The sequence below is a fragment of the Prunus mume genome, linkage group LG8 (genome assembly GCF_029339155.1).
Source record: "Prunus mume cultivar Tortuosa linkage group LG8, ASM2933915v1, whole genome shotgun sequence".
NCBI classification, from domain to species: domain Eukaryota; kingdom Viridiplantae; phylum Streptophyta; class Magnoliopsida; order Rosales; family Rosaceae; genus Prunus; species Prunus mume.
The window spans coordinates 17,791,228-17,914,590 of NC_142705.1; the positions used below are offsets into that span (position 1 = coordinate 17,791,228).

Consider the following 123,363-nt stretch of genomic DNA (forward strand, 5'->3'; position numbering starts at 1 on the left):
GAAGAGTTTGATTTCATTTATGGTCCCGGAGTTTTAACATTTATTGATATCTATTTACATCTTTTTTGCCTTCTGTGACCAACTTTTATGTGGCGCTGAAAATTCCATCACATTTGGCTTGTATAAGTGAGAAAATTTTGCTAGTCATCACCTAAACGTCTTAAAGGGATGTAACAAAATTTTCGCTCCATGTTCGTCACATTATAATTTCGGTGTCATCACATATTAAATAGCAGGAAATCTTAGCGCCCAATTTTTTTACTAAATGTGACGAATGATGTACATTCGTCACAGAGCATGAAAGTGGGGCTCAGAAATTTTATTGGGTGAAGATTGGCAGCGTCACTTATGGCCCAAAAGAAAAAGAAAAAGAAAAAAAAACAAAGAAAAAACCCAACGCTTCATTCAACCTAATCAAAGCTTCAGTCCCTTCATCGTCATCGCTAGCTGTGCTCTCATCCACAATCCATTGGAGACGACGACCACTCCTCTCCGGCGACGACGACCACTCATCTTCCTCTCTCTCTCTTTCTCTCGCTCTCTCTTTCTCCCTCTGTCTCCCTCTTCGGGTGGCCCATTGTCTCCCACATTCAATCACCAACAAACTCTCATTTCAATATATTCCCTTGACAATGACCACATCTAATTAAGTCCACCTTCCACTTGTAATCTTTCATCCCCTTGACCCCCACTCTAAAAAACCCACAGGTAAATAGAAATTTCTTCATTGATTGTTAAATTGTTAATTGTTATTTCCCTGTTCAATTGTTGATTGTTATTTGATATATTTTCGTTGGCTTTTTCTATATATTTGAGGTAAAATAGAAATTTCTTCTGGGTGTTGCAGTGCTCTTGGTCAATTTTGCTAGTTTTCGTTCTGTTCGAGGTAAGTTTCTTTTACTTTCTGATTTGTGTTGTTTTGATTCATGCTTTAATTTGGAATCTGAACATGGCCAAATATGAGAAATTGTATTTTGACAATTTGACTAGATGAGGAATTGTAGAATAACTTATTTTGACAATAAGTTCACTCAAAGGATAGAGCATTTGATACAGTTTTAATTTCTGATTTATGTAAATAACTCTACAGATGCTCAATAATCGCCAATGATTTTATCAACTTGTAGATTTTGGTCTTTTTGTGTTCCAAATCACCCTATACCCATTTGTGGAAAGACTTCTTGGTCCTGTAATGATTGCTCGCATTGAAGGGGTAATTTTTCAGCTCCTGCTGAGCAATTGAAGGGGTAATTTTTCAGCTCCTGGTCCTTTTGCATTGTTGTAGCTTCTGCATTTTTTTTCTTCATGATACATGTCTTTCGACGTAATGCCTACTGACCTATACTGTTCTTTACCTTTGTGGTTCTTTTTTTCCAGCACATGATTCCCATATGCAGATTATCACAATACCTCTGCTATCAAGTTACCCATTTATAGCAATGTTATCGAGGTTCTCCCTCTACCTGATGTTAAATTTTGCATCTGTGCTGAAGAATGTCTTATCTGTAAGTGCAGACATGACTTTATATCTCATTTCAACTAACACACTTGTATGCATCCTTGCGTTACAAAGACTTGGTGAACTACTATTCCACCATCATCTTGATACAAATCTCATTAACAGCAAAACCAAACTACAACTCTGTCATCTTAACTAAAAAAATTAAAAAGAAAATGACTATATCTACTCCACAGCAGCTCACAGATTTGATAAAATAGGGGACTGATATGAATTGTCCTGATTATATTGTTAGTGACCAATTTCTCATCTTGACAATTGACTGAATTAATTCTACAATTGACTAGGACTTTTGTCATTTGTATTTTGACAATTTGACTCTTCTATGAATCTGGGCAATTTTTTTTCGGTGCTTAATACTCTTATGTTCAATGACAGTGGTGTAGATTTTGGCTTATATATCCCAAGTATTCAATTTGATATATAATAATGTTGTCATATGTTTAGTTGGTTGTTGCCTTGCACTTTGCATTCACCATTTTTTGAATTAATTATCTGTTTTTCTACTTAGAGAAATTAATAGTCAAGTTTATTAAAGTTCCATTTCAGATGCAATAATTTTGCTCCTTTCTTTCTTTTCTTAATTATAAACTTTCCCATGAAACAAATATATTCAATGTGACATGCACAAGTGGCAGAGTGCACTCTTGACATTATTATTATTCCTTCTCTTCTCTTTCCATGCCATGCTTGCACTATATGTATGTCCAATCCGATACTCATTAATAATATTTCTATTGCAGCATAATGCTCATGGAATTCAAAAATTTCCTACAATCTTTCTTGGACATTGGCTCTTTATCAAGGATACTGGACAGCATAATGAAACTTTGCCTTCAGTTTTGCTGGAACATTGAGAACCAAGAAAGCAATGCAAATACTTTTGAATTGGAACACATTATAGAGGTAAACATCATTGTTTTGCGAAAATATTCTCTCTTCTCGCAATTATTGGCAACAATAATTTCCACATATTATACTGCTGCAACTGTCCTGGGAATTTACTCCTTTTTTGATGCCAGAGTTGGTTTACCTGTCTGGTTGTCTCTAACAATTGACTAGCCCTGCATAATTCAAGGGTGTAGGTTATATTGTTTGGCTTTCACAAGACTCCCGTAGCTACTTGTATTATTTAACATGTTTATTATAATGTTGCAATATGTAGACTTCATCTTCAATTAGATTTTGTTTTACTTTGTTCAGGAATTTAACAAGAAATCAAAATCGAATTTAACAAGAATTTAACAAGGAATTTAACAGGAATTTACGTTGTTATGAAATTTTCTTCCTTGTCTGAGATGTCTTTGAAATTGGTTTTCAGATGTAAACCTGAGTCCTAGCCTTGAGATGAACAGTTTTGCTTGTGGGAATTAGGTTAGTGCTTAGCATGGTAAATCTTATTTCCCAAGCAAAATTCATTAACATCAAAAAAGCAAGATTTCAGACAAGTCATACAAATTAAGTCTACTAAAAAATAAAAACTTAAGTGGGGGATTCTAGAGATTAAAATTCATATTTTTTTTCACTTCAATGCAGGTTTGATTCTATACAAGTGCTATTAGATGCTGAGTTTGGAATCATGGGTGAGAAGCTCGGGGGTGTAGGTGTTTTTCCTCGCATGGAGACCTCTAGCTCATCCACTCCTTCTTCAATGGCTTCAAGTTCTGAGTTGAGTGAAATTTATGATCATCTTATGATGCTATCAACTAATTTCGTCACTTTGCAAAAGGAGAATGAAGATTTGAGAGCCCAATTAAGGTCTGTTTTGACTGCATCTCATGGCCAGACCAGCACCAGCTCAAGAGGTAGTAATGGTGTCCATTCTGATAATGACTATTATGATGAACTAGCAAACCACAATCTTGATGAGAACTGATTTAGGGATTATATCCATATGGAACATACACTTGCTCTCTAGACTTACTTTTGGTTGTGCAAAGTCTAGAATTAGTTTGGGATCTTTATTTTGGAACACACTTACTCTCTAGACTTACTTTTGGTTGTACAAAGTCTAGAATTAGTTTGGGATCTTTATTTTGGAACACACTTGCTCTAGACTTACTTTTGTTTGTACAAAGTCTAGACTTAATTTGGGATCTTTATTTTGGAACGTACAATGTAATTACCTGCTTTTATTAATGGAAATGCGATTATATATTTTTATGTTATACATTGAAAAAGATAAGAATAGAGAATTGTGATTGGATTTGCACATATTATTCATAATTAGGTACCTTGGTATGGAATATGTGTGACACAGACCTCATCACAATCTGAAGAAATATGTGACGCTAACATCGTCACAGTTAAAAAGACATCTTATGTATACATCGTCACATACTACAAAATTATGTGACGTGTGCATCGTCAGACATTAAAAAAAAAATATGTGATGTGTGCGTCATCACACACTACATAAATATGTGACGCCTAAAGGGTCACGTATTGTATAGGAATGACCATAAATATGTGACGCCTAAAGGGTCACATCGTCCAGGAATTGCTCCTCACATATGCCGCTAAACCGTGACCCAAATCACGCATCACTAATAACCGTAGGAAGTGACTAATGGACAACCACATAATCCAACATATAGTGACGCGGTATGTGTCACATATATTGTATATATGTGACGAAGAGAGAAAGCGTCACGTGGGAGAATAGGTGACGCGGTATAGGTGATTTAAAGTGTGACGCTAAAATTGCGTCACATGTACTCAACTGTGATGAAATTCCATGTTTCAGTGATGACTACCCCTCTTCACAAAAGGCATGTTTTCGTGTAGTGTTTGGTCGTGAACGGCACCATACTTTTAATGTGTAACCTTGAGTTGCTGGAAAAATCTTTTGTTGAAGGTGGATGTCCCAGATGTCCTCTGGGGCTTTGGGATTTTCAGAACCTGAAGCCCTTGTTTGAAGGAGAATGAGTTTGGGGGAATCATGCAAGTGGTTTTCTACACAAATTTGCAATGGTTGCAATGAATATGAAAATATCCAAGGGAATGTTGAAACCATGACTATGTGTCAGTAAGAGAATCTTGAAACAATCACTATGTCTCTGTAAAGTATCAACCAACGAATATCTGTCGAGAATCTTGAAACAAATTGTCTCCAATCGACAATGAATTAAACAAAAAATTGTGAGCACTATTATGAAATGAACGCTTCTAATCCGGAAGTTAGTGATCGAACTGTGATTGTGAACTCTAGGTTTGATAGCAGTGTAAACGAAATAATAAGCGCACGTAACCAAGATCGGGCATTAACATTAAAACAGTAACCCAGATCGGGCATTCACATTTAAGCACTAACCCAGATCGGGCATTAACAAAAACAAACAACTGCTAAGGGATTGCCTACAGAGCGATATGGCTATCAGCAGTCATTATCGTTGCCTTTGTGGTTGGTGGCCTTGCTTTGTTGGGTGTGCACCATCGAGATGATTTCCTTTGCAGCGACGGGTTATGGCATCCCACCAATATCTTTGTACACATCTGCAGCGAACCGTAGGAATTTCTCAAAACCTTCGTTGAAAGCCACATACATTGTCTGGCCTTGGTTGTCTCCTCCTTTGTGGATGCTCAAAGATTCATACGTAGCATCCTCCTCTGTCATATGCAAATCCTCTGTTGTGTGCTTTCTTCTTTGGGCACGAATTCTCTACTTCTCTTTTCAGAACGGGTTTGTTAACTTGCCGAGTCAAATAAGCCAACTTCTGCTCAGCTCTGACACACTTTTGAGTCCAATAATAGACAAAGGAAGAGTTGTGTTCCAGTTTGTTCTTCATATCATATATTTCCACAGCGGGATCAGCGGAGTCCCCCTCACTTGCTTAGGAGGTTGGAAGAGGCAGCGGTGGTGGAGGGGACCTTGGATAATCGGGGCATATTCCCATGAGCTATCGAAGTCCCCGATTCGGCGCTGAACTGTGGACATGTTGGAAAATTGTCAGATTGGGGGATTCGGTTGAAGGTTTGTATGCAAAAAAGACGATTGGAAAGAAGAAAAGAGAGATGTAAGGCATGAGTATCCCATAGGCATAAAACAACGTTTATATATTATGTCCGAAAGTTTTCCATTTTGGTTTTTCTCCTTTTGTCCCATCACTTTAATTCTTTTTTAATTTTTAAAGTAATTAGAGTAATTGATTTAGTTAATCACAGGAGCCTCACATGATTAGTAAAAATGTTAGCACGCACTTGAATTAAGATTTATCAAGTTTGAATGAGTTCGTAGCAATTTACGAATTTTTTTCCCGATTTTTGTATATTTAGTTATGAATTTTGTAAGAAAATAGCAATATTCATTTAAATTCACACGGAAAGGAAGGATGTGGCAATGGGCAATGGCCTCTGCGTACAGTGTGCACCTACTGGAGGGGGATTCGGTTAGCTATCACCATGTGTGTTATTTCTTTATGTTTTAAATTTTGTAATGCAAAATTATTTAAAAAATGGTAATAAATAGGATAAAAATCGGAAAATTGCTTCCAGCTCCTTGTGCCATTACAAAACTGGGGGAAGCTATAAATCATCCAAAGTGATTATGAAAACTCAATTTCGTACTTAATTTCATCTGATGTGACAATACAGAGTGAACACTCCATCGTTGGAATATGGTGATAACTTGTTTTCCTTTGAACCGTAACATTATATTTTGCAAAAATTAGAAGTATACTTCCTTAGTGTTCATTATCTAATTTATAAGAACACAAGTTTCAGTTTCATTTGCTTCATTTATAATTGTTCGGAAAAATATTTCTATATTTTCTCCTTTCAATTGATAGACACAATATAGTTCTTGTTATTTCATTGCTAAAATTATATATTTGAAACCAATAAGCAAACCTCTAAAATGCCAAATTACGAACATAATTAGCTACCATATAAGTGATCAAATAAATGCTCAAACCTCAAAACTCACCAATTACTTAAAAAATGGGGAAACAAAAACAGACTTCCAAATAAATTTATTCAACACTGTATTTACTAATATATTTTTCTGCATAGCTGCATTATTTTATTCAAATGACCCAAAATGGAAACACACAAGAGCATTTACCTCATATATAAATATGCTATGAACATACAAAGTATTGACTAAGTTTTATATTTTATATTAGTAGATTATATTGTATACAAATCTTAAGCCACAATACTTATTTATTTAGTTAACTTCCAACATATATATATAAACAATGTTATATTGTCTTCTAAGTATGTATTCTATATATTCATTATGTTGTCTTACTACTCTTTTTTCTTTTCAACATAGTTGTTATATAATTAGGTTTTTCTTCCCTAATGGGGCAGGCCATGGAAATGGCATACCCACCCCCGATTCAACCCATTGTCATCCCTAAACGAACGAGATAAAGCCAACCCTCCATTACTTGATTACTATGCGACATAAATACCTAGATTACCAACAAATCCACCTCTGTTGTTTCTATTCCATGTCTTTTAGGCGTTATAAAATAACACAAAGAAATATGTGATCAGAAAATAATATAAACAAACTTCATAAAAGCACAACAATTTATGTAGACAAAAGTACGCTTAAAAAACTCAAAATAGTTTCCCCATTTGTTTACAGTTGTCCTTCACATCTTACAGTTGGATACATTACCTAAGAACTATGAACACTTCAAACCACAGTTTTTACACCTTCAAGAGCCCACACAAAATGCCAAAAAACGTACTCAAAATGAACCATACATTTGTTCCGAACAAAATATTGAAAACCCTAAAATGAACTTTATCCAAGGACAGTTTACTCCATGGCGATCCCGTCCCAGCTTGTAGCTTGGGACAACACATCTTGCAAACTCATGAACAGGTCAAACCCTTTGCATGCTTCGTTTCCTCATCTGCATGCACTCATTTGAAGTAATCTGAACCTTCAACAACTTTTCATTTCGCAAGCCAAACCTCACTTTCATTATTTGATCGATCAAGGTGGAATTTCGCTTTCTTTTTCTCATTCCCCATTGTTTCTTGATACCATCTTAGACGTATCTTCAAGCGTTTGATTTCCATGATCAACGCATCATACCTCATCTTTCTGATCCGAGCTATATCATCGTGGTCCTTAGATGAAAAGTTTATGGATTTCGCAGCTTCATCAGCAACATCTTCAGCTTTATTATTCCTCTGCGACAAAGGTTTTGCATTTTTTTGCTGGAGTTGTTATAAATATGGGGGGGATTTTTGTAGGGGAACCCGTTTTGAGTTTAGGCTTGTTTGGAGCAAGTGGAGGTGCAATGGGAGGTAAAATACTCTTACTTTGGTATTTATAGAGCAGTCCCCATTTTCATTTTACCCGCCAAAATGCCAATGTTGACTTTGAGTGGGGAGCTGCAACTTTAGTTACCTTGAGAACTGGTGATGTCATATTTGCATGATTTGTATCATATACGATATTTTAATTTTCTTTACCGTCATATTTGTGAAGATAAAACTGTTGACTTGGTCATGTTCAAATGTAAGTTACCTTCACAACTTGTGATGTGATATTTGCATTATAAGTACCACAAGCACATTTTTTTGTTTCTTTACTGGTGATATGAGTTCATATTTAGTATCATATTTCAGAAGATGAAATTGTTTACTTGCTCATGTTAAATTCAAATTACCTTCATAACTGGTGATGTCATAAAACACTGTTTTCATTTTCTTTACTGTTAATGGTGCGTTCATATTCAGTATCATATTTCTGAAGATGAAATTGTTTACTTGCTCATGTTAAATTCAAATTACCTTCATAATTGGTGATGTCATAAAACACTGTTTTCATTTTCTTTACTTGCTCATGTTAAATTCAGATTACCTTCATAACTGGTGATGTCATAAACACTGCTTTCATTTTATGTACTGTTAATGGTGCGTTGATATGATATTTTGTTTCATACTTGGCTGTTAAATTATTCACATGGTCATGTTCAAATGCAATGAATTTTACCTCTATAAGTAGCGATGTGATATTTGCATAATCTTTATCATAAAAAGTATATTTAATTTTTTGACTGCTGACGTTGATTAGTAGTATCATAAATGCGAACACCCACGAGGTGTACCTAGACATGGAGCCGCGAGAAGACTAATTTGTCGCCAAAACCTGGATCATCGAGGTGTGTAAACTGTCCTTTCAATCACACCGGTTGGGAAACGAAGCCAATAATACATGATCTAAACCCAATGTTGTCTTCATCCATAGTTTAGGTGACGACGGTTCGTTCCAATATATACCTTTCTTCCTGATTTTTCCAGACACACCGTTCATTATTCCTCCATATACCTTTTGCACTCTCTCTCTCCAATAACCCAAATGGACATCCTGACTTGGCATGGTTTAAGGTGCTGCTTTTTGTTACAAAGCACTACTCTGAAGATTTGTACAGCATGACGGGAACATGCAAGTTATTTGAACAAATGTCTGAATGATCTTGAGGTTTGGTGAACCGTGTCTATAGAGAAGTGTCAGTGGCATCCTGAATGGTACGGGTTTTATCAAGAGAAACTTGTTGAGTTCTTGCAAAAGTGCAAGGAACACAACAATCCAGAAATCATTTACAGAGAAGCTGTAACTCAATTCTTCATATTCAAAGAAGATGAGGCTGTCAACAACTTTCGAGTGGCGGCTAAGGCAGGGCATATGGAATCCTCCTACATTGTTGGCTTGCTAGGGCTGGTGAACCCTACGGAGGGCAAAGAGGATGCAATGGAATTGTTGTGCCATCTAAGCAAAACGAAGAAAATTGACATGCAAGCATGCAAGGCATCAATTATGAATTGATTGATGAGGTGTACTATTTCGGGCGTGGTGACTCCTCCAACTCTTGCAAAGTTTACTACCGACAGAAAATTTTTTCACCTCAAGTAACTATAGGGTAATCGGAGTGGTATTTCATGGGACTTGTAGGCATAATACTACTCTAACACAAGAGCTACCTAGAACTATTGTGAACCCCAGAATGGAAGAGGGAGTTGTACCGCCCAGTGCAAACTCCGTAGGGAGACTCTGTTGGATTTAATAAATTAAATATCCATGGTATGATATGGGTATTCAAGTGTGTTTTGGGTTTTGTTTGTTTTTATTTACAGGGGAAGATTACCTTCTGTTTAATGTTTTTAATTCAAGGTCTGTTTATGGTAATGTTGTAGACGTTTGTGGTTTTAAGTCCTGTTTATGGTTTGAAGGTCTGCTTTTTGTAATCGGTGCACTTTTAAGATCCAATTTAAGTACAGTGTTTGTAGACGTTTGTGGTTTTAAGTCCTGTTTATAGTTTGAAGGTCTGCTTTTTGTAATCTGCACTTTAAGATCCAATTTCTACAGTGTTTGTAGACGCTTGTGTTCCATAGACCTTTGTAGCTTGCGTGCATATGTTTTGGATGGTTTTGGGTCTTATGGTTTGACTATGTGTTCAAATGGGGAATTGCTGGTTCCAATTCTCGGCTAAATATTCATTGAAGATGACAGACACCAAAATGCCGTGGAGGTTGCGTGTTGTCAATGCATGAGGGATTATCCTTTCAATGCACTGTGTCCGAGCCATCCTTGATCTTCTAAGATACTCTGGTGATCCTTTTAATTACGTTTTCAATTTCCCCACATTTCCTGATTTGTCTTGCATTTTAAACTATATTTGAAAGATAAAAAATAGTTTAATAAAGAAATCCGAAATTCTATTTTCACTAACATAATGATTTAAATATCGAATTTAAGGGGGGAAATAAGTGTTGGGTTTTTCCCCTTCACATTCGGAAATCCCTTATGCAACAACAACAAAAATACAAAATTTCAATCCAATAATCCGGAAATCCCTTTTGACTAACAAAATGATTTAAATAGCATATTTAACCAAAAATTCCTTGGAAGTATAAGTCAAAACTCCTGACGAAGTATTCATCCCGATACATACTTAAGAAATTTCCCCCATTTTTTCTGAATTTTCCTGTATTTTTTACGATTTTCTGAAGAAAAAAGAAAGTAATAAAATACACATGGAATGCCAAGTGGCGGAGCCGGAGTGGGGAGCTGCAGACCTCAGCGACACGCAGCACATTCCCATGCCGCCACACGCCCATTTTTAAATTTTTTGTTATTCATTTTCAATTAAATATTCATTTAAAAATCGAATTGAAGGGGGAAAAATTCCGGAAAAAACCCTTCGGACTCGTGACGACATTTCCTTCCATGAAATACCCAGAAAAAGGCTGCGTCATATAAATATCCATACATAATTAATGTGATCGAACAAATAAGAGTCTAGGGTTTGAAAAGTGTACTAGTGTTTTCATTTGCGTCATCCAACACTAGGGTTTTTTCCCCAATTTTAATTTTCCCTCACACCAAAATCCGTTATTGTACTTTTAGTACGAAGTATTCATCCCGATACATACTTAGGAATTTTCCCCCTTTTTTCTGAATTTTCATGTATTTTTTACGATTTTCTGGAAAAAAATACACACGGAATGCCAAGTGGGGGAGCTGAGTGGGGAGTTGCAGACCAAAGGACACGCTGCTCATTCCCATGCCGCCACACGCCCCTTTTCCTTTTAATTTTAGTCTTATTTATATTTTCATTTGATAAACGCCTTTAAGACTACGGTTTAGGATTTTTTGTGGAGTGTTTAGGGTAAAAAAATTATTAAAATTCTCACAGCAATACTTTTATTTTCCCGCTCATGCATTAGGGTTTAAAATAAAAAAAAATATTCAACTTTGGAATTTCCCGCTCACGGATTGTCATGACCAAAAAAGGCGAATTCAAACTTCAAACTCCATATATGTTTTGACCAAATAATAAAATCCAATTCCTTTTCAAAATTGGAAGAAAATAATTAGGGGGTTTTGACCAAATATTTGGAAGGGTATAATTCTTCTGTTTTCTTCATTTTCAACTCTAGGCAAAGCGATGTCGATTTCTTCATCAAACAGTGAAGCAAAGAGGTGTCGGCACTACAATGCTGAGATGGTGAAGCTAATTTCCAAATCCGAAAGGAATCTGGGCAGACAGTATTGAAGTGCTTCACAACATATGTAAGTATAATCTTCCCAAACCTCGTATGTAAAACCGAATAAGCTGTATATAATAAACAGTAATCCCAAACTGAAACTGCTTCTGTATAAAAGAATATGGTCGACATTGTAATCCCAGAATGAAAAATGTAGGTTTTTTTGTTTTTTTTATACGGAGCTACAAGGTGTAGTGGCTATGAATGGGTGACAGCAGCCAACACCCCAACTGAATCTGAAATTGAAAACCAAGTGTATGTGAAGGAATTTAATGCATATGCCGAAGTAACCGTGATATCAAGGGCATTAATAAAATCCTCCTACTGTTGTTAGTTCTATCATTTCTGAATTTGGCTATTAAATTGATGAAAAAGTAAGAAATATTTTGGGTTTAAGTATATGTTTCGTAATTTTGTAATCCGAATAGCTACATATAACATGTGTTTGGAAATGTACAAATATAATTAAGCCTTCAGCATAATTAGTCAATGACAAACTTCAACATTTTGTATGCCTGCATCTTAACTTCACAATCGTGTTTGCCCTAAACAAGAAACATTACTATTTATTCGACATTTGAAAAGAATCATGCACCATTTAGGGTTCAAGTTCAGCATATTGTCAACAATATGTGTTGAGGGTTTCATACAGCTTGTATTTGAACATAATACAAAAACTAATTCTTTAATTTTAAGTGAAAAGGGGGAGTTGGATCATAAAGAAGACTTTGTTCCTTAACAAACAAGAAACCTACCTTTTCAAAACCTTACTAAAATAGAAAGGGGAAAGATGTGCTCAAGCATGCGAAGAAAGCTCTTCAAGCTTCCCTTATATTATAGAAAGGTTTGTTTTGTAACTCGTGAATATAAGGTCTGTTACCAACAAAATTTCCCACCCGGTTAAATTAACTTTTCAAGTTCATATACTACACTACACCCACCCAGTTAAAAACTTTGTAAGTTATAGTATCTCTTAATGAATCACAGCTACCAATATCCCTGCAACAACTGTACAGCGAGCTTCAACCAATAGAAAGGCATGGCATCATGGGAAATCTTGGCCAGGTCTACATTCGAGGTCAGAAACTCGCAGTATTTGAGGATGTACATCCCACAGTCGCCCCTAAAACATAGTGAAGAAGCTGTGATATTCATTGTACAACAAATCCATTTCATAAGACAATGTGGTTAGGTGGAATATTACTCACCCGCCCACTTGTTGGGGTGCATCCATGACGCGAATAACTGGCCACTCAATTTTCAGAAGTAGACCGTCGCCAATATATCCAGATTCCTTTAACAACCGGGGCAACATTTTGCCACCGACGCACGGCCTGTTGGATGGCTTGAGTTCTGCATCTACTTTTGAATTATATGCCCTTATCTCACACTCTTTTAAATCGACAACAAGTAAGATCTAGTGCTTCTGCCTTTGTAGGTTGAAGGGAAACAAACGCGATTCACAGACGACCATGATTTAGCCAACTTAGGCCCTTCGCCTCGACCATTCCTCAATAGACCCTTGTGTGCTGCCTGTCCTCCTTTCCCACATACACCTTCATTTGCTTGTAATCCAAGGTAGCACATTTCTGCATAGTGGCACACGAGTTATGCATCATAACGGATACCAAATTTGAAAATAAACAATGCTTAAGAAATAATACAGACCTGAAAAGTGGTGTCTAGTACCGTCCTGAACCTACCCAGTTGCCAAAGCTTTTGTGCCGCCTCCCGTTGCAAAAGCAAGGCCATGTCTATGTTCTACATAAAAGAGTTGTTTCCATTATTAAATCAATAAATCTCTACATAGCATGGGCATTTCGACAAAATCTCAAAGCAAAACTGATACACTATTTTCAACTCATTAAGATGCATAATTTTCACCTACAAACACTATTTTCAACACATTCACATACATAACTGATACCTACCAACACTATTTTCAACACATTAACATACATAATTGATACCTACTACAAGATGCATTGATCCTTCTGCATCCCAAATCATCTCATATTCATAGTTAAGATTCAATTTTCTCTTATGTGTTCTACTTCTAATGGTACTTATTCTTTGTTTTTCAAACTCCATTAAATCCCTAAAATGATGCCATACACTCACACCACTAGATGGGCAAAGTAGAATAACAATGACCAACACATGAAGGTTCTTGGAATTTTAAGAAAAGACAACAAGCAAGCACAATGCAAAAAAAATAGGAACAACCAACAACTGTGAATCTACACTTCAACAAATTACCACAAAAATTGCGATAAAAAGACAACCCAACTTTTGGAAAAAATAAATAATATTTAAATCGCAGAAAAAATTTAAAAATTAGTTACTATGCTTCAACAAATTACTAGAAACTAGAAAAAGACACAACAAAAAAAATAGCTGAAGCCAATTTATATTTTTGCAAACACAACTATTACAGAGACAGACTACTCTTACCCAGAAAATCAGAGGCTAAAATCCTACACCATAGATAGACTACTCTTACCCAGAAAATCAATGCCCTAAAGTCCTAAACATTATTTAAACATTAAGTGATTTAAACATTAACTGAATGCAATATAACATGCAAACTTTAATATGAATGAAAGAGAAGGAATTCAAGAGAAATTTACCTTCTCAGACGTTCAAATGAGAAATATTAGATGAGGGAGGAAGCGAAAGAGACAGAGTACACCAGGGAGTTTCTTCGACAAGAGAAATAGACAAATTTATGTCTAGTAGGTATTTTGGGTGTTTAGGGTTGATTCATAAATTGATCAATTTATTGACAAGAAATGCGCGATGACACATCGCAGAAGAAAAAGGCGTTTTTTCAAACAGCTTGACTTGACAATTGGGCTAAGGGGAACTACACCCACCCGCTTTTACCTGTAAGTTTGCTTTTTCTTTTAGCCGTTCAGATAATTTGGATGACTGGATTTTGTTCTCATATAACATTCGCACATAAGTGTTCTCACTAGATAATCGCCTCTATAGGAAGGGCGTTTATGTAGGAAGGTGGTCACTGCCCAGCCCAAATTTTTCCAAAAACACATTGTCAGCCTAGCCCAAATTTTTCCTCAAAAATATTGAATGTGTAGCTTTTCTTCTTTTGTTTTGTCTACAACAACTTCTCCTCTTCTCTGCAACAACTTTTCCTATACTTTTCTTGACATATAGACATCAACTTCTCCTCTTGCTAGCAATAACTTCTCTTTTTGATAACAATTATTCTTCTCATTCTCTCATTTTTAATTATCTTATGCATATTTAATTTAAAATTGAGTATTATAGAATTTAATTAGGAATAAATTAAAATTTAGGAATTTTTTTTATATAATTAATTAAGGCTTTGATTTTAGGAATTTTATTGAGATGTTTGATTTGTGTTGTTTTGTTTGATTGAGTGCATTGATGCTATTATGAGAATTGGTTTTTTTTGTTGTTGTTGTTGTTGATATGTTTGATTTCTCTTCATGGCAAAATCTTTCCAAATCTTCCATCACTATGCCAAAAAATGCCTTTAGCAACTGATAAAATCCATTGCCTATTACCCATAAATACCGTGGTATTCAAGGCATGTGCCTATTACTATGTAATAGGCAACGGATATTATCCGTGGCCTTTTGATAGTTACAACATCGGATATTTGGTAAAATCTGATGTGTAAATGATTTCCGTGTGCCAAAAAACTTTGACTTCTGATGTTTAAACTCAAACAACATCGTAGTTTCAAAAGGGAGGAGGCAAAAGAGGTATTATAGCATCGTGGTATCTGTTATACTGATGCGTATTATCAATTACAACATCGCAAAAACATATAGTGTTGTTGCGAATTATGTTATAGGTCATCACTTTTTTCTACTTTGCGGATGTGAAAGCCTCCAATAGTGTTGGTTGTTATATAAATGCTGATGCTACTTCTAGTTTTAGGCATTAGTGATCATAAATGTCGGTTGTTATTTTTATCTTTCAACTTCAGTCATTTTTGGAAAATTGAAGTTGTTATAAACAATAGGCATCACTTATGTAAGGAAAATGTAGGTATTTGCGTGTTTCACATCACACTTTACTTGATTACTGTCTTAGTATATCGAAAAGGCATCATTTTCAAATCGTGTTGTGTTGCCATTGCTCATAAAAAAATATATTATATAAACAATAATTTAGATATAGCCATACTTGTCTATATATATATAAGCAAAATACTTGAATGATCCATACTTGTCACATCCAAATCACAATTTTTCCAGCCCTACACCACAAATTATCCATACTTGTCTATATATAAGCAAAATACTAGCTAGAAAGACATGTAAAATGAAGGAATGTTTAGCTCAATCAAAAAGCCATTCCAGGACATGAGTTGCCAATTCTTCTCGCTCCTCATCCAATTCCATTTGGGTGTACATGTCCTTTCGTCTAGCTCTATATGAAAAGAAAAAAAAAACATGTAGAATGTAAACACGAACAATGTGTAATATGAACATAAGATATGTTGTCACTTCAAATTAACCAATATGCAAATTTATGAAATCATAATGGTGAACAAGAAAATCTAATTTGTCAACCAATCTAATTAGATTCGACCCCAAACACCAAAACAAATTAAAACTCAAATGAAAAATAAAGAATTCTTACCAAAATGTGGAGCAGTTAGTGGTCATGGGCTAGTGGCGTTGATCCTTGGCAGCAGAGGAAGAGGATTAAAAAATTAAAAAAGGAAAATTAAAATCAGAAAGGAAAAAAAATTCTGAATCATAATCAAAACAAAGCACCTGCCTCAAATGCTGTGTTCAGACCTTTCATCGACCACTTGGGCGGCACCATTTTCAGGTAGATAGATCCACACGATCAGTCGAACACCTGCTATCTGCCACGCCAATCGCGATTATCTGGCTCAGAATAACGAGCTTGGGGTTGAGGCTGCAGCTAAAGAAAAATTGAAGTAAATGACTACTATGTTGCTACTCTTACTCCTGCCTAGTATTCATTGTTTTTTTTTCGTTTTCAAATATTCATTGTTTTTCAAATAAATGAATTACATTCCTAATGGAAATAAGTACATTCAACACTTCCGAAAATAATGAGAATACACCATACACAATAATTCCATTAATCTTTTTATAATGAAAATACAGAAAGTGTTGCAAGTGGTGGACCTATGCTTAGGACTATTACATTAATATTTTCTCCTTGCTTGACTGGATTTGCCACAATCACTCAACTGAGTATTGGCTTTCCTTTGGCCAAAAGGTAATTGTAAGGTACTCTCTATATGCTAAGGTACATATCAATATAAGTCTTTGCTTTGGAGTCTCTAAACTATACGTCCTTTGGTTGAAATAAGGACTCACCTTAATTTTTATTCTATTTCTTGGTAGTATACGTATAAAACAACGTCGAATCCTTTCTGAAACAAAAACCAGAATCATATTTTCATTATCTCAAATCTAAAAAAATCTCAATTCTTTCGAACTTTCTCTTTTTGGAATGGAATTTTTACGGAATCCCCATGAATAGGATCAAACCTTATTCCATGGTATTTACATGAGATTCCTCTTTCTTCTATACAAACAGCATGCCTATAAATTGGAAACCAAACTAATTTGCATATTATCATTCATTTCAGTGGTTCTCTCAACATGGGTTTGTCAAATTGCTATTGGTTCTTGAATGAGTATGACAATATAGCAGTTAAATTTCGCATTGAAGAAACAAGTGGGAATCAATGTAGATAATCTCTTGGAGTTATTTCAGTCAATGATAAATCAAGATCACATAAGCATTCAAGAACCAATAACAATTTGATAAACCCATGTCAAAACACAGAGATATGCACCAACCAACCTAGCTATGGTTTTCAAACAGAACAGCCTATAAAACTTTAGTCCATGGCCTTAACTTTCTGTACGCTGAAAAGCCTAATAAGCAGACTAATTCATCTAAGTTAGCATACTGTTAAAATTCTTGATATTTAATGGTTAGGTCCAAGTCAGCTTGTTTAACCTCTCTTTCAAGTCTGTCACGTCACACTGTTTACACTATTGGGTAGCAGTTAAAATTAAAATCAGAAGTACACCCCACCTGTTCGACCATAAACATAGTAAGCAAGACTTTGGAACTGCCCCTGGCAAGTATATGTTTCGCAGTTAAAACTATAAAGAGTATAGATCTAAGAGATAAGCAACCAGATGGGCCAGAATTACCATTTTCATGAATGATCATTCAGTGGTTTTTTATTATCTACACCATGTAGGCAATAGAGGTGTTTACACCATATTTAACCAAGCGTGATTGAACACCAAGGTAGACATGTCTTCCTCCCTGCCAAAGGGAGATGCTCTTCCGAAGGGACAACCACCTGCCAAGCTCCGAACTGCCAAACCTAAAACATAGGAGACACGTGTCATCATCACAGCAACTTGCACAAAGTCCCACATTGGAACTTTGTGCAAACCTCCTACCTTTACTTCCTATAAATGGGAACAGAACCAAGAAAATGGTAACTGCTCTCTCACTATTACTGCTACTTTGCAATAGTCACTCACTTAGCTCGACTAAGCATCGGAGAGCCTTCTCGCCGCACTACACCGTGTCCGCTTACGATTGCTTCTCCTATCTTTGTCTTTTTGCAGCTCTACCAAGGCCCAGCCCTTCTTGCTAAAGACAACCCCTCTCTCTAAGCTGACCTCCCAAAAGGAGCATCAGCGCTTACGCCTGTCTGTGGGAATCCAAGACTTGAAACCCATATTTCTCTACTCAAAGACACTGGCCTTCACCTATCCGCCCTGCGCTTCTTCTTCACTCCACACTCACCATGCCTATCGAGGATAGCCGCGATACTCCAAATAAGAGTATCCTCAGAGGGTACCTCTCAGAGGGACCATCACAGAGGTTAACCTCCGTGCCGAGGTGGAACTCCTCCGCGCCAGCAGCTGGTCAAGATGTCCGAGAGGTGTGACCATCTTCACCTGTGAATGTCGAGCCGAACACGACTCATCGCTGGCCTGCGAAACTGAACGAAACCAGCCTGTGGCTCCCAGCAGCAGCTTACCCAGAACCTCGAGCGCACACAGCCCAACCAGCCGGAGCATTCCCACCATGGCCCCTAATCCAGCCCGGGCCCAAGAAGGGTAAGGACCTCTCCATCCGAGACGACTAAGTCACGCCTCCAGATCTCCCCGCCGAGGAACCGCCTCATGAACCAACGAAGGTCTACAGGATTGCAGTGGACTGATCTCCGACCGCCAAACGGACCCTTTTATCCCCGCACCTAAGACCCAAAGGTGACACACCTAGGCCCCCACCAAGGCCAACCCATGTGCCTACCGAGAGGGTATGGGGACCTGGACGACATTGGGAGCATGATTACTCGTAAGAGCGCGAGCCTTATCACACCAAGGAGTTCGATGGACTCTGACCCTTATCCACCCCGCCACACACACACCAGACCTCCAGAACTGAGACTCTCCTCATGCCGACCCGCAATGAGACTCTCTTTGAGAAGGTCCGACGTCTGAGAATGAGCAGCAGCCAAGAACCACCAACCACTGGGCAAAGCCACGACCGGGCCCTTTACCGAGCGCATCCCACTTCACCAGAGAAGGAGATCCAGCCCTCCGCATTGCCTTCTACACCGGCACGGAGGATCCCCTCACCCACATACATTCTTTCCAGTCTGCCATGGGGTGTAAAGGCTTAACGGACGAGGGCATGTGCCTCTTCCCATCTACCCTCCGTGGTGCAGGGCCTCAATTGGTTCTACAGCCGAGCCCCACACCATCAATACGCTTGACAATACCGGGCAGCTTTCCGACCATTTCATGATCCAGACCGACGCTTACTCGCGGACGACTGCATGCTTCGCAGTGAGGGATGAGTTCTTCGGAGTATGCAGCCGTGTTCAGCCACGAGTACGCCTGCACGCCTGAGACCGATGATCGTGCCTTCGGTGCTTTCAAGAGTGGCCTCGAGAGTCTAACTGGTACCTTTGTTCACAAAGAACCCTTGGAACACGATGTCAATTAATGAAGCAGTGCCACGACACGCCAAAGCCGAGTACTTCAACCTGCAGTGGTCTCTACCACCCCAGACATCATCTTTTCACGATCCCCAACTCGCTTCAAGACCCACCTCACTCTACCAACATTCTACTCCCGCCTAGTACCTGTGGTGCCCAAGACTCAAACGGAAGGATAACTACCAAGATACCTTCAACAATAACAAACGGGCAAGGCATAACAACCACCACTACCAAATGGGCTAACTCAAGACGGCAAAGCGATCGGCCCACTTCTTCTCACCTAAGCCTGTGTTCAAGGACTTCACCACCCCGAACACCACCTACGAATGTCCCGTGCACGAGGCACCTATAATACCCAAGCCTCCTCCCGCGACCAGCAAAGAAGCCCATGCCCAACACGAGTGTCTTCTGTCGCTTACCGCCTCGTGGACACGACACAATCTTGTGTTGCCCTGCGCAACATCATCGAAGGACTTATTCGCGATGGGAAACTGGACAAGTATGTGAGCAATCTCCAACCCCCACCTAACCCTCACCAACGCCAGATCAACATGATCTCAACTATCAGTGGTGGTCCCACCCTGGGCCGAACCTCCAACAACTCCATCAAACATTATGTCCGCCTACCTATGCACTAGGTCTTCGGGCCACTGAGCAGGACGCTTGTCAAGACCCACAAATCAGCCGGGCTCCCATTACCTTCTGTGAGGAGGAGGAGCGCGGTGTTATCCTCCCCACGACGATCCACTCATTATCCGCACCGACATTTCTAACTTTGATGTGGGGCGATCCTCGTGGACACCGCAGCTCGGTGCTGTGATGTTTGCCGAGGCCTTCAACGAGCCTGTGTCCCATCTCATTCGCCGATCAAGCATCACACCCTAGTGAGCTTCCTGAGGTGGTCCAGCCCATTGGAAGCATTCATCTCCCATTTCTATCCGATCGGCACCCCAACGGAGGACAATCACCACTCCTTCCTCATTATCGACTGCCCCATACAGCCTACAATGTCATCCTCGGCCGCCCGCCATGGCCCAAATGAAGGTATTCATATCCACCCATATGTCAGCGCTAAGTTTCTACACCATATGGCATGCACGGCGTGAAGACCAACTTGGCGCCTGGTCGCACGCCGCGCGGTGTCCACTAACCGCCAACATCGGGCGAGGCCCTCGCAAGAACTGTGCCCCAACACGGCTCTGCCGCACCGAGCGGCCAGAGGACCCTAGGGAGGAATTACCCACACAGCCGAACCTGGAAGATCTTGAGCTGGTTACTTTGATGAAATATCCCTGACCGCAGTCGATTGGCACCTCTCTCTCACAGAGCTTCGCTCGATCTTGCTTTCCTTCGCTTTAATTCCGAGGTCTTCGCTGGTCGTACAATGACATGCCCGCATATCACCCGAGATCATATCCCACCGCCCAAGATTAATCCCGCTGCTCGACCCGCTCGCAGAAGCCGCGGCTTATGACCTAGAACGATACGAGGCCATGAGGGCAGAGGGACAAGCTAACTAGCATTGATTTATCAAGGAGGTGGACTATCCCACCGGGCCGCCAATGTGGTGATGGTCCGAAGGGTACGGCGGTCTGGCGATGTGTGTCGACTACACCAACCTCAATCGAGCCCGCCTAAAGGATAGCTTCCTCACCCCCGATCGACTAGCTTAGTTGATGCCACAAATTGCCACGCTCTTTCTCATGGATGCTTACTTGGGGTACAACCAGATTTTCATGCATCCCGAGGACCGCACATACCTCCTTCATCACGATCGTGGCCTTTACTGCTATAAGGTCATGCCCTTCGCCTCAAGAATGCCGGGCCACATATCACGCCTGTGAACGGCATCTTCGCTCCCGATTGGCAACACCATGGAGGTTTATGTCGATGACATGCTCGCCAAAGTCGACTACATCGACCAGACATCCCCAACCTCTCACCATGTTCACCATTTTGAAGCAATACAGATGAGGCTCAACCCCACCAAGTGTGCATTTGGGGTGGCTTCAGGCAAATTCTTTGGCTTCATGATCACCTGTAGGGTATTGAGGCCAACCTGTAAAAGATCAAGGCTATATTAGACATGGCCATACCCAAGACGATCAAGGACATCCGTAGCCTTACTGTATGAAGCCGCGCCCGACCTGATTCATCTCAAAGCCACCGATCACGCAAGGCCCCTTCTTCAAGGCACTTATGCAGTAAGCGGAGTATTACCTGACTGCCGAGGCGAAAGCTTTCAACGAGCCGAAGCGATATGGCCAGCCCCCATTGTCAACACCGAGCCCGGGCACACCTCATGATCTATCTCTCCGCCTTGCCATGCTGGGCCGTTCTCAGGCTCATCCAGACTAAGAACGGGCCGAGCACCCAGCACAGCAAAGCGCTACAGACGCCGAAGCTCGATACCCGCACATCGAGAAATTGGCATTCGCTCGGTGGTTTCGCCCGCGCCCGAGGCCGCATTTCGTGCTCATACCATTCATGTCTTAACCAATCAACCACTTTAGTATTGGTATTTGAGACTTCGGGAGGCTATTGGTGGCCATGAGCTTATGACTGATATCCACTAAACTCCCGCCAACCACGAAGGGCCTGCCGTATCGACTTTATATCCGACCATCAATCCCCACGCCGTGGGCTACCATTCGCATCACGATGGAGCCCACTCCCACCCCGAGCCAGTCCACGCGCGCAAGAATAAGAGACTCAGATGTAACACACAACCTTATGGACTTTGTATGTGGATGGCTCTTCCAACGCCTGTGATGCGAGTCGCCTTGTTCTCATCTCCCGCATAAGGTTGCCCCGAGTACGCCTCTTCGCCTAATTCCACGCCCCAACAATGAGGCCGACACGGCACTCTTAGCCGCCTCCCACAGCAAGGAGATGGGCGCCACAAATTCAGAGCCGAACGACTACACCTGCCGCACCAAGTCAACCAGACTTCATCGCCAAAGACGTGTCCATGATGTACCTACCTCCAACATACACGCCATCCGCTTGTAACCTTCAATGCTTATCTCATAAGCCGATACTACGAGAATAGCCATGCCGATGCTCCTAGCTAGACTAGCCTCACTTCCATTGAGCAGGTCTTGGCCGCATATCCACATGGAAATCTTGATCAGCCAAGCACACTGACACCACTCATCCACCGATCATCACACCAACATGGATGGACCCCATCCTCCGCTTTTTGCGTGCAGACCAGACGCCACTGGCCGACCACAGGCGCTGGCGAGCCCGCTATCGCTCCCGCCTGATACCCTCATTAATGGCGCTCAGATAAGCGCCGGATTCAGCTTACCCTACCTTTGCTTGACCTCGTGAGGAAGGCCACTATGTCCTCCGGAAATTCACGAAGGCATTTGTGGAATCATTCAGCGCCGCCTTTGCGCATAAGGCCATTAGGCAAGGATACTTCCGCCTCACTTCACACCGATGCCAAGCCTTCACCCGGCGCGACAAGTGTCAGCGTTTGCCAATATCCCCAGCTCCCAATCAACCTTTAATACCATGGTCACCTGGCTATTCGCCAAAGGGGGACTTGACTCATTGGACCTATGCCCAGGGCAAAGGCTGTGCAAGCACGCACTGCAAGGGGCCGACTACTACTAATGGGCTAAAGCCGAGGCTCGCCACCATCATCGCGCTCGATTGAGACGCTCGCTTGGCAAAATATCGTGTCGCTCGGCATCCCAACGCCATCGTCACCGACAACGGCCGGCAATTGACAACGCAAAATTTAGGCGCTTTGTTCCAATCTCAAGATAAATCTTTGCTTCGCTTTCAAAGCCCATCCTCACCCAATGGCCGTGGCCGTGAACAAAATTATCAAGAAAACTCAAGACCAAGCTTGACAAAGCCAAGGTTGCTTGGCCGAGCTACCCAGAGGTTCTGGGCTTACTGCACCACCTTTCGTGACTTCAACCGAGAGACACCATTTTCCTTTCCTTTGGTACCGAAGCAGTGGCACCAGTAGAGATTGGCCAGCCCACATACCGAACCTCCACTTACGAGGCCGAGGCTAATGACGAGCAGCTGGCCCTCAACCTCGACTTCATCGATGAGCTTCGTGAGTACCCAACATGCGCACGTCGATACAAGCAGCTGTGCCAAGTACTACAACCTGCAGTTAAACCCCGCGCTTTACAACTCGGGACTGGCCGTGCGCAAGGTTTCCTTGGCCACTAAGAATCCTAATGAGGGTACACTGGGCCCTACGTGGGAAGGTCCGTATGAGATCACCAAGGTTTGCCGCCCCGGGACTTATCAGCTTCGGGATCCCAAGGGCAAAACGTTGCCTCACCCTTGGAACGCCGACCATCTCAAGTACTACTACAAGTAAACATACCTAGACCCTAGGACATTATGTTTTCTTATACCTCGGTCTCGAGCCTTGACTCAGGCCCACTAGTGTACTTTCGGCCTTTCGGCACCTATCTAATAGAAATACCCAACTGGGCCCCATTTCTACTTCAGAACTTGGCAGAGTGCTTAAAATCAAAAGGTACCAAGCTATCATAAAAATCAAAATAGCCCTGCCTTAGGGCAGGGAAATATCCATACATGTCAAAAGACTACGTCTAAAATAACAAGGTACAACATAGCAAAAATACAAGCAAGCCCTCAGGCATCGCATGGTCGCCCGCCTCCCTCCCGTGCCGTGATCCACGGCCGACTCTCCGCTTAGCATCGGCACCTTCCCGCATCTCAGCCTCCAAGGACTCGGCCCGGCAGATGGCGTGGCTGCAAATAATGACTTGACCGAAGGAATGGAGGAGGAACACCACTAGTGTCAAAGTTTATATCCAACCGATTAAACCTCGCCACCGCCCCACCCATACTCGCTTCCGACCATCGTGATCCAAAGACAAGGCTCTTGAACCGTCTCGAGCCTCGACATTTCTCCACACTGGTGACGAGCCATGCTCACTCCCTGGCCCTCTCTCCTCTCGGACTGAGCCTAGCCTCCTCCACAACCTCCAGCCCCGAAGTCGCTCTTCAGCCTCCCGCTCCAACCTCCCACCTTCACCGGGCAGACATTCCTCTCTCGGATGGCAGCTGGCCTTCTGATAGAAATTTGGCTGTCTTTGAATGGCGCCAGCCAAGTCCACCTCCCTCTCGCCTGCTAGGTAAGGTACATATCCTCAAAGGCCTGCAAAAGGTGTGATCATAAGCATATCTAATTGCAACCGATTAGAGTCAAAGGCACAAGAACACTTACACAACGGCGAGAGCACCGCTCTGATCCGACGGAGAAGTCTGGCCTTGGTCCGAGCGAGCCCCCGATCAATCTTTCCCGGCCAGAAGGTTGACAAGAGGCACTTCTGGCGATGCATGGCAGGGTTACCTCTTCGCTCCTCCCGGACGCAACCGAGGCAAAGTCTACATCCTCGCACTGCAGGAATAGCCTCCATCTCGAGCAGGCAAAGGTGGATCTAGGTCAAATGGCAAGACGTCCCACCCATGACATCATGAATCGAGACTCAAGTCCCCTCCGCTTTTCCTCCGCCTCCGCCAACCGCCATCCTCCTCCGACTGGGCCGCTTCAGCCACTCGCCGGCTCCTTCTGCAGTGATCGGGCGCCCTTTGCTCGCTTTGGCCCTATTGGTCCTATCCTCTCTCTCTCGCAACTTCGCTGTTTCTCCTCCTCATCCACTATCACCTTCTTGACGCTCCACCACGGTCACCACTTCTTCGGCACTCAACACTGGAAAAGCAACACCAGGCTACGTGTGAAGCTATACAACATCATACATAACTGGGAGTGTTAATACTTACTTCCTTGAAGCAACCCCGATCGAAGGGAAGGGTCAATATTCTTCAGCTCACGCCCTCGGGCACCTGTCTCTCACCACTTATCTCTTCCTCCTCCTCCTAGACACTCGCCTACACTTCATGTAGAATCTGACATGGACAAAGGTTAGTTCTCACAAGCCTCGCATAACAATACATATTCATACCAACACATTTAAACACAAAGACATGAGTGATGACCCAAGACCTATAGATTGAAAATGGGTAGGCACATGTTTGTCGGCTACCGTCCCGTGCCAAGACTTAATCACCAATGGCAAAGAACCATCGGTTTCGCCACGCCTTCGCGATTTATGGTGGCTGCCCTATAAAATATCCTCCTTCGCTTTCAGCTGGACTCGCACTCACCAAAATTGCCCTGCTGTTCGGACACCGAGTACAGATGCATGAATCGTCGGCTGTGGGCTCCTGCTTCGCCAACCACTATGCTATACACCTGCGCAAGATACACCGTGGTTAAGAGATCGCCCAAAGGCAGCCCAACCTGAAAGCATCATTTTCACCTAAGGATGCAATGGTAACCACCCATATTTATACATCGAGAACACCATAACACAACCCTGGAGGGTACCTAGCGCCAGGTATGCAACCTCAACCCCACACAATCAGTACCGATAGTCCTTTCAATGACTCTAGATCATACAAACTCATCATATTTTTCTGTAGTGGCACCCCCATCAGACACCCACACAGATGCCACTACCACAAGACACACCTCGACGGCCCAGCCGCCCACTTCCACTAGCCTCGTGCTTGGGTTATCCCAAGACTGCTTGCAAGCTTCTAGGCCACATAGTTTTTGCATCTCCCTATAAGCTTCCCGTAACTCCTCAACGCTCTTCTCCTCCAACCCTATTTCCTTCACTATCGCCCTTCCACTACATTTTCGACTCAAGATTTCCCACCAGCATCCAAGTCCTCAAGGCTCTCACTCTCCAACTCTTCCCCACTGAAAGCATGGGGACTTCGGAGCTTTGACTTTCTCTTTCAGAATGATCAGACATCTACAAACACAAAAAGGGAAACTAAGGGGCATGCGAAGATTGAAAACAGGAGCCTAGGCATGTTCTTAGTATGTTCATGACACTTCATCTACGTTCATATCACATTCATGCAAAACTCAAACAAAAGAGGCATTTCAATCTAGAAGGGGAGAATAAGCACAAGGCATACCTTGTTATCTCCACCGTCCACGGTTGCCGGAAATCGCTCTCGCCCTAAAGCACCTTTCCCGCCTCGCCGGAAATCGCCCGCCTACTAGATCTTATCGAAACGCCTCTTCATTTAAAATCTTTCGAAAAAATCTCAAGTGCTCACTCCTTCAGCCCTCCTCACCCTTTTAAAGGCATATGAAGGACCCTTCGATTCTTGCTCCAAGCAATAACTCATCGTACTGGGACGCGATTTCCACGCCAGACGTTACTTCACCTTCTTCTGAAGGAATGATGACGCCACACCTTCCTCTCGGCAGCCCTTCCGGCGTGAAGGATCCTCGCGACACGCGGTGACGCCACACCTTCTTCTAAGGCATGATGACGCTACACTTTCTTCGGCAGCTCCTTCCGAAGCGCAGGAGCCCTCGCGACACGCGGTGACGCCACACCTTCCTTCGAAGGCATGATGACGTCACACCTTCCTTCGCCGCAGCCCCTTCCAAGCGCAAGGACCTCGCGACACGCGGTGACATCACACCTTCCTTCTAAGGCATGATGACGCCACACCTTCCTCTCGCAGCCTTCCGGCGCAAGGCGACTCCTCGCGACACGCCGGTGACGCCACACCTTCCCGGAAGGCATGATGACGTCACACCTTCCTTCCTGGCGATCCTTCCGGCGCGGAAGCGACCTCGCGACACGCGGGTGACGCCACACCTTCCTCGAAGGCATGATGACGCCACACCTTCCTTCGGCAGATCCCTTCCGCTGCGGAAGGACCGCGACACGCCGGCGACGCCACACCTTCCCTTCGGAAGGCATGATGACGCCACCCCTTCCTTCGGCGCCTCCTTCCGCTTGGAAGCGACCTTCGCGGTGACGCCACATTCCTCTAAGGCATGCGATGACGCCACACCTTCTCGCAGCCCTTCCGGCGCGCAGGACCTCGCGACACGCCGTGACGCACACCTTCTCTCGGAAGGCATGATGACGCTGTTCACACCTTCCTTCTCGCAGCTCCTCCGGCGCAGGGACCCTGGACGCGACACGCCAGTGACGCCACACCTTCCCTTCGAAGGCATGATGACGCCACACCTTCCTTCGGCAGCTCCTTCCGGCGCAGCGACCTCGCAACACGCGTGACGCCACACCTTCCTTCGAAGGCATGATGACATCACACCTTCCTTCCAAGGCCCTTCCAAGCGCGGAAGGACCTCGCAACACGCGTGACGCCACACCTTCCTTCGGGCATCATGACGCCACACCTTCCTTCGCAGTTCCTCCAAGCGTGGAAGGACCTCGCACGCGGTGACGCCACATCTTCTTCCTGGCGCATGATGACGCCACACCTTCCCTTCAAGGCTCCTTCCGCGCGCGAAGGACACTCGCCGCGTGACGCCACGCCTTCGGAAGGCATGATGCCGCCACACCTTCCCTTCTAAGGCTCCTTTCCAAGCTTGGAAGGATGCTCGCGATGACGCCACACCTTCCTTCTGGGTACCCGTGACGCCATACCTACCTTCGGTGCCACCTTCGCACCCTGCGACCGTAAAAAAAAAAAAGAGGTGTCTTCTAGTTTTCAAACTTTGGGGACTAGGGACTACCGGCACCCGCCACGCTGACACGCTTGGTTGAAATACATTCTTCACAAGTTCCCAAACCAGAAGCCACTTCTTGATTGACAACTTGGGGGACTACTGTTTACACCATAATTAACCAAGCGTGATTGAACACCAAGGTAGACATGTCTTCCTCCCTGCCAAAGGGAGATGCTCTTCCGAAGGGACAACCACCTGCCGAAGCTCCGAACTGCCAAACCTAAAACACAGGAGACACGTGTCATCATCACAGCAACTTGCACAAAGTCCCACATCGGAACTTTGTGCAAACCTCCTACCTTTACTTCCCTATAAATGGGAACAGTAACCAAGAAAATGGTAACTGCTCTCTCTCACTATTACCGCTACTTTGCAATAGTCACTCACTTAATCGACTCAAGCATCGGAGAGCTTTCGCCGGCACTGCATCGTGTCCGCTTACGATTGCTCCTATCTTTGTCTTTGCAGGCTAGCCCCCTACCGAAGGCCTAGGCCCTTCTCTTGCTAAAGACAACCCCCTCTCTCTAAGTTGACTCTCCCCGAAAAGGAGCATCAACAAGAGGATTCTAAAAAGTCCAAAAATAAGAACATTTAGGCAGATATCTCCAATGGCATTGACCAAAAGTCTCAAAGGGTTTGCATATGACTTCATATAAATTGGACACCACATGTAATTAGTGAAATTCAATATTTACAAGATCTTGCTGAAAACCTTTAGCTATACTTTCCATTCTCAAAAACAAGAGGAAGCTGTATTCAGATTTCACATGATTTTTATCAAAACGCTGATGACTAACAAAGCCATTACTATCTTAATTTCATAAATAGAAATCTTTGATGCTAACAAGAGCTCAGGATATACATACCTTGCTTGCTAGAGTAAATATACCCAAGAGGAAAAGATATGAATCTTTCACAATCATCAGTTAAAGTTTTCATTTCAAAAGAAAACCAAATTGATCCTGTAAAGAAATCAGTACTCATTATATGCATGTTTGTAGAGTACTCAAAGCTTAAACATAATCATGATTGAAAGTTATATGTGTATGATGAAGGCTTAAATGTGGACTGTTACTGAGAACACAATATAACAAGAAAAACACAAAGTCTTTGACTAGTGCAAAGAAATATACAAAGCAACAGTCAAGCAAATAACAGTGCAGTCAAGTAAATTTTGGTAAATCAAAGCTTATTCGTGTTTGCTTTGAGAAACAAATCTTTTGTTTTTTTTCAACAAGAGGAACGAAAAATCAAAGTAATAGTCAAAGCAAATTTGGGTAGACTAAACATTAAAGTTAATTTTTGTTTTCTTTTAGAAACAGACATAGTCCAAACCATCAAGACCCCACCCCAGCTTGGAGACACTGTAAAATTCCTAGAAAAAAAAATTAACAATGATTTCTCCACCCACATAATTAAACCCTTACACTGAGAAGCCAGAGAATTTCAAATGTGAATTTGCAAACAAGGGGAGAGAGAGAGAGAGAGAGAGATTATCAAAATCATTTACAGCTTCAACTAACTGCTAGCTCTATTACGTTTCAATTATATACATAAAACCCCAGAAAAACTAATATGGCCCCATCAAAAGATTTATTCATCTATGAATTCAGCTCAAGTTTTATGGTCCTTGAAACAAGAACTCAACACCACAAATTGAGTAGAACTATTATGCAATATAAACAAATCTCATGCTCCCATTTTCCAGAGCACAATTCTTATATGCTAATTCAACCCCATGACAGAAACCCAATAATTCTTTTTTTATTCTTAATTATATATCACATGCACCAGCTCAAAATGTAGATTAATAAGAATTGATAAAGCACTCTGATTGAGCATCCTCTAATCTGTACTACTAGCTACTGCCGAAATAACATACGCCCTAAAATCTCTAAAAAAAGAACCCAGATCAACAATATATCCAAGTTTGCTACAGAATTTACATGTCAACAAACTTAGGACAAACCCAGTGTTGCTTGTCAGAAAACAAATAAAAAACAAAGTTTTTAAACCCAAGTCTAATATATGCTCTATTTGAAAGCACATATCTTTTTGGAATCCTAGAAAAGAAAAGAAGCCCTGATCAACATAATGCATAAAATATAGAATCTCATTCTCTTTTCTTTATCACGGCTTTCTCAGCTAGCAAACAAAAAAATCATACGTTCAAAACTAAGAAAGAGAAACAAAAATAAAGCACAATAAATAAATAAAATCTGTGAACTTATTGGCATTTTTCTCTCCACCAGTTGTAGAACAAACCCAAGAAATTAATGTCAGAGGACAATCTTTTGGAGCAAATTCAAGTGCTGCAACCAAACCCACCACAAAAATATCACAACCCCAAAAGCTCCTCCACGAAACCCCCAACGACTCACCAAGACAAAAATTATTTTAGAGAGAGAAGGGAAGAGTTCCTAGACGGTTTATCAACCATTGATGGACGCTACCCGACTAGAAGCACAATCAATCCAAAGGTAATGTTTGTTATCATACACAATCCATTGAGTCGCAGTTTCTCATCAACTAACACTTCCAAAAACCAAGACACATCCTAAGAGCATCTCCAAGGGAGATGTCAAATACCAAACGTCAAATTTAAACTTGATGGCTGATGTGGCAATTTGACATCTTACACAGCTTTACACTTCACCCGATATGCCAAATTAAATTATTATTTTATTACATTTTAGTGTTGATTCATTTTTAATTAAAAAGAATAGAAAAGAAAAAATAATAAAATATTCATTTGACATCTTGCTTTTGAGATGTCAAAAATAACATCTCAACCTCCAGTCCTTCATTCCACATCAGCTTTGACACATCGGTTGAAATGATGTGAGATGTTATTTATAACTGTTAAATGTTTATGTGGCACGTTTGACACATCAGTTGGAGATGCTCTAAACTAGTATAACAATACATTGCATCAGGTCCACGCAATCCAAACAAACCAAATACCTAACAATTTCAAAACTTTTCCAATTTCAAGAAAACCCAGAAAAGAAATCAAAACACCCACCTCAAAAAGCTCGAGAACACAATGGAAACAGTCACATGATGGTATAATTCCCACTTGGGTCATGAATCATGATCATTTGAGAGCAGAGCCCCATAAGGCGATTCTTGGTCATCCATAACAAGGTCCTCCGTACCCCTAAACAGGGTGTGCAAGGACCCCAATCACCACTGAAATGACTGTTGGAATTTTAAAAAGATTCTAAAATTTAACCGTTTTGATTTATTTAATTATTTTGGCTATTTTATTTTATTTATTAATATTCAGGTTTTATTTCTATATTGAATGCTTTAATTTTCTGGTTGATGAAGGGTACATGTTCTTAGATGCCTATAAAAGGTCACTCCTCCTTCACATTTGAAAAACACAATACACCATCAGAATATCACATACCACAATTTGATTCTCTCCTCTTCTACTTTTTATACTCTCTCTACTTATATTATTATTTTGGCATTGGTTCTGTGACTTAGATACCTATATCTGTCTATGTACGTACTCATAGCAGATCTTGAGTTTGTGTACAAGGGGTCATATCTTATACCGCGAGATAAGTGCTACCAATTAATACTCTATCTTAACATCATCAACGTCTAAAATATTGTCTTTCTCTCACATTTGGTAAGATTTCATTCTAATGTTCTTCTTATTACAATTCTGATCTTGTCATTCTGTTGATCTACCGTCGTAGGCTACAAAAAACCCAGAAATAAATCTTAAAAAGAAAGAAAAATTAAGACGTCAATTTACAGATAAGGTCTCACGTATAAATTAAATAAATACGACGGTATTTTTGAGTTCACGACGTGGTAAAAAATATTATACGTCATTAATTGAACAAATCGACGTGGTTAGTACAACTTACCCGGACAGTAGAGTAATAGATACAGTCGTAGTACACTTTGAATAAAAAATCGCTAAATTTATTTTGACCGTCGTGGTAGGTTCATTAATACGACGTCGTTTTGTAGTATACCGACGTGGATTCCTTTGAAATTATACGACGCAGACTTAGAAAATATGGTCGTGTTTATTTAAGAGTAAAAACGGAGGCTATTGTTGAAAACTGTTGTTTTTACTTTTTACGTTGGTGGCTTCATAGCTAGTGTCGTTGTTTTTGGGCTCAAAGTATAACTCTGAAGAAAACCTTTTCAATAAGACAACGTTTTTTCAATTTGGTGCGTCGCTTTTTAAAAACATCTATGGGAATTTCCATTTTTTGGGTGTTTACACTACTACATTTTACACTTTGCGCAACGAAGAGAATTTCATCTCGCAAAATACATTGTAGTTCCACAAATTTCAGCGCAACAAAAACTTCGTCGCACAGAATCCGTCGCGCAAAGATCGTGAAGAAAGACTTTGCGAAACGAAAAACATTGGTTGGTCACAGAAAGTTTTGCGCGATTTAAAACATTGGTCGCACAAAGGTTTGAGTGACAAAAACATTGGTCGCGCAAAGTCTTTAAAAAGATTTAAATAAAAAATTCAAGTGTCCCATTTTTGGTACCCGCCCAAATTTTTAGAGTTTTGCGTGATGAAATACTTTTTGTGTTTTAAATTTTTTTAATTAAAATAAACTAATTTAATAGTTTTTTACTTTTTGTTTTATTATTTCTTTAATATTAATTTTTTAATTTTTTATTTTTTAAATTAATTTAATTGTATGATTTTTTTAATTACTTTAATTTGAAATGAGATTAATTTAATTATATTAATTTATTCAAATTTTTACTTTTAAAATTTAATTTAATTGTATGATTTTTTAATTACTTTAATTTAAATTGATATATTCAAAATAAAATTACAGATGAAAAATAGTGATCAAATTATCCAATAAATATATATATATATAATATTCAAAATGTACACATAAATTAACAAAGTGCAATAATAAATTTCTAATACAAGCGTATTGTGGTGGTAGTGGCGGAGGATTACATGGGGGTTTCACTAAAATACCCAAAATGGGGGCTGAAATTATAAAAAAACCCAACATCCAAAACACTTTATAAACACACCCAAAGCCCATTATTACACACACTCAAAACCCATTTATAAACACACCCAAAAAATATACAATTGTTGATTTTGGGGTTGATTTTGGGTGTGTTTCTATGTTTAAATAGTGTTTGGGTTTTTTTATAAATACATGTCTAGGATTGGGTTTATTTATAAATTTGTAATATTTTAATAGCTTCCTAATCCTCAACTTTAGCCGCAAAGTCTAGATGATTCCCTACAAAAAAAATAAATATAGTCAAATAACAACAACAACAAAAAAGGCATAATCTCCCCTAAAATTGTTATACCACAAATCCAACCCAAACCCCAAATCCCACATAAACTCAAAACTAACTCCAAAAACACATATTAATGAAAAAAAATTTAAATTTAGAGAGAATATACCTTTTGGCAAGATTGAGAGTGAGTGAGAATGAGAGGGAGAAGTGAGTGTGAGAGAATTAGAGAAGATAGTGATAGAGAGATGAGAGAGTGAGTTAGAGTGAGAGGTAGTGAAAAGAGAGATGAGAGAGTGAGAGATAGTGAAGAGAGAGATGATAGATTAAGTGAGAGGAGTGAGTGTGAGAGAAATGGTGGGATTTGGGGAGAGGGAAAGAGAGAGGAGATGTAAGAGTAGAGAAAGACAATGAGAAAATGGTGGAGGAGTTATTTTGGTTTTAAAAACCGTATCACTTTGTGCGACGAAAAATATTGTTGGTCACGCAAAGTTTTGCGCAACGAAACATATTGATTGCGCAAAGTTTTGAGCGACAAAGATTGGAATATTGGTCACGCAAAGTCTAAAAAAAATTAAAAAATAACAAATAAAAATTCCGCGTCCCATTTTTGGTACTACCAATTTTTGAGCGAAAAATATATATTGGTCACGCAAAGTTTTGAGTGACAAAAATATTGGTCGCGCAGCAAAGTCTAAATTTTTTTTTAAATCCCACGTCCCAATTTTGGTACTACGCCCAAATTTTTAGAGTTTTGCGATGAATGCTGGTCGTGCAAACTTTGAGAGAAAAAATTGGTTCGTAGCACAATATTTATAAAAATAATTGTTATGAATAATAAAAAATAAAATTATTTTATTTTATGATTTAAAATATAAATAAGGTCAAAGCTACTTAATAAATATATATACTATTCAATTTCTTAAGTGTTATACATACTAAATAAATAAATTTAAAGCTACATAATAAATAAATAAATATATAAATATACACACACCATTCAACGATCCAACTGTCAGACTTTTTTGTATATACTTCAAGATTATCTACCCCAAAAATCGCAAAAAACAAACATTCAGAGATCCAGTAACGGGACAAAAAATTTCGATGGTTATAAATGAAAAATCACGATTTAACGGTTATTTTAACTCTGATTTTGATGATTTTTTTACAGCTACACTCCTTGACCCTATGTGAATACAATGACTGAATTTGATCTTCAATTTAAAATATTTACACTAGTGGATACTACAAAATCTTATGTTATATTTAACGAAAGTATAAATAAACTCTTAATTGTTAGTGAATATATTATTTTGATGGCATACGCATTCTACGAAGCTAGTTTCAACGATCCAACCGTCAAACTTGTTTGTTTATACTTCGAGATCATATACGCCAAAAATTGAAAAAAATAAACATTCAGAGATCAAGTAACGAGACAAAACTTTTCGACGGTTATAAATGAAAAATCATGATTTAACGGTTGATTTAACTCCGATTTTGATGAGTTTTTACAGGTACACTCCTTGACCCTATATGAATACAATGACTGAATTTGATCTTCAATTTTAAATATTTACACTAGTGGATACCACAAAATCTTATGTTATATTTAAAGAAAGTATAAATAAACTCTTAGTTGTTAGTGAATATATTGTTTTGATGGCATACACATTCTACGAAACTAGTTTTAATGATCCAACTGTCAAACTTGTTTGTTTATACTTCGAGATCATATACACCAAAAATCGGAAAATTTAAACATTCAGAGATCAAGTAACGGGACAAAACTTTTCGACGGTTATAAATGAAAAATCATGATTTAATGGTTATTTTAACTCCGATTTTGATGATTTTTTACAGGTACACTCCTTGACCCTATATGAATACAATGACTGAATTTGATCTTCAACTTAAAATATTTACACTAGTGGATACCACAAAATCTTATGTTATATTTAATGAAAGTATAAATAAACTCTAAATTGTTAGTGAATATATTGTTTTGATGGCATATGCATTCAACAAAACTAGTTTCAACGATCCAACCGTCAAACTTGTTTGTTTATACTTCGAGATCATATACGCCAAAAATCAGAAAAAATAAACATTCAGATATCAAGTAATGGGACAAAATTTTTAGACAGTTATGAATGAAAAATCACAATTTAACAGTTATTTTAACTCCGATTTTGATGATTTTTTACAGCTACACTCCTTGACCCTATATGAATACAATGAACTAATTCGATTGTCAATTTAAAATATATATTTTCTAACAAAAACCCAATTCGAACAACAATAATATATTTTTCTAACAAAAATCTGATCCGATCTAAAATAATAAATTTAAAGCTACTTAATAAATATATATACCGTTTAATTTCTTAAGTGTTATGCATACAAAATAAAAAACAAAAATAAATTAGTTTAGGCGACGAAATGTTTGGATTACGTCATGCAAAGATTTTTAAAAATAAATTTTTATTTTATTTATTTTTATAAGGACTTTGCGCGACGAAGTTTATTTTTTCGTCGCGCAAAGTCACTTTGAGCGACGATGTATTGTCGTCGAGCAAAAGTTTGTCGTGCAAAGTGACTTTGCGCGACGAATTATTTTTCGTTGTGCAAAATTTGAGCGACGAAGTTTTGAGTTTTGTCGCGCAAAGTGACTTTGAGCGACGAATAGTTTTTCGTCACTCAAAATTTGGTCGCACAAGGGTTTTTTTTCACTAGTGTTAAGTTATTCATCCATGACGGTTTTTAGATCTACCGTCGTTGTTTTCTGGTCGTCTTTTTCACTTTTTGTAGTAGTGATATCCAAAACAAAAATAGGTAATGTATCATATGCTAATTACTAAAGTTTTTTGTCAATATGCACTAATTTTTCTTAGAAAGTTTTAGAAAATATGAAACATTTCCATTGTGAACCAGCTATAGTTATTTTCAATCTAGAAATAATTGCATTTTGTACCACAAAAGTGACAAATGGGTCAGCATTTTATTCATATATGTATGTTTTACCTTCATCTATTATATAACATATTTGTTTTCATTTAATATTTTGTCACTGTGCTAAACATAAAACTGCTAGGATTTCATTTAGAAAAATTATTTCAAGCTGTTAAATTTAGCTGATTTTGGTTTGATTGAATTACACTTTGCATCTTATCACAAAATAACGTACATGAGATTCACGACATTATCAAGTTATTATGTCTTTTTTTTTTGTCACTATGGGATTTGAAGGTAAATTCTAGTGCTCAAAATACGTTAGTCCCATAGATACACCTCATACTTTATGGTTTCCTATCTCTCTTAGTCTTGGTAGGTTTGTATTTGTAGAGACTTGTCAAGTTTTGTTGATGATCATAAGATATGAGTCTCTGGCGGTCATAAGGTCATAGAAGCCCTAGGCAAACCATAAAAATGTGGTCCTCAACCTTCTATGTACATTCAATAGCAGGTCCATGAATTTTTATAGGGGTGGGCTATTTTATTTTTTGGGAGATCTATTATAGCTGTTGTTCCAACCATGGTGGTTAAGAGCATCAATGCGTAGACAAACAGATAAATGTAGAAAAAGATAGAAACGCAGGAAAAAAAAAGAAGAGAAACAGAGAAAAAAAGTAGGAAAGAAAGAGAGAAAAGAGAAAGAAGTAAGAGAAAGAAGAGAGAGAGAGAGAGAGAGAGTGTGTGTGTGTGTGTTTGTGAGGAAAAATTGACAGCTACGAACCAAGGAAGCTGTCAAAGCCATGCTTGAGTCTGGTTTGTTGATGGCTCTCGAAAGTTGCATCACACATGCTCCAAAGTCAATCAAACCATTGGGAGTATATTTGATTTACAGAGAGGAATGGGCTAATATTTGATTTCTCTAGATTGGGCTCGTAAAATCAGCATTGGGCCGGAGCCCACTCCAACTCAAATATGGATCCGCATGTGTACCTTCATTCGATTTATTTGTAACATTTAAATAGAAAAAATAAAAAAGAACAGACAATATAATAATCCACAATGGAGGCAAACGACATTTGATACATTCTCAAATGAATTTAGTACCAAGAGCAAAAACAGATGAATATCACAGATAACAATGGAGTAACCAAATTGAAGTATATCTATTAAAATCCTATACTCCCTGTTGTAAACAAGTATTTAGAAGCACAATCAATCCAAAGGTAATGTTTGTTATCATACACAATCCATTGAGTTGCAGTTTCTCATCAACTAACACTTCCAAAACAAGGTCCTCCATGCCCACTTGGGTCATGAATCATGATCTGATGATCATCCAAAGGTAATGTTTGTTATCATAATTCCCACTTGGGTCATCCATAACACGGTCCTCCGTGCCCCTAAACACCACGTGCAAGAGGACCAAGGTGTAGTTGGAGCGGAAATGGGTCAAGTTCTGGGCCAGTCGGGTCGTGGCCTCGGAGATATTGGAGGGGAGGCTGAGTGCGGTCGGCTCCAGGAGTTTCCCCCACGACCAAAGCGTGGCAATCGCTGATTGGCTTACTTACTTGACCTGGGACACCAATCCGATGGACATTGTAAACTGGGTTCTTCAATACCTTTGGTTTTTAGGCCGGAGAATGCTAAAATCTGAGCAAAACAGAGATGGGTTTCATCTTTGTGTTTCTTTCGTTTCAGTCTCTCTCGCTGCTAATGGAGAAATGGCATTTGGTCAACGGAGTTGACCCCCGCTTTAGGATTAATCAGATTTGCTTATGACAGGTTTTGGTTCAACCCAATCATTGGGGCCCAGCCTAAATCCAAGCAAGGGCTACTTGGGCTAAGCAAAGCCCAGTGTTGAAGAAAAATAAAAATTATTCTTACAAACGACTCACTTTAATAAGTTCATCATTTACTGATTAAAAGGGGCCAAGCAAAGCCGAGGTCTACACTAAAACCTCTAAATCTAACTGCTTTAATTTTTAACTGAAAAGACCATATTTTAAAATAGTCTAATCTTGAAAGAGAGGGATTCGAATTCAAATATTCTAAACTAATACAAACATTTAATTGCACGTTTAAATGATTTTCAATTCAAGTCATTTTTTGAAGAGATGACCTTTGAAGAATTAACTAAAAAATAGACGGGCTATATCATTAAAATACAATGCTAACCAAACTGCACAAAAGTGCCCCTCTCAAATAAGCTTAAAATCAAACAAGAAATTGGGGATTGCAATATTGCCCAAATGGTTCATGATACCATGTTAGCGTAACAATCTCATAGTAGAAGAAAAAAAAGGAAAAAAAAGAAGATAGAAAGAAACAGAGAAGATATATATGAAGGAAGATCCTCTTCTCTTCTCATAGTATTATTATTGCTCAGATATATAGATTATTACATTGATTGAGAGTATATATCTCTCTTCTCTTACAATATATAACAACTCTTAACAACTCTCTCAGCTTAAACAAACTCTTAACAATACAACACTATATCAGCACTTATTTCATGACACTTGTCAACCCCGTACTGAGGATAGAAAACTATTGATAAATAGTAAATATGGTCTGCAATAAAGTGAGAACCAGAAGGATAATTCCTGCAATCAAAGAAATAATTGTCCATGGGTTAGCAAAGTAGTCGCGCCTCAATATTTCTAACTGCTTGTGCCATCGAACCTGGTAATATTTATTCACTTCAGCGCAGAGTTTGTCATAGTGGAACTCTTTGACAAAGGTGTTAATGTAAAGCTTGTTAAAGAAGTTAGAACCATCTTCGACGCTCAGCCAGTTAGCTAAGATTTTTTTCTTAGAAAGAAGCTTTATATCCTTGTCGGAATTGATGAGTTTGTCCATAAAAACGGTGTAAGATGTTATTTGCTGAGAACGACCATGATAGCATTGCTCAAAGGCGATGAGGTTCCTGAATAATGGTTCGGTCAACTCTGCAAGTGCTAGTTTTGGAATTGTTAAAACCCCATCTTTAAATTCGATGTTCATTAGATTATTATCCGAGCTCCTTTCAAATTTAACTCCTGCTTCTGAGAGAATGTTGCTGTAGGAAGTTTCTGAATTTCCGGTCCAATCTCTTTTTCTTCCTTTTCTGTGAACCACCAGAGACAATTTTGGTCATTTCTATTGGAAGATTTAAAAGGTTGGAATGAGAAAACAATGGAAGTTCTTATAAGATCGCCTGAAAGTTGGATAGGATGGCCTTTACGTAAGGATTATATTGCCCCTAATTTTTATGAAATAAAAAAAGTTCTGATGATTACTTTATTTATAATTTTAATTTAAATATTCTATATATATACATGTATTAGTCATATGCATATATTAGTTTAGTCAAGTATGTGCAAAACTCCATTCTCATCAACCTTCTGGTCAAGTTCCATAAGATATCGGAAATAGGAGTTGCAATATTTGCTCGACGAGTGTAGTAAACTGAAGAAACAGAGCAGGACTACACTGAACAGGGGTTCACCGTATGCGTTTGGCCAAGGTAAAGCGATATAAACAACTGAGAACAGACCAAGGAAGCTGATTTTCTAATAACAAAAGATCATGACATACATATTGGAGCATGCAATCCATGTTCAATATGGGGTCATCCTCTTTTTCCTCGTTCAATATGGGGTCATCCTCTTTTTCCCAATGCTGGATAAACTTCCGAACTCTTTATCGTTAAAGTCAAGTGGTTCTTCATAAAAGTCACGGGCTCCTTTCCCAAACTCAATGATGCCTTTCTCCTCAGGTTCATGTAATAAAAATTCGTTAAAGCCATCGATAAATTTTTCTAAGCTTAGATTCATGCGGGAGAGAAGGGTTTTTAAATATACAAATTTATAAATAAACCCAATTCTAGACATGTATTTATAAAAAAACCAAATCACTATTTAAACATAGAAACACACCCAAAATCAACCCCAAAGTCAACTTTTTGGGTGTGTTTATAAATGGGTTTTGAGTGTGTGTAATGATGGGTTCTGGGTGTGTTTATATGTTTAAATAGTGCTTGGGTTTTTTTATAATTTCAACTCTCATTTTGGGTGTTTTAGTGAAACTCCTTTAAATACCACTGCTTCACGCCTATGCGCTGGAATTGTTTGCGACCGTCTCGATGAATGGGTCCGATTGAGATGACGTGAGGTTCATATGCCTCTGGCTTATGCCTCCGGAGCACTTGGGGAATTTTGAAGATGCAGCCTGGTGAAGGGTGATTTAGCAGAGGCCAAGCTTTTTGCGCATGCTCTCTTTCAATGCTTCAATTAAATTATCTTCTCCAACAATATAAGGACGATCCGCACTGCATTCTGTTTCAATAGCCATGATGAACTGTCCAACTATGTATATATTGTCCTGAAAGTCTGAAGCATATTGCAGTGGCATAGAATCAAAAAGGCGCGAATGTGGTAGTATATAGCTATCACTCTCGTTTATTACACAGGACTGTCTTAGCATGGACTATGTTTAGGGGCTGTCTTGGCTTAGCTTGGCTTGGTCTAAGTTGGATAACACTTATCTTGCGTTTGGTGTATGCTTAGACTAGTACTAGGACTAGGATTAGATTTTTTTTTTTAATTTTTTCATGGGTATAATGTATATATGTGTGTATAGGTGTATATATGTATATTATAATATATATATATATATATACATACACAAGGGCGGAACCAAGAATTTTTCAATGGGGGGGCTAATTAAAGTTGTTTAGCTTAAAATCTAAGGACCAATTTTTGTTTGGGTACTTACTGTTTCTATAGTTTTTCTAGAAATGTATTAAAGTACAGATTGGGATAAAATAGTAAAAAGTTGAGAGTTAAAATCATGAGTGTTTATTAAGAGATTATTTTATTAATTGAGCAAACAAATTAAATATAATATGATTATATGCCTACAAAAATTGAGTAGACAATTGGTTACAAAACTACATTTGAGCGGGCTACTAAGTTTTTATGGGATGAATAACATTAAAATATATGTAATATATTTTAATTTTATAAAAAGGCTACTTGGGCTAGAGCCCATGGTAGCCCTCTACCTAGTTCCGCCCATGTACATACATATATATTATATATGTGTATATATACATATATTATACCTATATAATATATGTGTATATAGGTGTATATATGTATATTATAATATACATATATTATACCTATATAATATATGTGTATATAGGTGTATATATGTATATTATAATATACAGAGAGCTTCCATTGAGGGATCCCTCAAATAAGCTTATTTGAGGGACACCTCTTGTAGGGCCCACTCCGGATTGTATTTCACTAATCTAAACCGTCTATTTGTAGATAAACATTCAAAGATCATCTCTACAAAAAATTACTTGAATCCGATATCATTTGACAATTCAATTGAGTTATTGAAATTTTAGTACTTTCTTGAAGCATTGTGTTCATTGATTTTGTAGGACACAATTGGATGTCGAAACGGTATCCGATTTGTCTACTTTTTTGTAAGGATGATCTATGAATGAAGACCTAAAAAATAGATGGTTTTGATCATTGGAAAAAAAATTATAGGGTACTCTAAAGGGCGTCCCTCAAATAATTTTATTTGAGGAATCCCTCAATAGAAGGGGACTGTTATAATATATACATGGGTATAAGACATAAATATATATATGTATATAATAATATATGGGTATGTTATAATAATAATATACGTGTATATATGTATACTATAATAAATATAATATATACATATATTATACATATATAATGTATATGTGTATATACGTGTGTATATGTATATTATAATATATACATGGGTATAATATATATACGCATACATAATATATATGTATAAATGTGTATATGTGTACGTATATATGCTGAGGGACCTAGGATTTTTTTTATTGGAATGTGCAATTTTGAAAGGTTGAAATCTCATACCAAAAAATAAATCATGGTTTAAATAAGAAAAGAAACCTTCCAACCAAAAAAAATGTAATCATTAAAGCCCACGAAATGTAGGCCTAGCCATGTTGTTGAAAGGCCATGGACTGTTGTCTTCCAAATATACCCAAGCCAAGTAGCGTCTTCCTCGAACACTCGACGACCTGTTGGACTTGAGAACTTCAATTGGAATTTCAGAGGCTAAGGCCTTCCTCAAGGTCTCCACAACCTCAATCCTCAACCGCTCTTGGAGTTTGTAAGCGTAACTGACCTCCTCCTCCTCCTTAACATCTCTTTGGCTGTGGCATTTTGTCAAACACTTGAAGTGCACCCCCATCAACTTGAGCAAATGGGTAATTTAAAGCACTGCCAGTGCGTATATACGTGTATATATATATACATTATAGTATATGTGTATATAAGCATAATATAATATACAATCTCATTCTATTGAGGGATCCCTCAAATAATTTTATTTGAGGGACGCCCTTTAAGGTACACTACAATTTTTTTCCCAATAATCCAAATCATCTATTTTTTAGGTCTTCATTCATAGATCATCCTTACAAAAAATTAGACAAATTGGAAACCGTTTCGACATCCAATTGTGTCTTACAAAATCAACGAACATGGTGCTTCAAGAAAGTACTAAAATTTCAATAAGTCAATTGAGTGGTCATATAATATAGGATTCAAGTGATTTTTTGTAGAGATGATCTTTGAATGAGTATCTACAAAATAGACGGTTTAGATTAGTGAAATACAATCTGGAGTGGGGCCTATAAGGGGTGTCCTCAAATAAGCCTATTTGAGGGATTCCTCAATGGAAGCTCTCTGATATAATATAATATATAAATATGGGTATGTAATAATCTATATATATATAAAGCAAAAGGTAGAGAATGGTGAAATATTCAAAATACCAGAAAATGCCATTGGTTAATTCAAACATTAAGAATTGAAATTATTAATTAAATGAGGATAATATGGTAAATTCACATTTTTCATATTAAAACAAATTAAAATTAAAAACAAAATAAGATAATAAGTCCTACTTTTATGGAATATAACTACCCATTTTATCTTTTTTTAATTCTAAAAATAAAAATAAAAATAAAAAAGAAAACCAATTGGCACATGGGTGAGCATGTACCAAGGGACTAGTAATAATAATAATAATAATAATAATAGTAGTAATAATAATAATAGTAATATATGTTATTATTATTACAATATAAGAATTGAAATTATTAATTAAATGAAGATAATATGGTAAATTCACATTTTTCATATTTAAAAAAGTAAAATTAAAAGAAAAATCAGATAATGAAACCTATTTTTATGGAACACAACTACCCATTATCTTTTTTAATTTTAAAATAAATTTAAATTAAAAAACCTCTCGCAGCGCGAAGCGTGTGCGGAGAGGTTAGTGTGTATATATACTAACCTCCAAAAAGCTCCTTGGGCCATAGATAGGGTAGTTCCGCCCATGCACTGATGATTGAGGAAGAAGAGAAGGGAACCAATTGAGAATTGTACCTTGAGAGCAGAGGGACAGTATTTGTAATTGCGTAAAGCTCCAACTCGTAGAAGAATAAGAGAAAGCAGATTCTAGTTAAGTAAAGGAGCGACAAAACAAGAGTAGGCAGATGCAATTGAAACTGTTCAAGTACTGCTCAATATCATCAATTTATAAAGTATTGAAAATTGCTCAATTTCATCAATTTATAAAGTATCTTCTTGCTAAAAAAAAATTTGAAGTATCATCTGTATTGCATTCTGTTTCAATATATAGCCATATGATGACCAGTCCAACTATTTATATATTCTCCTGAAAGTCTAAAGCAAGTTGCAGTGACATATAATCAAATAAGCGGAGCACATAGCAAGTAAAGGCAGTAAATAGTTTGTTAGTTAGTTAGTCATCTGTAACTAATCTTATACAGCTGTATTTGACAGCTCATCATCAGCTCATCATTGTATTTTAATATAAAGCCTGTACAAATCATTCTTACGGTTAATGAGAATTACAATTCCTTTATGGTATCAGAGCCATTCGATCTTCTCTTCCGCACTCTCTCCTCTGCTATTTTTACGGTTAATGAGAATTACAATTCCTTTAGCAAGCACTCCCAATCCAATAATCGTCTCTACGTACACAAGTTTACTATCATCCAAGGTTTAAAATATCGAGGTTTTCGAAAATATTGGTGGTCCAAAAACATGAAAATATTAGAAAAATATCCATATCAGTAAAAATTGTATAAAAACCACAGAAATTATGAGAAAGAGTTACCATATACTTTATGCAGAGAAGATGAATTATTAACCAAAAACATTATATTTGAGTACTTTCTGCAAATATAACTTATTTACTTTGTGTGCACGTGTGTTTTTTCTTCTTCTGGACCAGAATAAAACCAACGCCCATAGTGCAAAGAAGAAAGTTTCCAAGACGTACGTACCTCTAATATAAGTTAACCAGAGATTCAACAGCAAAGATCAACTATTAGGAGAAATGTTGAATGAAAAATCAAGACGACTGAGGCAATCAATGAGAAGACAATACAAAAAACTTAATTATGAGAAATGAAAGCAGAGAACTCGAATGAAGAAAGCTAATATGGAGAAAGTTATATATAGAGAAGGGAAATATAAAGATCGAGCATTACTTCAAGAGGAGGTGATTCCAAGTAAGACATGTATTTTTAAAAGAATAATGAATAAATAATTACTTAAAAGCAAACCTTTATTTCCTTATAATTTCCACACACAAAAATAGTTACACTATCCTTAAGCCAAATCACTACTAAGATTTATATATGTGCTGGAAATGCTAATAATTAAGTCCAAGATGTATCTAGAAATTAGAAAAATTCAAATTCTGAATTTTTTTTTGACTAATTTTGATAATCAAAATGCTGGTCCTTCATATTTTATTATAATTTCCAAATAAAAAATAAAAAAAAGTGACAAGGGACTTGTTGTAACTCAAATGGTTAAGAGCAATTACCCCAACATCTGAGGTCCTATGTTTGATTTCCCCTTCTCCCAATATTGCTAATGTTTAAAAAAAAAAAAAAAAAAAAGTGAGAATGGTACCAAGTGTGCCTGTATGGCAAGGCAATGGAAAGTGATGGAGAACTTGACGCAAAGTACAAAGTGAGAGAGAATTAGATGCATTAATTGCTTACAAACCTCTACTAGGTTTGAATCGGAGTTTTAATGAAAACTATGGTTAGCGGACGTACAGGCCATTTTTGGTATTTTTAAAAAAGAATGATTTAAATAGCACGCCCCTTCTTCTTTTTCCTCTCTCTCTTGCTCTCAATGCTCTCTTTTTAAGCCTAAACTAATATACCCAACCCACCCGATGGACGACCCTACACTGTACAAACAATCGCTGCTTCTTTTATTTTTTTGGTCGAAAACAACCCCATTTATTTTCTTTATTTGGTAGTTTATAATCATTCTACACTTCACACACCCCTGCAGTAGAAAATAGAAAAGTGATATGTAATAGATGTGTTTTGAGGGGTAAAACTCATTATGTCAATCTGATTAGGTGTATTTTTTTGTTATTAATGAAATTTACTCGTACTGTCGAGTTTAACACATGTGTGCATAAGGTAAATTTAGCCCACTCCAGTTTGAAATCTTGGGTCTATCCTTCAATAACTATTTATGACCGTTTGATTTCCTGGAGATCAAATGTTGTCGTCCGGCCACCTCCTTGCTTCCTGCACAAAACGTCTTCTCCATCCTCCCCTCCATCAATGCCCCCACAAAATCAGAACCTATAACATCCTACATCGTATGCAAATTCGATGCGGTGAGTCACTTGGCTATGCATTTAAAATCGTGTCCATGGTATGAACAATACATTTATTCCTTGATTGCAAGTAATCAATTTCTTGAGTGCTGAACTTTCAACTTATAGAATGTGTCATCAAATTTCAAAATTAAAAATTGAATACCATGGGGGCATAATGTATTCATTTTGGTCCTATCTCTTTCTAATTGTTTTATATCTTTGCATTTAAAACCTATATTTACTTTCATGCAGCTTCTCGTGAATCAATTGGAACCCTTAACTGAGCAGAAATTAATTGGTGGGAATTTAGAACTTCCAACAATCATCCCAGTAGGTTGAAGATGCTCTATCACAAGGGATGGCGGCATTGCAGCAATCCCTGGCTGAGACATTGGCCATGTTGAAGATTTTAAGAAATATAACAATCTGGAAAAAAGCAACCGGTAACCAATTGGCTTTAGGCAAAGCCTCCTGCGAAGCCTGAAGTGGCTCTCGCGAAACTTACTGCCAAATTGGGACCTGTCAATAGGTTCGTGTTGGGGTGCAGTTTCAAACACCTTTTGAGTGCTTAGATGTGTCTCTTGATGACTACGTGTTCGAATTACATATATGAACGTTAGAAACACTTCATATACATGATTTAAACATAAAGACACACTCTTACATGAAGAGATGTATCCTCATTGAAGTGATACCTTTTGATTAAGAGGTGCAATTCAGAAAAGACACAAACTCCCCTGTAAATAGAGGAGGATTATTGCAAAAGAATACATATATACAAAAAAGGAAAACCACGACGGGAATTCACAGTCGTGTATTCTGTTTTCAAATGGTCGTGGAATCCACCGACATCTTTTCCATAACAAAACCACGACGGTGAATAACCGTCATTGTTAAAACAAAAAACGTCATCAAAAAATAAAACCGACGCCTTTGTGCTGCAAAAAGACATAAAAAACAGTCGATGATGAGAATAGACGACCAACTCCAACAAAAAAAACGTCGTTAAAAAGGAAACAGATGACAAATATAAATACGACGTCTTTACAATCATAATAGACGACGTTATTGACACCTACTACGTCACAACATTTCCCACAACCGTCGTAAAATAAATTTTCCACTTCGATTTTTCTATGAATTATGACGTGGAAATAGATGTCAGGGTCATTACTTACGACGCATATATTTACAGAGACGACGTTGAATTTGATAAATAACGTCGGTTCCAAATAAATGAGAGCCGTATTACAGAATTTATACGTCATATTTTGAAAATAAACGACGTGAAAAAAGATGGTGTCATTAATTACGACACAGTAATTTATAATGACGACGTTGTAGTCTATATACAACGTCGTCACCATTAAAAAGACTGTCGTCTTTAATAATTTATACGTCTTCATTTAAAAAATTGACGTCGTCTAATTCATATATCTTAACGTCGACAAGTTTAATGGACTTCAAATACCGTCGTAAAATATATTTTCCACTTCGATTTTTCTACGAATTATGACGTGGAAATAGATGTCAGGTTCATTAATTACGACGTATGTATTTACTTAGACGACGTTGAAATGAATAAACAACGTCGGTTCCAAATAAATGAGAGCCGTATTACAGAATTTATACATCATATTTTGAAAATAAACGACGTGGAAAAAATGATGGGGTCATTAATTACGACACAGTAATTTATAAGGACGACGTTGTCGTCTATATACAACGTCGGTACCATGAAAAAGACCGTCGTGTTTAATAATTTATACGTCTTCATTAAAAAAATTAACGTCGTCTAATTCATAAATCTTAACGTCGACAAATTTAATGGACTTCAAATACCGTCGTGAATTCATCCTTTTCCACTTCGTTTATGAAAGAACATGCGACGTGGTAAATTCATGACGACGTCGTCTTTTGTAACGTTCAGGTTAAAGTTCTCGTCTTTTAGACGTCGGTGTTATGGGATTGGAGTCGTGTTATTTTGAATTACATGGCGGTTCTTTATGCTTGTCCGACGTGTTATCCTGGATTACTGTTTCACAATAGCATCGTGGTTCTTCATTGTTACTTTGCTTTAAGACGTCGGTAAATATATTGCGGTCATTGAATGCTCCAAAACGTCGTTATTTATTAGAATGACGCTTGTTTTTCACATTTTTATCAAAACCGTCGTATTTTGTAACTGAACCAGTAATTTTGTACTGATTGTTTTGTGGCCAAAACCTCGTGTAATGAAAGTGAAGAAATCACATTACAATATATTACAAAATTAATGTCATACACCGCCAATTAAAAGCATCATTCAACCCATATATCTTCACACCCATCTCAATATTTTGACTCCTAACTCAACCACCACTTCATCAAATGTGTCAACATTTGGCATCCCCCTAGTAAATGGCTCACACTCAATTCTCACATCACCTAAGACATCATCACCAATAACATCATTATATTCTCTATTAGGCATTGATAACACTACCGACCAACCACGATGCATCGGGTCGTCAACAAAAAATACTTGTTTGACTTGAGAAGCCAAAACAAATTGGTCATTCCTATGTCCAATTTTACTCAAATCTACAAGGGTAAATCCAAGTTCGTCCACTACAAGACCAGAAGTATTATCAATCCAATCACACCTAAAGATTGGGATTGTAAACTTTTGGTAGTCAAGGTCCCAAATTTCTTGAATGACACCATAGAAACCCATATTTGAGAGAATTGGGTTTTTATCCTTGGCACTAGCAACTTGCATAGTATGTGCAAGTAAATAAACTCCACTATTTTGAGTTGTCCGCACATCATCTTGTGCCTTGATGTTGAATTTAATACCTTTAATGAGATAGCTCCTATATAATGGCACTGCCATGTTTGGACCATGCTAGCCACCTTAAATTTTCTGATACGCCATGATTGTCTTCCTCATTAAGTTCACTTTGAACCTGCAAATTAATCATAACTTAATTCAATCTAACATAGAAAGAAGAAAATTAAAAGTCCAATATGTTATTCAATAACATATACCTTGAAGCGTAGCCATTGAATGAAAGTGCTATTGTGCTTATCCTGCAGCTACTTTGTTCTCTTTCTAAATTTTGGATAAGCGGTCTGGATGTGGATCATATGTTGCCTACATGACACACAAAATTCAAGTATTACGGTCCCAAACATATAAGATAAACATAAGAAATAATTTAAAATGGAAACTTAAAGAATAAAACTCATACGCACTCGATATAAGGTAGGACTTCCTCCGTATTCTCCAAGACATATAGATGTGCTTGGTTCAACAGTCCCGATCAACTACGCTCACTGTGCAACCTGATAATGGCTTTGAAACTCCCATCTTTGGCTTGAAGGCACTCCAACTGTACTAACATCGATAAATGCTCGGTACAAAACTCTACAAATTTCTTCACTATATACCGCTCAAGCAATGCAACCTTCGGGATGAGTACGATTCTGAACATACCCCTTTAGCACTTTCATATATCTTTCAAACGGATACATCCATCTAAAATATACTGGCCCACAGACGAACTTCTCTGAACAAGATGTACTACTAGATGAACCATGATATCAAAGAATGAAGGGGGAAAGTACTTCTCAAGCAAACACAAAGTAACTACTACATCTTCTTCCAACTTATCTAGCTTGGAAACATCAACAGTCTTTGCACATATAGCATTGAAGAAGAAGCACAAACGAGTTATTGCATACCTTGCAGGCTTCTCCAAAACAGTAACGAATTGCCACAGGGAGCAATTGTTGCATTAAGGTATGACAATCATGTGATTTAAGGCCAAGAAGTCTTGAATCTTGTAAAGATACAAGATTTTTTATATTTGAAGAATAACCTTCAGGGACCTTCATACCATAGAAAGAATTGCAAACCTCTCTCTTCTCTGCTCTTGACAAATTCCAAGGCCCGAGGAGGCAAACGAGTACGCCTTTTCTCCATACTCGGGTTGCAAATCAGTTTTGACCCCCATGTTCAATAAATCTAATCGAGCAGCAATCCCATCTTTATTTTTTGCAGGGATCTCCAGCAATGTACCAATGATACTATCACAAACATTCTTCTCAATGTGCATAACATCTAGGACATGCCTCACAGGAAGGTATTTCCAATACTCGAGATCAAAGAATATTGATTTCTTCTTCCAACAAACTCTGTCACCATCTTCAACCATATGCAGCACTTCTTCTCCGGTTAATGGCTCAGAGGCGTGCGGCTTTCCCATTAAAAGCTGCACGTTGCCTCCTATATGGATGATTGATCGGTAACCATTTTCTATGCCCAATGTAACAAATTTTGTGGCCATTTTTCAACCTGTGACTAGGTGTATCATTGCCGCATATTGACAAGCTTTATATCCTTTAACAACACAACCAGATAAGTTTCCATAGGCGGGAAATCATTAATTGTCCACATTAATGCAGCTCGAGTGTAAAGTATTCTCCATTATGTGCATCATACACTCCTCCAATCCCATCCCACAAAGATTTTAAATCATCAATGAAAGGCTCCAAGTAGACGTCTATATCATTTCCGGGTTGTTTAGGACCGAAATCAATAAGGTCAACATCATGAACTTTCGCTTCATGCACAGCCATGGAGGGAGATTATATGTAACTAAGATAACGCCAGAACTATATCTGCTACTTAGAGAATCGTGGGGATTGAATCCATCGATGAAAGAGCCAATCTCAAGTTTCGCCATTACCAAACTTGGGCCATTTATCATCAAGAAGTTTCAAGACGGGAATCCGCTGGATGAGACATATAACCGTCAATTGATTTTCTAGCAGCATGCCAAGTCAAACTCTTAGCGGTCTCATGTGATCGAAACATCCTTTTAAACCTTGGAATTGGAGGAAAATACCACACCACCTTCACTGGCACACCCTCTTTCAAGATTGAATCTTTGCCTTCCTTCCACCTTGAGATACCACAATTAGGACAATGAGTTAAATCCTCATACTCCTTCCTATACAAGATGCAATCATTGGGGCATGCGTGCATTTTCTCATAACTCAGCCCCAATGCACACAAAGTCTTTTTTGCCTCATACATAGAGGCCGGTATTGTATTTCCTTCTGAAGCAAATCGCTTGAAGTATCAATAATTCAGAAACAGACATCACTCATCCCATATTTTGCCTTCAAATTATACAACTTCACTAATGCCGATAACTTCGTGTACTTTCTACAACCAAGGTACAATGGTTGATCTCCATCCCCAATCACATTGGCAAACTCATAAGGACTCAGATCCAAAATCACCAAAATCATTATCATCCATCTCTATTTCTTTAGACACAAAACTGTACCTACTATGGTCATCATCTTCTTCAACATTTCTACTAGCATTAGTAGTGCTTCCTGTTGTTCTCCGTGAAATGTCCAATTCTTATAGCTTTGGTCAACTCCATTAAAGTATAAGTGATCCCTTATAATTCCAACCCCAAACAATTTCAAATTAACACATTTAACACATGGACAACGGATATGTGTGGTAGTTAGAAGATTTTCTATGAAAAGTTCAAAATGCTTCCACCCCTAACTCATATGCCTTCGATCTTCTATCCAAGTGCATCCATGACTTATCCATCTCCGACACTATACCCTATTATATATAATAAAGTGAAAAGACAAGCAATGACCATCACTATAGCAGATTATATAAAGTCTAATAGCAAGTAATATACAACAGAGACGACGGTTTTTAAACAAAAACAGACGTATTTGATATATATAGACGCACGGATTTTACGTCGTCTAATTATAACCACGACGGTAGTTAAATAACACCGTCGTGTATAAATAATAAACGACGGTTTAAAGTAAAACCGCTGTGATGCTCGAAAACGCGCTCGATATCCAGCTTTATTTTCAAGATCCCAAAACCCTATTAAGAACACAACATAGACATGAAACCAAGCAAGAAACCAACATATACATGAAACCAACATATACTAAGCATGAAAACAATAAATCCATTCCCAATTCAACATAACAGAGAGTGATTAAAAGATCCGACAAAATGAAATCCATTCTAATTCAACATAACAGAGAGTGATCAAGAAAACATTAAACAGAAAATCCATGAACCCATACCTCCAACAACATTATTAACAGATCGCTAAACATATACCTAAAACCCTTTAACAAAACAACGAATATATCATTCAATGAATTTACAAGGGAAGAGAGGGTTTGTACTTACAGTTGGCAGAGCTCATGATTATGACCAAATTGATTTGACACACCTGGCCCAACTTTGAATTATAGATGAAGTGAGAGAGCGAAATGTTATGTTGCGCGAAATCTGAAAATTTTAGGGTTCAGGGTTAGAAGTATAAAAATAAGAGCCAAATCTGAAAATTTTAGGTCCCGCTAATATTTTAAGAAAGCGCGCTTTTAAAACATCGACAAAAACACGCGTTAAAATTTAACATTAAATATGACGCTTATTACATTAAGGACGTGGTAAAACTATGTACCACGCAAAATCAAAAAGGCGTTAAAACTATGAAAAACCACGGCGGGGTTAAGTAACTAACGACGTTGTAAATAATAATAAACGACTCACGTGTAAACAAAACGTCGTTTAAAAGAGAAACCATGTCGGATTTTTCACCATACGACGTAAACTCAATATTCCACGACTCAATCACCGTCGTTAAAAGTAATACCCTAAACTTTAAAACCATAAATTATATATTTGTAAAATTTAATTTTATAACATTGTTTATGGTTTTACATCCTAATAAATAACAAACATAAACCCTAAACCCCAAAAATTATACTTTAACCATAAACCCTAATAAATAACAACCCTAAACCCCAAACCCTAAACCCTAAACCATCAAACTATATAAGTGATGCTATGACTCATCAAAACAATTTTATTTAGGTTGGTCATTTTAAACTTTTATTACACAAACTGCATTTTTTTGGGTTTTAGGGGGAAGAAAATATATCAATGACTTCATAGGAGTTGAAGTTGAATTTTTTGAATTTATTTTAAATTTATTTTTAAAATTTTGAATTAAAAATAATAAAATATTCTTATATCAACAACAAACCACGACGGGGTTAAGTAACTAACGACGTTGTAAATAATAATAAACGACTTACGTGTAAACAAAACGTCGTTTAAAAGAGAAACCACGTCGGATTTTTCACCATACGACGTAAACTCAATATTCCACGACTCAATCACCGTCGTTAAAAGTAATACCCTAAACTTTAAAACCACAAATTATATATTTGTAAAATTTAATTTTATAAATTTTTTTATGGTTTTACATACTAATAAATAACAAACATAAACCCTAAACCCCAAAAATTATACTTTAACCATAAACCCTAATAAATAACAACCCTAATCCCCAAACCCTAAACCCTAAACCATCAAACTATATAAGTGATGCTATGACTCATCAAAACAATTTTATTTAGGTTGGTCATTTTAAACTTTTATTACACAAACTGCATTTTTTTGGGTTTTAGGGGGAAGAAAATATATCAATGACTTCATAGGAGTTGAAGTTGAATTTTTTGAATTTATTTTAAATTTATTTTTAAAATTTTGAATTAAAAATAATAAAATATTCTTATATCAACAACAAACCACGGCGGGGTTAAGTAACTAACGACGTTGTAAATAATAATAAACGACTTACGTGTAAACAAAACGTCGTTTAAAAGAGAAACCACGTCGAATTTTTCACCATACGACAAACTCAATATTCCACGACTCAATCACCGTCGTTAAAAGTAATACCTAAACTTTAAAACCATAAATTATATATTTGTAAAATTTAATTTTATAAATTTTTTTATGGTTTTACATACTAATAAATAACAAACATAAACCCTAAACCCCAAAAATTATACTTTAACCATAAACCCTAATAAATAACAACCCTAATCCCCAAACCCTAAACCCTAAACCATCAAACTATATAAGTGATGCTATGACTCATCAAAACAATTTTATTTAGGTTGGTCATTTTAATCTTTTATTACACAAACTGCATTTTTTTGGGTTTTAGGGGGAAGAAAATATATCAATGACTTCATAGGAGTTGAAGTTGAATATTTTGAATTTATTTTGAATTTATTTTTAAAATTTTGAATTAAAAATAATAAAATATTCTTATATCAACAACAAACCACGACGTTAATAAAATATTCTTATATCAACAACAAACCACGACGTTGTAAATAATAATAAACGACTCACATGTAAAAAGGACGTCGTTTAAAAGAAAAACCATGACGGATGTTTCACCATCTGACGTAAAATACATATTCCACGACCTAATCACCGTCGTTATAAGGTATTAACCTAAACCCTAATAAACGACTTACTTGTTCAAAAGGACGTCGTTTAAAAGCGAAACCATGGCGAAATTGTCATCAAAACGACGTCTTATGTACGTCCCATCACGTCTAAATATCATTTTACGTCGGTTTTTTACATAATTATGTCGTTGGAAAGTTATTACACGTCGGTTACGCAATTTGTTTTTTCTTTTATATTATGAAAACCTCAGCAAATTTTCAGGGAAAAAAAGGATGTATATTATAGACAAAATTTGTACATTATATATTATAGACAAAATTAGTACATATAAAAATATCAAGTGTTCCAAAAATCCTCTAATCCATATGAAGGCAAACAAACTCTGCCCATTCTTTCCTCGATTTCATCAATGGTGCTTGGGGTATGGCGCTTGATCTTTTCCCTTGGCAAACTGCAATCCATAAACAATGATTATTAAGCTTTACAAAATAAAAAGAAATTCAGACACAGACGACGTTTTTTTTTCATAACCGACGTAGTCTATTGATTCAACGACGGTAATTTTAAATGACCGCGCTGATAATACAAAAACCACAAAAAATGTTTCTGAAAATTTTATTCTTACCTTCTTCTCAAACTCCAAGGAAGGATCCATGATGATGTCCTCATGAAGCGCATCACATAATACCCGATTCGACATTGCCGGGTTGCTTTGGTGTGCCCGCAAAGTTTTCCAAATTGGTGCTTTACGGCCTGGTCTCTATGTGGAATTATAAATTTTTAAAGCACTGTTCACGATGTTTTTGCCCTCCTCATCAACCACACGATTTCCAGGCAGAGGATCCAGAAAATAGACGGTTTCCCTCTTTGCCCTCACAATCAGCAAGACCCAATGACGGCTGCACAAAAATAAAATAAAAACGACGGTTAATATAAAAAGTCAAGCACGAGGAAAACGACGTTTATTTATAAAAACCGACGTATTATATAGTTTCACACGACGTAATAACTTAATCATCGACGTCATTATAAATTTATCACGACGATAATTAACTACCGACGTGGTTAGTTGTTTCAAACGACTCAATAAATAAATAACCGACGTGGTTAGATGTTTCAAACGACACAGAATTAGTTAAACAGTTTTATAAGTGGTCAATTAGTGAAAATCATACAAACAAAATCCTTTTAAGGAGACTAACCCTGGATTGTAAGGCATCATGAAAATCTGTTCACCATCTGCTCAAGTCGATGCTACAATTCGTGATCTATCAATTAGTGACCTAGCGTTGGCACTAACTTGAGCAGGTCGATAAAGCCAACCATGCTGCACATATTTGCTTCTCTCAAAAGATCATATAAGCACCTAAATATATAAAACAAACGACGGTTATTTATACACAAACGACGTATTATACAATTTCACACGACGAATCTGAAATAGAAGCAGACGTGATAACTAATTTATCACGACGGTAAAAAAACGACGTGGTTAGTGGTTCAAAACGCACGCAATAATTAAACAACCGACGTCTTATGATATAATGTTTGATATTTGATTAGGACAAACCTCATATATATTGCAACCATAGCCCCAATTTCTTCCATGCTCGCAAATCGTGTAATATCTTCATGCAAGACGAAGGTACTTGATCTGCACCAAACACCTCCTTCTCAATGTTGAAGGTCATGATCTTTCCCCTGTGGCTTTAGTGTAGTTTCCACATAACCACAAAGGGATTGTAAGGAAGATGGCACCTCCACATTTGAATAATCAACTACTTCATTACCCTGTTTAAAGAAATAAAGCAAAATAAAATGACGTGGTAATTCATTAAAAACGACGGTTTAAATTAAAAAACGTCGTCTGATTATAATTTAAACGACGGTAATTAAATACCGTCGTTTTAGATAATTTATTACGTCGTAGAAAATAAATTCCGACGTCTAATGTGAAAACAAACGACGGTTTAAAGAAAAATATCGACGTCTGAAATGTGAAAAACAAATTAAAAAGGCAAAGTTATGAGAATATACCTCCTCGTCATGCTTTTCTTCATCTTGTTTTTCTTCTTTCTTCTCTTCATCATTTGTGTCTTCCTTTTGCCTTCATCTTTTTTCTCTTTTTTTTCTTCCTTCTTCCCTTCATCTTTTTTTTCTCCCATCTTCTGTTCATCTTTATTTTCTTCTTTCTTCTCTTCATCTTGATTATCTAAAGCCCCAGATTTCTGTTTTAAATAATAAAGAAATATATATATAAGACAGATTGTACAGAGAGTAAAAAAATTAAACCAAAGCGTCGTGGTAAGGCATAACCTAAGGCGGTATGTAAGAATTATGGACGTCTTAAAATTATTAAACGATGGTAAATAATAAACGTCGTGGTAATTGTATATTACGTCGTTAAGGACTAAAACCGTCGTCTAAAAACCACAAAGTACGACGTCTAATGGCGTGTAAAACAAGTAAACTAAATACGACGTGATATTTAAATAAACATGACGGGTTATTTATAAAATTGTCGTGGTATGTCTTTAAAACGACGGGTTTATTCATAATAACGACGTCTAATGTTAAAAAAACAGAGAATTCAAAGTTGTTATGTTACCGTTTCTTCCTTTGTTCCCCATTTCAAGTATCATCCTCTAAATGTAGGGATCTCCCTTCAGCCCCAGAACAGCTTGCTTTATCGACATTGAATTTTTGGGACTTTGCTATAGACCTTGGTTTTTTGACAGGGGCTAGTTTTCGGTTAAAGCATGCTTGGATCAAAATTGGGGATGAGGTGGGAAAGCTGACTTAGTAAATGTTCCCTCTCACCTTTACTAATTGTTTGGTTCTAGCTTCCATCTTCTTAGTCTCTTCTTGAAGGACAATTCTTACACTTTCCTTCAATTGATCAGCAAACTTTACCCTCTGTGGTCTAGGTAAATTGAAGAATTGCCTAGGGGAAATCCCAGCACCTACCCCTCTTACTCTCCTGGATGCTCGGGACCCAAAGCCAAGGTCAACACATCATTATCGCCAGTTAAACTCAGACTGCCTTCAGCCACTTGTTTTTGCAATTCATCCTAAAACAAAGACATACAAAAAAGTCAGCACAAGAAAACACACGACGGTTATTTATAAACAAACGACGCATTATATAATTTCACACGACGCACCAATATAGAAATCGACGTTATAATATATTTATAACGACGTTAATTAAAACCGACGTGGTTAGTTGTTTAAAACGACGCAATAAATAAACCACCGACGTCTTTTGCTGTAATTACAGAAAACAGAGTTGTGATTCCAGATTTAGATCTTTCACGACGTTTTTGAAAACATTTCGACGTAGTAATAACATTAACACGACGAAAAAATTAACCACCGACGTCTTATGCTATAATTACAGAAAATAGAGTTGTGATTCCAGTTTTAGATCTTTCACGACGTTTTTTAAAATATTTCGACGTAGTAAAATCATTCACACGACGGAAAAATATAACATAAGACGTAATAAGAATTATACACAGTTTAATAAAAATTTAAAACAGAGTGTGTAGGCTTACAATTAATTTTGCTTTCTCTGCCACCTTTGGATCGGGATGTTACCATGTTTGTCCTGTCTAGCTTTCTTCCATAAGGTAGATCGATCAATTTCTACCCCAGGCATGGTTTCCTCCAATTGATCCTCCAAACCAGCATATCCTTTTCGAGACAATCGATGATTGTACTCAAGTTTCTCCCTAATCTGTGAATGTTGAGAATGCACAGACTCAAATTCTTTGGATAACCTTGAAGCTACAAAGGCATCCCATTCTGCTTTCTCTATGAATTTATATACTTCAGGGGGTTGGCTTAATTTCTCCCTCTCCTTGATGTATGGAAGGATATAATGCCTCGTCAGTGTAGACTTGAAATCCTTCCATTTCTTGGCAGCAGAAGATAACACCGAGGTCTTGCCCCCTTGACCTACCACAAAAGCCATGTCAACGGCTTCCCAAATCTGCTCCTTTATATCATTGGGGATTTCAGCCCATTTCTTGTCCACAAGTGGGACTCTGGAGCGTGCCAACACACCAATGTAGGATCTGCATCTCAAGATGTGCAGGGCCACATCCTTTCCCCCTTTATTGTACTCAACAACTGGCTTGATTTTCTGCAATTTTCTCTTCACAACACGAGGCATTGTGCTCATACCTCGACCTGACTTTGAATCCTCGAAATTGTTGTCGTGCTGCTTGGTTCTGTCTCAGCAGATGAAACAAACTTCATCTTCTTCAAGGGCTTGTCTTGAGGAGTTACCATTCCAAGCTCCTTACCTCCATTTTTTGGAGCTAGAGTACTTACTTTGGTCTTGAGAAACCATGGTTACAGAATAAACAAACACTGCAAGTGAAAATATTTCGGGAAAAAATTAGAACACAAATGACGGTTATTTATAAACTACGACGTATGATAAGATTTTACACGACGTAATAACATAACATCAGACGTAATAAATGTTTAAAGAAGAAACAATATAAATGTTTAAACAACGAACGAAACAATATTAAATAAGACGTAATAAGAACTTATTACGGCGATATTTACACGACGTCGTGATATTCATATTAACACGACGTAAATATTAATATAACGTCGTGTTATGGATATTCACACGACGTGAATAATAAGCTACCGTCGTATTTATAAGAAACCAAAAACATTTTTCTTTCTCTGTGAATGTTTGATTGCAGGTTTAATTTCTCTGAAACATGGTTTTTGTTTTTCCTAATTTGATAAAATACAAAGAAAAAAAGCTTTGGCATCTTTTTATAGACGACGGTATCTTAGTATAACGTCGTGGTATGAACATTCACACGGCGTCAATAATAAGATACCGTCGTCTATATAAGATACCAAACCCTACTTTCTTTCTCTCTGTATTTTATCAAATTAGGAAAAACGAAAACCATGGTTCAGAGAAATCAAACCTGCAACTAAACAAGCAAATAAAAATTGACCGTCATTTTAAAAACAACTTAGATCAATTTTAAGACGACGCTAGGACGATGACGAACCATTGTGGTCTACATATTTAACCACGTAAATACAAAGCTACCGTCGTCTTATTTAGTTGAATTAGTTGTGTTCAAAGTTGAAACTTTCCCTCTCTTTCTGTGTATTTTATCAAACTTGGAAAGAATAAAAATGATTTTCACCAGAAAAAAGGTAAAAAGATTTTCAAAACAAAAACAGTATGAGCATGCAAAATAGCAACAAAAATAGTGAGAAATGAAAGCTTACCTTTTGCGTGCAATGAAAGCTTTCTCTCGGATTTTGGTGTTCAAGTTCAGAGGCGACGAAGACAAGAGGAAGACGATGAGATACTCTAATGCTCGACAAGGAAAAAGACGAAAAGTTTTCTGAGATTGAAATTTTTCTCGGGTTTGGAAGCATGCATGTGTAAGTCAGGTAGACGAAAAGTTGTATATGTATACAAACCGTTTCATAGTAATAAGACGGCGGTTTACATAGAACGACGACGTATTAATAGACAAACTACGACGTTAATTTGAACTTATGACGTGGTACATAAATACGACAGTAGTGTTGTAGGTACCGCCGTAGTAAACTCCTAAATAAAAGTCGATAACTCAATATCTCGCGTCATGGTAGAAATATTTAACACGACGGTTGTTTTAAATTTACGACGTTTATTTTTATAATATACGTCGTTTTATTGTAATATACCGACGTGGATAACACTAAACTAAAACGACGTATTATTTTTTTCACGACGTGGATTCGTTTTTAAACGTCGTTATGTGTAATATAACCGACGTGGATTTTATTTTTTTATTATAAATATAATTTTTTTCCCCTTTTTCTTATAGTTTATTTTTCAAAAACAGTGCCTTATAGATATAGTTTTTTTTCCCGAGGAAATTAATGTTCTAGAATTTGTAAAGTTTCTTTTCTAGGTGACTGATTTAAATCAAATAAAAATATAAAACAACGACTGTTTTTGTTATACCGTCGTTGTTTCTTGTCGTCTTAAGTAAGAATAAAACGACGTAATGTATTTGTTACCGACGAGGATTATTTTTGTTAAACGTCGTTATGTGTAATATAACCGACGTGGATTTGGTTTTTTAATTATAAATAGGGTTTTTTTCCACGGGTTCTTTCAGTTTTAGTATTCGATTAGGGTTTCAACTTCTTCTTGCCCCTTTCTCTGTCTCACCTCATCTCTTGGGAGGCAATTGTTTGAATGTTGGTTATCTGTGGCTGATTGCAAATCACCAATTTTCAATAAATTGTCTCTCTGATTGCAAATCTGTGGCTGCCGTCGTGAAGTTTTAGGAGGCAATTGTTTGGATGTGAATGTGTGTGTGCGTTTGTGTAGATACACAAACGCACACGCATCATTCACTTCCAAAAAATTGTCTCTCTGATTGCAAATCTGTGGCTGCCGTCATGAAATTTTAGGAGGCAATTGTTTGGATGTTGATGTGTGCGTGCGTTTGTGTAGATACACAAACGCACACATATCATCAACTTCCAAAAAATTGTCTCTCTGATTGCAAATCTGAGGCTGCCGTCGTCAAATTTCAGAAGCAATTTTTTGGATGTTAATGTGTATGTGCGTTTGTGTATCTCAAAGACACAAATACACATACATCATTAACCTCTAAAATATTGTCTTTCTGGTAAGATTATGATGAGCAACAGAGTTCCATCTTGTAAGATTTCCTAACCCTTGTGATCTCAGAATAATCTGATTATGTCGGCGGTTTTCTATATAAACCGTCGTGGTTATTTCAATTCTTGTCGTTAAGTAGATCTACCGACGTAGGATAACAAAATCCAAGAAATAAATTGTTAAAAAAATTCTTATTCAGACGACGGTTTAAATATAATGTATGACGTATAAAGTGGACAAATACGACGTTAAATTCTATAATACGTCGTTATATGAAAACCCCAACTTGGTAAGATTTAAAGATGTCGTCGTAGAAATACGAGAAAGACGTCGTTATATTTACCTTTGCCGTAGTTGTACATTAATTTAATACGGCGGTATTTTGTATTTTACCGCCGTGGATTTATTTGTAATTATACGGCGCCTTATACGAAAACTTGGTCGTGTTAATTTCGGGTAAAACGACGGCTTTTTTTGAAACCGTCGTCTTTACTTTCTACGTCGGTCGGTTCATAACTTCCGCCGTTATTTGTTGGCTATGATTTTACCTCTTGAAAATCCTATTTCCATAAGACGTCGGTTTTTAAATTAAGTACGTCGTGTTTTATGAACAGCCATTTGAAACTCCATTTTTTAGTTGTCTAATGTGTTATTACACGGCGGTTTTATAAAACCGTCGTCTTTTAAAAAACAACGACGGTTTTCACTTAAACCGTCGTGTTTTTCTGGTCGTCTTTTTCACTTTTTGTAGTAATTTCATTCACAAACTCTCCTCCTCCTATTTTCATAAAGCAAAATTCATCTAGAGACTATAATATGCAGCAATAGCCTCTAGACATTCTTGAGTGTCCTTGTCAATTCTAAAGTGTGTTTGGTGTTTTTCTTCAAGTGTGCACCTCATTGATAAACAACACCACTAAATCACTTCATTGTATCCACAAGACTTTTTGAGTATCCCTTTGTACCAAGGTTGTAGGAGCAAATAAATTTTGAAAGATAGCCTTTACATAACCTTTCATATCTTTCATCCTCCATAGTCATTCCCACAAGAGAGATACATATCCAAGTGGCTCCCCAAGGCCATCAGGATCATCTGGAAATGTAGCAAACCATATGTCTCCTTTCACTAAATATTCTATTGAGTCACTACAATGAATCATCCCCTTTTACTCCTAGAAGGCATATCTTCTCTAGTGTCAGTACTGGGGGCATACTCTCTCATTACAAGAAAAAAGGTTAGTAGTGACCAATTTACTTGTGACCACCTTAATAATGGTCACAAATACAGTAAATTTAATGACCAATAATACTACATGATCAGTAAATTGATTAAGAAATATTTTATATTTTTTAATGACTAAATTTTCTGACCAATATTTAAATTAGTCACTAAAAACAACTTAAAAAATAAAGCTAGCGACCAACACATATTGCAAACTAGCCTTACTTATGTTAGCCTAACTTTTTCAAACTTTATTTTTTGTTTTGAAAACGCGTGTTACGAGCGTGGCGAGACCAGAGAGAGCTCAGAGCAAGACCGCGTCGATCTTCTTCGATGAGCGAGCTCGGTAACCAGTGAGACCAGAGAGAGCGATACCGTCTTCTCCGACGAGCGTCGTCCTCTTCGTCTCTGTCGTTTCAATTTCTAAGTTTTCTTCCAATATCATGTGAGCTTTCTATTTCTCTTTGCTTTCAATGTTAGTTTCGATTTCATTTAAGTTAGATTTGAGTACGATTGTGACTCTGAGTGTGATTCTCTATTCCCGATTTCTAAGCAAAACTTTGTGTCCTTAAATCAGTTAGGTTTTCTTTTGGTACTCCGGCAGAGCTTGATTTTAGGTTCAATTTTGATTTCAGTTCTGATTATTGCATTATTTTTTAATCTACTACTTCTTGTGAATTTCAGTTTGCAGTGGACATGTTCTGATATAAACAATGCATGTCCTGATTAGACTGTTATATATTGTGTTGAATTTCACAATCCATTGATTTTCTGACCGATTTTGTTTGCGTAATGCAGTTGACCATGAATTTAAACAGCTGGAAATTTGGTCCTTTGAACTGAATGTTCTTCTATCTGGTCTTCTTCCAAACCCAAAGTTGGAAACCTCAGTGCTACCTTATCTTCCCTTTGCCAGTGCAGATTGAGGGTCTGCGTAATTATGTTTCGATCTATTCTACATTTGCAGAATGCTGCATTCGTCTTGGTTCCTGGTGGATTTGGAGATCGTGGTGTGAAAGGTATGATATTAGCTGCAAAGTATGCCAGAGAGAATAATGTTCCTTACCTTGGGATTTGTTTGGGCATGCAGACTTCCGTGATTGAGTTCGCAAGATCCCTAAGCGACATTTCTTTCACTAACATGTTTTCTTCTAATTTTAAGATCATATATCAGCCCTAATTTAATTACTTGTTTTAGGTTTTGAGTTTAGAAAGGGTGGACAGCATGAGTTCGATGAACATACACCAAATCTGTTGTAGTTTTTATGCCCGAGATACAAATTTATGGTGATGCTTTCCTATTCAGTTATGTACATATGGCTGCAACATTCTTCCTGTGATAGTTCATTCTTTTATGTCTGCATATAGGGTTCAAGAACACATATGGGAAGCACATGAGACTGGGATCGAAGAACACTTTTCGGCTCTGATTGCATTACTTCAAAGTTGTATGTTCATTATCTATTACTACGTTCAACTTGAGATATACAATAGATAACCTGTCTGTTACTGAAAATTCAAATTATAAGTTCGATTACCTTGTTGCATTTATACATAAAGTCGGTGCGGGTGCCATGTGTTCAAACACTGCCGATCTGGAAGAACCCATGGCACACGCAATTGAACTTTTACCTTTATTGCATTTATACTGTAAAACTCTTCAACTTTGTTGGCTAGTTTATTATTTTGCAGGAAGTCTTTCCTGACATCTCAACTATATGTTGTATCTGTGACTGCTTATATAAAAAAAAATCCCAGAAGACCACCACTTTGAAACTTAATTTTCCACTATTAGCATCCACTTTTAACATTCGTAATCTGGTATTGCCATCAATTTCTAGGTACCATAACTTGGAGTATGTGGATGAAAGGCATCGGCATAGATATGTGGTTGGTTGTAATTTACTTCAGGTGAAACATGATATTTCACAAGTGCTTTTATGTGGTGGACATGGTCTGATTTCGTCATGATGCAGGTGAACCCAGATGTTATTGGAATTCTTGAAGAAGCGGGCCTAAAATTTTTATGCTCACTTGTAGTGAGCATTTGTCAGAATTTACTTGGTTATAGTTGCACACAATCCTTTCTTGCCATTTACTGAAAAGGATTGAATTTGAATATTTGACTGTTTACAAGATTTTGTTACTTTTCTATTCTGCAGATTTTAGAGCTTCCAAGCCATCCATTCTATGTAGGAGGCAATTTCATCCAGAATTTAAATCACGGCCTGGGAAGCCCTCAGCTCTCTTTTTAGGTACTAGTACAAACAAGTGAGCTTTAGATGTCATATACTCACATTTCCTGTTATAATTGGGAGACATGTATGTATTGCAACATGCATCTTTGAATTACCATGTTTCTCTGCTGTATCTCTAGTGTTTGATATAGAACTTGGGCCATGCTTGTTTCGAAGTACATTACGGATTGTCTCTTTACAATTCTCATTTACATTCAGTGATGCTCTATCAAGTCGTTAAGTCTCTGTACTTGATTTGACATCTGTGACATTGCAATTCTAGGTCTTATCTTGGCAGCAACAGGGCAATTGGAAACATATCTTGACCAGCATCCAAATACAAGTTGACAGCATTGAGTCGCTGTCTCAATATTCCCAGATAATTTTTTCAAGGTAGATTTGAATGTGGACGTGGATGGGGCCTAGTGTAGTAAAAGCTATTGTCTTATCTAATTTTGTTACTTTGATCAGTGCACTAGTAAAAAGATTGCTATAGCAGTTGTCCTCGACTTCATCATCAATGAGGTTAGCTTATAACTCTCATCTTATTAAAATACAATTTTTGCAAACTGCACAATATACTAATTTCCTAATTTCCAGTTATCCTCGACTTTATCATCAATGAGTTCCTAATTTCCAGTTACTTCGGACAAGTGATAGATAAACTTTAAGCAACTAATTAGAGATGTGCTAGCTAGCTCTTGAGTCTAATTATTCTTGCATTTTGTTAATTCCCGGTTTAGTGCATCTACTAGTGATGAATCTTATGTTATTTGTTTTTGGGAATCACTTGACATTTAGGTTGAACTTAAGCATGTAGCATTTTGTTTTTGAGACATCTTGTGAATTTGTTGGAAGAATGTTAGATATATGGATCGCTTTTGAATGCAATGAATTATTCAATGCTATAAATTTTATCTACAGAACTGTTTAAAAGAAATTAATTGTGATTTCATATTGTAATACAATAAATAAAGAACAATACAATAAATAAAGAACACAGAGAGGTAAACCTAATTAGTTACCAATTTTTTGAAAAACATTAGTGACCAAGCAAGTAGTGTTAAATAACCCGCCTTCTAGATCTTGTTCTTTGATGTAACCAACAGCAATAGACTAAACTAGCAAATATTAAAACACTTAGAAACACACAAGAATTATATTGGTTCGGCAAAACTTTTGCCTACGTCCAGTTGTGATTTCTCTAGATAGAGAAATCACCGCTCCTTTGATTAATAATAGAGATTACAGAACTTTTGCAACCCTAGAACTAAACTCAAAACTCTTGGCTGTCTCTGGCTATTTTTCCTCGCTAAAAATAAGCCTTGCCACACCCTATTTATAGATATAGAGTTGGCTTACATGCCCTAAGGCTGATTGAATTCCTATTCCTAAGTGGATTAGGAAAGTACACTTATCCAAATCCTAATAGACTTCTGGAAATCCCAACCCAAATTGAATAAGGAAAACTGAAATTTTTTCCTAATCCTTCTAGGACAAGAATTGGTATACCTCTAATTTTCCTAAAACAATCCTAAACCAACTAGGACATATTTGATGAGCCAAAATCCTAACAATCTCCACCTTGGTGAGTCAAACCAAGTCCTGATCGTTGCACTCCAGAGTATCTTTGAACCTCCTTGAAGCGGCTCTGGAAATCTTCAAAAGTCTTCACCTTGGCAATCTTCTTCTTGCCTCATTGCACCTCAAGTGAGGAGGTGCTCCACTTTAATCAATCAACGAGATTGATCAAGTTCAAGCAATGCTTGAACTTCTTGCCTGACACTATCTTTGTAAGGAAATCTGCGGCATTGTCATCCGTATGAATCTTTTCAATCCAAATCTCCTCAGACTCCACCCAATTTCTGATTCTGTGATATCTTGCTTCAATGTGCTTTGATCTTCCAGAAAAAACTTGATTCTTTGCCAAGTGAATGACACTTTGACTATCACACTTCAGCTTCACACAATCTTGGGTGATTCCCATTTGACTTACCAAGCCATTAAGCCAAATTGCTTCCTTTCTAGCTTCGGCCAATGCAATATACTCTGCCTCTGTGGTCGACAAAGCTGTAATTGATTGCAATAGTGCCCTCCAACTGATCGGTCCTCTTGCACATGTAAACACATAACTAGAAGTTGACCTTCTCTTGTCCAAGTCCCCTGCATAATCAGCATCCACATATCCCAACACCCTTGCATTTTCTTTTTGCTTCTCAAACATAATCCTTTGTCGCCAAGAACCCTTCCAATAACGCAAAATCCACTTGACTGCATCCCAATGTTGCTTCCCTGGATTTGCCATGTATCTGGAAACGGCACTGATTGCTTGAGCTATGTCGGGATGTGTGCATACCATTGCATACATAAGGCAGCCCACAACATTAGCATAAGGCACCTCTATTACTTGCTACTCTTCCTCGGACTTAGGACATTGTTGCGCACTTAACTTGAAATGAGCTGCCAAAGGAGTCGAAACTATTTTTGCTTCTTGCATGTTGAACTTCTCAAGAACCCTCTTAATATACTTGGCTTGTGATATCCAGATCCTTCTAGTGGTCCTATCTCTCTGAATTTCCATGCCAAGGATCTTCTGTGCTGCACCTAGATCCTTCATGTCAAACTCCTTGCTCAACATCTTCTTCAAGTCTTGAATTCTAGACTTGTCTTGACAAGCGATTAGCATGTCATCCACATATAGCAATAGCAATATGATTATCCCATCTTGGAACACAGGATAGTACACACAACAGTCAAATAAACATCTTCTAAAATTAATTTTCAGCATGAAGTAATCGAACCTCTTGTACCACTGTCTTGGAGACTGTTTCAGGCCATACAAGGGACTTTCTTAGTTGACATACTAGGTTCTCTTTCCCATATTCAACAAACCCTTCTGGTTGAGCCATGAAAATTGTCTCCTCTAGATCCCCGTGAAGAAACGCTGTCTTCACATCCATATGCTCAATCTCCATGTCATGCTGAGTTGCCATTGCTAAAAGCAATCAGATAGAAGTATGCTTGACTACAGGTGAAAAGATCTCATCATAATCCACCCCTTCCTTTTGTGAGTACCTTTTAGCCATGAGCCTTGCTTTGAATCTCACGGCATCTTGTTCATGTAGTCATTCCTTTTTCCTAAACACCCACTTGCATCCAACTAGCTTTCTGTCTTTGGGCTTAGGAACCAACTCCCAAACAGAGTTCTTGTAAAGAGACTCCATTTCTTCTGTCTTAGCACTTATCCAACTATCTCGCTCATCACTTGCTATAACTTCTCGATAAGTAGTTGGATCTCCTTGACCAATGTTGAGAGCATAATTAACCTCGTCTTGGTCAAACCCAAACCTGTCAGGTTTTTTCTTGTTCCGATTAGGTTTGTCCAGTGCTATGCATCTCTGGAATGCAGGTGGATTGTTGGTTGGAGTTCGAACCCTCGGGATGTCTGGCGGATTAGAGTGCCTTCAATCTGCCCTGTTTCTTGCTCCACCTAATTCCTAACTGGTGAACGATGTTGATGCTCTTCTTCCTCAAAACCATCATATTCGGCATCTTGCCCAATTTGCTCCACCTGAGCTTCTTCTTCGTCTGAACTGATTAACGGAATCTTTGTTGCTTCAATTTCAGCATCGTCTTTCTTCTCCCTACTGCTCTCGACTTTATTCAGAGGCATGGTTGTCTCATCAAAGACAACATCTCGGCTGACAACCTTTTTCCTGTTGTTGATATCCCAAAGCTTGAAACCCTTCACTCCTTTCTCAAAACCTAAGAATATGCAATGTGTAGACTTTGGTTTGAGCTTGGACCTTTCATCACTTGGAATATGTGCGTAAGTACAGCCGAATACCCTGAGCTTGGAATAGTCCACCGGCTTCTCAGACCATACCTCTTCTACACTCTTAAAACCGAGAACTGTAGATGGTGATCTGTTAATCAAATAACTTGCATGATTAACAGCCTTTGGCCAAAAACTATCAGGCAATCCTGCATGAAATCACATGCTCCTCTCTCTCCATGAGAGTTCGGTTCATCCTCTCAGCAGCTCCATTTTGTTGGGGATTCTTCTTTACTGTGAAGTGCCTTGTGATGCCTTCTTGCTTGTAGTAATCGGTAAACTCATTACTTGTATATTCACCTCCATTGTCACTTCTCAGGTACTTGATCTTTCTTCCAGTTTGATTCTCGGTTTCTGTTTTCCATTCCTTGAACTTTGCAAAAACCTCGGATTTCTGCTTCATGAAATAAACCCAAACCTTCCTAGAAAAATCATCCATGAAAGTAACAAAATACTTGGCTCCACCATTTGATTTGGTTGGTGCAGGGCCTCAAACATCTGAGTGAATATAGCTGAGTTGCTCATTACTTTGGTTATCTGCACTGCTACTCGTGAATGATACCTTCCTTTGCTTTCCAAGAGCACAATATTCACAAAAGTCCAGTTTGCAAGATGACACGCCTTCCAACAGGCATTGCTTGTGCAGTTCTTGCAACCCTTTCTGGCTTATGTGCCCAAGCCTATGATGCTAGAGTTCAGTCTTGTCTTCTATACCTTGATTTATAGAAACAACTACTCCCCCGACTATAGTGGTCCCAATTAACTTATACAACTTATTGGGTTGTAAGTCACCCCGCATTACCACTAGTGATCCTTTGGCTACCCTGAGTCTTCCCTTTTTAGATTCGTACCCATAGCTGGCCTCATCTAAAGTACCCAAGGAAATCAAATTCTTTCTTAGTCTATTGACATATCTAACGTTCCCCAAAACTTGTATCATCCCATTAAACATTCTGATTCGAACAGTGCCGATTTCTTTTACAGGACATGAAGAATCGTCCCCCATTAAAACTTCCCCGCTACTGACTTTTTTGTAAGTATTGAACCATTCTCTTACTGCACAATATGAAAAGTGCATCCGGTATCCAAAATCCAATTTGTGAAAGCCTTGGAGCTTGATATTACTGAAAGAAGCTCCCCGTCACTCTCATGCTCAGTGACTGCACTAGCTGAACCCGAGCTTCCTTCCCTCTTGGCTTTCTTCTCTTTCCAAATCTTGTAGTTCCTCTTCCAATGATCGGCTGAACCACATTCGAAGCAACCTTCCTTCTTTTCCTTTTTCTTCTTGGATTTTGACCTACCTCTATTGCCTGTTTTCTCTTCCTTTGTCTTTTCCCGCCCCCTCTCCTTGCCTTTGGCATAAAGGCCTTGAGAGCTTTCAGTTATATCATCTAATTTAGCATATGACTAAAGAGCTTGAATCACGTCTTCAAGCTTCAGGGACTCTTTTCCAAACATTGGAGTTGTTCGAAAGTGCTTGAAAGACGAAGGTAGAGACCTCAGCAAGATGATAGCCATATCATCATCTTTGTAAGTTTCTTCGACCTTTTGAAGATTAGTTATGCAATTCTGAAACTTGCATACGTAATCTTCAATATCACCTCCTTCTTCCAGTCGAAGTCGGAATAGTTCATCCTTTAGAAAAAGTTTATTAGACACGATTTTGCCTATATAAACATTGTCCAACTTTTCCCATGCTACTTGGGCAGTCATCTTTTCGGTGATGTGTGACCGAACTGATCTTGTGAGATGGATCTCAATGGAACTCTTGGCCTTCTTGAGAACCTTGGTCAATGTTGCGTCTGTCATGCCTGTCGGCTTCTCATCGCTGAGTGCATCATCCAAATATTGCTGTATCAGTATGTTCTTCATCATCCTTTGCCAATCCGTGAAGTCATCCTTGCCGTCAAAGGGGTTTAACGCAGGTCCTAGATCCGCATTCATCTTCCCTTTAGACATCGTAGAACCCCTTAACCTAGGCTCTTGATACCACTTGTTAAATAACCCGCCTTCTAGATCTTGTTCTTTGATGTAACCAACGACAATAGACTAAACTAGCAAATACTAAAACACTTAGAAACACACAAGAATTATACTGGTTCGGCAGAACTTTTGGCTACGTTCAGTTGTGATTTCTCTAAATAGAGAAATCACCGCTCCTTTGATTAATAATAGAGATTACAGAATTTTTGCAACCCTAGAACTAATCTCAAAACTCTCAGGCTGTCTCTGGCTGTTTTTCCTCTCTAAAAATAAGCCTTGCCACACCCTATTTATAGATATAGAGTTGGCTTACATGTCCTTAGGCTGATTGAATTCCTATTCTTAAGTGGATTAGGAAATTACACTTATCCAAATCCTAATAGATTTCTGGAAATCCCAACCTAAATTGAATAAGGAAAACTGAAATTCTTTCCTAATCCTTCTAGGACAAGAATTGGTATACCTCTAATTTTTGTAAAACAATCCTAAACCAACTAGGACATATTTGACGAGCCAAAATCCTAACAAGTAGATCACTAATGTGGGCATGTGACCCAATTTCAGTGACCAAAATGCATGTTTTGGTGACCAAATTGTAAGCCCTTTAGTGACCAAATTTGTGGTCCCTAATAGTGTTTTTATTAGTGACCAGACAGGGATAGTCACTAATTCTGTGTTGTAGTGACCAATAGTAGACATTGGACACTAAGTAGAATTTGTGGCGAGTGACCACCCAATGACCAGCAATATTTGGACACTGATTGCTTTGGTGATCAGATGACCAAAAGGGTGGTTCTTGTGACCAAGTGGGTGGCCACGAATACCTTTTTTTCTTGTACTCTCTCTCTCTCTCTCTCTCTCTCTCTCTCTCTACAAGTGATAATGGGGAATGGGGAAGAAGACGGAAGTCAAAGCTGACATTCCGGATGGATTGTTCTCTTTGAAGTTTCCATGGGGTGGGTGATGATATAATGTTATTGTGCAAAATAAGGTTGGGGATGGGAATAGCACTCAAGAAGATAGGCACCACCAAAATGGGTATATTGAATTTACAAGGGTTCAACAAACTGAAAATTGAAATAACACATAATTGGAAATGAAAGGCACTCCATGGTTTTCCCATTTCTATCTTATGCATCGAGGTGCAGATCATTAGGGTGAATTGATCATGGCCCAACATCATGGGGGGGATTATTATAGGTCGCAATAGTGGGGGCACACCAGACTAAATATGATTAATAAAGTCACATTCCTCTAGGTGGGTTAGACCAACTGGTTTAGGGTAGCAAGCTCACCCCCTTACATCCAAGTTTGACTTCGTGAATAGATTATTTAGTGTAGTTTAGACTATCACTTGTAATAAATAAAAAAAGATCACATTCCTCCATATACACCTTCAAGTTGCAAGAACTCTGAATCGTTTCTCTCGCACTCGCTTATGTTGCTTCCAAAGGATTGGCACCTACATTGCTATCACCTTACATAGGATGGCTATAACCAACTTCCACACGGCTCACTAGATAGGCTTGATCAAATTCCATGGAAGGATTGGAAGCTTCTCTTGCTCTACAACATTTGTCAACGAAAAAAAAAAAAAAACAACATTTAGAAGCGATAGGGCACAACTTTTCCCCTCTTCTCATAGGGACTCGATTAGTTTTTCGCTCAAAATATTCAAAGGATTAAACGATAATATTAAACAAAAATATCAAGCGATTTGATGTCCACAATGAGTAATATTATATAAGCAAAAAGTCACTTTTGGTCCCTATAGTTTCTCACTTTTACCACTTTGGTCCCTGTCGTTTCAATTTGGTCAATTTTGTCCCTGTAATTTCAATTTGAAGCAATTCAAGAACAATTCTCAATTTCTGTCAAATTTTTGTAACTTCTGTTAATTATGGAAGGGCAATTTTGTCCAAAAATTATTAAAAAATTTATTCATTTTTAAAAATTAATCCCCACCCAACCCTAGTCAGCCACCACCTCCTTGTCACCCAACCATGACCCCAACCATCCAAGCCCGCCCAAACTCCAAACCCCAAAAAAGAAAAAAAATCCAAATGAGAAGAGGGTTCAGATCAAGCATGAAGTAGGTGATCATGAGGATGGGGATGGCGTCTCCCCTTTCTTCTTCCTTTCTCTCTAAAAATAAAAAAAAATTCCAAACAATGGATTCAACCAATTTCTGTCACCAACGATCGCCATCATCGGATCGGTTGCTCAGCTTCTTCTCATTCTTGCCACCTTCCTCTGCCGCCACCGTTGCTTTTTCTTCCTCTCTCTCTCAAAAATAAAAAATAAAAATCCAAACGATGGATTCAACCCGTTTCTTTCACCAACGATCGCCATCGTCGGATCGGTTGCTCAGCTTCTTCTCATTCTCGCCACCCTCCTCCGCCGCCACCGAGGAGGAGCTCAACGAGGCCAAGATCTTCGTTGTCATCAAGGCCCATCCCTTCGATTCCGAGATCTTCGTAGTCACATCCCATGCGGACTTCGAGAAAGTTCGAGAGCTTGGCTTTGATGAAGGTTCCCATGTTGTCTCATGCGGTAGAGAAGCATTGGAGAAACGAAGACCTTACTGATGTTGTTAATGATGATGATAATGATGGAGACGACGAGATGCTGCCGCTGCATGAGCTGGTGGGAAGAAGAAGAAGAATCCATGAGCTCCAAGAGGTCGTCGGGGTCTAGCTACATCGTTAGATCTGGAAAGAGGGAGGTTGGTTGAGGATGGGAATAGGGTGGGCGAGGTGTGGGGCTGAGTTTTGTGTTTTCCGGGCGAAGGGGTGGGGCTGGACCTATGGATGGGAATGGGTGTCGGGTTTGGATGGAGATGGGTTGGGAATGGATATCTGTGAGGGCATTTTCCCTTCTGTTTGGTCGAATAAGAAAGTTTATGGATGGTGGGCGATGTCTAGGTGCTAGTTGGTGGACAGTAGTTTTTGGCGATGGCTAAGTGGTGGTCTATGGACGATGGTTTTTAGGGATGGTTGGGTTGGGGTGACGGTGAAGGGGTGGGGCTAGGAGGGGAGGGGTTTAGCTTTTAATTTTTATATATTTGATTTTAATGTTTTAAAATTATTTTTAAAGAAAATAATAATTTGTGGACAGAATTGCCCCTCTATAATTAACAGAAGTTACAAAAATTTGACAGAAATTGAGGATTGTCCTTGAATCACTTCAAATTGAAACTACAGGGACAAAATTGACCAAATTGAAACGACATGGACCAAAGTGGTAAAAGTGAAAAACTATAGGGACCAAAAGTGACTTTTTGCCTATTATATACACTTGTTTTTGAATTGATCAGAGAAAGAATGAAGGTTACCGTTTTGACCCTGTCTCTCATTTCTAACAAAAAAATTAGGGTTTCTGTTCATCAGGTTGTCATAGGCTAACTTCAAAAATTCTTTCATCCTGGCTTCCTTAGTAAATTCAAATGACTACCATATCAGCTCCTTTAGTTCACCATCAATACCCTGCATGCATATTCACCTCTGAAATATCATTGCTACATTCAACAATATATGAAGACTTAATTCCGTTTTCTATTCGGTGGTGTTGATCTTGTGATTCTCCTCGCCTCGGCCTAGGCATAGATAAACCAAGATTGCATAGTGAAAGAATGAAAATGAAACAAATTTAAAGCTTGAAAGTGAAAAATAACTTAAAGTTATTGTTGGTTTTAGTTTTCATTTTCAAAAGTAGTCCATACACATTGTTCCACCTCCCTCCTACCATCGTTCCCCTACCGTCCTTCATTGCTCCTTTTTTTCAAATATTTCCTGTGTCTTTATCTCTATCAAGAAAAAAAAGAGAAAAACTTACCATCTCAACATTTGTATCCGTAGGAAAATCTTCGCAAAGTTCAAGTGAGATGAAAATATCTCCAATCATGGCCGTTGGCACTCTTTTCAGCTTTGCTTGAACTTAATTGTGCTACATGTGACTAGAAATGCAAATCGATTATGTGAGAGTGACTGGTCAAGGCCCTAAGCCACCAGAACAACCTATGAGAGAAAGATTTGATGTTTCGGACCTCAATCTTTGAGAGAGAATTTTCTTATGTACCAATCAAACCAGTAAGTCACTAAAAAAACTTGAGAAATTAGCAACATCTCTATATAAATTATGTGAATCATTATTTTCACTTGCTACAAGTGGCACCTTTTTTTATATGGAGGTGGAAAGTACCGATGAAATGCTTATCTGTGAAGTACTCCTAGATATTTTCACGAAGAGAGATAGTGAGAGAGTTAACTCTCCACTCCCTTGATTTCGATCCTTTGGTATATACCATGTTGGTGTTGTGATTGGTTGCTGTTTTCTTCTTGGTGTACAAGCGGACTCGGGTGTGAACCACTACAACACAATCACAATACAATTGCAATAACAAATCAACAATGCTACCTCACTATGATATAATCATAAAAAGTTCATAGAAAATCTCAATACCAAATGCAAGAATCAATTGACAAAGAACAAACACATTTGTTGTTTCAAACAAATAAAATCAATCACAATACTTCACTTTCTACACAAAATATAGACGAAATCAATCACAATTCCAATTTCAGTAATCAAATTCAATTTAACATCAAAAATTACATATTCCCAACAATTCATTATCTGGAGAAGCTGTTCTTGAAGAGGGCATGTAAACCCTGACTTCAAAACCCCCTAAAATTGGACAAAAATGCTCAAACAATGGCCACCTACTGCCAAGACATGCTGTCATATTCAAAAAAGATGGTTTTGTTTGGGTTTGTTTAGGTTGCATAAGGGATTCGAAGAGAGACGAAGTTGGAGTTTGGATTTGGGTAGAGAAGAAAACAGAGAGGAAGAGGAAGAATTGAGTTTTGAGGGCAAAGCTGTGGGTTTTGCAAGTTGTTATTGTTCTTCTTCTTCGTGAGAAGAGGCGTACTTAACTAGAGAGAGAGAGAGAGAGAGAAACCAAAAACTAACCAAAAGTGTTATCTAGTCGATAAGTGGGCAATAAGTATGTATTTATAGGTGATATTTGAAAATTTGTGGGGAAATGTGGTATTTCCAGTTAAAATTAAAAAAATGGTGGCATTAAGCGCCATTTCCCAAAAAAATATATATATGTAAATTACATATCCAATAATGTACCTATGAAAAATAAAAATAAAAATATATACGTATAAAAATATAAATATATTATTTAAATAAAATATAGGTATATTATTTACCAAAAAAATTAAAAAACAATTAAGTCAGTTACTTTGTAATTGAAATTTCCGTACACTTTTCCTAAATTAAAAATAGGTACACAATAATTTATAGAAAATATAGGTACATTATTTACTCATAGGTAAATTATTTTACAATATACCTATAAATGTGTATAGGTGCATTATTTGGAGCGGAAAAATAGGTTCAATTAAAAAACAAAATTGGTACACTGTTTTACTAGTTACGTTATTAGAGAAAAGATAAGGTACATTATTTGGAGAGAGAAAATAGGTTTATTAAAAAAAATATATAGGAACACTGTTTTACTAGGTACATTATTAGAGAAGAAAAAAAAAGGTACATTATTTAGAGAGAGAAAATAGGTTCATTTAAAAAAAATTGTTTTTCATAAAACAAACAATAAAAATATGATCAAATTACTTTTCATAAAACAAATAAAATGTACTTTATTCAGAGAAAAAAAGGGTACATTATTGGAAGAAAAAAATGGGTGCATTATTTAGAGAAAAAATAGGTTCATTTTAAAAAAATATATTTTTTTCATAAAACAAACAATAAATAGATTATCAAAATATTTTTCAACATAATTAGAATGTACACTATTATTCATAAAACTATAATAAAATAGATTACTAGTAGTATATTTCATAAAAGGAAAAGAACATAATATTTTTATTAAATAAACCAAAACGTTAATCACATGTAGATTACTAATACGTTAATGTTGAATTTAATTTCAAATAAGTTTCTAAATTAATTCCTACATCCATTACAACCATTTGAAGATCTTTCCAAATTCAATGTGTGTCATTAATTACACCCCCACATAACACGTTAACTTGTAAATAGGGGTAGTTTTGGAATCTGAAAAATAGAATAAATCATATTTTAAGCTAGATTAGATAACTTGCTTACTTGAATCCTAGTCATTGGGTTTCATTTGAAAAAATTGGGTATTTTAAATAGAAAAATAAAGGAAAGGGTTGTAAGTGATTGAAAATGAATTTTATGGGTCTAAGCTCAATTTACTATAAAAATATATATATTAAGCCGTTCTACTATTAATAGTACCGATAGCGAATCTTTGTGATAAAACTCCATACATACTGGGTGTGGGCTGCTAGTCTCTCTCTGAAATCTTGAAACCAAGTGATCAACCAAAGTTTTTTAATATGTTAATTTTGGTGACATTGAAAAATTATTAATCTCATTGATGGGAAATTGAAGAACCAAAAATTAACCCCATTGATGGGAAATTTGTCATCAATACTTCTGAATTTGGTATTAGTTGAATCCTGTTTTACTCATTGAATTTGAACTAGGCTTCATTTGGCAAAATTCCAGTAAAAAAATCTTCAAGATTTTTGTAGCAATGAAGGAAATGCAATGTTAACAATTGTAGTAGAGAAAGCTTTTTGCCGCAAGTCTTTATGTCTGCAACAACACTGGAATTCTGTGTTATTATTTTGATTAGTAACTTTGAGTAGTAATGAAAGATATGTAGGAGAGGTTATGAAGTTTTGATGTTGTATTCGGCTAACAAAGTAGAAAAAATTGAAGCAGAGGGATCTTCAAGAACTACTTATTTGAAGAGACAATTTAACATCAATCCTTGATAACTCTAAAAAATACATGAACTTAAGATTTAACCATCAAATCTGCTCAAACATTCGAATGATACACAAATGAAATCCAGTACATGAATTATAATACACTTCAACACACTTGGATTTGAAATGGGATTGTTTCTCAAGAATTGATGAGGTTTGCGATGTGGAATTGCAACTTGCTATTCCAAACTTGAAGAACTAACTCTGTATGCACATCCTCATAAAATTCTTCAGAGCAGAACTCAACCTCCTCATCAATGTGCTGAAAATAGGGAAACAATATTAAACTAGAAAAATAATACTCATCAGCTTATACTAAAATGGAAAGTGACAAATGGTGGCCAGTCTCAGTACGAAATTTTGTCAACTGGAAAAAAAAAAGGGCAATATACAAAACACTCTAGATCTAAAGAGAAGGATGCATGAACTTCTAAACACAATAAGTTACACCACATTGAAAGTGTTCATCCAATGCGGTAAATGTGAGAATCCTATCAGTAAAGAATGTGACCATGCTGACCAGTATTCCTATCAGTATAATTTAACAAAACAAAAACATGATCATATCACTAAAAACAGAAAAGTTCCTTCAATTCCTATATATCATCAGATGGAGACACAAAATACATTAAAGAAACCTATCAGAAACCCAATTAACGTAAATCCTAGCCATCTAGAAATCCCGTCTTAATGATTTCCTTTGTGTGATTTGACTTGCAAGAAGAAGTATTTTGTTCAACAAAAGAGAGGGGGTGAAGAGAACGATGTAGAAATATAAGTGTACATTTCTCTCTAATATTTTAGAGCACCCAGGGGTCTCCTTATTTTAGGATCAAGACAGGAGCATTTTTGGAGTTGGGTTCCTGACATTCACTCTAAATTTTAACTTAGAATCTCATTTAGGGAGGAGCCCATTGGAGATTCTCTAATGAGATACCACATCAAAATTAGGCTGTTTGTTTTGTTTTCGTCTACTATATCGCAATGATAGAACACTTGAATTAACATAACCTCAAACACAAATGAAATACATTGTAAATTCTTGTCAAATCGAAGCTTAAACAATCTTCACACGTAATTTTCTTTGTTTATATCATTAGAATCTAATTTGATCATGCTAACTCAATTTAATTCTTTCCTTAATATGACATAATATGGCATATTGTTTTTAGTAATAAGATTTACTTAATATAGAAGTTGGAGATGGCAACATATATATACTCACCTCTGCACTTCTCTGTGTTAACATCATATCTCTATTATCTCATTAGAATTCGGTCTCCTATTCAAAAGAAAAAAATGTGTATCATTGAGATGGCAATCAGGTTTGAAAAAGAAACACTTTAATTGTTATATTATTGACTAAACACCAGTGAGCATTCAGGAGCATACCTTTTTTCGTGAATGTTCCCTATAGTGCTATTGAGGTCCCCCATCCACTCAGACTTTCCCAACTCTGTGTACACTTGAATTACAGAATGTGTGTTGACAACCTTAGAAGCAAATGTTCTTAAATCTGGACAATTTCTAACCCTCAATTCCATCAAAGATGGCAACTTCAAAGTATAAGCTTCAGTCGAAAAACAGATAAGGTTTCGTAGATCTTCAAGCATCATGGAATTCAGTCGAGGAAATGTAATTTCCTGATCAGCACATTCAGTGTCTGCTTTTGCAATAACGTGTTCAATCTTCTCACAATTCCCAATTTTTAAGTCCTTTAAACTGACAAGGAGCTTGGCTACAGTTGACAAGAACAAATATCGCAAACTGCCACAGTAGGATACACTTAAGAATGTCAAGTTTCCGAAGCCTGTGATATGTTGTGAACCGCCGGTTTCCCATACGTGCATTAAACTTGGCAATTTGTTTAACAACAAGTGACACAACTTATTGAATGCTTGAACATTGTGGCTTTCCACAGCCTTTGGTCCCTTGAGTTGGAAAACAACTTCCAATGACTCACAATATTGTACAGAAAGACGTTCTAGATTATCGTAATCATTTGAGTCTTGATCAAGATTTGTTGGTGCAACCTAGAAAATCAAACATGAATTGAGCAATTGTATATAATTTATATAATTTCAATATGGCAATGTCATTTTCATTCTCAATTGTAGCTTACCTCTTGATTGACTGGACGTGGCAATATATGAACAATATTTCTTCTTGAAGTAGGTTTGGTCATTGGGCCACATGAATAAGGTGTACATCCACATGATCCTGATGAAATACCTTCATCTTCATCTTCATCTTCGTGATGAGCTGTTGAATCTTTCTCCAACTTTTTTATTTGTGGAATTACTGAAGCCAATGTCTTCAGTTTGTCGCATAGTCCCACCAACATAATTTTGGCGGCTGACCATAAAGAAGTAGAAGCATCAGGACAAAGACTCTCAAGACTCGGAAGCCCCACCAGATCAAAACTATTTAGTTTGGGAAACAAAGTCATGCCCGTCTGATCCTCTTTTTCATTTTCATTTGTGGGTCTGACTATAGTTTCCATTTTTTCACAGTACATTATGTTGAGCTCTTCAAGATTCACAAGTTGCCTGGCAATTGAATGTGGGAACACATATTGGAGATCATCAGCACGTCCTATTTTAAAATATCTTAAGTTTTGGAAGCCCTGGAATCCACGCGGAATGTTCTTCCAAAGGTGTTGACATGTAAGTGAAATCTCCAATTGTCGTAAATGAGAAAATGCTGGAACTGCCTGCCCATCCCTAACCATATGGCCTTTCAGATCAAAGAACACATCTACAATGCCATCGAAATATTCTAGTTTCACTTCTTCAAGATTTTGTAACCATAAAATGCACTTTGATGGAAATACTGCTCTTTCAAAGCTTCTAGAAGGTTGATGCTCATCATATGAAGTTCCTACCACATTTTGATCCTTAGGCGTTGTTACCTGAAAAGATTCATTAATTAATAAATATTTAAAGAAACATTTTGTATATTCAAAAATGAAATTAATAACAAGCTCAATTATTATTATTTAAATTACTTCAATATGACTTCATATTAAAATACTAATAAAACCAAATTTTAATCGGAGGACTAGTCAGTTTCTAGATTCTTTATGCTGATACTATTCAGACGAAACCTCTCCTCTACTGTGCACTGCTTTGCAGAATAATAATCACATAAAAGCTAGACTTTGTGGTCTCAGGTCAAACTAAATGCTTCCACGTGGCAAGAATTTTCCAGTAAACAATTTGGAGCGTGGCAATTAAGACTGTAATTTTGTTGGTGCTTGTACCGGTAGTTTATAGTTTTGATTTCTCGAATAGAAGCAATTCAGGTAAGGCAGCCCACGTGCAAACAAAAATATATGTGAACTTAAATTTCTTTGCTTCTTTAGATAGTTTGAGATTTCTAAATATATTATGTAATGAGACCATTAACAAAAATGAGTCCAAAATTTTTACAAATAAATATATGGAATGGATATATGATGATTTTCTTTGTGGTCTGCACATGTTCAATTATTTATTTATTTATTTATTTTAAAGGCAAGTGAACTAAATTCCTCATTTATCAGTATGAGAATATTTTCAGTTTTTAGGAAGAAGATGAGTAAATAATAGTCAAACTAAATTCAGACCTCATGGCAAGTAAACCAAAAATAAATAAAAATTGAGGCACAAACAATTAACAAAACAATTATACTATTCAAGCATCGAAATAATAAGTTATATATGTAACATACCTCAGGGTTGGAGTATAGCTTGTTGGCTTCGTAGAAACCAACAAATTCATCAGATAGATCTCCGAGTGTCAACTTTGTTAATTTAGGGAAAGCTATGATGTCCGATGCCGTCTCATGTTCCCTCCACTCTTTTGAGACGATTTCTTTCATTTGGGGACACCAGGAAACACTTAAGCTTTGGAGTTGAACCAAGTTGCTTGCTACTGATAGAGAAAATACATATTTTAAAACAGGGCAAAAACGTAATTCAAGAGATCTTAAGTTGATAAAAGAGCTCTGTGGAAGTTGATCGTGGCATATTGCTTTTAGCTTGGGCATCCCCCAGAGTTCGATTGATTGGATGAGAGGGAAGGCTGTTTGTTGAGTCCAACTTGCTCCATTTACAAGGTATTCTATCTCAGGGCAGTCCCAAATTGTTAAAACTTTTAAGTGTTGCAATCCCTCTTGGTCTAATTCATTGAGGACATACTTTAAATTCTTAATCTCTTTCAATATTAAATGTTCACATTTCTTAAATAAGAGTCCAACAGTTTGAATCTCCATGAATTCCGTTGCATCACTTTCAACAATATCCAACTTATTTTCGAATGCATAACAACCAGTTCTTAATGATGAATCTTTACGAACCCCTTTGATGGATATGTGGAATCTTATTGTTGTCTGAATTGTCAAGTAAAAGTCTTTTGGAAAGAAGTTGAAATCGGGTATCTCTATGACTAAAACCTTCAAATGATTAGACAAAGACATCACCTCAACAAGGCTTGCCATCCTCTTATCTTCTCTTTCTGCTGCTGATTGTTCCCATTCGCCAAAACTATTTTCCATATACAACTCTTCAAGACTAGATAAGCTCGATAAGAGACCATGTGGAATCTTCTGAAGACGATCACAATCCGTGATATCTAACAACCTTAAATGTTTAAGAAGTCCAATTTCCTCGGCAACTCTAAGATTCTAGAGCATTTACGAAAGCTGAGGATCTCTAAATTTCCCAATCTTCCTATAACATCAGATATATCTGTTAAATAACGACAACCATTTAGGGACAAGGTTTGAAGGCTCTTCAGTAGTCCTAGTGAACTTGGCAAGGCTGATATCCCATGCACGTCTACCAATGCTAAAACCTTCAGCTCTTTCATTCCTTTACACATGACGTCCATGCTATTTTCCGAATAACGTTCGCCTTCTAAGTGTAGAAGCTCAAGTTTTGGACAATCCAGACCAACTGGGATCTCATCAATATTAATTGGTATCAATGAGATTGTTGTGTAATGGTCATATATCTTTGGCCACCCTTTCTTTTCAGCATCACATCTTATTAGAAATCTATGTGGATCTCTTGAGGCAATTTGTATGGCAACATCACGAACTATGTCATGCATCTTGGTATGCTCTTCCGATTTGCCATCTAGCAACAAAAACCTTCTTTGAAGTTTGTCAACCAAAGAATGCACTCTATTTCTTGCTTCTTCCACTGAATCAGTGTTACTAAAATACCCTCGACCCCATCCATATCTAACCAAATACTCAATTGGAATATCATAATCTTCAGGAAATAAACAACAAAGCAAAAGGCATGACTTTGCTTCATCACTCTCCAATCTATCATAACTCCATTGTATGCTTGAATAAACTTTGTCATTCATTGAAGAGATGCTTCCAAGAGCTGAACTTTGTAGCTGTTTGAGGGCATCATCCCATTCATACTTCCTCTTATTTTCTAGTGCTTTCGCAACAGTTAAAATAGCAATAGGTAAACCTGCACACTCATTTGTGACTTGTTTAGCCAAATTAGGATAGTCCAAGGGTTTACCTATGATTTCACGGAAGAGTTCCCATGATTCCTCTGGTGTTAAAACTGGGATTGTAAAAATTTCTTGACTTCCCATTGCATTGCACACTTCCGAGTTTCGCGAGGTCAATAGAACTTTGCACCCTTTATGAGGTCCATAAGGAAGTCCAATAGCCTCAAAATCGAGCTCTGTCCACACATCATCTAATACAATCAGGATCTTATTTATTTCCATGAGTCTTCCGTAGAGCTGTAGTGCCCTTCCAGTTTCGCTATCCTCCCCGTCATATGTAAATCGCAGCTCGTCTGCAATTTCTGATTGAATCTTCCGAACGCTTGGGCTTTGGGACACAACTGCCATCACAACATTATCGAATACTTTCAATCCTGCCAATCTTTTGATGATTTCTTTCACCATTGTGGTTTTACCCACACCCCCCATACCACAAATCCCAATCATTCTAACTTTTTCAGTCTTCAAAACCTCTATCACGCTATTCACATATGTCATTCTAGATTTAAAATCCTTAAAACCTTCTTTGAATGTTGACCATATCATCGGTGGAGGTGCAGGATGGGCAACATTATTATTGAATGTTCTTTCTTTGTGGAGATGACGAACATCTTGTGTAATCTTAGTGGCTTTCCTACTTATGTTCCGCCGGTACAAGCATCGCCTTTTCATGCTGACTTCTTCCTCAAAATGCAACACTTTCTGAATTAACTGTCAACACTTGTTAGCCAACTTTGAACATCAGAGTTGATAACTTCACCATTCCTTTTGGCAGCGTTAACCAATTCTTGCACCCCATCTTTCATCTCAAAAAGCTGTTTAAGTTCATCCTTTAGATCTTTCATGTTGGTATCATAGTAAATCAAATAGCCAAATTCTCTGCCTATTGGTGCCACCAAGGACTCTGCAATTTTGGACGCAATTGAAATAACAATATCCATTTCCTTGTGAGATCAAAGACACGTAGATGAAATGATTATTTGTGTATCTTGTCTCCCAATCTGTACAAAGTCCAATGAAAAATAGATCAATATAAATATAGGATTGGCTGTTTTTGGCAAAATTTTATGTTGCATATATTTTATATTTATTTTACATCACTTTGTACGATTTTACCACTATCAACGATTGTACTTTAAAAAAAAAAAATTTAAAGCCATCTGACAATTGTTTACTTTGATGCATAGGTTGATTATAGTACGCCTTTTTTTGTTATTAGCTGGCCAAAAGGATTAAGTCTTACTAAGATTTAGTTGAATTTCTAGTTTTATTGGTTTTTAATTTCCTTTGCCAATTAGGTTTTCTTAAGAAACCAAGGGATAAGATTGTTGGGCTGCTTTACTCTAATATAAATAGACTATTAAAAGACTCATGTATTCAATTTTTTACGCATATAATTCCAGAGTTTAGTCGCTACAGTTTCTTTTAGGATATTTGACCTAGAACTCAATTATCTTCATTCTAACTTCTATTCTATAGCTTTATCATTTTATTATATGTATTTTGGGACTGTTTGGTTCACTAGACAACAACTTATAGACGATACCCTACATCAAATTGGTACCAGAGGCTAGGAAAATCCTTCCTTCACACCATGGTTGGTCATGGTAGAGGTTGTGGACAAGGGAACTAAGCCCAAAACACATAGATGACTGAGATGCGACGTATAATGGAAGATATGTCGAGAGCGGTGCAAGCCCTCCAATGACAGAAATTCACAGATGCCTATATGGAGACTTGGGAATGCAACCATGGTGATGGTGATTGAGGTGGATTGGAAGAGCAGTTGGTTCGTGCATTGGGTTTGAATGGTGGAGGAATTAAAATTGAAGTTGCTGATTTTTATGGAAATGTGCATGTAGAAGATTATTTAGATTCAGAGGCAAGTCTAGAGAATGGAAACCTATGGTAGAAGTGTAAGACATTACATTGTCTTAAACCATACTAGAATGGTCTTCTAATAACATAAGGAGTTGCAGTTTAGTATTAATCAAGAAACAGAACTCGAGCATATCTGCAGTTCTAGTTTAAAGTGAAGTTTAATTAGAAAACTAGAGCTTTGAGGATTCCTAGTCCTACATGGATTAAAACATTCTATCCTAGTACAATCAGGATTTGTTTAAGTGTTCTTCGATAGGCAAAATACTTAAGCAATGGATATATATAGAGGTCCCTTCCATAGCAGTCAAGACACACTTATATTGATATCTAACCCCATCTAGAGAAAGTTGAAAGACTGCATAGGAGAAGAAGATTTCTATACCTTCACCACAGCCATGTCTGAACAAGATTAGTGTTAGGTTAGTCTAGGAAGAAGCTTTGAAAACAAAAAATTATATATTCAATAGAGTACCTACTAAAAGTTTAAATGCTATCCCTTATGAAGTTTGCGTTAAAAGAAAACCAAGTTTGAATCACCTCAGAGTGTGGGGCTGTAAAGTTGAAGCAAAATCATACAATCCTATGGAAAAGAAGTTGGATTCAAGAACAGTCAGTGGCTATTTTGTTGGCTATCCAGAAAGAACTAAAGGCTACAGATTTTACTACCCTCAAAATACAACCAGATTTTTAGAAACTCAAAGAGCAGTATTCATAGAATCTAAAAATGAGGCAACATAAGAAAATTTCGATTTTAATGAAGTTATAATAGAAAATGGAGATACAGTGAATTCTAATGCAGATTACAGAACTCTAGTGTTACCTAGCTTTGACTTGAGTAGCACGCAATCTGTACAGGAAGATGAAATAGTGAAATAGTTGGAGATCCAATGATACTTGAACAAGAAACTCAAGAACAGCAAGTTCTGCCACCATAAAACACAAATGAAAATCAACCAGCAGAACAAAACCATGAACAAATGGACACATAGAGTTGAGAAGATCACAAAGACCAAGGAAAAGAGCACTACTTGATGACTACTATGTATATTTACAAGAATCTGAGCATGAAGTGAATGCAATTAAAGATCCCATGAACTATATGCAAGCAATGTCCAATGAGAAAAATGAAAATTGGTGGGGAGCTATGAAATCAGAATTAAGCTCTATGGAGAAAAATGGTGTGTGGGAGCTAGTGAACCTGCCGCAAAATTGCAAACCTATAGGTTGCAAATGGGTTTTCAAAACCAAGAGAAACCCTAAGGGACAAATTGATAGATATAAGGCAAGACTAGTTGTCAAAGGATACACACGGCAAGAAAGGATAGATGACAATGAAATATATTCACTAGTTTCAACTAAAGACTCATTTAGAGTAATCATGGCATTGGTAGCACATTTCAATTTACACTTACATCAAATGGATGTAAAGACTGCATTCTTGACTGGAAATCTAGAAGAGGAATATATATGAAACAACCAAAAGGTTTCATTCAAGAGAAGGGAGAAAATCTAGTATGTAAACTGTGTAAATTGATTTATGGTCTTAAGCAAGCTTCTAGACAGTGATATATCAAATTTGATGAATTTGTTAAGCAATATCGTTTTTACAAAAAAAATTCATTGGATGAATTCATTTACATGAAGAAGAGTGGGAGAAATTTCATCATATTGGTATTATATGTGGATGACATCTTATTGGCATGCACAGATTTATCAATGTTACATAGCTGTAAAGAATTCCTATCTAAACATTTTGAAATGACAGATCTTGGTGAAACATCTTATGTTTGGGAATTGAAATTAGAATGGATTATCACAGAAGAATTGTATAGAAAATATATTGCAAAGATTCAATATGCAAGGATGTGGTGGAACTTATATGCCTATTTCAAAAGCAGACAAGTTGAGCAAGGAATAGGCACCAAGGACTGAACAAAAGGAAATTTAAATGAATGACAAACCTTATGCCTCCTTAGTAGGCAGTCTTATGTATGCACAAGTCTGCACTAGACTTGACATAGCCTTTCCTATGAGTGTGCTAGGTAGATTTCAATCTAATCCTGGACAGGATTATTGGATTGCAAGCAAGAAAGTGTTGAGATATTTACAGAGAACCAAAGATTACAAATTGGTTTTCAGAAGAAGCAACAATTTGAAATTAGAAGGTTTTGTAGATGTTGATTTTGCAAGTTGTAAGGATGATCTCAGGTCAACATCATGGTATGTGTTCATATTTGCACGTGCTGCTGTATCATGGAGAAGTATCAAGCAACCTCTCTCTGTTTATCTACAATTTTAGTAGAATTCTTATGAGGCTATTTCTCAAGTTATGTGGTTAAAAAAATTATCACTAGATTGAGTGTAGTTGAGTCTATACATAGACCTATACAACTATGGAATGAAAACGGTGCAGCAATTTTGTTCGCAAAGGGAAACAAAAGGACAAAGGCTTCAAGAATTATATGGATGTTAAGTTTCTTAAAGTTAAAGAAAAGATAAGAGATGGGTACACTGTTTTGGAACACATCAGTACAACAGATATGATTGCAGATCCTCTTACTAAAGGGCTGCCAAATGCAGTTTTTCATAGGCATGTTCAAAGTATGGGATTGACAGAAAATATGAGTGGCTGAATTAGTGGGAGTGTTTCTGTTTTAACTAGAGTTTCATCATTTATATTTTGATTAACTAGTAAGGGTTTCGATGGATATTCAGAAAGTTTGAGGATTCATAAAGTGGAATTTTGTTGAGTTATTTTATTGGTTAGTCTATTTTTTTTTTATGTTTGATACTTGAATATACATATAAGGAAGTAAAGCTAGCAATTCAGGTAGCTGCAATGGTACAGTATATTCATGGCATTTGTTCAATTTTAACTAGACATTGGCAGTCATTTAGGGGACAGTGAATGAGCATGACATATCTATTAGCACAAATAGTTTAGTCATGAACATTCGACAGTTTTAATCTTGATCAAAGCCTTATGTGGTTTTGAAGAATCTCCAATGTAATTATAAGAACCATGAAATAACATATGTTCAAGTAGTTTCAATATTTCATTTTTGTTCTTCATTGATAGTGGCTTAGTAGGGATTTTGCTCAGTTATGTTTAACAAGGCCTTAAAGTGTGTAATGCTATTAACTGTTGTGATTATTTGACCAAGTGGGAGACTGTAAGACATTACATTGTCTTAAACCATATTGGAATGGTCTTCTAATCACATAAGGAGTTGTAGTTTAGTATTAATCAAGAAACAAAACTTGAGCATATCTGTTGTTCTAGTTTAAAGTGCAATTTAATTAGAAAACTAGACCTTTGAGGATTACAAGTCCTGCATGGATTAAAACATTATATCCTAGTGCAATCAGAATTTGTTTAAGTGTTCTTCAATGGGCAAAATACTTAAGCAATGCATATATATAGAGGTACCTTCCCTAGCAGTCAAGACACACTCATATTGATATCTCACCCCATTTAGAGAGAGTTAAAGGTCTGCATAGGAAAAGAAGATTACTATACCTTAACCACAACTATGTCTGACCAAGGTTAGTGTTTAAGTTCAAAGACAAAAAAGAACTTACAAGAAGATCATAAGGTGTTTATTTTTTTTATTTTTTATAAAGCTTAAATTGAAGAGCACCGCGCTTCAATGATGGAAGAGAGTTGAAGAGAAACATGTTTGACAAGGGAAGTAGAAGATCAACACATGTGAAAGCAAAGTTACGAAAGAATTTTTTAACGGCTGATTACACTATGGAGTTATATGAAAGGTTTCATAGCTTAAAACAATGAGATACGTTCGTTGAAGAATATAAATCTGAGTTTGGTAATCTCTCAATTCGAGTTGGTTTGAAAGATAGTAATCAAAAGATGACACAAGTCGTTATCTTTTAGTTTGAATAAGACCATTAGCGATGACATAGGGGTGGGTGTGGTCTATTTGTTCAACCAGCAATGTAATAATCATAAGATTTTGATTATAGAGTTTGACCCTTTTTACAATTTTTAGTTGAAAACTTTATTTTGGGAGGCCCTCTTGTTTATTTTGGCACAAGGCCCCTTCCGTTGTATATAGGCTTGTTGGCTTGATAAATATGTAAGCTGAAAACTACCAGCTGTCCTTGCTAGAAATATGCCCTTAAAGCCAACTAATTATATAATAGTTAGAGTTAAGGACATCTTTGATAAAAGACATATTATGTTATCAAAGGGCAAGAAAGGTTGTTTTATATATTAAATCATCCTATATTATCTTCCAAGGAATACACGAGTGGATATGAGAGCTATGTAATGAGATTGCATACATGGAGACTTCTTATCATCCTTAAATCCTGAATATGTTCCTGGTCATAGGAATATTGGTTGGGCGTCAATATTCCACAAAGACCAGTACACACAGTTTCGTCTCTATATGTAGGGAACGGTAAGGTCTCAAGTCATTAAGTGTGGACATATATCGATATGTGTGTAGGTGCTTGTAGAAGAACAAGTACATTGAACGCAATTCAACACATGAGTTACAGGATGGAAGTCTTTACTCACATGTCAAGCTGGAACTCAGAAATTGCAATGGTGCAACTAATCCTTAGACTTGAGGCATCATAGATGTTTTGTGGCTATGTTGTTAATCTTTAAGGGCACTATATGGTCATGCTGAATTAGACATAGCTTAAAGGTGCTCACCAGGATTCTCAATAGAGTCATGGAAGCAAATGAATGTAGAACAAGGAATCTCTATTCTCAATAAAGGAGAGAGAATACTCCAAGATATGATTGGTCAAATCTCTGTGCAGAGTAGTGGATAAGACTTGAAAGAATTAGTCTTCAAGTCTTACCAGGATAATCACATAAAATGAATGAATCACATTAGGATATTGAAAATCGGATTCCATGATCTAATAATGTCAATAAGGAGTATTGACATAAGAGAAGGATTCAATTACACGGTCATTCCAATTTGAATAGGTTCTTTCACAACGTCTCATTTAGCTCGGATAATCGTGACTTGCTGCTAGGCAACAACCATGGTTTGTAGATGTCCTAAAAGGTTTCAATTAACCTTTATTAATAGGAAGAATTTAATTGTGGAATTTAATTCGTATATGATCTTTGGGGAGTTAAGTCAACCCACTAACTTGCTAAAGGGAACCTACGAATCTGTACATCCAAAGAATGTGATTAGAGGTGCAAATGAGGAGAAATGAAATGAGGAGACACAAGTCAATGGTTGATAATCAAATGTCAAAGTCAACTATCAAAAGTCAACATGTTGACAGGAGCAATTGACCAAAGTCACATAGTTCGACTAGGTCAATTGCGTGAGACTATAATTATAATTTAATAGTTAAATTATAATTAAAAGATTAATTATGGAATTAATATTGGCATATAGAAATATTGGATTGGGCTTTTAAATATGATTTAAAAGGAAATGGACAAAATAGCCCAAAAGGTTATTGGGCCTATGGACCAAATGGAGCCCCAACGCCCACCCAAAAATTTGTGTTGTCCTATTTAAGCTAAGTGTTGGAGAAAACCTAGCTAGGGTTTTTGGTTTCCTACTTTGGTTGATGAGTGATCATCTTTGTATCTTATCTTCCATAAACCAAAAATTGGTCCAATCAAGAAGTAGACTAGCATCTATACTTCTTGATTGCCTTCTCTTCATCTCTAGGAGCATTTGGTGTGGTGAGGTAGAGGACTCCAATCTTGGAGCCTTAAGGTGAAGGAGTCAAAATCAAGATAAAGAAAAGGCATTTCCAACAAAGGTGTTCATTCTTGAGAAATTAAGAAAATGTCATCAAGAGTAGAGATCTATTCCCTTTTTTCCCTTTTCTATTTGTGTTCAAAGAGACTAGGCTAAGATATTTGTTTTAAAATGAAAAAGGTTTAGCTCAACTAGTATAAACAAAATGAATCCACCATTTAGAATGTTTTTGTTGTATAAGTTATGGCTAAAGTTCATTTCCTAAGCATTAGATGCATGTTTCTTTCAGTACTATATCCCATCTTCCTCTTCTGAGATTCTGGGTGTGCTGCCACCCTTCAAGGTGGCTTCTCTACCACCTCTCGTGTGGCCTCTCCGCCACCCTCTGGTGTAGCTTTTACTTTCCTTTTCTGTAGTTCATTTTGGTGTGCTTTTATTTTTTTTATTTTTTTTTATTTTTTTATTTTTTGCTGTTGGCTAAGATCTCCTCAATCTCTTCTCTTCCACTCATCTACAACCATTTCACCTATCTCTCCCTCTTCTCCTCTCATCCACCCACCCCCTTTTTACAACCCATTCTCATATCTAAGCTTGTGCTCTGGAGGAGGGGGCTTTATGGTTTAATAATCAATTTAGACCAATCCATGGATCGTTTGAGCTTGATGCATGGTGGTGGCTTGCTTTCCCAAATCCACGCTCTTCAGATCTCCTTTGTCGGTTCTCATGGACCTTCCTCTACTGGTGGCGATGGCAAATCGGGTGGCAGCGGCGGCTGCTTAGTTCTTGGGTGTGATTTTAAAGTGTGTGTGTTTCTTAGGGTTTTTTGTCGTGTTAGGCCTATATTATGTGTATTATGGTTGGTAGTGCTTTTGTTTTATTGTTCTATTTGTTGTATTGGGCTTGTTTGTAACTTTCTAAAGGTAATGAAATTTTCATTCCTTCAACCAAAAAAAATATATTATATATAGGGATGACAATTCAGAATGTTTATAAAACAAAACCCTAACAATCTAGGCATAGTGGGAGAGATGAAAAATGGCTCACTTGACATGCATGTATGTAAAAACAGGGCTACAGAGATTACCTGATTTTACGTAGCAGAGATCAGTCAAAGGATGACTTCTGAGAAAACTGGGTTGAACAGCCCCTAGCTATCGACCTTATCCCCAGATTCCGCGACGCTCCTAATTTTTCAGAGGTTTTTTATATGCTTTTTCTGTGCTCCAAATTGTCTGTTTTCTTAGTGGGAAAGTGGGGAAAATGGGTCTAGCTGCCATATATATTGGATTCCTTTCAATCATAAATAAAAAAATAAAAAAAATATCTCATGTACGAAATGTCGCGTTTTTGGTCCAATTTCAAGTCTATGACAATTACTTTTGTTGCTTTGTCAAAACATTCACACCTAGCGTGTATTTTGGGGAATTCTTTCTCCAATCTTTCTCAAACAATTGTATATAACCAAAACCAGTGAATTTTTTAACAATAAAAGAATTACGTATTAACACACTATACAATATGGTGATTTGTTTTAAGTCTTGGTGACGGAGTCATTTACTTATTAAATTACTTATTAACTGATTACGAATACAGAGAGAGACAAATCAGAAGAAAAAAGAAAAATATGCTACCGGCTTTTCTACTAACCAAACCAATAACATATCAGAGACTTCTTACTATTACTAACCAACCAAAACAACGGGAGTTTTATAGTAACCTTCACTTCATGAAGAAGGTGAAGAATGAAGGGCTGGGCCCCGAGGAAACGTTCTCATGCAAGACAAAGCCCTCGCCGATAATGGGTTGATAGAATTATCTATTACATTAGCCATCCATCCGAAGTGTAAATTAATATTATTAAAAAACTTTATTAGGTCGAGCTATTAAAAAATATAGGAACATAGCTAGGTTATGCTAAAACAAAACATAGGATCAAGGGGTTCGTAGGTCAAGTTATTAAAGTTCTGTCTTCATTGGCATCCTATTTGGACATTCTAAATTTTTCGACCACATTTAGTTGGCCACGTTATATGGCAGCTAATGTTTTTTGAGCCATGTCAATTAAAATTGACACATGAGTTAATATCTTTTATTAATTTTGTCTTTTAATTATGAAAAATAATTACTAACGTTTTGTGTCTTTCTTATAATAGTAATGTCATAAAAATAAAAATAAAAAGGCTTATTTATTGATATGCCCAGTGGCGGAGCTACAGCCAGGCCTGCCATGGCCCTGGCCCCCCCACTTAATTATTAATCTCTTGTAATATATTATAAAATATATGATATAGTAATACAAAAACTGCAATTAGATTAGTGATGGCCCTCCCAGATGAAGATTAAAAACCTAGTAGAAGTGATTTTGAAATTTTGGCCCCTCCATACTAAGAATCCTAGCTCCGCCACTGGATATGCCCATGTGCTTTACTGAAAATCTCAGGTTACTCTATGTAATTGGGTCAATATGCCCCATGTGCTATTATTTTGTGTCTCACGTTGCCCCCATTCCGACAATTTAAACAGTAATAGGTTAACTCGCTGACATGGCGTGGACATTTTAATAATTTTGTAAGTTAAAACCCAAATAAATTTGTTTTTTAAACAATTTTTTTAAGAACTTGCAATTTTTTAAGTGTTTAAAAAAAGAAACCCAACAACCCCTCCTCCCACTCCCCCTCTCCACCCCCATGGCCCCTCCTTTCTCCCCTCTCTAGCTTACTAATCCAAGACATTCAAGAAGTGGGGACATGAATTATGTTTGACAACCCAATCCAACTACCACGGCAACCGCAAGCCACACCCACCCTTATCGTCGTCGTCGTCGTCATCATCCATGGTGGCCCCTCCTTTCTCCCCTCTCTAACTTATTAATCCGAGACATTGAAGAAGTGGGGAAATGAATTATGTTTGACAACCCAATCCAACTACCACGGCAGCCGCACCCACCCTTATCGTCGTCGTCATCATCATCATTCGTGGTGGCCCCTCCTTTCTCCCCTCTCCAACTTAATAATCCAAGACATTGAAGAAGTGGGAAAATGAATTATGTTTGACAACGCAATCCAACTACCACGACAACCGCAAGCCACACCCACCCTTATCGTCGTTGTCATCATCATCATCCATATCCCAACCATTTGGAAACAAATGACTAGTTGAAGTTGTAGAATATCAAGTTAAGATATGGTCTGGGGGTTTGGGGTGATGTTGTTGGGTTTTGTTAGAGAGAGAGAGAGAGAGAGAGACGTGTAACATCCCATTCTGAAATTTAATTTAATTTTCAAAATTCTAGAGTGAAAGGACGACTTTAACCTTAGGGTTCCTTGGTAGTTTACAGTTGACAGTCCATTCGCAACAATCACTCACTATATCAAACAGTGACTGGTCGACTTCTCTTCCTCCTCTACCTAGCCCAATGGTTAATCGATGTCAACCATCAAGAATTTCTCCGATTTTGACGAAAAATAGCTCCGGTGGCTTTGTCCTTTTTCCTGTGGTTTTTGGGTGTTTTCCAGCCATTCCAACGGCCAAATCTGTGGACTGGGGTATGGAAATTCATCCTCTCATCATGCTCTACCTGTTTATGTAGTTATTTTGGGTTAATTTTGGAGTTTTGAAGATTGATTTAAATACCCATATTGGGCCAACGAGGCCTTTTTCACCAATTTCTGGCCACTTTTTGGCCTGGTTCCGAGACCAAAAATTGCTTCCCTTGTTAGTTTGAATGTGTTAGTATAGGTATTGGCCTGTGGTTTGGAGATTTTTTGTCAAGACACCCACTGCTGCCCGCTGCGGGTGGCGACGCCTAGGCTAATGTGTGGCAGCCCATTGAGTTCTAAATTATTTCCCTTGTCATCTTGAGTACGACGGTATGCTCAGATTTGGATTTGGTTATCGTTTGACAGTCGAATGGATATTGCACTATCATGAGATATCTGGGTTCGATAAGTTTAGACTGTTCGATCGGTCCCAATTTAAAAGATGTTGTTCTCTATACCTCTAAGATTGTGTAGGAACTTATTGATCAAGAATCGGAGTCCCATATACTTCGAGTCAATGATTCTAAGTTTAAGCGAAATGACCGTCATCCAATCGTGCCATTGGCTTAGATCTGACCGCTCGATCAATATCAAACCTTTGAGACTTGTTTAGTAAACATTGTTAGATTTATAGGAACTTTCAAATCTGGAATCAGAGGTCGTGGGCCTCACATTCCTAATTGACCTAGATGGTGGGCCTCGTTGGCCCGATCAAGACCTAATTTCATAATCTTAATTTATATGCATAGATGAATCATAGGGATTTTTAGTTACCCTATAAATTATATTTTTATTAAGGGTTCATAAGAGATTAACTACTCATGCATATATAACATCATCCACATTCTATATATAAACGTAGGGGTGGCATTTTAAACCGAAAAACCGCAAAAACCAACCGACAATTTACTGTAATAAAACCGCAATCGCGGTAAACCGAACCGCATTTGCAGTATTAAGAACCGAACCGCTTTGCGGTTGCGGTTGCGATATTTGATTTTCAAAACTTGCGGTTACCGCAAACCACAAAGTATAGCCGCACAGATGATGAGGTTGAATTCTACAAGGAAATGGAACATATGACAACTTGTAAGTAATTAGTTTATTTATGCTAATGTTATTTATGCTTCTTCTTATAATAAAATGTACTAAACTATGTTGTTTTATTTGTAGATAACATTGGTGCTCAAACAACACAACGGGGTTCTTCAAATCCACTCACCACCAACACTTGAGTTTGTAACATTGGTGCATTGCATTTTCTTTTTAGTTTGTAACTTTAATTAACTTTGAATTGGATTTTTCTTTTTGGTTGTAACTTTAATTCATTTTGCTTTGCATTTTCCTTTTGCTTTATAACTTTAAAGGATTTGAAATTGGAATGCTTGAGAAGTTTAACTTTAATTGGAATGCTTGGAATTGTAACTTTAATTTTCTTAGGTTGTGAATGCTTGAGAAGTTGAGGAGATTGTGAATTTATATATGTTTGAGAAATTGAGGTTGTGTATTTATTTATTTAGGTTGTGAATTTATATTTTTGTGAATGCTTGACAACTTGTGGTTTTAAACCGCTAATTGATAACCGACCGCATTTTGCGATTTACACGCGGTAAACCGCAAACGCGGTCGGTTTCGGTTTCAAAATCACCAAACCGCAAATAGTCGGTCGGTTTGCGGTTTGAGTAAAAATTCGCTGTTACCGAACCGCAACCACCCCTAATAAACGAACCCTAAAAAATTATGAACTTTCCAGGGGAAAATAATAGAAGTTTAATGTATACCAGTCCTTAGCATTTCACCTAGAGAAATCTGCCACTTTTGCCAACAAGGGCGGAACCACAATAAGGGCTACAGTGGGCTATAGCATAGTGTGGTTTTTTAAGAATAAAAATATAAACCCTATATATTTGACTTATTTTCAACATTAAATGTCATTGTCATTGTACTTTTATTTATTTTTATATTACTTCATTTTTATAGTACCCTCCATTTGGATTCAAATAAAAATACTAGAAAATTAAATTCCCACCAAATCAAAATACGAAAAATTAGTTTTAGTGCAAAATACGATTTAGACTAAAAATGATGGCTCATTAACTTAATATATACTTCATACTAAAATCCCATAAAATCAAGTTTTTTTATTCGATGTGTGAGGAATAAAAGCCGTTAAAAATTATCTTGAGAAAATGATTACTCCGAAAACCCATTTTTCATACTTAGTCAATATTTTTACATAAAACAAATTTTCATGTATAATATGAATGCATGAAGGAATCTAAGGTCAATCTAGATAAAAAGCCTTAGATGTTCAATCCACTATGGTGTTAAACCCTATTTGGTTTATGTTAAAATTTATTGAAAATTATTCTATGGAGTTATGAACAAGCTTGATTTATATGATTTAATTTACTTTTATTTCTAAAAGGACTATAGATATTGTAAGTATAAAAAAAATAATCATTAAATTTTAAGCTAATAACTTTAACTAGCCCACCCATTGAAAATTTTCTGATTCCGCCCTTGGTCACCACCCAACCTCAGCCAGCCACTACCTCCCTGGAACCCAACCACCAATCGAGCCACCCAAGCCCGCCCCATCCCCAAACAACCAAATCGCTTAAGAACCAAACCAAACTCAACAACTTGACTTCACACCAAACCGTTGCCGTCGGCGAACAAACCGAAGAGAAAACAAACCTAGACTTCACAGCAAACCAGATTAACCCCTCTCCCAACTTGGATCCAGCCACTTCTCAACAAACCAGATTAACCCCTCCCCCACCGCCGACCTGACCTCTCCCCATGACAAAACCACCTGACATGTAACCCAATTCCAAAGATCTGGTTATTTTATTTTTTATTTTGTTTGTAAGCTACTCAAACACCAAGCAAGATCTCACCCCCAGCCTATGATTTTGATGAAAGGGATGTCATAGACCCAAGGAACTTTGGCTCTTCCAACTCCAGTAGCCTATGCTTTTGGTTAGAGAAATATGACTAGACCCAAAAAGTTTGGTTGTTCAGGGCGATTTGGTTGGTTGGGGATGGGGCGGGCTTGGGTAGCTGCAGTGGTGGTGGTTGGGTTATATGGAGGCGGTGGCTGGCTGGGGTTGGGTGCAGACTGTTGGTTTGTGTAGGTTTGAGAGGAGAAGGGAAGGGAGAGGTTTCATTTTTATTTCAAAACTATTTTTATACAAATTTATATTTGTATTGTTTGATTTTAAAAGGAATGAAATTTGTAATAATTTGTGGACTGAATTGCCCCTCCATAAGTAACAAAGTTAAAAAATTGATAGAAATTGAGTATTGTCCTTGAATTACTTCAAATTGAAACAACTAGGACAAAATTGTCCTTGAATTACTTCGGATCTCTCTTTTCCTAATATTACTTGTATAGAAAAAAAAACAAAAACAATACAAAACATAACCATCAGTGTTAGACTAAGCTAAAACAAAATATTCAAGGTTCGAACAACTTGTTCCTACATTTGCATTTCCATGAGAGGAGATAATAGCCCTCATCTCCCTGATTTGTATTTGTTGCCTTGAGATTATTATTCTTATCAGGTGGAGAAACAACCTGAGTGGGCGTGCAAGGTATGCAACCCACGCACCTGTTAACACACCCAGGAGGCTTTGAACCCATGACCATCTTCATCTGCTTTTCTAACCGCTGATGATCTCCATCTCTTACTGCCATTGAATTAGCTTCTGAAACGGAAGAAAAGAGTGTGAGAGAAAAGATGATCACAATGATAGCAATCGTTAGCCCGTTCGGATATTTTCTTGAGGAAGAAGCCATCATGTGTCTTGTCTTGGAGTTGAAAAGAACGGAACAAGAGATGAGAAGCTACGCTATGGTGTCCAATATGATGGGGCAATAGAACAGGTTGATATTTCGTCACACAATGTGCCCTATATATACTAGATTCCTAGAATTTCAAGGAAATCTAAATCCCTTTAATAACTGGGAAATAAGAAGAAAAGGAACAAATTTGATTCTTGACTTCACCAGTGTTTACCTACTTACACATAAGAATCATTTAATACATGAATCCTACTTCAAAATTTATAATCTAATACAAGTAGGGGTAGCTCCTCTGATCCTCATTATTTGTTTATCATGTTCTCTTTTTTGTTTATTCCTATCAAGATGAATTACTTTTCCGATTAACTTTAGATCTACCGTACAAGATTACTCACTAGTAGGATTATGTTTACCATCTCCCTTTTTTTGGGGGTCGCAATAGGTTTCGAAGCTTTTTGTTTTTTGGCAGCTAAGAGCATCCACAATGATGCTCTCTATTTCTTAGCTAAAATTTGACTAAGAATATAAGAAAGTTATTTTAGGAGCTCTCTAAAAAATTTCAACTCCAATCATACTCCCTAATTTGAAGAGTCATAAATGCTATAACTCTTTTTTGATTGGTCCATCTCTATTAAAAAATAAAATAAAAAATGGTTAGCATTAAATAAAGGTTTGAAATACTCATTAAATAAAGCGATTAAATTATAGGGGCTAGAGTCCTTTCTCTCCTCGATTTAGGAGTTCTGAAGACTCCTATTTTAGGAGGTAGATAGGGGCGTGGTTGGAGTTGCATTTTTATCATTCCTCCCTAAAATTTATCTAAGGAGGTGGTTTAGGGTTGTGAATCTCTAACTGTCAGTATGTCTGACTTTATAGGTTTCTTTCGGTTTGAATTACTGAAGTTACAAGTTTTTTTTTTCTTCATCTTTTTCTGCATGAATATTGACTTTTCCAACAGAACAGCTATGACCCCAACAGGCTAAGAAACAAAAAAAAAACCACCGAAAGAAACAAGCTAAGACCAAGAACTACCATCGCTATAATCGCTACAATTTCGGGGAGGACAAGGCAAACCGTCTCGGGATAGAATGAAAATCAGGGAGGTTGGAGGTTGAATGACCCAAGCCTCAGCGCACAACCCCCCTCCTTTTAACACTCGAAGCTACCCAATCTGCAGCTTGGTTTGCTTCCCTAGGGACCCATGACCATCGGAGGTAGGAGAAAGAAGTCTTTAGAACTCTGATTTCACAGTGGATAGGAAATAAAGACCACTTCGAGCATGACAAGTCCTCCTTAACAGTCGATAAGCATGCTTTCGAATCCACTTCAACAATGATATTCCTTAAGCCACGGGCCTTAGCCAACCTCAACCCATCAAGAAATACAACACAACTACTTCCCCCAACGCTTCCAACTCTCTCTCACATGAGCTGAGAACAGAGGTGGGTCCAACATATGGGAGAGAGAGAATTGGACTTTAAAGCCATGCCGCTTGTGTTCCTCATCCCATTTGTGGCAGCAAATTTTGTTGCTGCTTTCCCAAATATTTCGCGTTTGTAATGGTTCTATTCTTTAATATTCATGAATTGTTCTTCACTTGTTGCGACAAGTTTCTATGACCCTTGTTTACCAAACAAGTTGACACTTCAACTGATGATACAGATGATGAAATTAAAATTCAGGGGATTACATTGTATATCATGGTTAATCTTTGCCAGAAATTAACAATGAATCTAAACACCCACCGGCCACCCGCAAAACAAAAATCAACAGAACAAAAAACCAAAAAAACAAAATTTCCCCAGTACACAACACCAACTCAATATTCTCTAACAAGTACCTAAACTTTAGACATTCTTGGCATGCTACGAACCACAAGCCTAGCACAACAGCAGGAAAACATTTTCACAAACCGTGACCTCTTGAAACCTAAGTAACAGAAAAGAAGCCAGAATTCAGTGTTCGTTTCCAATGCCTAAGATGCACTTCGAAAGATGAGTCAAATATGGTTCTGCTTTGGAGCTACTGTTCAATATTGGTCCCAGGCTCTGAAGCTCTGCATTGAACTCCCTCTCGAATTTGCTGTAATATAAATAAGTCAGAGAGAGAGAGAGCGAGACAGAGGTGTATTTGTGTGTGTAATTATGTACGTACTCCATAGCCATTTCAAACTTACAGAATAGAATCAGCAACAGTTTTATTGCTGGAGCTTAATTTTAATGGCTGATATGGACGCCGTGATTTCGATTGCCTGGGTTTTTCTGACACAAGTGAACCATCAGACTCGACAAGGCTGGGAACATCAATAGAAGATGATATCAACCACTGAGTTGCAGCTGCATATTGTAGGCAAAGTGATTTCAGCCTCTCCACCTTCTGCATTCAGAGAACACACTATTGAGGAAAATCACAAAGTCTACCCAAGAACTCCAGAACTTATGTTCTGAACATATGATCCCAAAGAGATATGATCCCATTTCAACATGTCCTGATCCACTGTTCCATAATAAATGCAACTTAGACGTATATTAAGTTCATTGTTATTCTCTATGTTGCATAATCAATTTATAGGTCTCATGACGAGCGTCTTTACTAGCATGTTAAAGTGTATTAATTGAAACGAAATTTATTGAAGAATGTTAAAGTTAATACTGAAAGAATTTAAGTTCTCATGCTTGTGTGAGAGACGTGATTTGATTGGAGCGAGTCCAAGATCTATAATGCTGAAGGCTGAGTGATACCTGAATTTTTCTAATATCTTACTAGGGCCTACATCAAACATGGAGGCTATCATCATCCTCACAGAAACATTCTACACTAGCATATCTCCCTGGCCTCAAGCATACCCAGTATGTTGCACATCCTTCCATTTTCCCTTATTAAAGTTTCTCTCTTTCAAATGGAAGAGATCTTCTCTCCAACCTCTTCTATATTTATTACATCCCTCTATTTCTAGTTACCTCTTCTACTATATATCCCTTTATGTCTAGTTATGCATGTATGCTTGGATGTAGTAAGAACAAACCTTGAGAAATTCAGGCAAAAGAAGCAAGCATCCCCTCAAACACTTGTCAAGGAAAAATTCATGGTGTTGGATAACCTGTATCACGAAGAGCCTTGAAAGTCAAACATGAGGTACTTCTACATAAAATAAATACTGCTGCCTCTATCAGAATGTCCAATAAGTGGCATTCTTCTTTTCAGCCAAACATTTCTTTTTTTCTTTGTTTCAAATGAAGACGAGAATTTCTATACGAGGAAGACCATACCTCATCTATGCTCTTTGCAGTTTGAAGTCTATTATGCATCACGTGCCAATTAGGCTCAATAACCTGTAAACAAGTTCTGTTGTCAATAAACATAAGGCCAGTTATTTTTTCAACATTGCTAGGAAAATATATTTCAGGAATGTAGAACTTGAATTGGATTTCTTAAGGTCGGACAGTATTTTATTATGTTTCCCTTGCGATCAACAGGACAGAATGAACCCCAGCCCCGTCAGACCTAGCCAGTTTTCTCTAAAGAACCTGAAAGGTCGGACATAACTTTGTAGATGTACAGCTAACATTACATACAGTGATTTGCAACGGGAGGCATGCAACAAGGATCATACATCAAAAAATAAAATAAAAATTGTACACAATGCATATATAAGCCTGCACCACACAAGGGTGTTTAGGTGTCGAATGCAAGCATTCCCAGCATAAGATTCAACCATTCCCAGAAAAAATTCAGTATTTGGAAGTGTCCGATGGAATGTACCATGCTGTGTTGTATCGACAACAGCCAAATAAAGAGAAAGGAAGTAAACCAATAAAAACCAAAACCATGAGAAAAGAAAAAAGAACTAAAGGAGTAAAAGTACTTAAATATAGGAAAAAACAAGCACATCACAAGCTACAACTATAGCATGGCAAAAGCATCTGGCGAAAAAGAAATTTGGTAAGGTAAAACCTGCCTCAAATGTTAGATAGTGTAGAAGGCTATTAATAAATTTCAGCATGCTACGACAGAGCAGAGATGATCTGGAGATAGCAGTTCCACGCATGTTGAGGGCACGAACTCCCTGCAAATATATATTTCCATTTAATTAAACAGGGAAATGAGGCTATTGGCCTGGCTAGATGAAAAAACAAAACAGAAACCCATACTTGATGTGCTTGCCATGCCCCACAAAGTTGGCGATCCACGTGCTTACAGTGGAAAAGAAAGCGGAAAATCAACTGGTACTTTGTTAAGGAATGTTTAGAGATAACAATAGACAATGGCCACCGAATCTGAAAAAGAACCAAATAGTCAGCAAATCAAAGAAAAATTGTTTGATCATGATGCAGGATGAGATCAAAATGGCATCATATGAAAATTCTCACGAGCTAGATCCATTTAAGAAAACTCAAACCAAGAACATTCACCAAATATGCATCTTGTTAAGTAATTTATACTATCTTTTTACTGCAGTAGTTGAGAGAAAGAGTCTCATTGAATCCCTACAAATACAAAACCGGGGAGGGAGGAGGGAGAAGGATTTGGATGATGAAGTCTTCGGTATAAATTATGCTATTTTGTGTTTTTTTTTTTTTGGGTGCAGGTGCTGTTTTGGGTAAACACGTCAATCGTGTAGTTTGAACAAAGAAAATGAAAACAGTACTGAGGAAATCACTGTTTTTCTAACAAACCTTATAATTCAAAGAAAATGTCTCAAGTCCTGTTATGCTCACTGGCTCCTCTAGATCATTATCATCAGGAACATTCCTGCTCCTTTCACCATCTGTAAGTGTCCCCAATTTTTTAAGCAAAGAAGATGTTTCCTGAAGAAAAACGGTGAAACTATTTAATTGATGCAAAATCAATTCAGAAATTTTTCATATGCAAGAAAAAGAAGAGAGTTGCTTACCACGCAACATGTTAAGTCCTCATGGCAAGGATCTGTTGCAGCTGCTGTGGTACGCAAAGCAAGGTCTAGAAGAGACTATTTAGCAAAACAAAAGCTTAAACATCTCAGTTATTTCGAACTGTGAAAACATAGAGAAGTATTTGCCTGTAAGGGACTATGAAGAGTGAAGACCTGCAGCTTCTCCACAGAAATCTCATCAAGCTTTTTCGTAAGCTCATCTCGAGCAATATCCATGAAATGAACTAAAAAATCACCCTGTACAGACACCATCAGCTACTTGATTTTGAATAACACTATTTTTTTATATAAAATTGAACAAAAAGAAAAAGAAACAAGCTTTTTCCATGCATAATGTGATTGATCTTTTCTTAACCAGATCCAAAAAAATGGTACAAATATTTAACCATCAGCATGCCCTTCATGCATCCTAACCAAGATTTGCATAAGTACAATCATTTCTTCTTTCTCCAAAAAAAACCTATGTTTTTCTCACAAAAATAGATAAATAAGTACCAAATGTGTAATACAAATTACTGTGGTAAATCTTCTGGTAACTGAAATTAAAAAAGTAAACCTTGAATAACATAAATCATGAACATCTCATGTTCTAGCACCTTCTTTTAAGGAGTTTTTTTATATTTCAAGTAGCAGTAGTATACATTACTCTTGATTTTTGGGACCTAAAAAATTGGATCATAACACTCTAATGGTTTCTACTTCCTAAATCAAAAAGGAGGATTTTGATTTTTTTTGAAATACTCACTACAAATTAAACCAAATTCTTACATATGCATGTAGAAGAGAGATTATTATAAAGGCCTCTTCAAAAAGTCATCTATTCTCATAGAACCAACCTTACAGGCAAATTTGCTAGATTGAAAAGGTAATACTTTGACATGCACATAACTGTAGAGAAATCACCAAGTACTTCTGGAGGTACCAAGACTTAGAACTGTAAACCAAACATGCTCCTTCCTAGGGCTTGAAGAAATTAATGCGACCTTACACAATTACATTTACATGGTTGAAGAGGCAAAATGTGCACACACTTCCACTAAGTGTTGAAAGCATCAACACATAAACCATTACCATCGTAACCTTAGACAGAAAGATATGTATGTCCACTATGCTCATAGTATTATAAGGGACAGCTGAGCTAGCATAACCTAACGCTCCTCGAACTCCACCTGGTATGGATGGTTCAACAATTTCTAGTCCCAATTGCAGATTAAACATGGTATCTCCATATTACAATGTATTATATAATTGATCTATTTCCAAGTTCACTGGTCACAAAACAATATACATATACCTGATCAAGAAGAAGATAGTGCTTTATAGATCGTAACTTTCCCATCAGATCATACTACACAAGAAAACAGAGAAGGATGGCTAACATAAACGAATTGCAATGAAGATAATGCAGCATGAATGTAAGCATTTTTTGGTTTTTTTTAAAAAAAAAAAAAAACCAAAAAGCAAAAAAGAAAATTCAGGGGAAAACCAAATACTGACAAACTGAACCTCACCTTTTCTTTGATGAGATTTAAGAGCTCACTGCTGGCAAAGTCATAAGCAGATTTTATACACTCAAGATAGCGATGATTTGAGCCAAAGCTCATCAATTTTGAATTTTCTGATTGAGGGACCTATTCGTACAATCCAGTCAATGACATGTACTAACACAACCATATTGATGCAAAGGGATATTATAATGGATGATTATAATATAAGAACCATTGTAATGGATAATTAACCAGAACCTGAACATGGTGCCCGCATTCTCTCATGACATTTAGATATTTTCCAGTGGTCAAAATTGTCCCAGAAATATTTGCAAGGAAGCTAGGGATTCCATCCTTGAGGCTGTAACGTTGCGTCCAATACTTGGCATCATAATCATGAGTCAGGCTTTCCTGTAAGATTTTACAAACTGTAACATAATAAGCATAAATTTGATGCACTCATAATTGCGAACTCACAAAATATACCTTTTGAAGATATTTGTTCTCAGCAATGAAAAATTCACCATAAGGATCATCAATGACTCCTTCATAAACCCACCTAAAAGTAAGTTTTGATTCCGTACATAGGGTCAATCAGAACGAGTAATAAAGTATTGAACAAATGATACCTAAATCCACCACTGCCCAAGGAAAAGAAACAAAACAACTTAATCTGTCTTTCCACATTATAATAGATTTAAAATAAGAAATCCATGTCAAAACTATTAGAGGATTGAATATATATAGAAACAAGGGGCATAATACTATTCCTCCAAGAAAATGCACATGAACATAGAAAAACAATATCTTTATACACATAATTATTTCATAGAGAAGACAGCACAATAAATACAGGGTTAAGCAGGATGGGAAGGCAACAGGCATAACATCTTTAAAACGACCTGACATGACACAACACTATCAATGTTTGTTCCGCCGTGCACAACTTGTCCAACGGGTCATGCTGGGCACAACACATCATGGACCCAACCCATTTGACACCTACTGTAAAGAAAGATGATAAAACCTTGACATGCCGCACAGAAATTTCTTTTCTTTTATATAAAAAGAAAAAAAAAAGGTAACTTTTATGTAAATAACACTTTAATTTCATATTTAGTGGGTAACTTTTATGTAAATAACACTTTAACAGGTCATGCTGGGCACAAGATTGAGGGGTTGAAACACGACCACATCCTCATTGGTTAGAGATTATATATTTTTTAACTATAATTTTGTAATTATAAAAATCCCATATGTCAAGTGGCATTTGGATGAGGTAAGTACGTAGTAGGACCTAAGTTCAAGTTAAGGTTAAGCAATAATAGGAACTTTCAATTAAACAGAATTCTTAAGAAAAGCTTGGGCCTCTATTTTCATGTACAGGTAGGGCTATGCCAGAAAACTTTGCCCAGGCCCTACCGAAGGCTCCCTGGTCCAAAAAGCTCATCAGGTTCAGACTATTTTTGCAAGACTAAGGTCTCCTAGCTTCTAATCCCTCTCCCAAGAATACAAAAGTGTCAAATATGTGCCCATGGTAACCTTGGGTCTAAAACACGTCTTAGTACAGGACAATTTCCCAAATAAGCCTAAGTTGGCCATTCTAATAGACTTTTTTGGAACCTGCCCTTCCACCCTCCCCCAACACAAAATAAAATGAGATAACCGAGTGGAAATTAAGTTAGGCAGGGAGAATAAGGAATTACAGTTTACAATATTAAAAGAAAATGGAAGAAACTTTGTAGAAGGGAATAAAACTCTCTGTATCTTTGTAGCATATTATGCTTATGTAATTAGCTTTTCATGTTCAACTAGAGATGTATAACAAGTTGGCAGAGGAAGTTGCAATTTTAACACAAAATTATGGTTGCAACTTGACAGCACGCTTGCAAAAGAGTACCTCTCCAATATTCCAAGGTATGCATTGCTCGCACATTCTGCCATCTTTTCTAGCAATGACCTTACACCATTATCACCAGCCATGGCCTTAGCCTGGATATTTCAAAGAGCCATGGTATGCAGCAATGGCAACAGGACAAAAGGTAAGAATGAGAAACATGCAGTGAGAACAGTTATTACTTCCAAAGGGACCAACCAGAGGTTATGTAATTCCTGTTATCTCCAAAAAATACAGAGTGACTCAGACATAAGGATTAACCTGGCTCTGCAAGAGGTTAAGAACTGCAGAACCTGCAAAATTATTAGCTGAAGCCCTCTGTATTACGTTAGATAGTGCTTGCATGGACCCCATCATTGGCTGCAACGCAGATTAGAGAGCCCATTTAGGTAAATAAAAGAAAACCCCTAAAAAATAGCTAAAATTTGTCTGAGAGAACCTCAAACCTGACAGTAAAACCACAAGCCTTGTAGGGACAGTCTTCCAAGTCGAAACTGGTGTTCCAATTGTGCCACCATGGCCTGGTAATCCTAATACAGAAAAACCAGAAGGAGGTGTTCAATGGGGGAGATCACTTCATCCTTTTTTATATCCATACTTAATACTTTTCTTCGTCCATTAACCTTAGGTCTAGATGAAAGAAATGGAGTTGCCATCGAGTAACTTTTATGTTAAAATAAGAAACTCAAACTGAAAACAGATTTCAGTAGGAGAAAGAAATACACATCTTGAAGAGCGAAAAAATACCAAATATTCCAATCACAGGTTAGTGAAACAAACATAACATGCACAAAAAGGGCTTAAAACAGGGAGGGGAGGGAACCCTACTAGAAGGAGAGCCCTGAGTGCAGCAGCAAAGGCATGATTCACCAGACCATTCTTGAATTGAGATCTTGATTCAACAAACTGGTTAATGAGCATAAAGCTCTCACACAGAGGAAATACCCGTTTCGCCAATTCCTGAAGCATTTCAGTACCCAATAAAAAGTGATAAATATTAAAGTGCCAAGTCTAAAACAACAGAGAGATTGCGCCAATCCACACCTGGAGAGCTAAATCCATGGATGCATCAACTTGAAAGGTGAAATTATCCTCTTTTCCGTGGGCCCTTTTGATCGAAATGTAGCGTCCTTGGATCCCAACCATTGCAGACAAGAGGTCATCGATGACCACAAGTTCCTACTTGTGCAACAACCATCATAAGCACGACTACCTTTCATCCAAAATTGTAAAGTTCCATATTCAAATTCAAATTCAAATTCAAACTCACCTGAACAGCAGCATTGTAACAACCAATGGCCTTTTCGGATCCCAAGCTGCAAAATTCAAAAATTGTTTTTCTTTTTCAATTAAAAAGACAAAAAGAAGAAGAGTATGACCAGAAATGTAAATGGATGAAGATGTGACATGATGTTTACCCAAGGGAATCACCGGAATAGCCCTTGGTGTCGAAGAAACGCGACGTCGTTTTGGTTTCCTGAAACAAAAATGAAAATTTTGAACTGGCATTCGCAAATCTCAGAGAGAAAAATGAAGTGAAGAACATTAGAGGAACCTGATGAAAGCGGCCAGTGAGGAATGGCCTCTCGGAGTTCCAGCGAGGAGTTGAAGGACATGATATTGCTGAACTAGTCTCCATTGGAGTTGGGAAACTCACAAAACCCACAGCTCAGTCTGAATAATGAATCAAACCCAAAAAAAAAAAAAAAAGCTTAGCCAGCCGATATTCAAGTTTCTCTCACTCTCTCTCCGTCTCTGGTTGATCCTGGTTGTGGGTTAGTGCTTGCTTCCCATGGAAATTTGACGTCTTGATCACTATTTGGTTAGATTTTGCAACATTGGAATTTGCAGTTGGTATGGTTCAGAGATTGATTGAGAGAGAAGGGGAGAAAGAAAATGGTGGCTGTGGTTGTTTTGGTGAGGGTGGTGGGAGGTTGAGAACGGGGAGCTGCCGAGAGTGAAGAAAGGGGGAGAAGCGGGGATGGGTCTTTTACTAAGAGCACTTCCACCAGTTGAGCATCTCCAGCGCATGGCCCAGCCCGGGGGAAAGGCTGCCAGAGGGCCTGAGGCAACTCAGCGCAGGGCCCGTAGCCCGGTTTGAGTGGGTCCCACCAGCCCGACGGCCCAAGTCTTGCGGGCTGAAGCCGGATTGGATGACGCGTCGCGGCGTCACGCGGCGCCACGATAGCGATCACATTTTTACCGTTGGCGCGTGAATTTGGTCAATTACACGCGCGGTAATGATTCCGTCTTGTTGGCGTCGGCGTGTGTGCGTCATCCACAACGACTCAACGGTTGTTTGCCACGTGCGCGACGAGGGCTCTCAGATGACTTTTTCCAAAATCCGGCGGTCCTAGTTTTTGGCTAAAAATTGAAAAAAAATCGAAAAAATTCTGAAATTTTTTAAAAAATACCCAAAAATTCTGTATTTTTTCTCTATAAATACCTAACCATTTTATTTACTTTCCACACTAAATCTTCATACAATTTCTTCTCCATCCAATATTTTTTACTCTTTACTCACATTTCTAAAACATTCCACACCAATTCTTCATACAAACTTTTCTCCTTCCAATATTTTTTTATCTCCACTCACATTTTTCACTTCCACACCAATTCTCCATACAAACTCTTCTCCTTCCAATATTTTTTACTCTCTACTCACATTTTTCTACTACTTTCCATTTGTATAAAAAAAACGAATGACATCTTCTATTGAAGTCGGAGGCTCGTGGTCAACGAATGAAGATATTGCATTGTGTCAATCTTGGGTGAACATTAGTCATGACCCTATCACGGGCAATGAGATGAAGTTTCATCACATGTGGAGCAAAATTCATGGAGAATTTTGTCAAAGATCGGGTTCCTCGGACCGAAATGGCGTTGTCTAGTAGATGGAAACTTTTGAATAAAGAGTTAGGAAAATGGAGAAATGCCTTGACAAAAGCAAAGGCGAACATTCAAAGCGGTCAAAATTTGACCGATGAGGTAAAATATTTATAATTGCCATTTTAATCAATTCAATGTCACTTTTTTTTTTATTGCATATTCTATTTGTTTTTCTTGCATTTTTTTTTTCTTGGTGCACCTTTAATTTGTCTATATTTTCTTGCATAATCAATTTTATTTTTGCATTTCAAAGTAGTTTATATTTTCTTGCATAATAATTTTTGTTCCTTGCACTTCCAATTATTTATTTTTAATAGATGATACAAGCACAAATGTGGTACGGTGCCATGGGGCAAGGCAAAAAAAGTTTCGTGCATTTCCATTGTTGGGAAATTGTGAAGGATTGTTCGAGATTCAAAATTATTCCCACCGGTCCGCCGATTGTGATGAATGAGACGCCACTCCACGATTCTCCATCAACCGATTCTCCATTGGACTCTCCAATGGAAACGGAGTCACCATTTGTGCCACGTCCGCCAAGACCTATTGGGAGAAAGGCGGCAAAGGCCAAGAGAGGGGGCACTTCGACCAATGAATGTGTACAATTATTGGAGCAAATAGCTAAGAGCACCTCACTAAGAATGGAGAGAGACTTGAAAAGAGATGAAATGGACATGGCACGAGGGAAGCATTTGTTCTGCAACAACAAATGGCACAAGAAAAAGACATAGAAGATAGAGAGATGAAAATCATGGCCATGGATACGAGCCATATGTCTCCCGAAACAAAAGCCTATTGGAAGCTACGACGAAGAGATGTGATGAGAAAAAAACTTTTCAATGACGACGGACCTAGCAATACGGATTGGTTAAATGATGAAAACCATTAGGTTGTATTGAAACACCTTTGCCATATGTTGTATTGTTGTATTATCCTTTAATTTGTTGTATTGTTTCCTTTTTATTCAATAAAAAAAGCATTAAATAAAATGACTATTTATTAAAAATATTTGAGCATCAAAACAAAAGTTAATTTAAAAAAACCTTCATTTATTGCAAACAACACACAAAACAAACCATACATAAAAGCATAATAATAAAAAGCATAATTCCAAAAAAAAAACCACACACAAAATAAAACATAATTAAAAACAAAGCATAATTCCAAACAAAGCACTAATCTTGACTTCATCCATTGTGATTGCCTTTCATCTCCCACAAGTGCTCGACCAAGTCACCTTGACGTATCTCGTGAACATATGAAAATTGCATTTCTTGATACCGATCAATCATGGGGTTGTTGAATTGACCATCCCGAAGTATGGGTTCAGGCTCTAGTGGTAGTCCATTTGGTCCAATCGGCCTTTCATATATTCTTGTCAACGATGTGTTCATTGGATCGGGTTCAAACACCTCTTGAGCATCATAGTCATACTCATCCTCCATAATCATGTTGTGAAGGATGATGCAAGTCATCATAATACTCCGCAGTACCTCCTCATCTAGCATCCGAGCAGCACCTCTAATAATTGCCCAACGAGCTTGCAAGATACCGAAACACCTCTCCACGTCTTTCCTGTAACCTTCTTGAAAGGAAGCAAAGTTTCTTTCCTTCTCGGATTGGGGATTCGGAATTGTTTTCACGAATGTCGTCCACCTAGGATAAATTCCGTCGGAAAGGTAGTACGCACCAGAGTAAACGGTATTGTTGATTTGGTACGTGACTTGGGGGGAATGACCTCGCAATACCTCATCGAACACTGGATTGACCAAGGACATTGAGGTCATTCTGAGAACCGGCAACCCCGAAGAAGGCATGCCAAACCCAACAATCGAATGAAGCTACGGCCTCCAAAATTATACTTTTTTGGCCCTTCCGATTCCCGTACTCCCCTTGCCAAGCAGATGGACAGTTCTTCCACCGCCAGTGCATACAATCGATGCTTCCAATCATTCTGAAACCTCGAGCCTCGCCTTTTTGTAGAAGCCGTTCCAAGTCTCTTGGCGTTGGTTTGCGAAGGTACTCCCTCGTGTACAAATTTTCCACTGCATCACAGAATCTCACCAAGCACTCTAGGGCAGTAGATTTTCCCATCCTTGCAATCTCATCCACCGCTCTGCAGATGCCCCATAAGCAAGCATCCATAAGCATTTTTTGCTCCGGGATAAGACCTAAAGCTCCAACAGACATCATGCTTTTGAATGAAGTATGTGTCGTAATTACAAATATCATGCATGATTTTTTGGAACAAATGTGGTTGCATTCTATATCTTTCTCGAAACTTAGAAGCAGGATATAACGGATTTGGGATAAAATAATCCTCCATGAGATTCTTACCCCGAGACTCCCTACGATAAAATCTATCATTTGTTCTACATCAGACGTGGCACAATTTTAGAGGGTGAAAATCTTATCCGAAAATTTAATTACAAAAGATTATCAAAATTAATGGTTTAAACTATAAAAAAATAGAAAATAAAGTACAATAAATAGTAATTGTCCTAGACTTGCCCTAGACTTTGCCCTTGTGGGTGGAACCACAAATGCAAAGGCTGACACTATTCATGTGAATAGTGGCAGCCCTTGCTTGCCCATACCTTAGACTTAGCCCTTGTGGGTGGAGATGCTCTTAGCCCTTGCCACGGCAAGGGGAGCCCTAAAGCGGGTACTATTCACGTAAATAGTGCCTTAGGGCCAAAAAAAAATTGTGTTTCCAGCAATGCAAGGCTTGCCATGGCAAATACTATTCATTTTTTTGTTTTTTTCACAACTTTGTTTACTTAAACAATTAATTTGGATAATATTTTCAAATAAAATTTTTGGGTTCCTATGTGTCAATACTATTCATATCGGATCAGATTTTCGGTTTCAAATTTCAGATAAATTTCAAATTTCAGATACATTTCAAAATTCAAATTTCAGATAAATTCAAAATGTCAAATTTCAGATACATTTCAAAATTCAAATTCCAGATAAATTTCAAATTTCAAATTTCATGTGAATTTCAAATTTCAGATAAGATTTTCACCCTCTAAAATTGCGCCACGTGTCATCTCTATCTGCCTAAATTTTTCTATAAATGCAGAGGCTTAGCTCATACCTCTCACACCATATCTTCTCTACATCTTCATTTCTCATATTTTAGATTTCATTTCTCATATTTTAGATTTCATTCTCTATTCTCAATGTCAGACGACATGGAAGAGGTTTTGGAGAGGCAAGAGCGAGAAAGGCGAGCAAGAATGCGTAGAAGAGCTGCAAGCAAAAGGGTGCAGAGAGAACTAGATGAGCAACTTGGTGTGGCCATTGCTTTGCTGGAGGAAGAAAACCAGAGCCGCCGTGGTTCACGAGAAGGCCGGGCACCGAATGTGGACAGACATAGACATTCTTGGGGTAAGAATCTTATGGAAGATTATTTTATCCCACAATCTCTGTACTCTGATGTTCATTTTCGAGCAAGATATAGAATGCAACCCCATCTGTTCAATAAAGTCATGCATGATATTGTAGGGGACTTTTTCTTCCTGCAGCTAACGGGCTGGAGCTGCTTTGCAAAAGCGGATTGAGGAGGTTGCCCTTTTGTTCAGGTTCGAAAATTTGCCCCTTTTGTGCAAAAGGCGGATTAGGAGATATTTTGGATAATCTTCACCAATGAGAATAATAGTGACTTGCAGATAGTTTTGGCATGCTTACAGATGGTTTTCAGCTCAGCATGAGTGGCATGAGGCATAGGGAGCAAAACCAACATGGGTTTAGCACTAAGAGAGAAATTAGGCTGGGTTTATGAGAAATGAAAGTGTTTAAGTAAGGAATGAGGTGTTTTGTGAGGAATTTTGACTAGAGAAAGAGAAAAAAAGAAAGGCGAGGGTTTTTCCGAGAAAAACAAATCGGAGAAGAAGATGAGCAGTGCACAGTCTGAGTTTAAGATAGAGAGAAATGCTTGCTCTCTGCGAGGTTGTGAGTTGAGTTTGTTGGGTAGGGAAGGCTCAATTTATAGCTGCCAAATCACCATTTTCAAGAAACCCTAATGGCTTCTACTTACTTTGGCTGAGCTTTTCTCCTTTCTCCTCCCCTTCTCTGACTTCCCTTTCTTGGCAAAGATTGCTTCATCTATCTTCATGAATTGAGGGATTTGGGGCTCAACATCCCCCTTTCCCGCTGTGTGCAATGAGAGCTTCCAATCTTGGTTTGCTGTTTTTCTTCTTTTCTTTCCTCTTCCTTGGCTGAATCTGATGAAGGAAAAGAGGTGCAAATGTATGCTGGTCCAAGGGATGCTTCTGACAGCATGCGAGATGGTATTCATCGGTTCTTTGGATGTCTTTGGCTTGGGACTGGTTTCAGTGACTTTGTAAGGAGCTGCCATCTTCACGTGTTCTCTGTTTTTCAAAAGGCTGAAGCTCTTGTGGGATATTTTGGTTTTTTTCTAAGGGCCAAGATGGCTTTCTAAGCAAATGGGCTTGTTGGGCTTCTTGATTTGGGCTTATTATTTTTTGGTTGGGTTATCTCTTGGCTAGGTTATTTTGCTTGGGCTTTTGGGCTATTTTTCTCTCTTGTGCTTACCCACATGTTTGGGCCTAAGAAATGGGCTTGAGTCTCGAGGCTCCCAAGCAACCCGAGACTTTCCATTTCTTGGTCCATCAATGGGCCTCATGTTGATTTATCACCATCCATGCCACAACCCACTCAAGCAAGCCCCGGGTTTTTTGAGTGGCTTGGGCCCACCTAGGCTTGTAGCGTGGTTGGATGCGAGATAATGGCATGGCATGTTGCTTGGCATATTTTAATTTATCGCCCTTGGGAAGAATTGTTTTAATCTTAGCATGAGTTAATCATATTTTATCGCGAATCATAGCATGATAATTTGTTTGTTTAGCGTGGCATGTGGATTATAACTCGCATGCGATAGATCCTTTTTTTCCTTTTCCCTTGTGGAAATATTGTATTGGGCTGATAGTTGCTTGGGCCCGATCCATGGATTTTTTGGGCCTCAACAGATATTTGCAATTATGATGACTACTTTGTTCAAAAGAAAAATTGTGCTTTGGAGATTTGGGGCTGCTTCCCGAGCAAAGCTCACAATGTGATACTGAATGTTGGCGTATGGGTCATCTGCGATCAGGTGGATGAGATTGCCCGGATGGGGAAGTCCACTATTTTGGAGAGCTTGGTGCGATTTTGTGATGCAGTGGAAAATCTGTACACGGGACTACCTCCGCAGACCTCGCCCAGATTGATGCATGGATTGGCAATGGAAAAATTGTCCATCTGCTTGGCAAGGGGATTATGGGAATCGGAAAGGGCAGAAAAGCATCATCCTCGAAGCAGTTGCTGGTTTTGATACATGGGTTTGACACGCCTTCTTTGGAGTTGCCGGCTCTCAAAATGATTTGAACTTCTGGGTCAATCCCCGGTGTTCAATGATGTTTTGAGAGGTGAAGGCCCAACTATTACATATCAAATTAATAATACCGTCTACCAGAACGGGTATTATCTAGCTGATGGTATCTACCCGAGGTGGACAACATTTGTGAAAACAATTCCACATCCCGATCCCACAAGGAAATTTTTTGCTGCCTATCAAGAGGGGTAGAAGCGATGTGGAGAGGTGCTTTGGTATTCCTTCAAGCCCGATGGGCAATTATCAGGGGAGCGCACGTCTATTTGATGAGGAGGTGCTTAGGAGTATAATGATGACTTGTATCATCCTCCACAATATGATTGTGGAAGATGAGTATGATTACGATGCTGCTGAAGATGAGTATGAACCAGATCCAATGAACACCGCCTTAACACGAATTTATGAAAAACCTATGGGGCCAAATGGAGAACCAGTGCAGCATGATTCGTTAGTTAGAGACGATAATTTCATGCATCGGATGATTGAGCGCTACACGGAGATGCAATCGTCATATATTCATGAACACCGTCAAATGGACTTGATGGAGCATTTGTGGGCGGTGAAAGGCAATGAAGGACAATAAAGTAAAGTGAAGATGTGTTTTTAATGTATTATGTTTATGTTGTATTTTTAGTTATGCTTTGTTGTTTTTTTATGCTTTAGTTGTGGTTGGTTTATTTGTTATGCTTTGATTGTGGTTTGTTTATTTTTTATGCTTTGGTTGTGGGTTGCTATTTATGTATGGAATGTTTTGAATAAAAAGGAATGTTGTTGAATATTTTCTTCATTCACTAAAAGAAAATGAATACAACTCATAAAATAAAATACATGAATTACAACTACTTTTTTAAACAAAACAAAAAATACAATGAAATGAAAGGCAAGCAAACTAACTTAATGGTTTTGATCATTTAACCAATCCGTGTTGCTAGGTCCATCGTCACGAAAAAGTCTTCGTCTCATAACATCCATTCGTTCTAACTTCCAATATTGTTTTGTTTCGGGGGACATATGGGTTGTATCCATAGCCATGGTTTCCCGATCATTTTTTTCAATCTTTCCTTTGGCGTACATACTCCCTTTCTTTTGCATATTCTACTTCCATTGCTATATCGTGCTCTTGTTGTTTCATATCCATTTCAATTCTCATGGCTTGCATCTTTGAAAGCTCCTCCAAATATTTAGATGTATTCTTGGTAGAATTACTCCCTCTCTTCGCCTTTGCTGCCTTCCTCCCAATAGGCCTTGGCTCTTTTTCCATAGGTGAATCCGATGTCGGTGTCTCATGGAGTGGCATCTCGTTCAACACTATCGTTGGACCCGTTAGAATAATTTGGAATCTCTTACAATTCTTCACCACCTCCCAACATAGGGTATGGTTGAAACTGTTTTTTCCCTTGCCCAGTAGCACCAAAAAACATTTGTGCTTGCATAATCTATATATATAAAAAAAAGGTAAGGCAATAAACTTTATAAAATATCAAGAATGCAACAAGTATAACAAAAAATTAATGGAAACACAAGAAACTTTAAAAAATATTGGCAATGCAACAAGTATAACAAAAAAATAATGGAAACACAAGAAACTTTAAAAAATATTGGCAATGCAACAAGTATAAAAATAAAAATAAAAAAAGGAAATACAAGAAACTAAAAAAAATATTAGCAATGCAACAAGTATTAAAAAAATTAATGGAAACGCAAGAAACTTTAACCATTTATTAGAAATGCAAAACAAAATATAAATATTGCAAGAAACATTCATATTAATATTGGAAATACAAGAAATATTAACATAATATATAAATTGCAAGAAACATTTAAATAAAATATAATATGACATAGAAATTAATAAAGAAAAAAATTACAAATAATTTACCTCACTGCTAAGGTTTTGCCCGCTTCTATGGTTGTTCATCGCTTTTGTCAAGGCATCTCTCCACTTTCCCAACTCTTTATTAAGAATTTTCCACCTACTAGATAATGCTTGATCCGTACGGGTCGAACCAATTACCCTTTCACAAAATTCCTGATAAATTTTTTCCACATATGACAGAATTTGATCTCATTGCCCGTTACGGGACAATGACTAACTTGGAGCCAAGCCTCACACAAGCTAATATCTTCCGTCATGCTCCATGCTCCTTCACCGGTTTCACTAGAAGAACCCATAACTTGAAAGAGAAAAAAACAACTTGAAAGTGAAAAAAATTTGACTACAAAGTGAAAAATAGTAGAATGAGAAGAAAATGTATGAAGAGTTGGTGTTAAAAGTGAAGAGTATTGGTTGGTATTTATAGAAAAAAAATTCAGTATTTTTTTCAGTATTTTTAAAAAATTTCCGATTTTTTTGGCCAAAAAATTGCTGCCGCGTTGGATTCTTTGGAAAAAACCAATCGGAGCGCCAGAGCTTCACGTGGCATAGAGCCGTTGGGGTTACTGTTTCGTTTTTTATTCGCGAAAAATGGCTGCCGTTGGATAAGTTTAAAAGCGATCGGATGGCTCAAAGATGCGACACGTGTAATCATACCGTTGGGTGCGTAGCGCGCGTCAAATAAAACCGGCGCGTGTATTGCACGCGCCAGCTTTAAAATTTAAACAACTGCGCTTGACGCTCATCGTCGGGCCAGCCTTCCTCGGGCTTGCCTGTGTTCGTGGCCCCACCGCTTTGCCCCGGCGATTGTTGTTGCTTTGGAAACCTATTTTTGGGTTTGCCCCCAACCCTTCCCTTGGGCCCTCTAGTGGCAATGCTCTAAAGGCTTATTAGTGTTTCACCACCAAACCGACACAGTTCTCATTTTACCCCTTAAACTAAAATTTTCTCACTTAATTCTCTGAATTTCTAAAAAATACTGAAATTTTCTCACTACTTCCCTCCATTTTCATTTACAAAACCATTAAAGTATGCTGACATGGCATGGACATTCTAGTAATTTTAGCTTGTATTATTTAATTACTCGGCTATTTTATACGAGTTAGGCTTTTAATACTCTCCTTATCTGACTAACTAATACAACACACACACCTCAATTTAGATAATACACGCTTAATTATAAAGTTAGGAAAAAAGAACATGCATTCTACGAAAAAATCAGACACTCTTTTCATCTTCTTCTCCCTAGGGTTCTTCTCTACTATCTTCTCCACAGGTTATTTTCATCACTCTTCTCTAGGTATCCATCTCTCACTCTCTCTTTTTCGTACTCTCTCCAATATGCTTCTTCTTACTTCTTCTCTATTCTTTATATATTTCAATTTTTTTATTAAATTTTTGTGGAAATTAGTTTATGATTTTTTTATTTATTTTTTTGACATTTTTTTTAATCGAATGTTTTCTATGTATGTGATATAGTGATTCAACGTTGTGGAAATATTTAGATTGTTGGTATTAAACATAGTAGTGCTAGTTCTCTTCAATATGCTTCTTCTGACTTCTTCTCTATTCTTTATATATTTTAATTTTTTTATTAAATTTTTGTGGAAATTAGGTTATAAATTTTTCTTTTTTGACATTTTTTTAATCGAATGTTTTCTTTGTATATGATATAGTGATTCAACGTTGTGGAAATATTTAGATTGTTGGTATTAAATGTAAGAATATTTTATAAATATTCTGTGTGGCCCACATGAAGTGACCTATGTGGTAAATAAATTGTTTAATTGGTTTAATAAATATTATTCAGAATAATTATATTGGTCAAATAAAGAGAAGTAGTTTCCTATTTTATTACTGTGATGGGTGGTAATTGATCATGAGCTTTACTAGGAAACGGGTCCTCTCTCTGCCTATAATAGTGAACATACCCATCTTATGTTTACACTGATGAAGACACATATTAGGGTTTTTTCTAAACGTGCAAAAGGCTAGAGAGAGAAATATATTTCATCCACACTGACGGCTCGCCTACGGATCGCTCAAGACAAATATCTTGATATGGTAGAAGACATTCAAGGTATGTGTGCAATTTAAATCTAATTGAATTTCCGCCTAATGCTATTGTGAAAATCATGAAGTTCAAGATCTTGGGTCATAGATTGGGTTCTTATGGTTTTACCCAATATTAAGTTTACATTAAATAGAGTAGTGCTAGTTTTCGTCCAAAAACAAACAACTATGCTAGTGTTGGTAGTTTAGTTGAATACATACATACCTAACGACCAGGAGAGCAAAATTACAAAATTAAAATGGTATAAACCAGAATTCTAGGAACCATTTTATTTTTTTGTCAATCGCTATTAGAAAAAGCAATTCAGTGAGTAGTACTAGCGGAGAAAAGGCTAATATAGCCCAACTCAAGCCCTACAAAAGTGCTCAAAGAGAAGATATGGACTTCCGGGTGACCATGGTCCCTTTCTTATGTTTTTCTATTGAACCATTTTCATGATTGATAAATTTTCTCTTTTCCTTTTCTTTTTACGATTCCCAAGCTTATGGCCTTGGCTCTATTGATTGCAATGCTTCTGTTTTACTACTGCTTATCACCTTAGTATGTGATCACTTTGAATTATATATTATTTGGTACTAATTTTATTAACGTATGTGAGTATGTTGGAATTTTTATGAGATACTACAATTATGATAATGGGTTATATGAAAAAAAAAAATCTTGGCATATGAATCTTACCAAAAAAAAATTTCGTGTCATTTGAATCTCAATTTCCATTAAAATTATCAAAGATTTTTTTAATTTTTAAAATAGTCTGATATGATGTTATCTAGAACATCACCCAACACAGTATAACTTAGTGGACTATTTATCGGAACAACATAAGCGTCTTATAATATTATGGATAAACATCGATACTCTCCAGAATATATTAATACTATTTGATGGAAATTAGCCAGTACAATCCGACATACCAAATGAGCCCTTAACAGTTTTGTGGATGGAAATGGACAAAATTGGTAAAGTGAGAAAATTTTAGCAATTTTTAGAAATTCAGGGGGTGAAGTGAGAAATTTTCAGTTCAAGAGAGTAAAGTGAGACTAAGCTTTCGTTTTAGGGGGGTGAAACAGTAAATAAGTCTTCACTTAATTTTAATTTTGCAAAGAGTCATTTTAGGTGCCTCTAGTTTGCCCGTCAATGACTTTTGTCTTTGTATTTTTAATTTTGTCAATTGTATTATTGTAATCTTCAATTTGGAAAAATTTATAACACATCTCTTTTTCTGTCAATTATTTTGATCCATTCGAGCCAAATTCCTCACAATTCACCCAAATATTAACACAAATATGCAATTTTTTCAAAACTCTAAGTCCAAAAATTAGACCTAAAGTGAATGGAAAAAACTTCAACTTATGTTTTACCATTAGATGGTTTGAATTAAAGAAATACTTTGAGTGCATTTCTAGCGTCTGGGCCCAAGAATCTCATTTTTGGGTTAATTGACTTACCACGTAAATTAGATAGAGTTGTACTTAATCTTTTATGTTAGGGAACTTTTTTTTTTTTGGAATAGAATGTAACTTAGATAGTATGTAGGTGGTTATATTAGAAAATATATATTAGTAAACTAGTTTTGAAGAAGGGTCTCCACAAATATTCATTGGATGTCGGGGGGTTTCAAATCTCTGTCCACATGAGTGGAGGTAGAGGAGCTCAACCAATTGAACTATACCCTACTGGCAGTAAATTAGTTGTTAGTCTTAGGTAAAGGTAGCAGCGCTATGTTGAATGAGAAAGCCAGATCCCTCATTGGTGTACTTTTATGGATGTTTGGGGTGTTAGATATAGAGTAAAACCGTGTTATTAATTAGGGGTGGTTAGGGTTTAGTTTAGATTTGTGTTAAAATTACATTAAATCAATGACTATGTAACATATTGATTTGGTTCGATTTTAACTAAAACTATGTGTAAAAGAAAACCAAATCAAACCATTGTTGTGGGGTTTGGTGTGGTTTGATTTGGGCGTAAACTCGATCCTTTTTTTTATTTCGCAATTTTACTTGTTGATTAGCCTAATTCTAAAGCATGCTAATTATTCTTTTCACTTTGCAGTGCAAAGACACATTCTTTTCTAATTTCTAAATCTCTAAAACATCCTAAAATTCATCGTAACATCAAAGTAATAAAGTAACGATTTTCATATAAATACAAATGAAGTTTAACACTCAAATTTTGCAAGGAAGTACAAACAAAAGATGACATGTGAAGAAATAATAAAATAAGAAATGAACAATTTAGTTCGATCTAGAGCGGTTTATAGAGGACTAAAACTATCACAGATTCACACTGTAATGGGTGGTTTGGTTCCATTTTGAGACGGTTTGACTTTTTAATGGTTAAAATTTGCAATGTGAGTGAGATTGGTTTCTGCGGTTCATGGGGGGATCGAGTAAGGAAATATTTTTACTCAGCACTTCAAACTCAAGGTGTACTTTCACTATCATTCTCAACACTCGACATGTGCCCATTAACATAACCATAGTTAACTATTTACTTTGTATTTGTGTAACTATGGTTATACCCATGGACACATGTCAAGTATTGAGAAAGGTAGTGAGGCATACATAGGGTTAAAGTGGTGAGCAAAAATGCGCTAAATCAAACAATACTGGGAAAATAACTATGAAATACCACTTTATTTCATTTTCCATGTTTAGTTTGTGTAGGAATGTAAAATAAAGTTTGATTAATTTTTTAATTATATCAATATTAGATAAAAATAAGAAAAAATAATATATTTAATGCTATATGGTAATTCTAAATTGTTAATGGGGACAACGTGATCATTAAATATGTGCATTTAATGTTGGCTTTAGTTTCCCAAGGGAAGGAAAATGAAACTGTGAGGCCCAAAATCACGGCTTAGCCCAAATGAATTATCGCCCGTTACAATACCTTGTTGAGAAAAATCCGACTTGGAGCACACAAAAGTCCGCCATGCATGAGTCACACTCCACGCACCATGCCAAATAAATAATCCGTCATGCTAAGAATCGAGATTAAGATTATAAAATGCATTATCTTTGCAAATCCATGCTAATTATCCCGTCAAGTATAATAGTTAAAAGCATGCCAAGCGATATCTTGAAATGCAGAAATCATTATTATACACTCAACCACGCTACAAGCCTAAGTGGGCCCAAGCCACTCGAATGCCCAAGGCTTGCTTGAGTGGCTTGTGGTATGGATGGTAATAAATTATCATGAGGCTATTGATGGGTAGAAGTGGAGGTTCACAGTTGCTTGGGGCCCTAACCCAGCCTATTTTGGGCCCAACATATAGTTGAGCACAAAATGGGAAAATAGTCCAACCAAAATAGCCCAACCAAAATGATCCACTAAAACTAACCTCAATAGCCCAATATTTGATAGGGGTGGCCCATTTGTTTAGAGGGTTGACTTCTTATCCTAGAAAACCCATACAAATAGAGGTAGCAAACAAACCCTATCTATTGGCTGAAGGATAAAATCATGAAGAAGTCATGGAAGACCACGTTGGTTAACAGGAAGGAAGAAACAAGTTTCAAAGCAAAAGAAACATGCAAGGACCCAAGGGATATTAGCATGTAAGCTGCCAGGAAGAGAAGCACCCTTGGACCAAGCATGTGCACCTATTTGCTTTCCTTGTGGTCCGACTGGGAAGAAGGAAGGAAAGAAGAAGAAAGATGGTGGAATGAAAATCTCCTTGAAACAATGGGAAAAGGGCCTTGAGCTCCAAAATATCTCTAATTTTGTGCAAATAGGCAGAGGAAATGTTACCAAGATAAGGAAAGTCAAGGAAGGAGATGAGAAAGGAAGGGAAAAACTTGGCCAAAATGGGTAGAAGCCATTAGGGTTTCTTGGGAAGTGATGGTTTCCAGCGCCTATAAAATAAGGCCTCTTCTACCTAACAAAAACAACCCACGCCTAGAGAGCAAGCTTCCTCTCTTACCAGCAATCTCGTGCGCTATTCACCCTCCTTCCCCATTTTCTTCTTACAAGCTGCAGAAGAACATAGTTTTTTCTTTTCCTCTTCTCAGCCACATTTGCTTGCAAACCTCTTCTTTCTCACCTTAAATACTCATCTTTCTCCCTAGGAAGCCATATTTCCTTTTTGGTAGTCAACTCATGCTAATTTTGCTTCCATGCCACATGCCTCTCATGCCAAGCTCAAAAGTTTATCTGATAGCATGCATAAATTACCTGTAAGTTGCTATTGTTTTGGCTGGTGAAGGTAACCAAAATACTTCCTAAGGCTCTGCTGCCCTTTCAAAGTATTGTTGGGGCTTAATTTTTGAACTCAGACAAAGGAGGCAATTTCATCGATGCCCTTTATGGCAGCAGACCCGTTCTGTTCATAGGAAGAAAAAGTCCTACAAAACCCAACAGGCAAGGAGGCTTTCATTTTCCTCCTATTTTCCCATGCCCCAAGCCCCATTTCTCATGAACCAAACGCCCCTAAGGAGAACAAAGATGACTGTAACGAACGAGGATCAAGCAACTGTAAATACTATGAACATAAATCAAGGCAATTAGCAGTCGAGCAATTTAAAAAAAAAAAATCATTGAACTGTTCGGGCATATCATATGCGTTTGAGCAAAATTCCGCATGAGCAATATTTGAGGGTTGATTCCTTGATCTTCAATCTTCCTTCTCTCTCTTCTTGGATCCCTACGAAATAAATATGAGTAAATATACACTTGGGGTGTTGGCCAAAGCCCCGATGTAAAAATTTGATTAGATCTTGATAAAGATACGACAATAGCTAAAGTGGATGAAGTTTTCTCTCACCGGGAGAACCGGGTGGCCTAAGCTGTGTGGGGGCGACGACAAGAGAGAGAGAGAGAGAGAGAGAGAGAGAGGGTTTTAGTAGGATTTTGGAATTTAGAGAGGAATTTAGAATTACCTTGAATGTCTTCTATAACAACGTATTTATAGTCTCCTTATGTGCTAGGATTTTGGGAGAATAATTCTTATTTGCTTAGAATTATTCTTCCCCAAAAAGATGATAGGAATTACTCCAAGAGATTTGGTAGAAATTGGTTCATTGATTTAGGAAGATATTCCTATCTTAAATCAAAGATACTTTCCCTAATTAAATATAATTTAATTAGGGTAATTAGTTTGACTTAAGGAATATTCCTTTTTAAATGTCGTCTTCTTATTGTCAGAAATATATGCCAATGACAA

At 37.3% G+C, this 123,363-nt stretch overlaps 3 protein-coding genes, 2 long non-coding RNA genes and 1 pseudogene across 12 annotated transcripts; 2 read left to right on the forward strand and 4 right to left on the reverse strand.

Moving 5' to 3' along the window:
• Window positions 1-287: 287 nt before the first annotated feature.
• LOC148914907 (uncharacterized) lies at window positions 288-3,687 on the forward strand. 7 transcript variants are annotated; one of them, XR_016122765.1, is made up of 7 exons: window positions 288-708; window positions 848-886; window positions 1,091-1,247; window positions 1,378-1,505; window positions 2,263-2,425; window positions 2,841-2,893; window positions 3,056-3,687. It is a non-coding gene; the product is annotated as an uncharacterized LOC148914907 (long non-coding RNA). The 7 variants fall into 7 exon arrangements; XR_016122764.1 differs by lacking the exon at window positions 2,841-2,893 and having other exon boundaries at window positions 289-708; window positions 817-886; XR_016122761.1 differs by lacking the exon at window positions 2,841-2,893 and having other exon boundaries at window positions 290-708; window positions 826-886.
• Window positions 3,688-38,675: 34,988 nt separating this feature from the next.
• LOC148914908 (uncharacterized) lies at window positions 38,676-42,618 on the reverse strand. The gene is made up of 4 exons (XM_089043335.1): window positions 42,351-42,618; window positions 40,440-40,566; window positions 39,845-40,036; window positions 38,676-39,484 (listed from the first exon to the last, which is right to left on the reverse strand). Exons 1-4 carry the CDS (start codon window positions 42,616-42,618, stop codon window positions 38,905-38,907), a joined length of 1,167 nt encoding a protein of 388 aa, XP_088899461.1. The 3' UTR covers window positions 38,676-38,904.
• A 21,858-nt stretch (window positions 42,619-64,476) lies between these two features.
• On the forward strand, window positions 64,477-65,106 carry LOC148914909 (uncharacterized). Its single transcript, XR_016122766.1, has 3 exons — window positions 64,477-64,574; window positions 64,840-64,949; window positions 65,028-65,106. It is a non-coding gene; the product is annotated as an uncharacterized LOC148914909 (long non-coding RNA).
• Window positions 65,107-77,105: 11,999 nt separating this feature from the next.
• Window positions 77,106-83,722, reverse strand: LOC107881740 (putative disease resistance protein At4g27220). The gene is given in 6 exon segments (XM_089042992.1): window positions 77,106-77,469; window positions 78,433-78,489; window positions 78,600-79,240; window positions 79,330-80,118; window positions 80,920-81,857; window positions 81,860-83,722. Coding segments are annotated over 5 exon segments (3,939 nt in total). The 5' UTR covers window positions 83,397-83,722; the 3' UTR covers window positions 77,106-77,469; window positions 78,433-78,455.
• A 15,592-nt stretch (window positions 83,723-99,314) lies between these two features.
• LOC148914910 (gamma-tubulin complex component 2-like) lies at window positions 99,315-107,954 on the reverse strand. Of its 2 annotated transcripts, XM_089043115.1 has the most exons (21): window positions 107,515-107,954; window positions 107,378-107,436; window positions 107,230-107,275; window positions 107,004-107,138; window positions 106,788-106,919; window positions 106,406-106,489; window positions 106,221-106,319; window positions 105,963-106,054; window positions 104,549-104,621; window positions 104,321-104,473; window positions 104,087-104,206; window positions 103,870-103,923; window positions 102,729-102,812; window positions 102,558-102,632; window positions 102,340-102,471; window positions 101,815-101,940; window positions 101,622-101,729; window positions 100,933-100,995; window positions 100,689-100,763; window positions 99,840-100,039; window positions 99,315-99,745 (listed from the first exon to the last, which is right to left on the reverse strand). In XM_089043115.1, the coding sequence occupies exons 1-21, from the start codon at window positions 107,596-107,598 to the stop codon at window positions 99,619-99,621; spliced, it is 2,121 nt and encodes a 706-aa protein (XP_088899241.1). In that variant the 5' UTR covers window positions 107,599-107,954; the 3' UTR covers window positions 99,315-99,618. The 2 variants fall into 2 exon arrangements, with proteins under 2 accessions (XP_088899241.1, XP_088899243.1); XM_089043117.1 differs by lacking the exon at window positions 106,788-106,919 and having other exon boundaries at window positions 107,515-107,932.
• A 1,927-nt stretch (window positions 107,955-109,881) lies between these two features.
• Window positions 109,882-111,038, reverse strand: LOC148914911 (uncharacterized; annotated as a pseudogene).
• Between the last annotated feature and the right edge of the window lie 12,325 nt (window positions 111,039-123,363).

Coding starts and splice junctions, on each gene's coding strand:
- LOC148914908 (XM_089043335.1), bottom strand. CDS start 42,618: ATGGGGGTGCACTTCAAGTGTTTGACAAAATGCCACAGCCAAAGAGAT. Junction 40,567..42,350: donor CATGGCTAGGCCTACATTTC/GTGGGCTTTAAT, acceptor ACCCTTCACCAG/GCTGCATCTTCAAAATTCCC. Junction 40,037..40,439: donor CAGCGCATAGGCGTGAAGCA/GTGGTATTTAAA, acceptor TTAACGATAAAG/AGTTCGGAAGTTTATCCAGC.
- LOC148914910 (XM_089043115.1), bottom strand. CDS start 107,598: ATGGAGACTAGTTCAGCAATATCATGTCCTTCAACTCCTCGCTGGAAC. Junction 107,139..107,229: donor GTTACAATGCTGCTGTTCAG/GTGAGTTTGAAT, acceptor TTGCACAAGTAG/GAACTTGTGGTCATCGATGA. Junction 102,633..102,728: donor TTTCTGTGGAGAAGCTGCAG/GTCTTCACTCTT, acceptor TTTGCTAAATAG/TCTCTTCTAGACCTTGCTTT.